Raw genomic sequence first — 105,768 nt, forward strand, 5'->3', positions numbered from 1 at the left:
CAATTTTTAAAGTGAAAAATCGCATTAATGTTCACATAAACGCATTTGGCGTACGAACATGCGTGCCAGTGCGTATAATACTTGAATATGCGCTAAGTACTTATTATTTTAACTAGGTGCAGACATTTTTTAATTTTAGTTTTCACAATATGCTTAGCACGGCCATTATAGAAAGAGTTTCTTTCTACCGAAGAATAGACAAAGTGGAAGATTATATGTCATTTTATTCTTAAATATTATATCATTTTGTTCTTAAAATTTGTTAATATTCTTTCTGATACCTACTGTGGTCATGCTAAGCCTGCAGGATCATTTTTCTCAGAATCTCCAAGAAGCTCCAATTATTTTATTGGACACTATGGTCCAAATAATGCGAGTCATAGAATTTCGTAGTAAATGTCATCATTTGTTATTTTAACCATCACTGCGTTCCATTTGATGTTAAAAACGATCGAAACGCTCAAAATAGGAGGCATTTTGAGCGTTTTTAACATTAAATGGAACGCGGGGAATATGAAGGTTGTTTTATTATTTACATTGATCTTTAAAGGTCTAACTCACCTCCTAACTAATAAAAGTATTTACACAGCAAATAATTATACTAAGTCTGCTTGTACTTGTCTTGCACATTGGAAATGAACAAACGGACAAAGACAGCGAATCTTGAAGAGTTATACCATGCGTAAATATTTTTTGTCGTTACGCAGAGTTCTCTTCCTTGTTAAATATTTATACTCTGCATAAAATACTTCCTTCCATAAGAAACGGGGTTCTCTAATATTTTTGCATGATGGACGATGATTCTTCAACCGATATTTAATGTTAACTAAATATTTTAAGTAATTATAATTTTTAGTACAATTTTGCAATATCTGATCTCATATTTATATTGTTTGCTGTCTTCCTACGTTGCAACTAGTTTAAATGTTCAACTTCACTCGCGCGATGATAGTATATATTTTATTACGATTTGTAAATTTAATTTTTTAGTCTTGAATACAAATAAATACGTATTTTAAAGTTGTTTTATTATTTACATTTTCAGGCTCATTAGCTCTTCGATGCTCAGTCGTGCTTCTATATATTAATAGCAGAAATTTCTACATACTTAAATAATAGAATAATAGAGATCAATATGCTGTAGAGGCATAAAACGTGACACGTCGTTTCAACTATGCTATGCCCCGGTGTGATTTGAGCCTAAGGGTCTATACAGACGGACCGCATTCGTGTCAACTGCATTCAAATTGCACTTGAACTGCAATTTGCGGTTGGATTGCAGTTGAAATGCGGTCCGTCTGTATAGACCCTTACTGTTCATATTAAAATATAGATAACAAAATGATGTAGTTGAAAAGTTAAACTACAAATTATAAGAAAAATAATTTATTATTCAATATAATGAAAACAAAACATAACAGGTATAAAAATTACATCTTAATCTTAATAATAATACTAGTCGAATATTTATTGCATTGATATAAGATTATTGGAATGTATTCGGTTACAATTGGACGGAATTTAATTTTACAGTACAAATATTTATAATAAATTCTAATTAAATATAATTAATTACACTTTTAAGTACATCCCTTAATCTATATACATTCTTTTATAAACTTTGGGTCACTTGCGTAAGTCTTGAAATATCAGTAATTGGTCGTTAGTGAAAATGTCATGCCTTCTCTTTTACGAATATGAAGGACAAGAGAGATAGCATAATATATCACTTAACTTTAAATGACTGACGCGAGTAGGCCGCAATGGACGGTACATTTTTTAAGTCGGCCGATGAAGGCAATTTTAAATACTAGTATACAATAATACTTTACTAACAATAATATAGTATGTAAAAGAATACCTAATTATAATGTGCGTCTTATGTTCATTTGTTCGATTCAACAGTTCATTAGTACCACTGACCTCCATTATACAAGTACACTGGACTAATGATACCCAGATGTATTTTGTGCCCATTTGAAGTGGAATCAGCTCCCCCAATATTCCGGAAGAGAACTAAATCTGACGTAACTTGCAAATGGGCGCTCAATCGCTATTGGTTGTAGAAACCACAGATAATAGTATACCTCCTTGGTAGAAACTAGTATTAGTTCCAAGTACTCCCACTACTGCTATCAGCGCCAATATGGCGACTTTCAAACATCATTTTTACGTCAAATTTAGTTCCTATTCCTAATAATGGGGGAGCTGATTCCGCTTCAAATAGGCACAAAAAATAGCTGTCATTTCAAAGGGTATCGTAAGTCCAGCGTACTTGTATAATCGAAGTCAGTGATTAGTACTAAATAAAATATTATATACTAAATAGATAAATGATTTTCGCTGTAGTCTCAATATTGGTGAGTGACTGAGACATACAAAGTTAAACAAATCCAAGCGGTCAGATGGAGACTGATACACAGAGTTAGTTATACAAGGTACAAAAACGCAGAATAAAAAAGGAGAGGCAAAGAAATTGTTGAATGACAGACATAATATCAATAATAATATAACCGACATCATACGCTCCGTGTCTGTTATTATCTGACTTAGGGCCAACCCACACGTACCACAACCACAACGTTGTGTCGATACAATGACAGTGCGCGCACACCGCCCGCGCTCTTCCCCCCCTCCGTTTCATTAACTTTCGTACGCAACCACATCGCAACCACTGGCGACAACGCAACCACGTCGGCATTTTGTCGGTACCACAACGCAACTATAAAAAGCTGCAGCGACACCATTCACACGTCACCACTGCTCGACGACATCTTGTCGTTGCGATGTGGTGAGGTTGTGGTACGTGTGGGTTGGCCATTAGGCGATGTCATATTGCCGTCCCGCTCCCACATATGTCATACGCTCCGTATGTTGACGCGTATGATGAGCACGTCGTCTCTCACGAAGCCGTCCCTGACCACGTCGCTGACCACGGCGTACTCGGTGTACCCGAACCCACGCACGCAGATCTCGGCGGTCGGCCGTCTGAACGCCACGAGCGTTGAGTTCGACATCATGGTGTCGCGTTGAGTCTTCTCGGGGTTGTAGCTGAAAATAAATAGTAATATTGTAAGATGAAAGTGCATCCTATTGCATCCACACCTCCGTTGCAATGTGAACTGGCCCAAAGACTACGTCTCGATTTATCCGTCCCGTTGACACATATTTACAGGCTTAGCATGGCGACAGTAGAAATGCGAAAGAACAGAAACGCTGACAGTCTTCAGACAAACTGAGAAATTTCATTTGTTAATCCATCACTTTGTCTATTTCACGGTAAGAATAAACCTTTCTATGGTGCTAAGCACAGACATAAATCAAGATAGATACCGCATGTGTATGTACTTCGCGTGCCATATGGCGTTCCCAAACGACGAGCGATGCTCGTCTTTCGAAAGTCTGTTCTTTAGTATCCGCTCACCGTTATCGGAATCGGACGTCAATAGGATTGAAAAAGTGCCTTCGAATAGTTGGCATAGACAATGGACACGTTTCTTATCATCGGTACGTCACAGTAGGTAGGAAAAAAGTGGCATTTATACAAATGGAGCGACATGCGGTATCTATCTTTTGATCTATGCTGTGGTGCTAAGCCTGCTGGTGTCTATCTCTATATTATCTCACCGGTTGATCATGGCGAAGGATATCCGTCCGTTGAAGGGCCACTCGAGGAACTCGTCGTTCTCCGTCCGCATGAGGTGCACGTGCAGCGCGAAGCACAGCGGGTTCTGCGCCGAGATGTTCAGGCGGACGCAGAATCTGGAACGTCAATGGCGCTTCAGAGTTAAAATTTATAACCATCGACAAAAACGGAGGGGTTATACACTTGACGTCTCTCTCATTGTGTGTGTGTAAGTATGTGTGTGTGTCCGTGGCATCGTATACTATTTTAAAACAGGTTGACCGATTTTGATCTAGTTTTTTTAAAGCTGACATGATCGAGAATAATCTTCACCATAGTTCATCACCATCATGGAATATTTAGGTTTAACTACTTCATGAAAGTTCGTAAGCAACTTCTAGTAATTTGATCGGTTTAATTTTTTGCATCCTGATTTCCGACACTTATTAGAGTTTCAAATTGGGAGGTTTTATTTATTTATCAATTTAACATTATGATAAAGCAGATATGGACATAATAGACACTTTTATAAGGTTCCCTACCCAAAGGATAAAAACAGGACCCTTATTTTAAGTCTTCACTACCTGTCCATCCGTCCAGACTGTATCTAATTATATTTATTAATTCCAATAAACTGTACTTGTATCCATTAGGCGACGTATAAAATCCAGGGCTGTACAACATTTTGCAGTGGTCTTTCAACATGGCATCCAGTCTCGCTTTGAAGTTATCGATCTTCCATATGTAGTGGCCCATACAGTAACGCAGCAGCATGTCGTTATTCTGTTTCATCTTGGCCACGGCGAATGCCGACAGCTGTTTGGACATGTTCGCTATCACTATATCCTGTTCTCGATTCCTCTGCTCTAGAATAACCACTCGCTCGTATAGGGCTCTAAAAATTCGAATACTAAATTAACATTTGCATCCTTAAACTTATAAAAATATTTACACATCGAACACAATATTTGAACAGCGAAAAATATTTACATTCCATATTATGTTTGTACAATTTTCAGTCTTTTTTTATGATTGAATTTTTTTATTTGTGTAAGTATGTTATTTATTTTATTTTTAGGTATAATTTTTAAATTTCGATAAGCGACACTATTTCTACGCCTAAGAGGCAGAAATTTTGCACTACAAAAAATTTATTGGCCAGAATTTACTCATATATTTTTTTCATCCACAGTGAGATCCAGATATTCACATAAGCTGCGAAGCGAAAGAAGCAAAACAATATCCGCACGGTTAAAATTCGCAGTGCGGAAAAGTTTAGAGTTTAGACTCTAAACTTTTTTTTTAATGTAATAAGGGGGCAAACGATCAAGCGGGTCACCTGAATATGGAAAGCAACTTCCGTCGCCCGTGGACACTCGCAGCATCAGAAGAGCTGCAGGTGCGTTGCCGGTCTTTTAAGGGGAAATAGGGGAGGGTAGGGAAGGGAAAAGGGTGGGGGATTGGGCCTCCGGTAAACTCACTCACTCGGCGAAACACAGAGCAAGCGCTGTTTCACGCCGGTTTTCTGTGAGCCCGTGGTATTTCTCCGGTCGAGCCGGCCCATTCATGCCGAAGCATGGCTCTCCCACGTTACAATACTTTACAGTATTATTAGATTAGCGTGTTTACCTGATAAGCGCACTAGTGTTGTCCGGCGCGGGGGCCTCGCCGCCGTTCTTGTCTGGCGCATCCCACAGACAGATCGCCTCCTGCTCCTTTGCGTCCGCGCTGCTCGCGTTCGATATGTCGTTGGTGATCTTCACCTCTGAGTACGCGTTCATTAGGAACTGAAATATTATAGAAAATAATTAGTTTTCATCATAATGTTAATATACCTAGCGGAATAGAGCAACAATCTCGAGCTGTCAAACGAAACCGAAATTTGTTTCATCTGTGTGTAAAAATGTGTACGTATACACTTACACAAGCATGATTGAACATGATTAATTAACTCTATTCTGCTAGGTATTATAACTTTATGGTTTTCATGTTAAATAAACAGAACCTGTAGCCAATGTAGTTTTCTTTATCGCTTCTTTATAGAATCGCCGATCAAAAAGTATGGAATTGACAAAATTATGCGAATATATTTTTTATCGAAGGCTAAAGTCAAAATCATACTTAGAAAACGTCTTGACTAGGGGCTTTGGTCCTTTACTAATCGATCCACCGTACACAGGTCACAGGGTTTTTTTAAATGAAATAAGGGGGCAAACGAGCAAACGGATCACCTGATGGAAAGCAACTTCCGTCGCCCATGGACACTCGCAGCATCAGAAGAGCTGCATGTGCGTTGCCGGCCTTTTAAGAGGGAATAGGGTAATAGGGGAGGGTAGGGATGGTAAAGGAAGGGAAGGGAATAGGGGAGGGTAGGAAAGGGAATAGGGTAGGGGATTGGGCCTCCGGTAAACTCACTCAGTCGGCGAAACACAGCGCAAGCGCTGTTTCACGCCGGTTTTCTGTGAGAACGTGGAATTTCTCCGGTCGAGCCGGCCCATTCATGCCGAAGCATGGCTCTCCCACGTATAGCAGGGTGTAACTAAGTGATAACACTTTAGAGTTTGTATGGGTCCGCTAAATAGAGTTCGCTGTAAGAGTGGTGAGAGTTTCTTTTTAAATTTTGTATGGAAAAGTTGATGACGCTAGGGCGCTTGCCCATACAAATCACAAAAAAAAATATCGCTTTCAGTGCTACTTTCCCAGCAAACTCTATATAGGGGACCCATACACACCTTAACGTATTATCACTTAGTTTTGTTACACCTTGTACTACCAGAGAAGGTGATTCCCAGGCAGATGGGGGACCAGATGGGGGATCGGAAATCCAACCGACAGATCACAATCAACATTGAATTGACATGATCCGACCGAATGACGTTGGTCTGTTAACTGCCTAGGAATCAATTTCCTCGATGGTACATACATGACGGAAGTACCAAATCGCACTGAGATATATTTGATTCTCGATTGTATCGGGAGTAAGGTACACTCACACTCATATGACTCTGTATATCATTCTGCAGATGTTTGTTGAGGTCGTCCTGGTTTGTGAAGGTCTCCTTGCATCCCACCGCGTGGAAGGAGCACGGTATAGTCACAACAGAACACGAAGCTTCCGGCTTGTTGTACTCGCACACCGCTATATGCGCGTCCAAATCCAGAGGAGTTACTTTTACATTGCAACCTGAAAATATTTAGAAAATCTAGTGTTGGAGTGTCTGTTTGTAATATTGAAAGAACTGTTTTTTACTAGATGCATATGAATGTATATATGCTACAATTTTCTGTATGTCTGTCTGTCTGTCGGTCTGTTTGTTCCGGCTAATCTCTGAAATGGCTGGAGCGATTTTGACGGGACTTTTTTTGGCAGATAGCTGATGTAGTAAGGAATAACTTAGGCTACTTTTTAACCGACTTCCGAAAAGGAGGAGGATGTATTTCACTTTTTTATAATGGTTCACGGACAACTCCGCCATTTGAGGGCCGATTTCCAAAATCCTTTTGTTGTTGAATGGGATGTAGTATTTTTTACCGAATTTAGTAACATGATTATAAAAGTGGTGATCTGATGATGCAATCCATGAGAAATCGATGGGACTCCTTGAAATTTATATTGAAACACATAGTTATTTTACGTTTTTCTGAAGGATTTCAAGCTTAAACTACCAAAAAATAAGAATTTGCGCCGAAGTAATACCCTGGTTCCGAAGGTGCTGTACAGAACTCTTGAATCCTTATAGATACGGCATACGTGTTCGGCAATTTTGGCGTTATTTCAACAACTAAAAGCATATTTATATGTCAATGTGTCAGTTTAAATACTAATCATCATCATCACTATAATTAGGCCATGTGTCATCACATTATTATCAAAACTCTTCCCTTTGATTACTTATATTATTGTTCCACAGTTTATTGACTGATTTTGAAAACTGTTTTGTAGCTGTATACAGGCCCATCTTCTCCACTGGGCACTATGGGCACGTGCCCAGGGCCCCGCGATCGAATGGGGCCCCCTAATTCCTGCCAGATTACCAAATGAAAACCGATATTTAGGTATTACCGAAAAACATTAATTTTGTGAGATAAGCATTTTGTGATAACATATCATCTCCCCTAATTTAAGGTAGCACAGTAAGGGTAATGTGGCAACATTACCCTTACTGTGCTATTGCATTAGTGCCAACATGACGGCAAAGGAACTATTTGATGACACGCACTCTACCCAACTTTGACATTAGAGCTGTCAAATCCCATACATTTTGTGTTGTGACGTTTGTTTTGCTTGTAGTTGTTACTGTCTATGCTCGAGCTCTGATAAAAAATAGTATTGTTTGATTAAATCGTCGTTTGTCTGTTTTGTGTTAGCGAATATTTTCGTTATAAAATTAATTAAATACTGAATTATTATATAAAATGTCGAAACGGTCATATCCTAGTGGATCTGAAAAAAGGAAAAAAGCTCTCCATCAGAAAGAAGTAATTGAAAAGTTACCAAAATTAACATCATATTTTACTACTACTACTGGAGAAACTTCTGTAAGTAGCAATCAACTAATATATGTTCCACATGATGAGTCAGGTCAATCACAAATTGCGGGAATTTCTAAACCTTCATGTTCCAATTTTGAAAAAGAGATTGAATCAGAAAGCGAATATTCCTACGACGAAAGTGCAACAACTTCAGTGACTTCTCTAAAACCGACAACTGTGTCAATTGAACAGCAGTTTTCCAACACAGAAGAAGAATTAATATCACACGACCCCGCCGATTACTTTCACGAAAAGTTTATTGAAATAAATCGCGAAATTTTAATTCGTAAGGGACCTGTATATTTTCAAAATAAAGATTCTGACTTTTCCGAGGCATCTAGAACCTACAAAGATGGTAATAAATTAGTAAAGAACAATGAAAGCGTCGAAAGAAAATGGTTGCTGTATTCGCCTTCCAAATGCTCTGTATTTTGTTTTTCATGCTGCTTATTTAACCCAACTGATGTTAATCTTTGCTCTCGGAATGGATGTAATGATTGGAAGCATATTAATAACATAATTTTATCACATGAAAATAGCCAATCGCATAAGCAATCTATGATGACTTATCTGGCACGAAGTAAAGCGGTTGGTAGAGTAGATATAGACTTATTATCTCAACATCAAAATGAAGTGGATTACTGGAGAAACGTACTCAAACGGATTGTAGCTGTTGTAAAATTTTTGGCATCGAGAGGGCTTCCATTCCGCGGCGACAATGAAATCCTAGGATCTCCAAACAATGGAAATTATTTGGGTTGTGTGGAATTATTGAGTGAATTTGATCCATTTCTTGCAGATCACTTAAAAAAATTTGGGAATCCTGGAAAGGGTAACATTTCTTATTTATCAGCAAATATCTGTAATGAGTTTATTGAAGTAATGGAAAAACAGGTTCTAAAAAAAATTATAAATGAAGTTAAATCAGCAAAATATTTTTCCATTAGCGTTGACAGTACGCCCGATCTGTCTCATATTGACCAACTAACTTTCATCATTCGATACGTAAAAGACTGTGTTCCTGTTGAAAGGTTTTTGAAATTTATACCTATTAAAGAGCATAAATCTAAGTATTTAGCGGAGACCATCTTACATTTTTTAGAGATACATGATATTCCCATAAAAGATTGCAGAGGACAAAGCTACGACAATGCTTCAAATATGTCGGGAAAGTATAGTGGTCTACAAACAAGAATCAAGGAAAAATGTGAATTTGCCACCTTTATACCATGTGCGGGACATTCACTCAACTTGGTAGGTGTCCATGCTGCTGGGTGTGTACCGGAGGCATCACAGTTTTTTGAAGTAGTTCAGAAAGTGTACAACTTTTTTTCGGGCTCTACCCACAGATGGAATATGTTAACAGAACATTTAGGTTCAAAAAAAGTTGTTAAAAGTCTTTCACAAACCAGATGGTCAGCCCGAGCTGATGCAGTAAGCGCTTTGCATGGGGGTTATAAACGAATAATAGAAGCTTTAATCACCATCGCAAACGATACTGAACAGGCACGAGAAACTAGAGACGAAGCCCTTAGTCTGTCTAGAAAAATGGGAAATCTAGAATTTATTATACTGACGGAAATCTGGAGTTGTATATTGGAAAGAATAGACAAAACAAGTAATTATCTTCAGAAAGAAACAATAACACTGGACGTTGCAACCAATTTGTTCTCTTCACTTTATGATTTTATTACTAACCTTAGGGATAAATTTGATAACTTCGAATCATCTGCCAAAGAAAAGAACCCAGAATCTGACTACAAGGATCTATCTCAAAGAACAAGACGTAGAAGCTCTCGGCAGAGTTTTTTTGATGGTTCTGCGCCATCAGTCCAATTGAATGGAAAAGAGCGATTTAACGTAGAAACCTTTCTCCCAATAATCGATACCTTGAGTGTTCATCTAAAACAGCGACTAAGTTCATATGAGACCGTTAGTCAACGTTTTAGATTATTTTTTCACTTAAAAACTCTGAATTCCGAAGAGATACGACAAGGATGCAAAGAATTTTCTGAAATCTATCACGAAGATGTAAATGAAAAAGAGTTAGAAATAGAATGTCAACATTTAAAAGAATACTTAAAAAATGTTCAGAGTGAAAATGAAGCACCTAACAGTGTACAGGAAGTATATAATCTATTAAAGCAAAACAAAATTGAAGACACATTTCCTAACGTAGAAATTGCATTGAGAATATTTTTAAGCATGATGATAACTAACTGCAGCGGAGAACGCTCCTTCTCCAAATTGAAACGAATAAAAAATGAATTAAGAAGTACAATGCTTCAAGAGAGATTAACTAGTTTGTCGCTGATGTCCATAGAATGTGATGTTCTCAATACCATAGATTTTGAAGAAGTGATTAACGATTTTGCTCATCTTAAATCTAGAAGGGTACCTTTGCAATCAACATAGAATTAATCTAAGGATTTTATGTTAAGCGAGTTACTTTTGTAGATTATTTTTTATATATCCTATTTTTTTATAGTTAGTAACTAAATAAAAATAAATTTAGAACCTTGTTTGTCTATTTTCTTTATATATTATAACTAAATAGTGTTTTCTCAAGGTCATAGGGGCCCCATGATCCTAATGTGCCCAGGGCCTCAAATAGTTTAAAGACGGCCCTGGCTGTATACTGTTTTAAAATACACTATAGAGGTACAATAACCTGAATTTGGTACAATGCTTACAATTGTGGTGATAATATGATAATGAGATATAATACTTAGAGGAAACTTCTGGATTTTTTGGGACACACATAAACGCGAAAATAAACAAATTAAATAGGCCTAAACCTCCCGAAAAATCATTATTTCGATTGAAAAGCGCATGAAAATCCGTGCAGTGGTTTTTGAGTTTACCACGATGAGACTTACAGACATACAGAACTAAGGACTTTGTTTTATAACATGTAGTGAATAGTGATTAATAAAATTTAAGTACAATAATTGAGTATTTTGTGGTTACATTGACGGCAAAAGGCCAAATTAAGGCATTTGTTGTATGGGAGCCTTCTTCAAATACTTTCTTTATTTTGTTTTTAGTATTTATTGCTTTAGCGGCGATAGAAAAACGTTATTTGTTCCAACTATCTAGCTAGCGCAGTTCTTGAGATACAGCCTGGAGACGGACAGACAGACAGGCTTCAAAGTCTTTGTAATGAGTTCCCATTTTTGCTATTTAGGTAAGTAACATTAAAAAGGGGAAATTTTTTCTCTTTTTTATTATCTTTGTTATCACATTTTACTGACGCGGACGAAGTCGCGGGCAACAGCTAGTACATTAATATAATTCACACACATACGCACGCTCGCATGCACGCATGCAAGCACGCACGCAAGCACGTATGTATATTGCATGCACGCAGTAAGCACACACACAGAGACACATCTCCTATAATTGTTGAATATTTTTTTAAGCTATTGCATAGCTTTTATCACGAGCTTTGAGCGCGGCGACCGAATCAAGAAAATCCGTAACGAAAATAAACCTAACACCCCCACTCCGACTGGCGCAGCGGTGCGGTCTTGAAAGCCGTGGCCCGTGCATAGTCTAACGTTGTTTCAGTTCGGCGGACTTCGACACGGTGTTTGTATGCGTGCGACTAGTCGTATGCGAATTATAATAGCATAAGTTGATAAAAAATGCCAAGCAATAACTTTACCGCAGCAGTCCCCGAGTGCCACGCGTTATTTAAAGAAAAATGCTTGATTGGTTCTACAGGACTCCACCTATCGCCTAGTAATATATTATGTAAAATTTGACTATCATACCTTTATCAGAGAAGGGACAATTCATTCGTTGCTCCTGTATCTCCCTCTTGGTGTAGTTATCGGGGAAGATGTCCACCTTCATACTCAGGTTGATGTTGTCTATTGGACAGTGCCCGCTGTTCCTGTAAACGAAAAAAATTAAACTTTTAGTTCCATCTGCCAAGCTGAAGTTACAGGTCAATGGCAGAATTTTTACGCTATTAGTTACCGGTGATAGAATAAGAGACAACAATAACGAAAGCAAGTTCTTTTTTAAAGGAAAGCTCCAAACTGTATACATTGTGTACCACATTTGGAATGTTCTTCAAAAAGTCAGCAGTAAGAGAAGTCGGTAAAGCCAATGAGCATGGACTCTGAAGGAACCCTACGCTATTGCGTGATAAAATACAATTATGATCGTAAAATAAGTATATGGCAGACGTCGATGGTACTATGTATTACAATTAATAAATATCTATGGTCCGACAAAAAATGTAATTAGCAGGTACTTTGCAAAGCCCTATTCTTTTCAACTTATAAGTATTTCTTATTTTGCTTTTTGTTTCAATACGCGACACGCGATAGACAATAGATTAAGGGCCTGTTTCATCACTTTCTAATAAAGTGTCGAATAGGCTATTCACAGCTTCTTTGGCAGATTCTCCATACTTCATCTGTCAAGTTAAGTGGTCGATAGCCTATTCGGCACTTATCAGGAAGTGGTGAAACAGGGCCTAAGACTTAGTAATCCTTATTGGCTGATTTAAGTTTTATTTTACATCTATGTGGTTCAGCCTCACTTTTTTTATGGGCTATTTTTTTATTTCTTTTACGGCTTAGCTGTTAAGGAACATTTTTGAGATTATGAGGAATGTTTCTCAACTAGAGGTGCTCATTCAGTGGTGTAAAAGTTGCGTGTTTGCGTGCCTTAATTATGTAAAGTGTAAAGCCATGGCGTTTGATGGCGTCAGTTAATGCAACTGTTTTGATAAGAAGTTTCCATCCCAACCCATGATATCAAAGGGGTTATCATGGGTTATCATATCATAATACACAAATCCTCGCAGTACTTAGTGGAATTGCATTCTAAACATAATATTACACTAGTAATAATAATAATTATTGTTATAACACTAAAACAATTATAGCACTAGCACTGAAACAAAGTAATAGTAATTAATATTGTTATAATCAATGATTATACTTAATTATTTGTAATCGCTCTATATAAAGTCTTCCTAACAACTTCTATGTCTATCACTATGATAATTCTAGTGATAACTGTAGCCTCGTTGGCTCTGCTCGTCTACTTAAGAGGTGCTCAAAATGAACGTTACTGGAAGAAGAGAGGTGTCGCTTTCCACAATAGAAACAAAGCTTTGGGAGTTGCCTGGGATTGCTTGACGAAAAATCGGGCGTACTTTGAACACTTTCATGAAATCTATAAGCAGTACCCCATGGAGCCAGCAGTCGGTGTAGGCTCGGTGCTGAAGCCGGCCATTTTTATAAAAGACAAGAAAAATATTCAGCACGTCCTTTCGACAGATTTCAACGCATTCAACCACAAGGGTATTGAGACAATAGAGGAGGACGTACTCGCGAACAACTTACTAATATTGGGCGGGAAGAAATGGAAAGTGATCAGGCAGAAAATGTCACCTTTCTTCACCTCCAGCAAGCTGAAATCGATGTTTCAAGTTATCGATAAGAGTGCACGAGATATCGTTCCGTATATCAAAAATAATCCGCACCTAATGAAAGGTAAGGCTTTTGAAACGATTTCGACGTTCTGTAGCGCGGCCATGAGTGCAGTTGTTTTCGGAGTGCCGACAGAATCGATTTTTGACTCGCCTTTCCTAAAGTTCACACAAAAAGTGTCTAAACCAACGTTTCGGTTCTACTTGAAATCCATCGTCAGCGTTATCACGCCTCGACTCATGAGGATCTTCCGAATAAAAATATTCAGTGAATTCGAGGAATTCTTCGTTGGAGCAATCAAAAAGTTGCTGAGATCGAGGGAACATGAAAACATTAGGGGACACGACTTCGCCGACTTATGCCTGTCGATTAAAAAAAATGGAGTGTTAAAAGACGGAGACACCGGATTTGAAGTGGCGCCAACAGACGAGCTGCTAGCTGCCCAAGGCTTCGTCTTCTTCATCGCGGGAGTTGAGCCAACTAAGGTTACCATTTTCAATACTTTGGTACTCTTGGGCCAGCATCCAGAAGTGTTAGAGCGTTTGCACCAAGAAATTGATGTTGCCTTTGACCAACATGGCGGTAAAATGAGCTACGACGTCATTTCAGAGATGGAATATCTCGACATGGTGTTCAACGAGGCGAGTAGAATCTACCCAGCGCTCGGTTATCTAGTGCGCCAGTGTGTGCGAAATTCAATGTTGCCGGCAGGAAACATTGAAATTGAGGAAGGAACGACGGTATTCATACCGATATTTTCTTTGCACCACGACGAGAAATACTATCCAGATCCTGAAGTGTTCGATCCAGAGAGGTTTTCTTACGAAAAAAGAGCAAAAATCAATGAAAATCCTTTGTTGCATTTTGGTAAAGGACACAGAATATGTTTAGGCATGAGATTTGCAGTTCTTCAAGCCAAAGCTGGGTTAATTCATCTGTTGCGCAACTTTACTGTCAAGACTAAATTATTTGAGGGTGGAATCAAATATAAAAAGGACCAACTTCAAGTGATATTGACTAATGTTGATGTTGAATTTATTGAACGGAAAGTAAAGCCTTATCAATAATTTAGTCTATGTAAAAAGAACTTTACTAATAACATACAATTTAAATAATTTTAGGACGAATGTGTAAAATCACTAATAGACTGTGTCACATAAATATTATATATATATCACACAGTCTATTAGTGATATGTATGTAAAAAAATTAAAATAACAGGCACTAGCCTGGTTTGGTTTGGTTCCATACCCAAAGGGTAAAAAGGGTGCCCTGTTTTTTTACCCTTTGGGTACAGACCCTAATTATGGATGCAACTTCGTGCAATCTATAATCCTCTTACTTTTACCACCATAGGCGGCCCTTATCTAATTAAAAAAAAAAAAAAAGTATTTTAGAAAAACAGGTAAATGAATGCAAGAACCTGTATTAAGGGATAATAAAAAGCTTAAAATAAAAATAAATCCTCTTACTTTATAAAAATATTAACACAGCAAATAACTTTACAAGTTCTGCTTGTCTTTGCCCGGCATATTGGAAGCATCATAAATCATAATATTATTATGTTTTTTTTTTAATGAAATAAGGGGGTAAACGAGCAAACAGGTCACCTGATGGAAAGCAACTTCCGTCGCCCATGGGCACTCGCAGCATCAGAAGAGCTGCAGGTGCGTTGTCGGCCTTTTAAGAGGGAATATAATCCCCTAGTAAGGGTAGGGAAGGGATGGGAAGAAAGGGAATAGGGGAGGGTAGGGAAGGGAGAGCCATGCTTCGGCACGAATGGGCCGGCTCGACCGGATAAATACCATGTTCTCACAGAAAACCGGCGTGAAACAGCGCTTGCGCTGTGTTTCGCCGAGTGAGTGAGTTTACCGGAGGCCCAATCCCCTACCCTATTCCCTTTCCTACCCTCCCCTATTCCCTTCCCTCCCCTATTACCCTTTTCCCTCTTAAAAGGCCGGCAACACACATGCAGCTCTTCTGATGCTGCGAGTGTCCATGGGCGACGGAAGTTGCTTTCCATCAGGCGACCCGTTTGCTCGTTTGCCCCCTTATTTCATAAAAAAAAAAAACATTTATTGTCCCAATACAATGCTTTTATTTCTTTTATGTTGGAATTTCATTTAATAATATGGCAATAGAAGAACTTGTGTTATGACTTATATTATGGATTTAATTCAAGCATACATACAATAACCGCTTCTCAGAGACAGGAGGGAGATGACGGACTTGCAACGAAACGGACTCGAGGGAAAGGATGTGGCACCCCTGAGGCACATCAAACGTGGTAGGGGCAGGCCACCCTCTACTGGCCAGTATGTGGGTCTCTATATAAACTGTTTGTATATTATAAACTTACTGTAACCAGGATGTTATGCAGCTTTTACAAAACTTGTGTCCACAGGTTGTTATTACTGGATCTCGGAGCCAATTCAAGCAAACTGGACACTCATATCTTGACTCTGGTTGATTGGACAGAGCCGTTTCATTGAGGGCCATTATTCCTATTGGCTGTAATACAACATGTTTGTCACTCAGCATACAAATTAGGAAGTGAAATCACTTGAAGGAATTTTAGTAAGTATTTTAATTTTATGTTTAGTCAAAAATAAGTTGTAAATCAGTCAAGTATGTTACATAAGCAGCTGAGATAATAATTCTCACGCAAAATACGAATTAGCATTTTAAACATTAATGAAAACGAGTAAAATTGAAACTTTTCAAACTTACTGCTATGCCTTCTGAGGCATTTTTCGTTTTGTTCGGATCCATTGTTAAGTATCTAAGTACAAGTTATATCAATATATATATATATATATATATGGCGTAATTAACATCGTAAACTCTTTTAAAATTAAAATACAATAAAGAACCAAAACTTTGAACCAACAAAAACAAATTACTCATAAAATGACATAATGACAAGTGACTGTGACACAATGGTGACACTTCTTCTTCTTCTTTTGGCGTAAGCCTCCCCATTTAGGAGTTGCCAGCGTCAGAGTTGAGGCGAAAAATGTGAACAGTTATAACGTATAACGTAAACTGATCAAGCATTGCACACAAGTGACAAAGAGAATGTCATATACTACGCAAGTGACACATTGACATATGTGCGTCAGAATCTATAGCCGTGTTCGTTTCATTTTTTCGCAGTTTGGCAGCTGACTGTCAACTTCATAATTAAGTGTCATGTTCAATAACATCCTAACAGTTCTGACAGAAATTGTTAGGATTATATTGAACATGACACTCAATTATGAAGTTGACAGTCAGCTGCCAAACTGCAAAAAAAAAAAAAAACGAACACGGCTTATTTTTCTTCTTAATAGTTTTTTAAAGGCAAACAATATAGCAAATCCAGAGTGTAGTAAAAAAAAATGACTACTCACAATGTCTACGATATATTTTGACCCAGTCTAGAGTCCAGGGCTTCATAACGTTATCGACTACCCGAAAAATATCGTTACGTACCGGTATTTTCATAATGGTAGCCAGATAACGGTATTTTTTTTATCGATATCTATTAACATAACCAAATAATGAAAATACCGGTAAATATAACGATATTTTCTGGTATCAGGTATGCGGTATGCGTCGTGCACCAAATCTCACTCGCAGCCCAACTTTCGACTTCCGAGCACCAGTTTTTATATACGTGGGAGAGCCATGCTTCGGCATGAATGGGCCAGCTCGAATGGAGAAATACCACGTTCTCATAGAAAACCGGCGTGAAACAGCGCTTGCGCTGAGTTTCGCCGAGTGAATGAGTTTACCGGAGGCATAATCCCCTCCCCTATTCCCTTCCCTTCTCTTCTCTACCCTCCCCTATTACCCTATTCCCTCTTAAAAGGCCGGCAACGCCTTTTAAGTTATTTGTATGTCTTATTATTTATTACTAGAATTCTAAGTTTAATACATATATATTTTGTAGACTGTAGTTAAAAATATCAACACATTTAAAAAAGGAAGCACAAAATTATACAGCAAAATATGTAGGTATTATAATACGGAGAATATTTTAAGAAGCGTAGCCCGTCGGATCAGAGGCGCTTTGCACACGACGGGGCGGGGCGAACCGGTCAATTTCGCCGCGAACGATAGCACAAAGGGAATCCTACAATATGTATTACCAACGCACACCAAGGGCAAAAAGACCGCTCCGCAGGTCCCCGGCGGGCTCTGGCGGCGCGGCATGTCCGTGGATCACACAAACCAGTTAAGATGCAGTAACGCAGACGGCGCGGCGGCGCGAGGTGGCAGCTAGCTCTATTCTCTCTATCTCCACTAGAACGAACGTCCTGAACTGACTGCCTCCACTCGTCGTGTGCTTTGTGTACCACCTCCCCCCGTCGTCTGCAAAACAACAGAGTCCGTCCGGCAGCCAGCGCATGGCGCACGTGCTGACAATACAATAATTTACTATACAAACCATAAATTAGTAAAATTTGAACAAAGATACTGAGCACTGAACTACTGAGTACTGACCATGTCATTCTTATTAGACGTCATTTTTCCTATAATATATACCTACTGGTCACCAGACACGTCTAGTTTAATTTTGTGCATACTGCATACTGAATTGACTGATTAAATTAAGTACTTATTTTACAAAAGGTAACGTTATCAAATAACATTATATTTACCGTTATAAATCCTATTTACCGTTATAACATTTACTGGTATTAGCAGACCTGTCCCACTCGCGTGTTTAGGTATCGAACTGTAAGTACCCCTTTAAAGGGGCAGATCACAAGGGACTCACAAGCGAGCGGTGACGCGCGCGCAAGATTTTTTCGTCGCATATATCTACATACTGATTTAACCGCTGTGACACAATCGTTATTAATCTGATAAATATGAACAATTGAAAAAAGTCAAAGAAATATTTCAATATAGTAATTTAAGACTTTAAAATACAAAAAAAGATTTAAAAAAATACACAAACATAGCAAATAAATTAATTTGTTACAAACAAACCGCATACTGCACATAAATAAACACAAGTTTTTATGTTTAAGTTGTAAAAAAATCCTGACCAGCTCCTACACTATAATCGAATATAAAAATTATAAAAATATACGTTTGATTACTATTTGATTATTACTATAAAAAGTTTGCTATTAGTAGCTATAGTAATTAAAAGAAGATTATTTTATTTTCTAAAGGTGACAATCTTGATTTCGTCAGAAAGGGCCTTGCCGCGCAAAAAAGCGGTTTGGGAAATCCAGTCTTTAGTAATCTTATATATCTTTAAACGAGCAATTCTTGTATATAATAATTGGTCGCTGTGAAGCATTAGTGTCTTAACCCACAATTTTTTTTTGTTGTCAAATTTTTTTTTTGTCTTGTTCTAAATCATCTACAGAACATAACTGCATTCATAACTCAATACGTAATTTTTGTGTGGGTTAGTACACGAATGCTTAACAGCGTCCAATTATATAATTGGAATCTCGGAATCAGCTCCAACGATTTTCATGAAAAAAAAGGTTTCGGGGGCGATAAATCGATCTAGCTAGGAATCATTTTCAGAAAATGTCATTTTATTCGTGGTTTTTCGTATACCGAGCGAAGCTCGGTCAAATAGCTAGTGTACATTATACTTATTAGATTTTTTTAGACCTAGCATGCCTCTACTTTAGAAGTAAGAGGGCCCCCCCTCTAACTTCTAAAGAAGAGGCATGGGGGGGGGGCACATTTTACCACTTTGGAAGTGTCTCTCTATTCTGGTTAGAAAAAAAATTACATTTATATCATTTAAATATATCATTTTCATAGGTCTTCAGGAACCATATTAATGTGTCTTATATTCAATTGTACCTATGGGGACCCCTAAAATTTTTACTTAATAATTTTTCCATTTTTGTATCAAAATCTTAATGCGGTTTACAGACTAAGTACATCTTCTTACCAAGTTTCAATAATATAGCTCTAATAGTTTCGGAGAAAAGTGGTAAAAGACAGACTGACATGACGAATTTACAGGGGTTCCGTTTTTTGCCATTTAGCTACGGAACCCTAATTAGGAAACAAGCCTACTTAAGTGGCCTATTGTCCTGTAAGGCAGTGTTATCCAACCTGTGGGTCGCGATCCCCTGGGGGGTCGCCAGAGGTCAAGAATACTATTTTACTTAAAAAAATATATATTGACATAATGAGTAAGAAAATATTAACAAAAAGATATTATATTCATAAACATACAAACATGGTATAAAAGCAAAGAGTGGGGGGTCGCGAAATATTTATTCATACTGCGGTCCACGGGGGTCGCATCATAAAAAAGGTTAAAAAACATTTTTTTAACTACCGGCCTATACAAAAGTGTTGTGTAGTACTATACTTAGCAAAATACAGAACTCGGCATACTGAAGTAAGTGTCACAACTCACACCTCACCAAATATTTGTAAATTCCATTTAATTAACCACTTTTCTCATACTGCAGCAGGTCTGACTGGTTGTCTAACAGTTACACAACAGTAACCTTACACCATAGTTATGATAGCTCCCTTATAAACAAGCTGTGAAATAACATAATTGTAGGTGTGAAATATTCCTTTGTATAATTATATTTTTTAATAAAAATAATATAAAATGTATAGATCAGGTAAACTCAACCTGCAGCCCGCCGAGACGTTATCAGTGGCTCGCGTGAAGTTAAACCATTTTGAAATTCACGCCTATCGGCAAAAGGCACAAAATTAAATTAAGAAATTTGTTGCTGATTCTCTCGATTCGGTTCGCTGTGAACTGACCCTTAAATAGGGTATTTGACAACATTTAAAATAAATTATAATTTATGGTCATCCTAATAAATTATAGGTAAATTAAACGTATTTCAATATAATTTCATTAAAATAATATGTATTTTCGGAGGATTTCGTAAGAAAAGTCGAATAAAATTGTCTTTGTTTTTTCGGTGATAGAAACGCTCTCTCATTGGTTGCAATCGTAGTGACGTCACACGCAAGTAAACAAAGCTTCTTGACTGGAGTTTAGTACGCCGTTTACGTGATATATAGTGTTTGATTAGATTTTTATGTGATTATTCACAATTTCTAGTACAAATATTAACTACGTTACTCACAACAGCTATAATAATATCTAAGATGGACTCCAATTACGTGCGAGCAGATAATAGCAACCTACCTAAGATCGATCCATTCATGGTAGAACTATTTTTTAAAAACAATGCAGTTTATTATGCTTCTGAAGTAAGAAATATAAAAACAGTAGTGTAAGTACCACTCGATAATTATAAATTTGGGTTTTGTACAATACATCATTCGTGTATTTTAGGTTATGTAGTGAAAATATTCAGTGCCTTTTCTGTTTTATTTGCAGGTCTGCAAGAGAGTCGTACGGTGATGATGCCGTTGGCTACGTTCAACTGTACCGCGACAATGGGATTTGTACAGTAAAATGCAAAATGTGCCCGGAACATAAAGTGCGCACCAAAGCTTACAATGTTACCCTGGTCGTAAATGAAAATGACGGTGTGATAATAAGCTGTGAGTGCCATGACTGTGCGGCTTCAGCCGGCGGATGTAAACACGCGGTAGCCTTTTTGATGTGGGTCCATCGTCGCAGCGAGGAGCCAGCATGTACATCGGTCGAGTGTTACTGGAAGAAGCCTGTTCTGTCTAGAGTAGGAACCACTTTAAAGTTCATCACTATAGAACAAATGACCAAGACCCCTGTTCCACACAGACCTAGCACATCAGCACTATACGAAGATTTTATTTCAGAAGCCAAAAAGAGAAAAATTAACAAGTGTGAATTGCTAAAATTTCAAGATGATTTTGTGCATAGTGACATTATGAAATACTCATTACATAGCTTTATGATAAATCTACCTCAAGAAACTAAAAATGATATAGACATGCTCTTAGGCATAATGAAAAGTACATTCACAAGTGACATTATCAAAAGTGTAGAAGAAGCAACAAGGCAGCAGAATAAAAGTAGCTTATGGTATGAGATGCGGTATGGCCGCATAACTGCTTCAAAGGCCCATGAAGCTAGTGTCTGCCACACACCTGATGGAACATTAGTGGCCACTATAATGGGTGCGAAAATTCCTGATACAGTGGCCATGAAAAGAGGTAGAAAATTAGAACTTTCTGTCCGTAAGACTGTAAGCAAGAAATTGAAAAAAAAAATAACTTCCTGCGGGCTTTATATCTGTAAAGACAATCCTGTGATTGCTGCATCTCCTGACGGTGTAATGAACGATGCTGTTATAGAAATAAAGTGTCCTACTAAGACCAAATCTAAAGGAAATTATATAAAAAATGGCATCCTTTCTGAAAAATGTAGAGCGCAGGTGCAACTGCAAATGTATGCAACTGGTCTGCAAAAATGTTATTTTTGTGTAGCGGACAGTAACTTCGAGCAGACACAAAAAGTTGACATCATTTTAGAATACTATGATGATGATTATGTAAATAACTTAATAAATAAATTAGATTCATTTTGGAAACACAATATATACCCCATATTACTATGTAATACAAATATATGTGAGTGAGCAATAAAAAACATTTTATAAAGGTAAAAATATATTATTTCATTTTGATTCCTTAACTAGCTAGCCACATTATTTAATTAGAGAATCCTGCAAATTAATTAGTGCACAAGCAATAATAATAATATGGTCAAGGAAACGACGCATATTTGTATTTATAACTGAATGTTGCTTTAACATGTGAAATTCCCTTAATCGTCTTATGACTCTTTCAATATGAATTCGTAAGCTTGCAATGATTTTAGTTTGTCGAACTTCAGATTTAGTCAATTTTGCACCAGCACTTACACTAGGTGGTCTTAATAATTTCATTCCTTTTGCATGAAGTAAAGGTTCAAGGTGCTTAAAGCCTCTGTCAGCCAAGATGTAAGTTCCTGGCTCTAACCCATTTATAAAGCTACAGTTTTCTACTATGGTGACATCACTGGTTCTGCCACCGAACCCTTGTGATACATAATTGACTAAACCATTAGGTGTACATGAAATTAAATACTTCACAGTATTCCCTTTTTTGTAGTCTGACCATGTTAATGCCTGATATAAAGCCTTGGAGGGTTTCTGTATATCGATTTCCAGACAATCAATGATACAACTGACATTGTAATAATTGTGCCTGAATGCAATTGGGAGATTCTTTTTTATGTTTTTTTTGTCTAAAGCAACAATAAATTTGTTTAATACACTACTTAATATTGGGATATTAGACAAAAATATTTTACTTGCATATGATAGAGATATTCCAAAATTATCTTCTAATTCTGAAAATGTGCTATTTAGTCTAATTTTCTTTAAACAAAGTAAAATATGTTCAATTTTTATATTAGTGTGCTTATGAATTAACTGAATCAAAAAATAACAGTCTTTGGAAATACCAATATACATTGTAGGTTTGTTTTCAATCAAACGCATAGTATTTTTAAGGCACTGCATTTTTTCCATATCTTCAGTCTCGGTGGCAAAACTCTCAGAGTCAGTCACTTTTGATGATGATGATGTAGATGTAAGTACAAAAGGAGACAAATGGCCACTTTCCAAACAAGATATTTCACTGTCTGATCTTTCATCTTCAAGGATAATCTTTTTCTTCACTGCGTTAACAGCTCCTGAGTGTGATGGATGAAGACGACATGGTTCAATTTTCAAGGGTGAAGTGAAACTGGATGTTGTACACACTTTGGACGGTGAGGTAGAAATACTTTTATTTTGTGATCGTACTTGCACAGCTTTGCTCCTAAAATGTTTAGTCACTTTCGTTGTTACTTGAACAGATTTTTCAACAGTTACTACAGTTTCAGTAGAAGTTTCTTTGTCTAGAGTTTTTGGTATTTCTGAAAAGACAAACGCACAATATTGATTATTTCATACAACAAATTTTTAAGTTTCAGTATTATGTCATAATAAATACATAAATGGCATGTACCTTCCAGCATAACAGTATCTTGTACTATAATACTGTCATGTTGTTGATTCATACTTTCAACATCCGTTTCAGTAGTGCTTTGACTTTCCAAACATTCCGCAACAAGACTTTTTCTTTGCCTTTTAAGGGACGTATCTCGAGAAGGTCCAGCTTGAGGGGACAGTCGTCTCTTGCGATCCTCTTGACAATGAAATTTTGTCGGTACAGCCTTATCTGTCAAAAATATCTTCTGACTGAAGCCCATTTTGTATTTCAAGTAGTTTGTTGTATCTTTTTCTATCTGTAATAAAATAATACATAATAATATTAAAGGTTTTTTTGTTTTGATTGATGATCTTTTTCCCATAGTGCCCCGTTTCCTTTAGGCCAACCGATACCTCTATTTATTGTATTAGTAGTTATTGTATTTAGGATTCAGTACCTATGACATGGTATGTTTATATTTCTCTAAGACCCAACTATGACCTACTTATATCTAATTTACAAACATTTGCCAATGTTATATGTACCGTACCGTACGGTACCTATTTATCAATGTTGTGTTTGACACAAAAGACAATAATATTACTATCAACAGTCAACAATATGTGACAATATTTTCAAAACATAATACCTACATTAAGTACAGGTTATTATTATGATAATCTGGTATGAAATTCTAGATAACTTCTGTCTAGTGTCTTATTAACTTAATTTAAACACTTACTTACATCAAAGTGATCTTCACACATAAAAATGTTTGAATGCGATAAAACGCTCTTTGGGTCTCTTCGAGCTAATTGTAACCACATTTTTCGTCTTTTGGGATTAGTTGGAACAGAAACGAATATTTTTTCTGGAGTTTTTAAAGACGTATTTTTACATTCTGGCACTGCACACCATTTATACACCATTATCACGGATTAATTAAAGAAAAACCACGGAAAAACAGCTTAGCTCTTTTGATTGTAACTTTGTTTACTTGCCAGTGACGTCATCGACGTCATGTGATCGTCGCCATTTTCTAAATAGCGTTTTTCGCGCGACTTGGAGAATTTAAACTTTAATATTCATTTTCTTTGCTAATACAAAATATTTCCCGGAAATATTAATACAATATGTTTATTTCATAACAAAGAATAGTTTAAGAATATTTTTCAAAAATTGTCAAATACCCTATTACAATGTTATGTGAAATCAAACATGTAAGTACATTAGCGGTCCCCCGAGTCCCGATACACCTTGACAACAATTATGGACTAAAATATTACTTTACACTTATGAATTATTTCAACTTAAAGTCAGTAAATATTATTTTATTAATTTTTAAAGTTTTTGACGGGGTTTTTTTTAATTTCGTAATTTAATTTTATTTCATGCTTTTTAAACTTTTGTTGGTTATAGTGCAGAATTCTATGCAAAGAATACCGTCTATAAATTGTCCTCTTGGATGAGCCCGTCCATAATATGAGCCCAAACATGAAACCTCCACTTTGGGTTCATACGGAGCTCGGCTGCTATAGAATCCAGGTGATACTGCAGCAGTAGCATGCAAATATTTACTGTTCATCTACGTCTTACTGATTGTCGCAATTAAAATGAGCCCAAACACGAAACCTCTGCTCTAAGTTGGTGAGGAGTTGGGTATCCTATTGTTTACCAGGTGATGCTGCAGTACCAGGTCAACTTTAATGTGTATGTTATTCATAAATATCACGAACCAGAATGCAAAATAACTCATTAAATGACAGCAAGTTGCTAACGGTCTTTCACGAATCAGATAAACCGTGATTTTCCAGCACTGAAAAGGTTGATGATGATGAACTACAGCTAAGAACACTCTCGATCATGTCAGCTTTCAAACAAAAAAAAACTAGATCAAAATCGGTCCACCCGTTTGGATGCTACGATGCCACGGACAGATACACACACAGACAGACAAACAGACAGACAACACCCCTCTTTTTTGTCGGGGGTTAAAATTAGTGCTAAATCGCAGTGAAAGTCGTGAAAAATGTTGAACTTTTTTCCTTCAATTTTTTTAACCCTTACATAAATTTTGGTTGCAGCCCTCGACACCAGTGCCGATTTTTTTTTTAAAATAAAAGTAAGCCAATTTATTTCCACCGCCGCGCCCCGAGTATATATTCTATAGGGCCTCTATGGACGCTGCCGCCCCTAGACCGTGGCCTATAACGGCCTATGTATCAATCCGGGGCTGCTCGACACCAAGGTAGGCCACCAAGGTAGGCCACCAAGGCCGGTATTTATTATTATAAGCCCGAAATTCAAGCTGCACTATTATTATCAGGATTTAGGAGATAAAAAAAAAGTAAATCAAGAAACGTCTAACGTTTTAAACGCACAGCAAGTTGTTTTGGTGGGTATTGGGTAATCCGTGTTATATGATGTTTCCACACTTACATAACTTTATTACGATTCAGCTCGGACAACGTGTATGTTTGCCAAAAACTGCTGATACAGGTAGAATATTAAATTTATCTTATTGCATGTTTACGTATAACTTACCACTAAAGGAGTGAGCACACTGAGACGGGCCGTGCCGGGGCTCAGCGTGCCGGGGCTCATCGCAAAAATCCGCCTCCATACAATTTGTATGGAAGCGGAAATCCGCTGAGCCCCGACACAGTGTGCGATACGCGCATCCGCTTTCATACAAATTGTATGGAGGCGGATTTTTGCGATGAGCCCCGGCACGGCCCGTTTCAGTGTGCTCACTCCTTAATAGTACATGCATGATGCAGTGGCGGCCTTACCCATTGCGAGGCCCCGGGCGGTAGGTCTTTGCGAGGGCCTTTGGCTATAATATGTCCACCGCCACCGACACCGAGACCTCACCACCAAAAATTCAAATAAAATGCCACTTTATGACCTTTTGCTTGACAGGGGCAGCCAGACTTTCGGTATGTGCATTTCCCTTTAATAGAGCCCCGAGGTAAGAACGCCCAGCGTGATAAGAAACTGCACATTATAATACCAATATTATACAATACTATAAAAAGTATAAATTGTACACATTGGGGCATAAATTCCTCTTATAATAATTATTGTTCCTCTGTCAAAATCCAGACCATACTGCGCTCTTGGGGTATTTATACAGGGTGTAACAAAAATAAGTGATAATACTTTATGGTGTGTACGTGTTCCTTGTAGAGAGTTCACTGTGAAAGTAGCAGCGCTGAAATTTTTCACTTTTGTATGGGCAAGGGCCCGAGCGTCACGAGTTTCCCCATACAAAAGTGAAAAAAAATTTTGGTCTGTCAGCGCTGCTACTTTCATAGTGAACTCTCTACAAGGAACACGTACACACCCTAAAGTATTATCACTTATTTTTGTTACAACCTGTAGATATTAGATACACATTTTTAACCCCCACTTCAAGTGAAGCGATCGTCGAAGGAATCGCACATAGTCAGTGTGGTCAGAATTGAATATTAAAACTACTATCTAATTTAGTCAAAAATAGTTAAGTTACAGTCTGTCAAAAAAGTCATGAAATTAAAAAGAGGCAACATCGTAGTGTCATCCCTTTCAAATCAATCTAAGAAAAAAGGGATGACACTACCGTAACTCTCGTCTCCTTTTTTTATCTTATTATCTTCGGGATAACTGCAGAAATCAAGTCTGTCACTGCCTGACACGCGAACCCCTGTTAAATTTCCAGGTGAGAGCGAACCCCTGACTTATATTGAATCCCCCCCCCCCCCCCCCCCCCTTGTCGCGAACCCCCTGCCGCGTACCCCACTTTGAGAAACCCTGGTCTACATGATGCCTTTTTTTTTTTTGACAGTGGGAAATGCGTTATGCATTCCCGACAGCCCGGGGAAAGGCCGCCGGGATATGTGGGACTCCCCAGGTGCTGCGGTAAGGAAGAGCACCCGGGTTTACCCACTAAAACCCACCGGTGCCTCCTCCTCCGCTTGTTACTGGGCCGCCGGACCCGCCAGGGGCGAAACTGCAGCGGCCCAGTTAGCGGCATTTGCTTCACAGCAACATCCACCGTGCGACTGCCTGTCTACGACAGCTGTCGCTGCAGTCTACATGATGCCTACCACCGGTTCGGGAACTAACCCGGCGAGAAGAACCGGCGTAAGAAACTCGCACGGGGCCCACTTTTTTACCAAAATTTATCTTTAAAAAAAGTTTACAATGCTGTAACTTAAAATTATACAATGTCAACATACAATTACATGATACATAATTGTAAGTCATATAATAACGTAGCCTTGCAAGCAGCCATCCTACTCCCAAGATGTGCCATCGTTTATGAAATCATTGACCTTATAGGCTTTGGCACACAAGCGTTCTTTGACTCCTTTTTTAAATATATTAATTCCAGAAAACGTTCAAAATCTTTCGAACGTTTTCTGGGATTTTATTGTAAAGGCGTATACATTGACCTTTAAAAGTAACAAGATCGGAATGGGAGAAAAAATTTAAAATCACATTCCTCTCAAGTCAGGACTTATAGGGATACCGGATAACGAACCAGGAAGAATGAGCAATGGGCATACCTGATTATTGTCGTTTTGAAGTATCTCATTACGTGTAATGGTTTCTTTGAACTAAAAAACCGGCAGGCACGGTTCTTCAAATATTTTTGTAAGCTCCTTTTTTGCAAGTGGTAAACAAAATGTATACGGTGGTCACATGATAAATGAATTTCAGCGATGTTGCGGCCAATATTTGAAATAAACAGCGGTACACTCCAAGAGTGTCGGGAGAAGTGACAACGAAACAGCTGAACAGGCATACATTCTAGCCGCGTCATAAAAAAAGAGAGATAATAATAATATTTCTTCTGTGCTGCGCCAGTTTGCTTTGCCTGCGGCTTTCCTTCGATCAGGTCACGTTCCCTGACGTGAGTTTAACATTTTATCCTTACGTAGTTTAAATACTCTTTGTTTTATCCATTCCAAAAATTGCACAAAGCCGCTAAAATTGTACTTAAAAAAAAAAACCGTAATTGTCTATGCACACTGCACTTGTGCGCTCGAGTGTACGTAATAGTGCGTGACCGCGGATATAGTTTTTGTTATCGATGGGGTTCGGTCGATCAACCTATTTAACGGTACTTACTCGCCATTGAAACACTAGTGATGACACGTCATATCGATATCGCTTTATGGGGATAATTACGCAATTCTGAGTTCAGGTAAACCATTTGTTAGTAATTCATGCCTTTTCTTACATGAACACAAGCAACGAGGTACATTATCACAAAAAAATAATATTTAAACGAGGATTATCTTAAAAGTGGTGCGAGAGAGCTAGTTAAAGTTATTAAACTGCACTTAAATTATGGTGATTTTAAAATGTTTTTCTTTAAATTTTTGAAGTAATTACGGGTCATTTACCCAATTAATTATATTTAACTCAACTAAAAATCACCTGATGGTGTTATATAATACAAGAGGGCACTGATACTAACAAGGGGCATTTTAAAATCAAATCAATCAAACTTTTTATTTGAATTAAAAAGTTTTATTCAGTAAAATCGGTTTATGTAATACCACGACTAGTGATCTAGAAAATCTAGAAATTATCTAAAAAGTTTAATTGCAAAATTATTTGCAGCTTTGTTCCAATTAGAAAACAAGTTATTCTTATTGCAAGATTGTAGTAGACAGATGAATATCATAGAAGTTTGAATGAAATTCGTATCATTTAATATCTTGTAAAATACATATAGACTTAATTGTACATTCTTGCGGTATTTACAAATAACATTTTTGTTAAACTATTCTTAATATTACTGGGTGGTACGATTTCTCTGTCTGTCACATCTTTCAGGTTTAAACCACTGTGCCAAGCTATGAAGATAAGATACCTTTAGTACCAGGGAAAAACTGTTTTTCTCACGCAGGTTTTAAGGTATTTAAGGCTACTGCGAATTCTACGCGACCGAAGCTGTTATAGACATAATCTATCAATATTTTATCGATAAAAATCGAGTATCGACTAAGTATATAATATTACTAGCAATTGCCCGCGACTTCTTCCGCGTTAGCATAGTAGATCACATCCCAAGTATTATTTATTGTACAAAAATATTCAATGTACAGAATTGACTTTCCTACGATTTTATTATATAAATATAGATGTTCCGCGCGGCTTTGCTTGCGTAATTTAGGAATTTCACGCAACCGTATATTTTTCCGCAAAAAATAGCCTTTGTTCCTTCACGTGGTCTATTCTTCATGTTTGCCAAATAACATAAAAATTGCTCCAGTAGTTCTTAAGATAATAAGCAATTTCAAATAATTTTCCTCCGTTTTTTTCCACATTTTCCTCTATTTCTTTGCTCCTATTAGTTTTAGCGTGATAAAATATAGCCTATAGCTTTCCTTGATAAATGGGCTATCTAACACTGAAAGAATTTTTCAAATCGGACCAGTAGTTCCTGAGATTAGCGCGTTTAAATAAGCCCTTTTATATAATTTCCCACGTTTTTTCCACATTTCTTAGCTCCTATTAGTCTTAGCGAGATAAAATATGGCCTATAGTCTTTTTCGATAAATGGGCTATCTAACACTGAAAGAATTTTTCAAATCGGACCAGTAGTTCCTGAGATTAGCGCGTTCAAATAAGCCCTTTCATACAATTTCCCCCGTTTTTTCCACATTTTCCTCTATTTCTTCGCTCCTATTAGTCTTAGCGTGATAAAATGTAGCCTATAGCCTTCCTCAATCAATGGGCTATCCAACAGTAAAAGAATTTTTCAAATCGGACCAGTAGTTCCTGAGATTAGCGCGTTCAAACAAACAAACTCTGCAGAATTATAATATTAGTATAGATATCATCGATAATTATATCCCATCACTACACTTCAAAAGTGATAATAGCGTTCGCATCACCACGTATTGTGATTACTTTTTTCAATAACGGTTGTTAATGAAGACTCAAAGTAAGCAACTGCTTGTCGGAAGGTAACGGTTTTGGTTTCAAATCGTCCACTTCCGTGATCTTGTTAGGGATGTGCTTTGTGTAGGGACGTGCTGTAACAATTTTGGGGTTAATGGATCTGGGTTAAAGTTAATCCTGGGTTATAATAAATTCGAATGGTAGTAATACAAAATCAGTTTCTAACTTCCGCACTCAGATTCAAATATTAATTACAATTTATCTGTCATTGGCCTTAATTTAAGTTCATCATTAAATGCCTTAGCACATTATGTATGAAAACTGTTTTACCAAGTAGGAAAGTTGTATATTATATTCTGAAGCGCATTCATTCATCTGTTCCAAATATAAATGACTGAATTTAAAACGCAACAACGTTGCAACGTGACCTGACCCTAAGTAAGTAAAATAAAACAACTGACTATATTTGCAGACGGGTAAATAAACTCATAAGTTCTACTAAGAGCCTAAACAAATACGAAAGAAAACTCACATTTTTGTCCACATCACACGTTTTTGTTTAAACAACCTCCAACTTAGTTGGTTAGAGGGTGATTTGAGTCAATAAACACTCGTGTATTTTTTGGGTTGATATTTGATAGTTTATACTTGGTTTGAGTCATTTTTCTGTTCTAGTCTTCATATAAGAAAACCGCATCATAATATAGATTTTGATACAAAGTTCGCTTATTATGAGGCAGTCTGTTTGCTCGTTTGCTCTACATCAAAGCGTGTTCATATTAGGTTTGCTGCACTAGCACATACATTATTGTCATTTACTCTGATGCTCTATGACAGTGTTTTTCAACTTGTGGGTCGCGACCCTCCAGGGCCAGCAATCAGCATTTGCAGGGGGTCGCCAGAGATTTGTAGGGGCAAGCGAGAGGTCGTTAGACTTTTGGGCGGAGCGTTTGCAGGAACCGCTAGTAAGCGTCGCCCTGATAGAGGCAATCCGACCACTATTCAAAGAGTGGGTGAAACAGAGATACGGAGCGCTCTCCTTCCATCTGACACAGATGCTGACCGGGCACGGCTGCTTCGGTCGGTACCTGTGCCAGATCGCGAGGAGAGAGAGAGTGACACGAGATGTCACCATTGCATCGACGAGACAGACACGGCCGAGCACACATTGTCGACGTGTCCATCCTGGACGGAGCAACGAGCGGCCCTTACGGCTGCTATTGGATGGGACCTCTCCCTGCCAGCAATAATCCGGACAATGCTGAGCAGTGGGATTGCGTGGCAGGCGAATGACTTTGCCCAGAAAGTCATCACTGCAAAAGAGGAGGCCAAGCGCAGAAGAGAACAGGAGGCGCTCGACGCCTTGAGACGGCCGAGGAGAAGACGCGCACCACGGAGTGGTCGCACCGCCCTGCCTTAGCCGGAATACTCGGGGTAGCAGTGTTGGGACACCGCCGCCCTTTGCACCGAGTTCCAGAGAGAGCCGTACTGTACATGGTGCTCCTGCACATCGAGGCCCACGTGTGGGCTTTTCTAGGCCACCCCGCGGGACGACCTAGAAAAGTCTACATGCTTTGATGAGTCTGCGAGACGCGGACAACCGCTGGTAGAGTTGCGGTAGGTTAATCGTGCCCGTGACTTTGCCTAAGCGGGGAGTGGAGCACTATGGGATTTTAGTGGATAGTTCCTCGGAGAGTACCACATACTACATACCCGGCCGATGTCCTCAATCCGCCGGGGATGCGCAAAGAATTTCCCCATGTAAAATAAAGGGGGTCGCCAGAGGTCGAGAGAACCATTTCGGGAAATAAATAGTTAAGATCAGAAATAGCAGGAGAATTTATCAAAAAAGCATACATAGATGATAAAGCAAAGGTCGCGAAATATTTTTCTATTCCAGTGGACCCCCCCCCTGAAATCATGAAAAAGGTTGAAAAACACTGCTCTATGAAGACAGTAGCTTAGAAAAGTGTAGAGATATAAAAGGCAGACGAGGATGTATTTGATTTGATCGGGTTTCATATAACCCGACCAAATTATTTATTATCATTATTTTGACATAGCCCGGCCAAGCAATGCTCATCCGATGATACACATAAGGTTCGCCTATTGAATTCATGTTAATATTTGCATCCATTATCTTTGCAAGCATACGACCGTACTCAGTCAGATTAAAATAATATGTTGGCTTAACTATTTAAATACAATTTGGCATTAAGCACTTTAATATGTCAAATTCATCATTAAATTAAGGTTAAGTAATAATTAAATGACTCTGCGGCCGATAGACATGATCAACATAGGCGTAACATTGGTTTGCAATATATTATAATATCCCAAAAGCTCCGTTAGTTTAGTAGGTACACTGTACAGTGTACAGTCGTGTAAACATTCAGTAACGTCGCGGGCGTACGAGGCGCAGCACGCGTACTGTCGAGCGCGAAAGTGTGAAGTGCAAAAAATATATTTTGTTCTGTCAAAAACTAAAAAAAAATAGGTATGCGTTTGAGGTTTTATGCATTCTTCATTGTTAGGCTGTAACCTCAATGGCTGTAATGATTGTGTTTTAAAACAATGCGTTTTAAGGATTCCGATTTCTGATAAGATAGAGTAAACATTTTAAGAATTTTAAGTGCACAGTTTTGTTTATTTAAAATTGGGATCTTTTGCATAAAATATATGTTAATATTAAATGTAAATTTCTCTGTGTAAAATTTCATTAAAATCGGGTCAGTATTTTCGGAATCGTATTCGATGCAACAAACTTTTTCTATTAAAAAATCATAAATCTTACTTTGCAATCATTGTTAATATCCGTAGACAATAATTACAGCAATCAGTCTAGCAAAATAGTTTTACCGTCAGGCCCAACGGCCAATCGGTCAAAACTTATGAGGTCCAATATTATGTATCAAAATTCGTATGAAATTCTGTGCCCCGTTATTTTGATTAAGTAGATATAGTTATATAGTTTTAAATTAACAAAAAACTAAAAACCTCAGCCACCAAGCTTTGTTATTAAGTGGTACTTGCAAGGTTTAGAATTCCCCGGGATCTCGTCTTCTAAAATCACGTCCAGTTATTCATTGCAGTGTCTGATAAGTGATACACCTGCAACTCTTCTGATGTTGCCATTGTCGTTGCGACGGTAGTTGCTTTCCATTAGGCGACCCGTTTGCTTGTTTCCCTCCTAATTGTATAAAAAATAAAAGATGTTTGGAAGTTACATGCCACCATGTTACTGGTTTAGTTAGGAACATAATACTCATTCAATATGGAGTAAGTAGTGTAGGTCGCGGCCGTACACAAAACCTGATGAAGCTTCCGCGTCTGATAAGGTCAGTTTACATTGCGACGATGCATTTTTAGGGTTCCGTACTCCAAGGGTGAAAACGGGACCCTATAGCATAGAAACGGTACCATATTATTAAGACCACTAAGACTCATTTATTAGAGGACAAAATTTTATTTTTAGGACATGTGGGTTAAGCTTCTATTGACCCTCTGTCAATAGAAGCTTAACCTCAAGTTTGTGGGGTCGTCACTCTTGTCCCCCGGCCGCTATCTTGAAAAGAGGTAACGTAAGCTTCTTTTGACCCGCTCCACATGTCCTAAAAATAAAATTGCGTCCACTAATAAATGAAAAGCTCAAGTAACATTTCAATAGACTAATATTCCCAAAGTAAGAATTAAAAAAATATAGGGCTGTCCTACAAAAATGCCTAGAATCTGCAACTGTTACTACCTAAATCTGCTAATATTATCACATTTGCCTGCCTTATTTGCGCTTTTGACCTTAATGAGTCCTATTAAATTAGATTACCATATTATACGCTACCGTGCGATACGCTGCGATCTCACGATCTGTCTTTATGTAATACGTTGCCTCATATTACATTTTCTTAACTTTTCATTTTACGCGCAGAATTGTAGGTCACGACATGCTACGATGCGTTTTATATTCTATGCTGATATAGATAATAATCAAAATCTAACGTTGTTGTCTGTAAAAAATCTTAAATTCATGGCTATACGTATTACGTACTACGGAGTCAAAAATTCATTCAATCACATCAAATCCATCTACTTACAACACGGTCACATTAATTTGACGCATCGCTGGAATGCAATAACATGCTCACTCCATAATGACGTCATCAAACCGCGTCTCTAGTTAATGTGACCGTGTTATAGTTACAACTTAATTGTATTCAAAAATTGAAGATCACTCTTCGAATGAATATTCCAAATTACAACAATTTTCTTCATGAATATACCTGTTTCTTTTCAAACTTTGAGAGTCAAAAATGGCAACCAATTTTTTTGTAAAGTTTTTATCATTTATATTAACATAATAAATAATAATATTATGATTATTTTAACTTGACATAATTATCTATACTTATATACTTATCTATACTAATCTAAACTAATAATAATAATATAAAGCGGAAGAGTTTGTTTGTTTGTTTGTTTGTTTGAACGCGCTAATCTCAGGAACTATTGGTCCGATTTGAAAAATTCTTCCAGTGTTAGATAGCCCATTTATCGAGGAAGGCTATAATTTATCACACTAAGACTAATAGGAGTGAAGAAATAGAGGAAAATGTTGAAAAAACAGGGGAAATTTATTGAAAGCGCTTATCTCACGAACTACTGGAGCAATTTTTCTGTTATTTGGCACAGATAAGAAGTAGACCACGTGAAGGATCACAGGCTATTTTTTGTGGACAAATTTGTCTGTGAAATATCTAATTTACGCGGGCGAAGCCGCGCGGAACGTCTAGTTTAATATAATATTATATTCACCGCAAAAATTAGGCCACTCTACACAAAAATGCTCCAAACTAGAGCACTTTTGTAGTTCTGTCTCTAACTGTAGCTAGGCGGCAGACAAGTCTTGTAATAACAGTAAAAGCAATGGCGGAAAATTGTAGACTATTTCGACAAACGGTAACCAGACAATGATAGGGTAATGGTATTCGATAAGATTGCTTTTTAAATACAGGTTCGTTTCTAGTAAGAAATGATCTACATAATATTATACCACCACTGAATATTGATATATATTGATAAGTACATACATGAATTATTATACTTTTGTCGCAAAGAAATATGTAGAGCATTTTGCTCTACATATTTTTTTAACTACTTTTTTTTATATTTACTAATTTAATTGGTTTGTACATACCTAATGATATCTTATTAATATATTGTAGTATACAAGTAATAATTAAGGCCAAGCGCTAACTTAGAACATGTAAATCATTGTAAGGGGGCTAATAACTAAATAGTTATATAATAGCTCTACAGTTTACCCCATAAGCTAGACTTAAGAGGATACGCTAGCACTGTTTTTCCATACAAACGTATTCCCCAATGTTTTATTTTTAATTTACGAATAAATAAAAAAATATGACCTTCGCAAAAATGAATGCCCCGTATCCCGCCAATCGACCGACCATAAACACAGAATAAATAATAGTACAGGCCATAAAACAAATTTAAAAGATCTAGATAAAAATATAAAAACGTAAAGGCATAGACTCATCCTTCCTGAAGATATAGTCCGTCAAGAAAGTCATGTCAGGCGGGAATTTTTTTAAATGAATTAAAAAATATGAGAACTTTATTAATTCGAGATAAAAATGTGCAAAGTGACAATATTTAAAATGTAATAAGCGTTCTCTGTGAAAATACAAAGAAAAAATACACCTTTTAAGCGTGATTACGTTTAGAAAATTTTCCCGCCTGTCATGACTTTCTTGACAGGCTATATTTAAAAAATAATAATTAGATAGGCTCTATTTTGAAGGAGGAATTAGAGGACTACGTTACCTCGATTTACTGCAATCTGTCTTATCACAATATACGAGCCGGCGCAGGGTGAAGCGTGATGGCAATAGTTTCTTCAAGTAGTTACCTATTTTTTTAATTCTTCTGCACCCGCGTACCCTCTTTTTTTGGAGAGTGTGTAAGTTTTAAGAATTATATAAGTAAGTCTGAAGTCGGTTAAAATAAACTTAAAATCAGCTTAACATTCAAATATTATGCCGTTCAATGATAGTAATATTAATGTGTTTTTAATATCGCCCTCTATTGTTTATCATGAATATTATATAAGTGGCACAAAAATCCCAATAATGATGAAAACTAAGCACAAAAACATGTTTTATGTATTCGTGCCAAATACCCATAGGCCGCAATGAGGAAGGAAATAAAAAGTTTAATTTTCGAATCTAGAATACGTTACAAAAGAGTGCATAAAATCGCAACGAAGCAGAGTGCAATAAAAAGTAAAAAACACAGTTTTGGTAAAGTGGGTTACTAAGATGTGTTTATTGAGTGCTAAAACTGTACATTGATATGCGAAAAAAATTGGAACATTTGGCAAAAAGTGGTTTCGATGATTCAAATTTTCAAACGTGGAACGTGAAAAGTTGTACTACTGGCTGGTTCGATGATGTGATTTGAAAAACAAGATGGCGGCGTGGGTGTGGTTGGCGGCACTGTTCTGCGGAAGTCAGGCTGCCGTGCTGCCGCCGCCGTGGGCCGACGTGCGCCGGAACCCTTGCGCCTCGCACCCTCGAGGCTGGCTGATGCTGTACTGGCCCTCCGACGGGAAATGCTATACTATTTATAAGGTTCGTATTACTGTTAAATTATGATACAGCTACAAAAAAACAGTTACAAAGTTTTAAAAATGTATTAAAGTCGTTTGAAATTAACGGACTAAGAATTTCCTAAGCGAAACGACCATCATTACTGTTATGGCATTATTTTGATCTATACAAGATGTTAGTGTAAACACCGTTATCCTTGAAACCATCAAATGAGACCGTCAAAATGAACAACGTTTTCTATGAAAATAATGCTAGGAACTCAAAAAAGTCCGTCTTCATACTTCATAGTTGTTCATTTTGGCTCATTTGATGGTTTCAAGGATAACGGTTGAGGTTTACACTAACGGCCGTTCCCAATATTTGATCTATCTCTGGTTTTGCCCTACTAGAGATAGGAATAACTCACATTAGACATTAGAGACATATATTTTATGTCAATTGTGAGCTATTCCTATCTCTAGTAGGGCAAAACCAGAGATAGATCAAATATTGGGAACGGCCGTAACACACTGTATTATATCCTACCAAGCGTTTTTCGTAGCGAATACCTAACTCTACAAACACAAAATACTAGCCCTGCCCTACCTTACACCTGTTTCCTTGATGTGCTGTCACGCAGCGCTAAGCATAATCTAACTAATAAAATCTTCACATTAAACTTGCATACATTAAATTAAAGCGATGAATATTTTTGTTGGCCGATTTGGGCGGTTCGTGTAGGATCGCGGCTGACCCACTGACAGACTGACACACTCTTAACACTTTCGATCTATTATGATCTTTGCTATTATGTTACGCCCATAAAGTTAATATATAGGTCTACCAGGATATGATGGCAAAAAGTGAGAAAATAAATTGACTCTAGCAATACCGGGGTAAATGGAATAAAACATTTTGATCCTTTTTTCTTTCCTTATAGAAGCTTATTCTGTGTGGGAAACATGCAAATATACTTAAAAAATTATACAATGATCAAGGATATTTTTTGAAAGTCTGTCATCAAAATTTGCCATCAGATTCTGGTAGACCTAGCGGAATAGAGAAACAAAGGCCTGAGTGGAAAAAAGAGACGTGTGACACATGACAGCAGAACTAATTTTTTTAAATCTGATTGACGTCCAGTCGGCACTTATCGGCACGTTGGTTGATTTAATCTCTTAGAAAGATGCTTTTGTAAGGGTATACGTACACATATTTTTACACACAAACGTAAATCAATTTCGGTTTCGTTTGACAACTCGAGACTGTTTGGTTACGCCCATTTACGTCAGTTATAATCTGCTAATATAATCATTAATTAGTCTAAAATGACCACTTGTGATATGTTTTGAAAGAGTTTAAACTCTTAATAAATAAATAAAGAGTCTAACTTTTAATTTAATTTGACATTTCGGCAGAATGTCATAATTGAAGACGTAAGTTGATGAAGTGGATAAGTAACATTTTATATTATAAGTGTAATTACTCATTTTTCACTCATAATTAGAACAAACCTGTAACTTCCCACTTCATCATCTGGCTAATATAAAATCCACAACTTTTTTATTTCAAATAATTTTCCCGGTCCTGATGTCTCCATTTATGCAAATAAAGGAAAATTTTAAAACTGTTACTTACCCACTTCATTAGCTTACGTCTCAATTATGATAACTGTCAAAACTGGTGGTCCATATTTCATCAGGCGTGTAGCCGTTTTGAAACAAATTATGAAACATTTAAAAGTGGCCATAGACAGATTGTAAGTAGTGAGCATATTATCAGTTTAATGGATGTTTTTTGCACTCTATACCAGTGTATAATGTGCAATAAACATCCATCATAGCAAACCCTCAAAATGTTAAGGTGACTGAAAATGTTTCCTAGCGATCCATTACACGTTTTTGGAAAATACAGTATTACAAAAGTTCTTACGCTCTAAGAACGTAGGTGATACACACAAATAGTGAAAATTTGAGGGATATAATATTGTATCCTTAATTATTGTCGGTTTAGGGAACACAGCGTTAGGAGGTGGTTGGTGAAAACAGGTATTAGTGACTTTTTATTTGGTCTAGCGTATTTGTCCTACTAGTAAAGATTTTCACTGTCTGTTTATATTATACAATAACATAATATAAGGTTTCGTAAGCGTCAGAATATATTGTGGCAAGGCATGAAGAGCAGCGACTAAGGAAGCGCGATGTAACTCGCCAGATATTATTTCCGACTATAATTTACTGATAACATTTTCATGTAACAAGATTTAATGCATTTCTTTTAGATCTACTAAGTAACATTAGGTCATACTTAAAAAGTAATATAATTATTGGGTGCAATAATGCTCTTTGCTGACGTCATTTGTAGAAGACAGGAGTTAACTAATTTTGGGTCGTCCGATAGTATAATTGGTGGCCGATTTTTGTAGGAAGAGATTGGAACATACTGCAACGCATACGTCATACAACCTGGCCAGAAATAAAACGAAATTTCAATTATGCCCTATTTTCGGTCCTACAATGACGTGGCTATTCTTATATGTATTCCAAGAGTCAGGGGCCGTACTATGCAACCTTTTTGAGACTCAAACGAACGAATCGGAATGCCGCGTCTTACTCTAACAAACGTAAACGTAACGTTGTTAGAGTAGGACGCGGCATTCTGATTCAATCGTTTGCCCCGAAACGGTTTCGTTGTATGCCTCCAGTTTACATTGCAACGCGACGAGTCACGAGACAATGCGATGCGATGCATTTTTATTAAAGAGCCATTCGAAGAGTAACATTGCAGGTCTGAAGTCCGTCAACTCAATGTGTATCATCTTGTTAAAAGTTCAGTTTTGATTGGCGCATTTAAAAACGCATAGCGTTGCATCGCCTCGTCCTTGCAAAATATGTAAACTGACCCTAATAAAAACGCAGCCACAAGATGCGTTGCTGCAGCGCGTGATGTTGTCGCACGTCAACGCCTAAGCGTTGACGTGCGACAACATCACGCGCTGCAAATAAAGCACTGTATGCCCAGTATTTCTACGTAGCTGTATCTAAATACAGCTACGTAGAAATACTGGGCATACAGTGCTTTATTTGCTTTCGACAATATACCGCAAGGAACAAGCAAAGCGACTCTTTCAGGGAGAGCAAACTTATAGTGGATCCAGCAAACGTTGTTTTCCCATATTATACGTTGTGGGAATATACGAAGAGTTACCATTGTAATTATATCGTCACGCCGATCCGAAATATAACCCAGTATACTGGTCAGTGCTGATGACGTCTGAAGTCGACGGCTCTGGTGCATTGACGTTAATGACTTTGTTGGGATGTCATTATAATTTTCTAGATGACGTCTGCAACCCAGTTGCGCCAAAATTCGTTTATCGTGCGGAAACCGTTCATTTTTCCAATATAAAAAGTATCCTATGTCCTTTCCAGGGACTCAAAGTATCTCCATACCAAAAAGAGTAGAAACAAGCACCTTGGTCACTACGAATACTCATCCACAAAGGAAATTCATGCCAACCACATCGTTTAATTTATGAGCAGCATTGGGTTGGAGACGGTACTCTAATGCGAAGGAGCCACAATATATCCTCAAGGGTCGCAGTGACATCATGGCTTTACTTACTGCCTTAAGCACAAAAAAATCTCCATAACAAATTACTGCAAAATCAGCCGTTTGGGCGTTAAGAGGTAACAGACAGACAGGCAGACAGACGGACAGACAGACGGACAGACAGACTGACAGACAGACACACTTTCGCATTTTAAGAGGATACACCAGGGGCTAGAGAAATGAATAAAAAGTACGTGTAATATCTATAACTGTCTCCTCAAGCCTATACCACAGAACGCGATAGAGACAACTGCAGAAAATCCAGAAAATCAACGATTCGTTGTCCCCTGATTCCTTCTCCAAAACTTAGAGGGCGACTAACCCCAAAAATCAAACATCGTCCTTCTCTCTTCACACTCACGCCTTTCATAAGCCAGGTGAAAAAGAATGACGCGGATTCATCGCCAAATTAGTTTTTTCTCAATAACTCGATAAATATGCAACATTTTAAAAATCCGCTAGGTCGATCTCTCAACGATAGAATTTTATACAATGTATTAAAATATAAACTTAGTTCAATGCACGGTTATGGCAATAAATGAAAAATTCGTGAAAATTAGATGCATCTTTGTGATTTTTTTCTATCGAGAAAATTTTAAGATATTGTATTTTTGCTCAGATCGGATTCTTGGAAATATAATCTAGTATCTAATTTTAGAAAATGAAACGATTCGGGGCTTCTATTCAAGTATAAAAATGAATTATAAAATCGACACTTTAGGGTTAGTCGCCCCCTTAAGTACTTTTTTCACTAAAGATTAAAGAAAGGCTTGAGCTGTGTTCCTATGTTTTGCTTTTTTTTTTTGGAAAATCTAGCCAAATCAGTTTTCTGGACGTTTAAACACAGCAGAAAATCTGGCCATTTTTTTGGGTTTTTGAACGTTCATATCTTATTTAATAATTAAATTATGAAAAAAAAAGAAAACATAGGGACATTGTATTAGTGGCTAAAGATATTCAGGAAAAAAATTATAACTTTACTACCATTATCCAGGGAGGAAACAGGGGACAACGTTTGTATGGAAAATGGGCGGTGTGGACTCCTCTTAATTAATATTAGAATTGATGTCAGACACGTCGTGCGTATACCAGTATAATATACCAGTGACACTTCAAGACAATATACTCGTAATATAGCTTCGGCACAGTATTACAATATTATCCCTGCTTCGGATTCAAGAGGACTCATACGTCATAAAACTGGGTTCAATTTCAGAATTCACGCAAAGTAATAGCGGCTTTCACCAATATTTTCGTTACCCTCTATGAAGTAGGAAGCCGTCGCTTTGGCTAATAATTAGTGTCCAGTTGACTAATGAACTGGAACAAGCAAATTTCCGCATATTGGCTTGAACTTGTTGGTTTTATAGAGGTAGAGTAGGTAAAAATCCTGCTCTATCAAAGTGTGTTTAAAATAGTTTGGAGCGCTAACAATGCATTCTGATACAAAAAAAATGTTTTATTTCTGAGTGAATCAAATTTTTTCAGAATGTCTACATGATGCCTACCACCTGATGAGTCCAGGGAAAGGTCAAAGGGCATAGTTTTTAATCGTAAAAGTCTGTACTGTTCCTGCGAGATAAATTAAGCCTTAACCATACTTTCCAAATATTTCTCATATTATGCCTATTATTATGCTTATAAAATTTCCCTAAACCGTCACTCATTTTTCACACATTCTATTTTCGAAGAAAAATCGTCTTCCATTTGTTTTGAAGGTGGCCATTAGTCCCAGCCCTTATGTTACATCAGTTGGTTCAAGGGGCAGGTTGTATAACAGTTCAAGAGGCATGCTGAACTTTTGTATAAGCGAGATTAGAAATTTTCCACATAATGTGTTTGTTGAAATGGTTTTACTGTGTTATCAAGTCCTTCTGTAGTAAAGCGTAAATGGTTACTACTAGGACAAGACTTGCAGTCTGTAGATATGTTTTATTACGAAATATTTATTATTTCTAATTAACTCTTTAGCGATCCGATATAGGATAAGGAGCATACTTTTTGTAGGACCGATAATCAGGCATGGTTGGAATTTAACATTATTTTCGAACGAGTTTTTATACATATTATGACGTGTGAATTGCACAATTGCAAATTAGGGCACCCTATGAAAGTACAAAAACGCACGTCACAGAGGGCCACATGTACCATCGAGGAAATTGATTCCTAGGCAGTTGACGGACAGGTTAGTCGTTTGGTCGGTTTATGACGATTCAATTTAAGCTGATCGGTCTGATGGGTTTGACTTAACGCGACAAAATTACTTAGGTCCGCCAACTGCCTAGGAATCAACTTCTCCGATAGTACATAACGGAAATTGCAACGACATGGAAAGATATTTAGTATGTTTCAATCAGCGTTGCCAGATTTTTTTATGGGAAGTCGGGACTTTGGAACTTTTTGAGTGAAAAAGCGGAATTCTTCAGTCAAAAGCGGGACAGAGTAAAAAAAGGTATAAAATCAAAAGTTTTTTCGAATTTTTATCTTTTTATTTGCGTTAAAATAACGTTTACGTGACAATAGATAGCTAAAGTAGCCAAAGAAAATCCACCACGCTACCGCGCGGGACATTCAATTTTGATGAAAAAATCGGGACGTCCCGCCAAAATCGGGAAGTCTGGCAACGCTGGTTTCAATTGTAGGTTTCAATATACATAATATAATAGGCATTTAGACAAATCTGTCTTTCTCCGTCCGATAACGGACATGGTAAAGAGATAACGCTCGCCATAACCAAAGTAGTTTTCCGTTCAAACTTCCAAGTCGTGTCGCATAATGTGAAAACCGTCGACTGCCAAAGAACAAAAGGTTCGACATAGAAGAATAAACGGTCACCCATCCTTCCAAGTTCCAACTTCATGATCCTATAAGATTTAGACTGGGTTGCACCAACTAACTTTAACCTTATCTATAACTGGAAAAATTGACAGATGTCGTATGAGAATATGGGATGTTTGGACGCCATATTTAACTTTAACTTTACCCACGCCTCTGGTGCAACCCATTCTTAGTAAGCTTAAAACTCCGCAGAGCAGTGTATGAATGTGTCTTATGTTAACACAGTGTATGAACACTGAACACGTGTTTGGTGACTTTATAGAGAGTGTGCAGACTTATAACATCCTTATGGGGTCACATATTAGTATGCGCCGTGCAGGTACAACTTCGTAGAAAGGTCTTCGGTTATGTTTATATTCTATGGTTGTTTATGGTTAAAGTGGCATGAGGCGTTTTACGTGATGTATAGTAGAATAGGATATTATATTGTTGAAGTGTTTTCGCGTTAGACGGCAGCACCAGCATAGACAGTGAACAAAAAATTTGTTAGAGGTTTGGCAACGTTTCTGTCAATATACTGATATTATGACATGTGCAACATGTCAAAGGACTATGCCCAAAAAAAACCCGTAGTCGATTAAAATAATTTATGTACAGCAAAGTAGACCATAAATAGTAGATCGTAAATATGCAATTCATTTTATTCAAAACCATAGCCGAAACCGATAATTTGAAAAAATTATATTGAGATCCAGTTAGTACCCAGTTCTGCCAATCAATTACAATATTATAGTTACCTACTTCCTTTGTTTTTGTCTTCTTTCTCGTGAAGGTGATATGGATAGATAATAATTTACAATTTAGAGAAAAAAAGACTATGTCAAATATATACTTTAAGAATAAACTAAATCACAAGTGGCTTCACTCTACATCCTCTATCGGTTGTATCACGTGGAGTGGTCTTTGTTCAGTTGTTCAGAATCATACCTCCTGCAACTTTTCGCTATCGTACCACGCAAAACATATTATTATAATATACCATACTCATCAGTCATCATCTTGATGCTGCACACTGTAAAACTCTGAAACAAACTGTCACCAGCAGTATTTTCAATACGACCTGCAAACCTTCAAAGACCGGCAAAGCACTTGCAGCTCTTCCGATGTTGCGAGTATCCAAGGGCGACAGTAGTTGCTTTCCATCAGGTGACCCGTTTGCTCGTTTTACCCATTATTTTATTTAAAAAAATGATCATATTACAACCGATATTATCATCTAATAATCCTAAAAAACAGTACATAATTACAGATTATTTTCTATACCAAACTAACATTTTATACTGTCAGATATAAAAGTAAAAATCCATGAATATGATAATACTAGACATCTAAATATATAAAAATGTTTTTACTAGGTACTAATCGCCACACTATCGTTTGTACTTGTAGCATCGCGTCGTCCTAACTATCATAGATTCCTATATGAAAAGTCAATTAGTTACGATCGTTTTTAAAGCACTCGGTGATTGTTAAATCCAAAAAGGACTTCGTATTTGGGATACAGTATATGTAGTCTACCATGCCACATATACTTTTCAATCGATTACGGGTTTTTGGTTCATACATTTTTGGGCATCCACCAAATTTTGGTCGGTTTTTAGGGTTCCGTACCCAAAGGCTAAAAAGGGTTATTACTAAGACTTCGTTTAGTGCCATCTGCTCCGACTTTTGGTTGATATTTCCTATTACTTTGAATAATAACTGACGTTTTGTATGTAATCACCATGGTATTAATTAACGTTATTAATTATGCAACAAAATTGTAAACATTATTTTGTTAACATCTACAAATTAAATACGTTCTTTACCTGTAACCTAAATACTATGGTACTAATACGACCGCACTAAGAAAGATTTAATGATTACTTAACTTTAATAAAATGAATATTTTAACATATAATACTTAAACACGTACATTTTCTGTTAAACTTTAATTGTACACTCTCTTTTTAAACATAATATAAAAAAATGTGAATGTAAGAAGTTCATCAGAAATTTTTTCGTTTCCAGAAAGGCCACCCGTGCCCCGAGACGCAGGAGCTGTCTCCCGGCCGCTGGGGGGGTCGCACAGTGGCGGAGTGCAAGTGCCCCCCCGGCACGGCCCAGCTGCCCCGCACCACCACATGCCACAAACTGTTCGAGCGGGGCCCCTGCCGCCACGGCGAATACTTCGCCCCCGTTGAGGAGTCATTTAATATGCGCGGGTAGGTAAGCATCCTTGTATGTAAGTTGACGGGCCAAATAGTGGCGCGGGTAGATAGTGAGTTGAGGGCCAAATAGATTCGCATATCAAATTAATGGGCCAGACAGTGGAGTAAAGTAGGTTGAGGCCAAATAGTGAAGTATATCAATTTGAGGTGTCAAACAGTTATAAGATGAGGGGCTAAAATATGGTAGTGCAGTGACATGACAGGACATCGCGTAATACTTTCAGTTGGTTTTGATATTTGGTATTTTACCCGACTGCCAGGAGGGTTATGTTTTTCACAACTGAGTTTGCCATTGCTAATTCCAGGGAGCGTCAGGGCATGTGCGTGCGGCCTCAGTCCTGCGCGGACGAGACGCTCCTCTACTGGCCGCCGGACGGCCGCTGCTACTACCGGCTGACGCAGGGGCCCTGCTACCCCGGCGCCATATTGGACGTGGGACGAGACGGACTTGCGAACTGCACGGTGAGTTAATAATAATAACAGAATATATAAGTTTGCACTTTTTTTTGGTTTACCATCTGATTTAAAAAGACATTAAAGGGGCTCCATCTTTGAGTATATGAAATGAGAGGTGAGTGGTTAACACAGGGAATCCTAAATTGTAGATAGTTAAAGTTGCAGCTGTAAATGACCTCCACGAAGCTGTTTACTAATAAGCCATCAGGTGGATAGATAGAGATAAATATAATCATAACTGCCGCGATTCAAAACTTACCTACTAAAAAACTTACAAATGCAATTTCAGAATACGTCTTTTAGTCAGTAGCGAAACGTGTGATTGTAATGCAGGTTTTTTCTAAGGCTTAGATAATACGCCAACTCGTATTATGTATGCCAAAGCACTTCTCACGGTCTTAAGTTTGGTCTTGTACCTGACAAGGCCAAATTGCCTAACATATAGATTCGCTCTGGCTATCTGTATAGCGGGATTTCTAAGAATATGTTGGTAATTCGACCATGCTGCTGTTTAGAATTTTAAAAAAGTTTGTAGAAAACCGTCATTGTTTCACGCTTACTCATTTAAAGTGTTCTTGATCTATTTATTATATTATTATTACTTTATTATAACTTTATTTTTTAACCATGGACCTTAAGTCTACTTTTTATAGCCTAGTGTTTTATACTTACCATGTGTGAATTTTAGGACAAAAGTGAATAGCATTTTTTTTTCAAATTCTATTTTTTATGTTTCAGTGTTCAGAGTCGAGTGCCCACTACTGGGCCCCGGACGGCGGTTGCTACGCCCACTACACGCGGGGGCCCTGCGACCGCGGGGCCCTGTTCCTGCCGGGGGCCCGCTGCGGCTGCGAGATACACCTGCCGCATTATCACAACGAAACCAATGGATGTTACGAATTAGGTAAGTACATCTTGTACTCAGCGATATTTAAGGGCTGCTTACCTTTAATTTAACAAACATTTAGAAATAAAATCCATGTATTTTTTGTCAAAGTCTTCACATATTTTGATCTTTGCATGACATTGTTAAGGCAGAATGTTGATATCTACAATTATTATTGTGAATTATGAATACTACACGAGCTCGGCCTGTCAATTTCATGAGCTCTTACTTGACTGGCCACGACACCGGCTTGTCTACATTGTATGAAAAACATTGGGATTAGGTTGATTGATGATTGGGATTAGCTATTTGATAATAGCTGTAGTAAAATGATTTGAATTCGATTATACATCAAAAATGTTATTTTTGTAATGGCAAAAATGTCACATTTCAGACACCCTAGGGCCGTGCCCCAAAGGCCACGTGTTCTCAGGGGCGGATACCGGCGGGGGCACCTGCCGTTGCAAGCCGTTCCACGCGCGCGCCGCGGACGGGGCCTGCTACAGGCTGTACACGCAGGGCCCCTGTGGCCCCGGCGAGATGCTCGCGCGTGGTGGCCGGTGTACTAAGGTAGATACTGATATTATTAAAAATGTCATAATATTATGTTATCTGTGTTTCTTACGTTTTTAAGTCTTCATGCATAATTCACTGAACAGATTTAGATAATTTCGGCATTGAGTTATTAGTACGGGAGCCCTAGAACAATTTTTTTTATTACTATCAAGCAAATTTTTTGTGAGTAGCTTTGTGGCGAATGCGTAGTTGCAGTAAAACAGAGTGCTAACACATTGATAAGACGAACATCATTTTTATTTGAGAAAAATCTCGAAAGTGGTAGTTAACAGATATAGAAAGGATTTCATACTTTGAATTGATGGTTTTAAAATATGGACTGTTTTATGTGTAGGACAATGTTACTCTTAAATTATATGACTATTAATCTATCAATATACAAAAAAATCAGCTCGTTAGGGTTCCGTTATAGGGTTCTGTAATCAACAAAACTTGGGTTGACTACCGCGATTTTTTTCGGCAGGGTGCTGGTAGCGCTGAGAAAAATTGGCACCCCTTGTTATTCGACATCTTGGGCGGTCGCCCAGCTTCGCCCCCTCCTAACATCGTTACTGAATTGGACCTAGTCTTAGTTTGAAGCGTCCTGTAACAGGTACCGTGCGGTCGCGGTCGTCTGTACGTGCCGTCGCGGCGGCGGTGCTACCGGCCCGGCGCGGCGGAGCCCTGCCCCGCCGGCGCGGTGCTCGCCTTCGACCTGGACGCGCGCCCCGCCCTGGACGGCCTCAGTCACAACGGTGTCTGCGCGTGTGGCACGAAGAGATGTGATAGCGACCCGGTGAGTGCGACAAGTTGATATTGAAACATTTATGTTGAGGTAGCGACGTTGAAAGTAATTTTTATACATGGGGAAATGCTTCATGCATCTGGTAGTTTCCACATGTTGCTATTAAATACTAAAGCAGTGCACGAGTGCATGTTCAGGTAGATACTTTTTTACATCTCATCCCCAGCGGTTTAAGAACATCGGCCGGGTTATATGAGACTCCCCGTGCGCTGGGTTTATCCAATAACCGCATGGTGATCCACTCCTCGCTTAAGATAAATTGTATGGCAATATTGATACCGCAAATAATGTCTCGGCATGGATGGATGGAACATGGATCCGCACTTCAGTGATCTTAAAAGCTTACATTTCTTGTTGTACTCATCAAACTCATATAACCTTCATAATTTATTTTATTTTATTTATTTATATCAGGCTACATAGGCCCATAATGACTAACATACATATAAATTATACACACTTAATAACTACACTTTCATGTCATCACAAGTTATCGGCGACGTGACGCGCGCTTCATTCCGGAGTCTCCCCTGGAACCTACGGTAGACCACATCAGTTGGCCAGAATTCCTCCGCTTCAAAGGTCGACAGAAGATGCATCGGTACTCTCATCACAAAGGAACTAAAGTGCTTATTAAATCTTTCAGGATGTCACATGCGCATCACGGAGCGTGTCAGTGGCATATCAAGGCTCATGCCACTACCTGCGGGCGCGGGGCCCCTGCGGTGCGGGGGCCTGGCTCACTCGCGCCGGGGGCACCGTCAAGTGCCGCTGCCGTGATGACAGTTGTACCGATCCCGAGCCGATCACGAACAGAACTATAGTGCCTAGTTGACCAATGTGAAGTTCTTAGAAGATTTAATACTCATTTGTTTCAAATTAATAAGGAAACTACCGAAAAACAACTGGCCCCGTAGTCCAAATATATTCGCTAGTTTTGATAGCGAAGTTAGTTGTCAAAAATGTATGGGGTTTGACATACAGATCGACAAGGCTTTATATGAACGTGAGCGGGGGCACTGCACGTAAAGGAGAACTGTCAAAAATGACGTTTTTGTATGATGGCAGCGTTCTTTCCTTTTTTCGCCACGTTCATATAAAGCCTTGTCGATACTCGATCTGTAACGCATCGCAACTCGCAAGCGCCATGACACTTAGCGATTTTTGGCTCTAAACAGCGAAAAGTAATTAAATATATTTCTCTGAATCTAATATTATATATTTAAGTTCATGTGAAATACTAAAACATGTGAAAATTCATCGTGTTATAAATTATTATAATAGGTTTTGATTAGTTATTAGGTAGGATACTTTTAAGTATCTTTTTTAAATCGTGTAAAATGTATATTAAGAAGAACTTGATAGTAGAATATTTCGATTTGTGTTTGATGATGTGTGGGATATTTTTATAACGCTAAGTACTCAAATACGGTTTTGCTCGATCGAGCAATAACGTCGAGCAAAACCCGCGGCTCGGGATTTCGTCCACACATTCAGTTTTTTTTTCTCGATAGTTTTATTCTAAATCGATATAATTATTTAATTCCATCAAACCAGCTCGATGTGAGCCTTCGAGCTGTCAGTTTTGCGGTCCACACAGTAATTATAAAACTCGATTTGGAGTAAAACTATCGAGCAAAACCGCATGTGATTGCTTAGCATAAGAGTACTATAATTTTTAATAGTATCTTGCAGTGACTGTAAAATTGATTTTTCAGTCACAACAATATACTATTAACTGTACTACATACATACAATAATTATCAAATGGAACAAATATATAAAAAAAATTAAATAAGGTATGAAAATCTTGAGAGTGCAGGAGCGATTTTGAAATAAAACAATGTAATATAAGTTAAGTAATCTTATTTCTTTAATCTAATACATACATTAGCGGTACAAAATCCTTACAAAAATCTTAATGACTACGTGATGTTTGGTATAATGTCGAATATTTACAATTTCCTCGTCAGTTTTCTTTCACTTTTCTCTGTGATTTTCCTGTAAAAGACAATAATTTTTGTAAATTTAAAATCTTAAACTGTAATCCCCTTACTAATAAACGCTGTATAAGCTTTCAATAGTTATACAGTGTTTTGTCTTCTTCAATCCAATTAAAAATGTCACTTGTGTGACAGGAACAAAACACTGTATAACTATTCAAAGCTTATTACAACGTTTATTAGTAAGGGGATTAGTTTTTATCCCACTATCACATGAATCCTTATGAGTTTAATTTCATAATCTGTCAGATGGTACAATCATAGAAATTAATTTATGGGCACATGCAGTACGGACCTCTCGACCTTGGTCTTTCACATTTGGTCGATCATGATCAGTCATGATCAGTCTTCTGGCATTACGTAGGTTCTACATCTGCCTATGAATCGACTTCTGGAAGTACATGAGAGATTATTATCAAGATTTAATAGACCAAGAGACATACCGAAATAAATCCTGTAGAGCTGGTTGAATGGCATCTCGATGGCGACGGTGGTCAGTATGGATATCACCAGCACTAGCAGCATCTCCGGCACCGGGAACTGGAAAAAAAAAGAATATTTATTCGGCTTCCGAGTAACCAAGCTCTATAAGCTGCTGCGGAAGAATTATTAATGATACTAGGTACGTAGAAGTTGATATAGGGAGATGGTGGACCAACGTAATTAAGTAACGTTATGTCCAGCCGATAGATCACGACTGACATTGCACTGACATATCACATAACCCTACCAAATGACGTAGGTCCGCCATCAATTTCCACGGTGGTACATACCAGTAGTAGCGGTGAGTAGTACTCAGAATGCCTCTGTATGCCGACGTTGTAGAAGAATATCGGGAACTGCGTGAGGTACACGCCGTACGCGATCTTGTTCAGGAACCTGAACACTCGCGACTCTATGAACGATGTACCGATACCTGAAGATAAAAGTTATGTTTTTTTTATTACTGTTCGCCCATATCCTTTTTTTGTTATTTTATTATTTAGATTTTTCGCACCAAGGACAATTGAAATTATACATTTTAATTAATTGTAGTCCATCACACCATGGACTTTTCTTATATATATATATATATATATATATATATATATATATATATATATATATATATATATATATATATATATATATATATATATATATATATATATATATATATATATATATATATATAATAAATAAATATATATTTATTGTTTTATAAATTACATAATAATAATATTAATGTTTTGAACGGTGTGGTCGAAGTGTGGCGGCCAGTAGATCCGACATTTTTCGATTTCCTTAGATTTTATGCTGCTCCTATTATAAAAGTTATGTTAATATCTATGTTGCTTATCAGTTAACAGTAGCGGCCTTACCCATTGCGAGGCCCCGGAAGGTCTTTGCGAGGCCCTGGGCGGATGGTCTTTGAGAGGCCTTACGAAAAAATACCTTGCGAGGCCCCTGCAAGAGCGAGGCCCCGGGCGATTGCCCTGTTCGCCACCCCCTCGGGCCGCCACTGCCACTTAACTTATACAGGGTGTAACAAAAAATTATTTTAGTGTGTATTGTCCCTCATATAGAGTTCACTTTGAAAGTAGCAGCACTGAAAGTGCATTTATATATATATTTATTTATAAATTCTTTATTTGCATTATAAACAATATAAAATAACAAAAAACAACATTAGGCAAGGAACATAGCAAATAGGCGGCCTTACCGCTACTTAATAGAATAGATTATAATATATACATATAATAAATAAATATGTATTTATTGTTTTATAAATTACATAATAATAAAATTAATGTTTGTCCCAGTGTGGCGGTCAGTAGATCCGACATTTTTCGATTTCCTTAGTTTTTACTTTATTACAGAAAAACGGCGTGAAACAGCGCTTGCGCTGTGTTTCGCCGAGTGAGTGAGTTTACCGGAGACTCAATCCCCTACCCTATTACCTTCCCTACCCTCCCCTACTCCCTTCCCTTCTATCCCTACCCTCCCCTATTAACCTATTCCCTCTTAAAAGGCCGGCAACGCACCTGCAGCTCTTCTGATGCTGGGAGTGTCCATGGGCGACGGAAGTTGCTTTCTATCAGGTGACCCGTTTGCTCCCTTATTTCATTAAAAAAAACATTTTTGTCATCTTGTTGTTCGAACTTGCGATCTCCGGCTCGAGTGTAGTCGCGAACTGAGCTCACAGGTCATCATTCATCAAACAAAATCAAAGTAAATACTGCAACATTCTACACTAAAATTTTTATCAGTGCCTCATGAGGACACTGCTTTAGGCCTATAAAGTATCCTATACATTATTCTAGAACTTTGGTTACCATACAAACATTCATCCATGCAGTCATCCTCAAAACCTTTTAAGTACAGAATTGTAGTAGTAGTATCAGTGTAAAAAACTGCGTCTAAATCAAAACATGAGCTCAGGTGCTACTTATATAGTAAATTATAAAGTACTATTATTTTGTCCTTAAAAGCATCTTGAAAATATTATAAAAATACTTTAGTATTTTTAATTTATAGTTTTATTATCACTGCAGCTGATGCTTCTTTTTATAATCTTTGGATAAACAAAACAGTTTCAAGAAGATCACAATTAGAAATAATGATATAAAATCTACTATTAAGCCATGGCTCGTCATTAAATTGAAAAAAATTACGATGATCGTTATAGCGCGGAAGTGCGAAGGTCTACCAGTGAAATCATGTGGGCAGGGGTTTTGACAAAAGATGGCCATGACTAATCAATACAAATTGTGCTATTAATAAATGTTAAGAAACAGGAACGAGGAAGAACAATCAGTGGCGTAATTATGGGGGCACCATTGTGAGGCCCCGGCAGATATTAATAATAATAATAATAATAATAATCATTTATTGCAGGCAATAAACCCATATAAAATATATAAAATTAAATTAAATTAAAAGTTAAAATTAAATAGTACATAAACATTGTGAATTTTAAATAATAATACAAATAAAATAAAATGCTACAAAAATATCGTTTAAAAAATATCGTTTAAAAACGATCTATATTCATAGATCACACACAAAAAACGTAAAAAATCTTTACAGGTGAGTTTTAACAAGCTTCATCTTTTGCGTTTTTTAAAATTACAACATGAGTCGCAGCTATGGGCTTTTTGCCCATAACCTTCTTTATCATCTTTTAAAAATATGTATTTTTTTAATATTGTAAACACATAATGTGTTGTAGTTAGACACAGCATTTATAACGACTTACGAAAATATTATTATTGATATGTCGCTGGACGTTTAGAAGCCAGACGAACCAATATTAACTATTATTACTTTTGTTGTAGAATATGAATAAAAGTGCCTTCGTTCAAGAAATAGCAAAGATTTAAATCTGTTGCAATTTGAAACTTTAAAGACCTGTTTTACCACTTTCTCATAAAGTGCCGGATAGGGGTGTCCAGTATCCACAACTTATTTGACAGATTCTCCATTTTTTATCTGTTAAGTTAAGTTGTGGATAGACTATTCGGCACTTGTCAGGAAGTGGTGAAACAGGCCCAGATATCTGTCAAGTTAAGTAGTAGATAGTCTATTCGGCACTTATCAGGAAGTGGTGAAACAGGCCCTAAAAGTGACTAGATAGGGAGAACGTTACTAATAATAATATAATAAAGTTGTGTAACTGTGTGGAATGTAAAAAATACTCAAATAAATCGAAAGTACATAGGTACATTAGAACTATTAAGCATTAAACGTGTTGGTAATATATGCATGCGACCAAGTATTTAATAATAAAAAGATGATAGAAGAATCGTAGATTAAAGCTTATCTACTTAATATGTCTACTTATCAAAGTTTCAAGTGCATTAATCGTCGTAAAAAACCTCAAAGGTTCAAGTGTAAGGTCTAAACTAGCTGTAGGTGTGTCCCCGTGCTGACCTTCAGCGCTTCCGTGGATGAGTGATGACATATTATATGCCTCGTGGTATAACAATTAAATTAATTCAGTCTTATCATAAAAAATTAATAGCAGATTTTTTGTTCAAAAATTCACTGTCACGCTACTAAAAATACTTTAGTTACGGGAGTGCCGAGGTGTCTGACAAGACGACATTATTTTTAGTTTTCATTTATTAGGCATAACTTGAAAAATCGCAACTCACTGATGCCGCCCTAATAATGTGGTTTAAAACTTTTAAAATTCGTGATAATAATTTATTATTCTTTAAAGTAATTAATTACTCAAATAAAAAAACGCTTTTCAATAGTGTGCACTATTATTACACTGGTGCTACAATTATTGTGTGCACTATTGCCGTGTGCCCTCTGACCACACTGACTCTTGGGGCTAGGGTTACCAACTTTTTTTGACAAAAAAAACGTATAAAGTGGTTTGAATAGGAAAAAAATAAAGTATTTGGAAGAAAAAAAAGTATTTTCCAAATTTTACAGTTTATTTATGAATTTTACTTTAAAAACGTATTTTTGTGTGCTTTTAGCACATGCTAACAATTTTTTGTTATCTTTAAATGTTACAAAGGTTGTTTGACAGTCAACATTTAAATTTAAATAAATACACAATTCGTATTTAATTAAATTTATTGATGCTCTATTTCTCTCTTCTCGCCACTTTAGCTTCATTACAGAAATAACTCTTTCAGTGAAAGCTGAAGTGGCCATAATGAATATTTTGTTTTACACGTCACAGTAAAGGTTGAAAATAAAGTATTTTTGCATACCTTATTTGTATGTAAAAGTATAAAGTATAATTACCAAAAATGAAGTAGGATACGTTATTATAAAGTATGGTTGGCAACCCTACTTGGGGCCCCGGGGCACATATTAGCCTTAACTCTCACAGCTAGATACGCCCCTGCATAAAATTACGTAGGTAAGAAACCTCAATTACTGTATAGGTTTATTTGTATGTGTATCAACCTGTATAATCATTGAAAAGTGCCCAATTTCTTATCTGATATCTCTAGGACGTGATTAATAGCTCGGACCAAAAAAAGCCATACTGCGAGCTGGTGAGTGTAAAGAGCCCTTATAATAAAAACTCACACCCCACATCGAAACATTAACCCCATAACGAAACGTCAAACACAGTCGCTCCTTGCGTAGTGACTTTTCACTATTTAGTTATCTGTGACTCCATATTATGGAACCTTACACCCTATAAAGAAAAAGACACCCCATAACGAAACTGACGTCCTATTGCACTTAAACACAGCTGAGACGACCTCTGTGGCTCAATGGTTAAGAGTGTGTGGCAACTCAAGCCGGGGGTTGCGACTTGCGGGTTCGAATCCTGCTGAAAGTTTTCAATATTCCTGGGTCATGGATGTGTATTAAAGTATATTTTGATATCGTTGCTCGTAACACAAATCCTTCAAGTACTTAGCACGGGGGGGGGGGGGGGGGGGCCAGACTGACGTGTGGAGCGTCCATAGATAATAAAGCAAACTTCATTCAAACTTCCACATGAACTTACCCGCATAATCGTTGCATATAGCCCAGTGTCCGATCCCCATGGCCAGCCCCCACAGCACGGGGGAGAAGGCCGCGAACAGCGCCGCGGGGAGGTGCTCGTACTTGTACCCCTCTAGCCCCATCTGGTAGGGGCTGATGAGCGTGAACAACCCCACCGCGAAACTTACGCCCCATAGCGCGCGGACTTGGTTCTGAAAGTATCAGAAATTATAGGTCTACCAGAATCTGATGGCAAAAAGTGAGAAATTAAATTGACTCTAGCAATGTCGGGGTACAATTGGAATAAAACATGTTGATCCTTTTTTCCTTTTAGCGGCTTATTCTGTGTGTGAAACATGCAAATATAAAAATTTATCCAATGATCAAGAATATTTTTTGAAAATCTGCCGTGAAAATTTGGCATCAGATTCTGGTAGACCTATAGTTAAAATTGCCCGTTCGGAAATATGTACCCAAATGTTAAGTACCATCGAGGAAATTGATTCATAGGCAGTTGACAGACCGACATCATTTGGTCGTATCATGTCAATTCAATTTTAATTGTGATTTGTCGGCTTGGTTTAGCATGACGTGACGAAATTTCGTAGATCCCTTTGAATGAACTTCTCTGATAGTACATTTTGTCGAAATATAAGTAACTTTTCCTTTTAGGCACATTAGCATTGCAAGAAAGGTCTTAGGCAAGTTATTTCACGGTCAAGTTATCGATTGTGAAATATCAAGTTGTCTCTGTTTCTTTGGCCAATGTTATTGGGACCAATTTATTTTCTTCAGTTGTTTGCTTATCGTGTCACTTATCGTGTATAGTGTTCATAACAATCAGCAACTAAATTCCGATCGGCAGATAACACATGCTTACATAATATATATTATGAATAATAAAACAATAGTGTTGTATGTGACAAAGCAGTCGTGCCAGTAGAGCCATAAACGACACCTGCGCCAGACAGTTTGCTGATTTACATACAACCCGATCCAAATATCTTCAGACTTGTTTCGATGACGTCAAAACCGTATTATCGCGAACTAGTCGAATCTCAAGATATTTTAATGATTTCTTTATCGGGCCCACCATGACACATTCCCAAATCTGGCACTCGCGTATCCTCCGCCGTATCCAATTTCCTCTGGTATGATCTTAGGGGGCCTGAGGACATGCCAAATCTACATTTTGACTGGGTGGGCTTACATTTAGCGAATGTCAGCATTTGGATCTAGTAAACCTAAGTAGTAGACATCTTGATTTAAACGTGGATATCGTGCTGATCAGGCATCGAAGTCCAGCTGTGATGTTGGCTCCCTCTAGTGTATCAATGTTAATTGCCTTAAGGGCCTGAAAATTTTTTGAAATAATTTCGAAACTTGTCGTTTTAGGGTAAAAAGTAAAAACCTTAAAAGGAAAAAAATCTTCTTATCTCTATGTCTTATATAAAAAAAACAGGAAAAATTAGGTAAATACTATAAATTATCGATATCGTTATATTAATCGATTCGCAAATCTAGTCATTGCGAAAAAAGACAAAACACAAAAAACTAAAAATTTATTTCTATGTTTCATTTAACTTAATTATAAATTTAGTTTTAAAAGTGTTTGCGGACTGTGTTATCCTGTTTAATTGGCGACTAATTTCATTTAAATATGTCGTGTTTGAACTGTATGTGTGTTCGTGAAATATTTTTAGTGTTGTTCAAATAGAACGAACGTTTGACCGAAAATGTAATTCCCCAGAAATTTTACTCGTACTTAGAATTACCTTTTTACAATCAAATATAAAAATAATAAAAACTAATTTATATCCAATATAATATACAAATTGTAAATTTTGGGTCAACAGAGTGCAATGCGCTTAATCAAGTTTTCATATTATTATCTTTATTAAAAGCAGAGCAATGGGATTTTTGGTCCTGAAAGAAGTGTAGTGAACCTGAAAGACTGAACCCTTTTTTAAGGCGATTAAAAAAAACTACTAGTAACTCGAATTGGCGCAAGTGGAAATAGAGAAAATAATAATAGAAAATTAGTTCTTACGTCTGTAAGACTGGTAGACTTCTTAGCTCGCAGCACGAAGGCCATGAGCACCCCTATGAGGTAGATCGTCGCTCGGTGAGTCGGCAGGATGTAGGAGTAGCGTGCTGCGTCCAGGAGTTTGTTGACTCTGAAATCATTATGAAAATAAGAAATCCATACTAATAAGTTTCTTACTTCTTCGTACTTAAAGGAGGTGAAGGTATAAAAATCCTTTGAAATATGGGAATGGTCATCTATAGCATGGGGCACAGAATACACATTAGTTTAACAAGCAGGGGTCACCAATTAGTTTCGCTCGGGGTCTGTTTTAAGAAATAAAATGACGTTCGCGGTTCACACATTTAAAAAAGTTTAAACAAAATTGTATGTTGCTACGGAAATTACAAAGGTATTTGTTTGTATCAATGAGAAAAGTGACAATTATTGTTGCTATATTATGTATAAGTCGAGACGGTCGAGACCGAAATTAATTTTTAACGAAGTTCATCTTCGAACATGCTTGTAGGTCCGCACACAATGGGTCGGCGGTCTCTAGGAGGAGACTCTAGGCTATTTAAGGAAACAAAAAATCAAAATCGTTTAAGCATAGATCTGTCTGTGCTAATATTAGGTAATTGCTATACCCAATGTGTATGATTTTAATTGTAGTTTACCCAGACGAAGTCTGGACTATTATTTTTTAAACTGTGTGTTTACTCTTTAATATTTGAAGACTTACGATTAGTTTAACAACTACGAGAACTATTTAAAATATTTTTGTATTGACTTTATTCTCCAAACCTCGAGAGTATGCTACTTAAACAAGGTTTAACAAAGGTCAAATTCCCATCATCATTCTGTGGTGAATTTGAAATAAGTTAATTTTTACCATAGCGCTAAGTTTTATTCTGTACATCGTTTCTCTATGGAGAAGTAGATTCAACCGACTGTTAAGAAGGATATTATTTTCATTTGTATCTGTAAGAGATAGATCATCAATTTAAGTATCCCTTAGGATCCACTTAACTTAATTACTTCCAAAAATATACTCACGAGATCCCGTAGTACACGAACATGCTGATGTCGTACCAATGGATGGCCAGGTACCGGAGGACGGTGGAGCCGACTGCTATACCCAGCATGAGGGCCAGCCCCAGTCTCCTGGACTTCCACAGCAGTAGCATCAGGGGTAATGTGGCTACGTACAGCTGCATGTCTATGCCGAGCTGGTGCGTGTGGGTTAGACACTGGAATACAGGTTAAGGGACTTTAGATTCTCCTATTATACAGGGTGTAGCAAAACTAAGTGATAATACTTTAGAATTCGCCGTGAAAGTAGCAGCGCTGAAAGATTATATTTTTTCCTTTGTATGGAAAAATTCATGACGCGGATGCTCTTGCCCATACAACTTACAAAAAAAAATGCCCTTTCAGCGCTGTTACTTACACAGTGAACTCTCTAGCAGGAACAAATACCCTACCCTAAAGTTACACCTTCTATACACAGAAGGTGGAGTAAAGGTATGATTTATTGATTGAAGACATGAGTGCAGGGTGGGTTACTAACACTTTACAACATAAGAGCAGTTTTACTAATTTTTTTCCCTTATAATTTGAATAAACCGTGTAAAATACTTATCTAATTCATCATGTAGCTAATATATCTAGCTATACATAGAATCCAAATTGATTTAAAGTAATTTTCCCGGTCTTAATGCCACAAAAAAAAAAAACAACTTTCAAATTGCTAGTTACTAACTTCATGCACTCATGTCTTTCAGAAAGAAAAACGCATATTTTTTATTTATTTTTTAGTTTTGTTACTTGTTTTAAGTTAAGTGTGTTAAGTTTACTCGTAAGTTGTTGGGTTTCAGTAGAGATAGTAGCGATCTGGAAATAGAAAGAAGAGTAAAAAATACATGGGCAAAATATTGGAGCTGCAAAGAAGTTTTCAAAAACGACAATATGCCTTTACATTTAAAAAGAAAAGTCATGGATTCTTGTCTTATCCCATGTCTCATATACGCGTGCCAAACCTGGAAATTTACGAAAAAAACCAAAAACAAAATAATCACTTGCCAAAGAGGAATGGAACGCAGCATGATGAACATTAAAAAAGTACAGAAAATAAAGCACACACATATAAGAGCTCAAACAATTGATGCTTTAAACCAATCACAAAAATTTAAATTGAGATGGGCCGACTTAAAGACAATAGGTGGACAAAAACGGTGTCATCTTGGCAAGGACCACCAGGTAAACGCTGCAGAGGAAGACCCTACGCGAGATGGGAAGACGATATCCGAAAAATAGCCGGACCACAATGGAGATATATAGCACAGGAAAGAGAGAAATGGCAATCTTTGGAAGAGGCCTTCACCTGAGAGGGGTTCCTAAGTAAAAAATATAATTTAGACTAGAAAAATAAGAAAATATAATATCTTTTAAAATGTAGTAGTTAGGTAAAAATTAATGTAACTGTAACTGTTTAGGAAATAAAAGGCTTTTTTATTTTTATTTTATTTTTATTTATTTATTACTTGTTTTAAAAATTCAAGTGTGCACTTTCCCGCGTTCCATTTGATGTTAAAAACGATCAAAACGCTCGAAATGCCTCCTATTTTGAGCGTTTTTATAGTTTTTAACATCAAATTGAAGTGATGGAACGCGGGGATTGTATCATTTCGTTCCCTACATTTATTGAATTCTTTTTTCGTATTTGACTCCTACATTTTAAGCCCTTAGTGGTTATTAATTGCAATGTATCTATCTTATTATCCTGGGTTCTCAGCACTACTACCCATAAAAATAAATAAATATCTATGGACGCTTCACACCACGTCAGTCTGGCCCCGTGGTAAGTACCTGAAGGACTTGTGTTACAGGTACCAGACAACGGAAATATATTTAATATTTTTATACTATACATATATTTAAGATTTTTATTATATCATACACATATTTAATACACATCCAGACCCGGGAACATTGAAAACTTTTTGTTCCGTCGGCGGGATTCGAACCCGCGAGCCCCGGCTTGAGCTGCCACACACTCAACCAATTGAGCCACAGAGGTCGTCGAGGACGGTATAGTACGCGTATATAATAATAAAGTGCTAATCTTTTCGTATTATGCGTTATCTATAACAAATCTGTGGGAGTTTAGTGTCACAAACGATCACAATTACATAATGAAGACATTATGTTCATATAATCATATTCTCATAGTTATCACCGATAGGTATATTCCCAGACTGTTCTATGAGTTATGAGCTATGACAATACCTGTATAGTATCTGTTTTTAAGACGGAAACGCATAATACACGCGCCGGAGTTATCCAAATGGTAAAGAAATAAGAAAATCATAAGATTAACAAATAAACTTGAAAAAGACCAGGAAAACAATGGACGATTCGCCTAAAGGTAACTAAACCACCGCCTAAATACAATAAACACAGTTTTCCCAAAAATTTACAAGTAACAAGTGTAACCTACACTTGTTACTTGTAAATTTTTGGGTGCAACTACACCTGCATTTTTCAGGTTCCTAAACTCAAAAACTAGAGGATTTTTTAAGTTAATTATTAAAATTCACTCTTCATTTTGCACCGGTTTTCTCCTTGACCATTCGTAATGGTAGTGGTAGTTAAGAAGTTTGTGCTAAAGCATGACTCTGCTAGGTATTTCTGCAATCGTTATTGATCCTATACCTCCAGATTCCTCATCAAGGAAACTCACCATATCCTCAAAACCAAAGTAGTTGTGGATAAAGAGGAAACTCTTCCACATGTTCTTGACGCAGACGCGGCTGTGCTCCTCCACCACGAGGTTCCACTGCGGGCCGTTGTTCACGTCCGGCAAGATGTACGTGCAGAACAGCATCAGACTCAGGAAGAGGGGGAAGAGTCTGAAGAAAATATCTTAGATGTAGGTGCAAATCGCTTGTTAAATATCATGCCATTCATTAAAATTAAGAAAGAACGAGAAGGCGTTAGTTCTGAATTCAATGTCAAATAAATCCACAATTCTTTTTAGCCCAGACTGACTGAACTCACAGAAGCAATGGATAGTTGACAAGTATACACAGTAAACAGTTGTATCGTTTGGCTAGTTACGACGACTTGCACCTTGAAATAAGTATTGCGACCACGGCATGATGCAAAACTGCTCGAACCCAGCCAGCTACTCAAAATTTAAAAATAATTGCCAGCGGGTGTAATTATAATTACCATAAATCTTACCTGAACCATCTAGAAATTAGCCTCTCCTTGACGTCTATAGTTCCTTTCCTGTCCAGTTCTTTAAGTAAGTTGTGGGCATTCAGAAATCCACTAAGGTACAGAAAACTGTCTGTGTATAATATGGCAGACCTTCCGATAACCGCCCAAGGCATGCCGAATACCTAAAACATGGGGTTATTGGGTATAAAGTTAAGGCAAAATTCATGATTACTTTATTTAGTTCGTAAATAGATCACGCACAACTCGATCACATCGCTTATTTGCTGAGCGATGTTAAAGTACTTTAAAAGTACTATAGTACTTTAATTTACGACTTAAGAGACCAGTTAAGTGGGATACTCACAGCAGAATACGTGGTTTTGTTAACGTACGGGTTGTGTGCCATAGCCATGGACTTATGTGCGAGGAGCAGGGTGATCATATTGATACCCCTCATCGCGTCAACACCCTTCACTTTGTCCGTAGTGTCTGATAGATCGAAGAGTTTCTTGAAATTTCTCTTCAGGGAGAAGCCGTTTAAAAGCTTCTCGAAGTTTGTGGAGCCTTCCTTTCCATCGTCGAGCATCGTCCCCAAACTCAGCAGGAGGAGAATGGCGAGAAAGAATGCTCTGGAACAAATATCAGCTGTCAAAACCAATTATATTACAGCGGATCCAACAGCGCACAATTCTGAAATGCGCTATTGATTGTGGCATACACCTCATTTTTTATAACGTATGCTCTCTATTCAAAAGGTAGCCCAAAGCAAGTCTGATGATGATAAACCTACAAATCGTCTATTCCCATAGGCGTCGGTGAACAATAGGTTGAGACAATAGGTGTTGTCTGACCGGGCCTTCACATGTTTCGGATGAATGGCCAGGTATTTACACACTATAAAATCGATTCTTCAGACGTCTGTACAGAACACATTGATTTAGCACCATCGGACCGATAAGGCGCAACAATGTTTGGTGGACTTCAGGTGAAATACGGTGAACTCTAAATTCTCCTTAACGATTTCCGAGAAATTCTCTTTCCATTTAGTTATATCGTAACGCGACGTGAATTCATAATTTAAGGATAAGGTTGAAATAGGAAATATTATTGTAACTTATTATGTTTTAGGTCTACTTTAAATCGAAGCAAAATAACTTTTTCAGTCAAGTACTTCCCAAACGAGTTCATTAACTCTCGCCGTCAAACAATTAGTTTGGCGAGATTTAAAATGTAACAATATTATGTAGAGTTTTATGAATAAATATATGAAAAAAAAAACTTTTTCATGGGGATGCGCTGGCCGGTTAACTTGCCAACCTTATCGGTCGACTTGTCGGCCAACTTGCACTTAAAGCGGTTTACACTACAATATTATACAAGTCCAAAAGTAAATAAATAAAAAATGTTTTATTTCTGAGTAGATTTTAAGGAAATACTTTCAGAATGTTAATATTAATATTAGCTACGGTGCCTACCACCGGTAAAGAACTCACATAGCCAAGAACCATCCGAACGAATACTTCCGCACCGCTGTTCTAGAAGCTTATGAGGATGCGCTAGTCGGTCAACTGTTCGACCAACTTGTCTATAGACTTATCGACCAACTCTTCAGCTCGGCCAATTTATGCTAAAAGAGGTTTACACTAATTCAAAAGAACTCACATAGCCAGGGATTTTCCGAAGGAGTAAGGTCGCACCACGTTCTTGACGGTGCACATGGTGTTGTGGACCTTCACGGAGATGCGCAGGTCGGTCAGCTTGTCGGCCAGCTCGTGCTCCAAGTCGAAGCTGCTGCAGGAGCTGGGGATGCAGACGCCCCACAGCAGGCTGGAGTACCGCGGGAGACGGTGGCCCATCTACAACAAAACACATGATGATCATATATGCATCTTTTGCAATATTTATTATATTGGTTATGGTCGGCAATAATCGTCGGCAATGGTTGTAAGTTACAACTTGTAAGTATCTAAACACACTAGGCCGAAAATACGCGACTGAAGTTCGGCATGATTACGCCAGCAATGCGCTACGCATACAATATAACGCAACGTAATGGCATGGTGTGTCATCAGTCATCAATCATCAGTCATCAGTCATCAGCAATTTAAAATACATTGCAGGCGTAATAATGCTGAACTTCGGCCGCGTTTTTTCGGCCTAGTGTGTTTAGACTAAGATTATCAAGTGCGAGACGCGTACAATTTTCATACAGAAATAATTGTGCCTTTTCTCCTGGACACAAAGTATCTCCGCGTGGAAAGGTATTGGACAGATTTTTATATTTATAGGAGGGGTTCACGTTTGCTCTTGTTTCAACAGGGAGGTAGCATTAATGGCGATCGCTGTTCATCAGGATATTTCCTTTTTTATATAAATTAAGAGGCCAAGGGAGCAAAAGGGTCACTTGATGAAAAGCAACTACCGTCGCCCATGGACACTCGCAACATCAGAAGAGCTGCAGATGCGTTTGCCGGCCTTTTAAGAGAGAAGGCGCTCTCTTCTTGAATGTTTGTAGTTTGTATTTCCTTGGCTCGTTGGCCCTTATTAAAAAAAAAGATAAATTGATTGGCCTTTAGTGCCATCACGAAATGATTTGCAAAAAGTTCATTGACAAATGTTTTTATGTAAAAAACATGCCAGGCGTCGATTAACATAAGCGGTTGTCTTGTAGGCTTCAATGCTAAGATCTATTACTTAAGGCACGAGTCATCCATTTGGAATGACGCCACGTATCTACTACAAATTCATACTTAATGTGGTGGTACCCAAAATTAGTGCCATAATCCTATAACATCGCACATATCGACATTTCTGAGCACGACAAGATATCTACAACGTCTGAAATAACATCTGCAGTGGGCTTCGGCCTGACCGAGTTAATCACCTCGCTTGGTCAAACGATTGCGGCCACTAGGCATATTCCCACACTAAAATTATAAATGCAAAAGTGTGCCTGTCTATCTGTCTTAAGAATTTAAAGATATTCATACTTAATGTGGTGGTACCCAAAATTAGTGTCATAATCCTATAACATCGCACATATCGACATTTCTGAGCACGACAAGATATCTACAACGTCTGAAATAACATCTGCAGTGGGCTTCGGCTTGACCGAGTTAATCACCTCGCTTGGTCAAACGATTGCGGCCACTAGGCATATTCCCACACTAAAATTATAAATGCAAAAGTGTGCCTGTCTATCTGTCTTAAGAATTTAAAGAATTTGTCTGTCTGTCTGTTACATATTCGCGACCAAACTGCTAAACCGATATTGCTGGTTACTAATAATTTTTATCCCGGAGAAAGTTGCGGGCGTCAACTAGTGACCAAATAAACGTTTTAATTCGCGGAACGATTTTGGACTTCAAACACGCTCTTTGGATTGATGGCCGGCTTGTAAATATATGGCCAGCTTAAGTACAGTCCACTAACAACTTACATTACAAACGTTTCTGAAAGTATGGTTCTTATGCCGTGGGAATAAAGGACATGCAGAGTAAAATACCTCTGAACAATCTGTGTATCGTCATTCATATTATTTTCATTACTTAGCGGAAACTAACTTCGATCATGATTAAATTATTGACATTTTTTTACGGGCAATCCCATATTCACAGGAAGTTTTGCAAAAAAAAACTGTGTAAATAATTTGTACAAAGTCTGTAATTTACATCATAATTTAAAGTATTATTGTCATGATATATTAGTATTAATAATATATCATGACAATAAAGCAATAACTTTTGTACATCTCTTAATGAAAATTTATGACGGTATAAATGTATGAGGAGTATAAATTTTGGTATATGTATTTATATTATCTAGTAGTTTAAACTCACTTGGGGTCAAGTAATTATTACTAGTAATATCCTATAATGAAGGCAAGTGCCATCCACTTAAAAAGGATTTATTGAAATTACACAACCGATTTTGCTGAAATTTAGTATGGAGGTACCTGGAGTCCCGGGAAAGGACGTATATACTAATCTGCTGGCGTATATACTAATATTATAAAGCGGAAGAGTTTGTTTGTTTGTTTGTTTGTTTGAACGCGCTAATCTCAGGAACTATTGGTCCGATTTGAATAAATTCTTTCAGTGTTAGGTAGCTCATTTATCGAGAAAGGCTATAGGCTAAAACTAGTAGGAGCAAATCACCTCATCATCTCATCATGCTAAAACTAATAGGAGCAAAGAAATAGGAGGAAAATGTGGAAAAAACGGGGGAAATTATTTTTAAATTGCTTAGTATCTTAAGAATTACTGGATCAATTTTTATGTTATTTGTCACATGAAGACTAAACCACGTGAAGGGACATAGGCTATTTTTTTGCGGAAAAATGTACGGTTTCCGTGAATTTCCTAAATCACGCGGGCGAAGCCGCGCGGAACATCTAGTTAGGTATATTTTAACTCGCTTAGCTAAAAAACTGTGCCCATGGAGTGTCAACCGTCAACCGTTTAGCTGACGTATCATTAGAGTGCTGATGGCAGTTAAAGAGCTATTACTGCACAAATGGCTTAGTCACGTAATACGAAGGTCAGTGTACTTTTCGATCGACAAAATCTAGTGTAAGTTACTACGCGACTTGATTCATAATAATCAAAAGATATATAGCGCATGGGTTTGAGAAAGAAACATAAGTTCAACAGATTAGTTTATATTAGAGGAACTGTACATTTTCCCATAAAAAAGTTTTTTTAATATTATAATTTATAATGTCTAAGTACCTGTGGTCTTAGGAAATGTATAGAATTTATTTATTGGAAATGTATCGAATGTCTCCGAATGCTGCAGTGAGAGCTTAAAACATGGCGTTTGTCTATTCAGTTGTTACTTTAAATTTCCTTATTATTCATTTCAGTTGCTCGCTAGGGTTGTCACTTGGCGACAAAATTAAAATATAATTAATAAAAATTCGCTCATTGTCTATTGTTACAACACAATTGCGATTCGATTTAAGTTCGGTCTCCAAACAAGCAGACAAAGCGCTGGGCTCGGACAGAATACTAAGTGTGGACCTTGATTATTTGCGTGAGTGCGATCCGCTCGATATGTTATACGTCAATAATATTTTTAATAAATCTTATACTTTATGGAACAGGTATCCATACTTATATTATAAATGCGAAACTGTGTCTGTCTGTCTGTTTGTTTGTTACTTCTTCACGGCCAAACCGCCGAACCGATTTTGCTGGGTATAGGAATACTTTTTATCTCGAAATGAGTGTTTTTTAAAAAGATAAAACCGACTTCAAAATTGTACATAATTGAAAATTAAAACTCCCTTCTCCAAAACTACTGAACCGATTTTGATGAAACTTGCACTATTCCCTAAGGTTCAACTTAGGGATAGGGCCTAGTACAACAAAAAAAGAATTACTGAAATCGGAATGGTAGTTCCAGAGATATGCGAACACAAACATAAAAATTAAAAACATACATACAATATACGTATATACATACACTTATGAAATTTGGCACATTTGTTCAGACACTGATATAGACTAACGTATACGAAAATTGGGCAGTTCTGGAAATATTACATATACGCTATACGCTTATAGCGATAAGGCCGCCCTTGCCCAGTGCCCACATTTATGTTATTTCTTAACTTTAGTTTTAGTAACTGATTGTACTTAATTTAATGTGAGCAATAAAGTGTCTCTATCTATCTATCTTACATATTAAAATACAATCGGTTTCCCAGCAACGGCTGAATTTTAATTACCTATCGCTAATGCGCTTACGCCCGGTCTACACATTGGGCCATGCAGTGGCTGAGCCAGCGCGCTTGCCAACGCGTTGTCCCATAGGAAATATACACATATGTAGTGCCGGCATTAGATAGGTAAAATTGGCCAAGGTATCGTATTAACGCCTAAACTACTAATCAATCAGACTATAATTTAAACCTTTTATTTAGTGGAACTAAGCTATCTGATGTAAAAGATCTTCTGCGGAAGATTAAGTGACATTGTCCCGCGCGAGTAAATTTATAGCAGTTTAGGACAGAATAATTTAAGTTACTTAAGACTTAAGTACGACGGTTTTCAGTCATAATATTATTGTTATTTAACTATCGTGATCTCATCTTTAAATTGTGATTCAAGCCAACAGCACAATTATTGTCTTTAAGTTTATTAAACATGAAATATAGTGACTACGTAGTGTTTAAATATTCCGTAGTTAGCTTATTATATTCACAGCTAGCTTCGAATTATTTAGTGGATAAAAAACGACAGTTTTCTGTGAATAGTCTAGATCAGAGGTGCCAATCTTTTTCAGCCTGCGGCGCAGTTAAGGATAAGAATAAGAATGGATTTATTTTTAGCATCACACAATACATATTATAACATCATAAAGTTCGACTATGATATTATAAAATTAATTTACTACAATGCGGTGTGACACCAGAAATTGGCCCCAGCCCCCAGCTCAGCAAACGCAGCAAGCAAGCCCGCTGCACTGTTATTCTGCGGAGGCCAATGAGTGGCTTTACAATGCTACTAAACTAAACACAAAAATTGTCTTTAACTTTGAAAAGAGAGAAAAAAAAATACAAATTTGACAGATGGTAAAAAAAAACATAATATGATAAAATGGTGGTTTGACGTCTGCGTTACTAAAACGTGGTCTAAGACGTGGCAATAATAGAAAATGTAAATAGGAATACATGAAATATCTAAATAAATTACGTGTGTAACATCTGTAATCTACCTACTCTACAGTCTACTCTGCCTAGCTATTACAAAAATACACATAAATAAACACCTTAAGGAGTAAATAATTAAACTATTGTATCATCAGAGAAATTGCTTCATAGGCAGTCGGACCTATGTCTTTGGTAGGGGTTATGTCAGGTCGGCTTATTTCAAATCAACGTCGTGCTCTGTCGACTAAGTTTGACCAACTTACACAGGTCCGACCCGCCGTCAACTAAATAATTAACTTCTCTGATAACACATTTTGCAATTATGGGATGCTATAGTTGGTGACAGCAACTCCGCTGCGCCAAAATTCGTTTGTCGCGAGGGAGCTGTATCTAAATACCAAATTTCAGCAAAATCGGTTCAGCGGTTTGAGCTTTTTTTTTTTTTTTTTTCGAAAGGGTCTAAGCTACTGGTCTGGTTAAGACCATGGTAGTTTAATCGTGGCTATAACTAGTCTGTTGCTAGTTGGTTTGGAAATAAACAATGAGGGGGGCCTGGCCCCCTCCCCTAAAGTCACACGTGTGACATTCTAGACGGGCAATATTGGGGAGAGCTACGAAAATAAGCTATTTTTATCTGACGTGGAGCGGTTTGAGCGTGAAGAGGTAACAGACGGACACGCATTTATAATATTAGTATAGTATGGAAGTACGGATTCTATACTATTCTTTGATTTTAATGTTGAAAGATATAAAATGTAGCAGTATGTTTTTAACTTGTGTTTTTCTTGGTATTGGTGTTACGCAAAGTGTGATTTATTTGTAATTTTTTAAGAAAATTTTATAGTCTGTTTTGGTTCGGACTCAAATATCGTATAGTCAGCTAACGATGCGACGATTGTGAAATTTGTAAATAAGTTGATTAATGAATATCCATACTAATATTATAAAAACAAGTGTGTAAACTATCTGTTACTTTTTAATGCCCAAACCACTGAATCGATGTTGGTGTTACGTGAGGTGTTTTTTTTTAATTTCTGACCCCCTTTTCTCCCCCCCCTGGTGAGATTTCGTGACATTTTATTCAACCCCCACACCCAATCTTACGTGAGATTTTTTTTAATGTGTTTTTGACGTAAACGCGTTGGATTGTTTGACAGTCATTAGATGTATAATGTCAAAGTAAGAATGACATTATTTTCTTTCGAACGAATTAGAGAATGATCTTAATCGCATTACGGTGCGATTAAATCTTAAGCAAACCATGATGAAATGGACCAAAATAGTAAATTTTTTTGTATAAATAAGAAAAAAAAATACGTGAGATTTGTCGAGACCCCCCTCCCTCCAACGTAAGAATAGATGAGATTTGACTTGACCCCCTCCCCCCCTTAAACACCTCACCTAATTTGTGGACTTTGGTATGGAGATACTTTAAGTCCCGGGAAAGGACACAGGATACTTTTTATCCCGGAATATGTACAGTTCCCGCGCGATGAACGAATTTAGGCCCAACAGAGTTGCGGACGTCATCTAGTTATAATTTGTAATACAATAGCTGACCCGGCAAACGTTATTTTGCTATATACGGCGTGGGGAATATGTTTAAGAGCCTCGAAGGAAGATCTTCATAACTTGTATAGCGCGATTCAGGCCCTGTACCATGAAACTGTTTGGGGACTCAAACAATCGGACGAGAATGCCGCGTCCTACTGTACCAAACGTGAAATAACGTTGTTAGAGCTGCAGGACGCGGCGTTCTCGTCCGATTGTTTGAGTCTTAAAACAGTTTCCTAGTAGGCCTATAACAGGATTATGCGCTGTTTGGTATGCTACAACCTACGAATAATACAACTTAGTTTTTATTCTATTCTAGGTACGAAAAATAGCTGATGATGGTCAATTCTCAGACCTTTATGATATGCACACAAAATTTCATCAAAATCGTTCAACCGTTTCGGAGGAGTTTCGCAACAAGCATCCCGATATGCGAATTTTATGTACTGGACAGATCGATCTTATTATTGTTGTAATTGAAGACGTGAGTGGAAGAACACAATGAGTAACAGTAAAAAAACTGCCTTTTTTTGCATAAATGGAGGCCGGAAAAATGATTTGAAATAAAAAAATTGTGCATTTTATGTATAGCCAGATACATAAACCGGGTGAAGAAGTAGATAAGTTACAAGGTTTGTTCAAATTGTAAGGGTAAAAATGAGGAAATGTCCGTATGTTACAAAATGTTAGTTAATCGTGTTCCTCCACTCACGTCTTCAATTCATTACGCGTATATTATGCAGCTTACGTTTTTTGAGCTGTATTTAGAAGAACAATGCAGTGAATACTAAGCAGATATGTTGCTATCTGATTCATCTAACAACATTAATGCAAGGATCTATGTTTGAGTTGTATTTTAACGAATTATAATTATCTCCATTTAATTTAATTTCAGTAATAATTAAAGTCACGTAGTGCGGACATAAAGGTTGTACTTTTAATTACGAAAGCTTTTTATTGCTCTATCTATGTCATAGTTCTGAAAGTCGAGGTATTCTGACATGGACGTTGGCCGATTCTCACACAGATAGACACACATAGTTGAATTAAAATCGGTCCAGCCTCTTCAGGGAATTTGGCGACAACGCGACGAGAGCTTTTTTTAGATGATCAGAGATATATGATTTACGTAAATATATTGAAATTTCTGCATTATCATTTATCATATACTGTATACATAATAATCGGTCTAAATTCTAGACTAAAAAATATGCACCTAATTTATTCTTGTGACTTAACTTCTGGTTGCAAATTTTCCACAGAAAATCTGCGTACGCACATGAAAATGTCAACTAATTCAAGAATGTATTTTTCTTATAATAATGCAAATGACCGAAATTCCTACGATTTTTTTTATAAGTAATAAGGGGGCAAACGAGCAAGCGGGTCACCTGATGGAAAGCAACTTCCGTCGCCCATGGACACTCGCAGCGTCAGAAAAGCTGCAGATGCGTTGCGGACCTTTTAAGAGGGAATAGGGTAATAGGGGAGGGTAGGGAAGGGAATAGGGGAGGGAAGGGAAGGAAATAGGGGAGGGTAGGGAAGGGAAAAGGGAAGGGGATTGGGCCTCCGGTAAACTCACTCACTCGGCGAAACACAGCGCAAGCGCTATTTCACGCCGGTTTTCTGTGAGCCCGTGGTATTTCTCCGGTCGAGCCGGCCCATTCGTGCCGAAGCATGGCTCTCCCACGTTACATTAGTAACGTTACATAATTTTTCTAGCTACTTTATTTCTATAATATTTTACAGAACTGGTGAATAGGCATAAAATATTTTTATTTTTGATGGCAATAAAAACTAGCGCAGTAGATGAAAGGCAGTAGTTTTCCTATCATATAAAATACAATAATAACTAACATACTTCTAAAAACGAGGAGGATTCCATGTTCGGTATATATTTTCTTTAGTATTTCTTATAATAATAATGTAGAAGTACAGTAGCATAGAAGACGTTAATGCTGCGTTTCCACCAGAGATGTGTTGCGAGGGATGTGTTTTTATTTTGTAAGGCCACGAATTGATATCGACTTTTTAATTATTATATTATCATTATATAATTGTCAGTATTCATCATGTCTTTGTCTTTGAATTACCCATAGCATAACACGATTGGTCAACTTTTATAACACAGAATAATCAATCAAAGAGACCTCTGTAAAAAATGAAGCATACACTTTGATTTGCCCATAGCTTATATGAAATATATTTATGGTTTTTAAATTACGCGACAAAAAGTATTTTGTCACTTACGCCCTTTCCATTTCTTGCTGTTCCATTTCTAGAAAACAAGCAATCTAAAACATATGCAATACGATTTTTTACTTTAACGCGACGTCACCTTAAGATCCAATAGCATCGCCGCGCTAAGCGATGCCATGCCAGGTCACGTCAATGAAGCGATTCTATTGGTTCTCAAAAACACATTCCTCGCAACACATCTCTGGTGGAAACGCAGCCGGTGCCGGTTGACATGGAGCAACCGCAGACGACGCGACGTGTCGTCGCATTACTAATGGTTTCTATGTATTTCTATGAAATACCCACTACTCAGCTAGCCACACGAAGCTAGCGACACTTTCATAGAAATACATAGAAACAGTAGTGTCGCGAGTCGCGACGACACGTCGTCTGCTGCCGCCCCACATCGCCCTCTGCCAACCGGCACCCTTATTATTACCCGACTGCCGGGTTATGTGTTTAGCGCGTATCTTGTATGTTTGTAATATTCTTTATTACCACAAATCTCCAGAACCGCTAAACGGATTTTCACATTTGAGGTATCGTTAGATTTGTCTTAATGACCAAGTGTTCTTAGATAGGTGACATTAAAAAAAATACAAAATGGCAGATGTTTGACGCCATATTGTGAGGTAAAAAAAATAGAAATTCTACCAAGCATATCGAGTGGGGTATCAAAATAAAGGATTTTAAACACTGATTCTAAATATGTATATAACTTGCAGTTTTAATATTAAATTGAACGATAAATCTACACTAATATTATAGAGGAAAGATTTGATTTTTTGTTTGTTTGGCTCCGAAACTACTGGACCGATTTAAAAAATTCTTTTACCATTGGAATTCTACATTATTTTTGCTGAACATAGGCTGAATTTTATTTTGAAAAAAAATAGGGTTCCGTAAGATATTTGGGTTCTTCGGACGCAAGGTGTAAAAAATCAACTAGAAAAGTTACTTATTTTACGTACGCTGCCTAAAATATAAAAGATAGAACCATGAAATGTTCTAGTAATTATAGAACTTATAAATATCTATAAAAAAGTCCGCGACACACTATACGTATCTATGTCGAGTGAGGCACAATAACCATTTTTTTATTTAAAAATCTTCAATTTTTTGGACTACATTATACGCGTTTATTTTACTCATTCTTTTAATTCTTACCAAAATAAATTATTCCATCACTAAGTACAGTGTATGTAGATAATATTTGGTCTTTGAATGAATAAAATTGGACATTTGGTTTTGAAATTATGGCGAAATTAAAATATTCCGATAGTTGGCGTCACCAAGGCGGGTACGCGTGCAGGGTGCAGCCTGCGAAGTCTGTGAATTGACCTGGGAATCATTTCGCTGACCGAGTCTTTCCTGGGTATACTTTTTGCAGCGCTCACCGACATCTACGAGGGCGGTGCCGCGGCCAACCGCTAGTAATAAAATAAGAAAAAGCCAAAATCCGCCTGCGTGGATAAATACATAATTAAAAATTAACTGACGTTACTGAAACAAGATGACAAATTCAATGACAAAGTATTAAAAAAACAATGATTTGGTACTTAAAACTAGAAACATACATTGAAACAGTACCAAACCTATGTACCTATTATAACGTATTGTAGGTACACTTAGAAATATCAGCACGGTAGTTTTTCAATTTTTTGTTAGGTTGATTGTCGAAATGGTTAGATGGCTACAACTAAAAAGTCGAAAATAAAATAAATTAATTAAAAATCAAAAACCCGACTGCAAAAAATGTTAACTAATTATTTTTAACAAAAAATTAAAACCGACTTCCAAGGTAAAAACAATAATAACATCCTTATAATATTATGAACTGAAAAGTATTAAATAATTTTTCCTATCTAATAGTGCCTTTTTCCGAATTCGGCTAAACCTCAACTATTTCTGTACTCAATCTTCATCATTTTGAAGTCGGTACCAGATAGCTGAATCTTCAGTTTGCCAGAATATTTGAAACTTTTGTATCTGGTACCGACTTCAAAATGATGAAGATTGAGTACATAAATAGTTGAGGTTTAGCTGAATTCGGAAAAAGGCACTATTAGATAGGAAAAATTATTTAATACTTTTTAGTTCATAATATTATAAGGATGTTATTATTGTTTTTACCTTGGCAGTCGGTTTTAATTTTTTGTTAAAAATAATTAGTTAACATTTTTTGCAGTCGGGTTTTTTGATTTTTAATTAATTTCATATTTCAACTATGATGTCAATCAAAGTCTTAATGCTACGAAAACTTTATAAAACTGTTTTTGAATTCTTCAGGTAGTAGTTGTAAAAACGGTAAATGACCGCATTTTGTTTGTTCATTCTATGCATATCCTCTCGGGATGCAGCGTCGTGCACTTATCATCATCATCTCAAGCGTCTTGGTCATTCAAAACGTGATTAAAGATTAACTACCTGACCCAGCAGATGTTGCTTTGTCATCCTTCCCTCTTGAATCATTATATCTAGTAAAAAAACTGCATTGATATCCGTGTCGTCTTGCGTAAGTTAAAAAAATCCATACCTACACTACATGATTTTGATCTTTTTTTTTGTTTCCTTTGGATTCACTATACGATATCTAAGAAACTCGTTTATACTGGTTAAATTAAAGGAAATTAGTTGCCGCTCTTAAAGCTGACATGGTTGCGAGTGTTCTTCTAAGCGTCCCCTATCTTTTTAACAGGATTCCTTTTCTTTTATAACCGTTAACCCCGGATCAAAAATTGAGATGTTTATCTTTTATGTCCATAACTATGATTCAACATTATCAGAGTCATTCACATTATCATGTTAAATGGGATTCACCATATTCCGATTTTGCGGTAAAGCTTACATGATCAAAATTACGCGTAAGTCGCAACATGACGAATTCCTAGTAATTGTCCAGTCAGAGCCCGTACCGTGGCGTCACCGAATCAATATTAAACACTTGTTTTCGGTTACGCTCTGTTGTGACATGTTACGATGCTCTGAATCTTAGAGTGGACCAGGCACTGTTTACAAACTTTTTTTATACAAAATAAGGAGGAAAACTAGCAAACAGATCACCTGATGGAAAGCAACTACGCCCAGTCACTCGCAACATCGACAGTTGCAGGTGCGTTGCCGCCTGTCTTATAATAAGCTCTCTTCTTGAAGGCTTGCAAGTCGTATTGGTCCGGAAATACTTTTTGCCAAGATTCCGCAGGGTTTTCGGGGATTCCACCGCGGATATGTAAAATTTGGCTCGAAAAGATGGTAGTGGACGTAGCCCTAAAACTCGGTGGTACACCGACATCACTGCCGGAGCTACGGAAACAACAAGACTGCTGAAATTTGGCATGGAGATACTTTGAGTCCCGAGAAAGGACATACTTTTTATCCCGAAAAATGTACGGTTCCCGCGCGATAAACGAATTTTGGCGCACCGGAGTTGCGGGCGTCATCGAGTCAATTGTAAGTATGGACTTCATAGTCTTCATTGATAATTATTTATCAATATCATGTGCCAACAAACGTAACAACAAAATATGTAACTGCTCAAAAGTCAAAACACTAAAAACGTCCATCGTTTGACGTTTAAGGGTCTAAACTTTTGACCCGCAATGGCCATAAGGTGGCTAAAGTTTTTTTTAAATAAGGGGACAAACGAGCAAACGGGTCACCTGATGGAAAGCAACTTCCGTCGCCCATGGACACTCGCAGCATCAGAGCTGCAGGTGCGTTGCTTGCCTTTTAAGAGGGAATAGGGTAATAGGGGAGGGTAGGGATGGGAAGGGAAGGGAATAGGGGAGGGTAGGGAAGGGAATAGGGTAGGGGATGGGGCCTCCGGTAAACTCGCTCACTCGGCTGTTTCGCCGAGTGAGCGAGTTTACCGGAGCGCAAGCGCTGTTTCACGCCGGTTTTCTGTGAGAACGTGGTATTTCGAGTCAGTTTTCCGGTCGAGCCGGCCCATTCGTGCCGATGCAGCATGGCTCTCTCACGTAAAGTCAATAGACTTGTGATTTTTTGGATTGGAACTAACATCTTTTGCAGTTTTGACCACGTTAATCCTGGATCGTATATATATTTTCTTGCTTATTTCATAGGATCCGGACAGAATGGAAACTAGATAATATGTTATATTCAAATAGTTATTGATGTTAGTGACCTATAATATTTCAATTAATTAATGATCTAGGATGCGCTACTTTGTAGCACCGTGTTCAGGCGTGTGCTCATTAATGACAGTTAAGTGCTGTTTAATTGACATTTAATTCGATAGTTTCATTTCAATTAAAATCTTATTAAGGCTTTATCTTTACTATGCCGTCCTAAATAGCACAGATAAAAGCCTAAACCTGACAAGAAGGAAATAATAAATTTGGTATCTGTACAATAAAAATAGCTATATAGCTGAAACAAATAATAAAGTTAGACTAAACAATAAAAAATAAATAAAATAGATGTGATAACATATAAAAAGCAACCCCTAATACAACTAGTAGTAGTAAAGATAAAGGAATTAAATAAAAAAATGATAAGCAATATAAAATCTAGCATAAAGTGTTATTTGGGAACATTACTTAAAAAAAGTAGGATATTATAGTAAATGTTCTATCTATAAAGTAAAGAGACAAAGCCACTAAATGCTAATTTAATATTAAAGAAAATTGCTTTATAATGGTGTGACATAACCTAAGAAGATGAACTCATAATGTTTTTGCTAAAGATCATCACATAACAGCTGTTATTACTGCTTATTCCTATGAGAATCTGAAGGTTTAGGAGAAGAAAAAACGTTTTAGCCAGAGGTTACTAATAGAAACTGTGAATTTTTGAGCAATTAACTTTGCAAGCACGAGTTATGCAGATTCTAATTATTAAAAGATGTATAATATAATACCTATATAATAATCATACTATGATTGTTGATTTTACATCTGACACAGTTATTTTTATTAAAAAATGTTGAAGTATATTGTGCATATAAACAATTGCTCATTTATAAAAATTGCAATTAGTTTTAATTAAGTACATCAGATGATTTAAATAGAGGAAATGGACGTTTCTAGATTTTATAAGGAAAGGCGTTTGATTGCAAAATACATGTCGTAAGCCGTCGGGAGCAGACAATGCATACATAATTACTGTGCTGATGACTGAGCATGAGGTACTTATTGAGCTTATTGAAGCAAAAGTGATTTAACACTAAATATAATTAATTATGATAATTATATTCTGAGATAGTGGACATCTCTTGTATCTCACATGTTATTATTTACATCTTAACAAAGATATCAAAACAAAATTCGTACCTACTAATATTATAAATGCAAAAGTGTGTTACATTTCTGCCTGTTAAGGACACTCTTAATCAAGTTAGATTTCAAAAGAAAAACTAGATCAAAATATGTTTATTGGTTCGGAAACTGCTAACGCGAACGGTATCTCCATTGGAAGATCGGCTCGACCGGAGAAATACCACGGGCTCACAGAAAACTGGCGTGAAACATAGCTTGCGCTGTGTTTCACTGAGTAAGTGAGTTTACCGGAGGCCCAATCCCCTACCCTTTTCCCTTCCCTACCCTCCCATATTTCCTTCCCTACCCTCCCCTATTCCCTTCCCAACCCTCCCCTATTACCCTATTCCTTCTTAAAAGGCCGGCAACGCACCTGCAGCTCTTCTGATGCTGCGAGTGTTCATGGGCGACGTAAGTTGCTTTCCATCAGGTGACCCGTTTGTTCGTTTGCCCCCTTATTTCATAAAAAAGTGAAATAAACTCTGTTTGAGAAGAATTAGGTCTACTAGTTAGTTAGTCTATAGCAGTTTAGTAGTTTACACTAGAACTAGTTTACAATACTCACATCCGTGACGTTGCTTCTTATGAAGTATCCGCTGTGCACCATGTTGTCTATCGCCTCATGTCCATCCACTGTCACCTGTTGCACCAAAACATCATTAAATTATAGTACATATTACTGGAATCTCGACTCTGCCACAATAATGTACCTACTTTTCTACTTATGGGTAAAATTTGCACTTAAAAAGACCATACACGTAGGTTATTCATGCAGTTTATAAAAGTCAAGGCTGTGTTGCATAAAATTTATATCGTTTCAGGAGATATACATTATACATCCACTTTATTCCATTTATTTAGAATCATAATCCGTATGATATTATGACATCTCTGTGATTCGCCTCTCGTTAATCTTTGATTTATAATTGCGACCAGTCACTTGTGAGTAGCGCCGTTTCTTTCGACCTTACTACCATCTATTATATTGACTGTACTTAAAAGTATATTTGCACCTGAAGAGAGGCGAGGCAGTACTTCCCGCGAACCGCCCCGTCAACCGCGAGGCACTCGTCGAAGTCGCCATATTGGTTGGCATTGCCGGACAGTATGCCGGACGGAGGCTTCGCGGTCGCGTCAAACACTGAAACAAGAGATAAAAGGTTAAGAGGAACTTAAGGGTACTCTTTAGCTTTGTCCACACTGTGCCTTTTTCTGTTCGTCAAGGGCATGCGTTATAGGCATAGCGCAGTCAACAGCGAACGTGAGGCATGCCCGCGATGCATGCCCTCTGACCGGATCCAAAAAACAAAAATGACAATCAATATTGTCATTCAATCAATCATCAACGCCAACGCGTTGCGCTCGTTGACGCATTCAATTATTGAATGCGCTAAAACGAAAGTTGAATGAAAGAAGATGACGAAAATTTAAGACGAAATCGCATAGTGTGGACATAGCTTTTTATTAACATTCCCCAGAGAATGTGACACGATTTCAATATGTGTTATATTCTGGTGGTTGCTTATTCTTTGCACTTTCGCACTCCACCAGATACCCCAGAGAAATGTGTTCTGCATGACCAATAGAATCGCTTAATTTATCTTGCCTCGCACAGTGATTCTATTGGTTCTAGAAAAGCACAGTACTAACTACGCATGTGAAAACACATTATAGCTTAGCATTATAGCAAAATAGCTTCGATAAGTTATAATTCTTAAAAGCAGATTAAACAAACATTTTCAACAACAAATCCAATAAACTCACAAGCTTATAAAGAAAATGTAAAACCAGGTACCAAATACGTGAGAATTTGAATGGCAGTAACTTTCAAACAATTACCATAAAATATGCAATAATTTCTAATTGTTTATATTCATTGCTTTTACATAAAACAAGAGCTTACGGAAAATACATTTTCCGGCTTTAAGTTGCGAAGCCGAAACTTACTTTACAATTTCATACTTTAAAAGTTATACACCAAGGGAACTTCACGAAATATTTCTTTTAAGATTCAAGTATTTGATCTTAACATGAAACTATAAGTTTAACCGACTTCTGTAAATTCCCTGAGAAGTTTCAATCATAGTTACATAATTTCTACATAATTGAGACTCACTTCCACTGAGTAAAAAATAAGTGACACGTTATAGTTTTCTTAATGGAAATGATTATGAATCCTGGACCATACTTATCCATCCGATTTAAAAGACCACCATCTGATTTAAAAGACAAATAGTTCTTTGGGCGCCACGGTAAAACCAGAACAAAAAACGGTACAAGTTATGACCAAAGAAATCATAAAAAGTACCGCAATTAGATTTTAGCTAAGCGTTCAATAAAGGGGCACACGATTTTTTGAGGCAGGAAACTCAAATCGACTTGAGAATATACTAAATCAAATCTCTAAGATACACACGGAGGTTCCGTCAGATAATAATATATTATATTCATTTTATACGTGAAAACGTAAGTTATGTAACATTTTGTGTAATGTCAAGGTGACGCGCCATATGGGCCTAGCATTGACCCTTGCGGCACACCGTGGCGAAATGCGGCAAGCGGTGAATTGGAAATGCGCTGATTGACATTGGCGTGACCGGAATACACATAATTAAGAAACAATCGATATTGTCCATTAGAATATAGTAGTAGATGATGCTTCAACTTTTCGTCTCAAGCAATAAATTTTATGCTTACGATAATAATGCCTGTCAAACAACTTTTTGTAACGCATAAGTCATTTATAAAATTACTACCAATGATATTTTACTTATGCAGATCTGTTACGTTCATACTATTTTCCGGCTTAAATCTCTTCCGAATAACATTGACAAATTTGACAGATAAGTGAAACAAAAGATACGAAATGCCATTTACATAAAAGAGACAGACTAAATAAAAGACGACCCAATTGGGTCGTATTTGAAGCTTCACAACGCGCGCGGTAGTAACATAAATTATCTGCTTTGAGTTTTTTATTATTATATCATTGATTACTACGGATTACGGTTTACGATAAAGCCCTTTTAATTTTTATTTATGTGAATAAATATGAAATTTTTATAAAATTTAAGTTATCGCACTATAAATAAATACCTACGCACGCACTACGAATTCCAAGTCCGGTCGCCGCTTTGCATTGTCCAATGAGATTAAAGCCCATCATTCTTCAACTGTCCAATATAAGAGTAGCTGCGTAATGGTGCCGAAATCCGGGAACTGAGTGAGTATTAAGTGAAGTGGACAGTGAAGAAGTGAAGTGAATAGTGCGGCGGACAAGGTAAGAACCTAGTTCCAACAGCATGTGTGGTGGGTTCATTGAGGTTACCCTTCGCAGCGACATAATGGTATAGTCGAGTAAACGTACTATCAGGAAATTGATTCATAGGCAGATGGCGGAGCTACGCGATATAGGGCCTGTTTCACCACTTTCTGATAAAGTGCCGAATAGGCTATTCACAACTTTTTGACACATTCTCCATACTTGATCTGTCAAGTTGAACATCTGTCAAGTATCAGGAAGTGGTGAAACAGGCCCTTAGTCACATTATATCAATCTTATCTGACGGATCACGATATTGCGTTGACATAAATCAACCAAAATATATCGTAGGTCTGTCTGCCAGATACCTACCTATGCTATTGCTATGGATAAATTTCTCCGATGGTACAACGTACAACGATAGTGTAAAACCTGCTTTGTTCATTACAGAAGACATACCTATATAATCTGTATGCGCCTGCATCTTTACACCTTTTATTAATAGTCCAGACTTGTTTTTCCAGGTATGTATTTTCAATGGAATGCAGAATGATGAAAAAAAAAGTGAAGACCAAAACAAGTTTGTAGGTTCAAACTTGGTTTAAGCCTATCATGATATTTTCCTAGATCAGTAACTACATCATGACGTTATCATCATCATCTACGGCAGCAGTTCTCAAACTTTTTTGGTGGCGGAACCCTTTTAAGAAGTGACGTTTTTGACGTTCCCCGAAAAAAAATGTTTTGTCTTTGAATTAATTTTCTCCATGCTGGTGTCTGATGGTATTTCTGAAAACAACGTATGTATCGCTCGCGGAGTCCCTACAAGGCCCCAGGGCTCGGCGGAGCACACTTTGAGAATAGCTGATCTAAGGAATCATCGTTATCAACACGAAGTAGGTTTGGTTTTTACTATCTCAAAATAACAAAACCCTTATAAAGTGTTGCCAGATGTTCTTACTTTTTTAACAATGGTCGCCGTCAGTCTCGAGTTGTAATAATTTACTTTTTTTTTTTAATTCAATAAATGCACTTATCAATATAAAAAGTACCCAGTAGCCGATTCTCAGACCCACTGAATATGCATATAAAATTTGGTTAAAATCAGTAAAGCCGTTTCGGAGGAGTACGCGGCCTAACATTGTGACACGAGAATTTTATATATATTAGAGATAGATTATTATGACGGATGACGAAAGCTTTGCAACGAATATAGGCATCAGTGATTTTTTTATTAAAAAAACTTTAGATATGATTAAAAAAGTTCAAGTAAAAAGTCTTCAAATACTTATATGATATATCTAATGGTAAAAAATGTAGAAAATTAATACTGATAAAAAAAATATAGAATATTAATACGGATAATTTCAGTAATGTATGTTAAATCTTAGCTCCGTGGTTAAATCTATATTCGTTGCCGTCGTAATTTTTTGTCCCTTGCTGAAAAAAAATTACGACGGCAACGAATATAGATTTAACCACGGAGCTAAGATTTAACATACATTACTGAAATTATCCGTATTAATATTCTATATTTTTTTTATCAGTATTAATTTTCTACATTTTTTACCATTAGATATATCATATAAGTATTTGAAGACTTTTTACTTGAACTTTTTTAATCATATCTAAAGTTTTTTTAATAAAAAAATCACTGATGCCTATATTCGTTGCAAAGCTTTCGTCATCCGTCATAATAATCTATCTCTAATATATATAAAATTCTCGTGTCACAATGTTAGGCCGCGTACTCCTCCGAAACGGCTTTACTGATTTTAACCAAATTTTATATGCATATTCAGTGGGTCTGAGAATCGGCTACTGGGTACTTTTTATATTGATAAGTGCATTTATTGAATTAAAAAAAAAGTAAATTATTACAACTCGAGACTGACGGCGACCATTGTTTGTGCGACGGGATAGCGATGGACGTTGCTATGGTGACATACTTATTTAGCCACTTCGATAAAATAATACGGGCGAAATACTTTTATATGGCAAAGAAACGTTTGCCGGGACAGCTAGTATATTATAATAATTATATGCTAGTCGCTAGGTAGTAAAATAATAATTCTAAACTATCGTAATAGTCCTTGGCTATAGTACAGGTGATGGGTCGTTGACACGGGCGAGTAAGCATTATAATGTAATACAATATGTGTACGAACGAAATGGGTACAGTCGAGAGAGAATATTAGAAAATATAGTCATCCATATTATATACTGTCCTACTAATATTATAAATGCGAAATTCCGTTTATTTGTTACCTTTCCACACCCAAACCGCTGAGAACCGGCGTAAGAGTAAGCACAATCGGTTGATTGTGCTTACTCTTACGCCGGTTCCTCTCGCCGGATTAGTTCCCGAACCGGTGGTAGGCCTCATGTAGAAGTGACATTCTAAAAGTGACCTATTTAGAAATAATTAATACTTTGATTTGATTTCACAGAGGTAGTAAGTACTACATACTATGTCAGTGTTTGATTTGCTGAAATTTGGTACCTACGGCGATACATTCAGTCCCGGGAAAGAACATAATATTAGGATACTTTTTATCCCGGAAAATGTACGGCGTCATCTAGTACTTTTTTTTTAAATATTATAAATGCGAAAGTATGTCTGTCTGTTGTCTTCACGCTTAAACCACTGAACCGATTTTGATCAAATTTGGTATATAGATACTTTGAGACCTGGAAAAGGATATAGGATACTTTATATTCCAGAAAAATGTACGGTTTAAATTTGAGATTTTACGGTTCATCTAGTAAAGGATAAAGCAGAGTTTTTAATTGTTTCGGAAAACTGTACGGTTCCGCCGAAATGAATGAATTTAAACACAACGACGTTGCGGACTATATCTCAATAATCTCAGTAATAATATTATGAGTGAAAGTCCGAGTATTTTGACCTTGTTTGGAATGATGTTTTAAATTAATGTATATTTTATTTTATTATATTTAATGTAATCTTGAATGAATTATAAAAAAATCGTCATCGACGAAATCAAGATTGTCACCTTTTAGAAAATAAAATAATCTTCTTTTAATTACTATAGCTACTAATAGCAAACTTTTTTATAGTAATAATCAAATTTTAGTAACCCAACGTATATTTTATAATAGTTTTATATTCGATTATAGTGTAGGAGCTGGTCAGGATTTTTTTACAACTTAAACATAGTAACTTGTGTTTATTTATGTGTAGTATGCGGTTTGTTTGTAACAAATTGGTTTATTTGCTATTTTTGTGTATTTTTTTATCTTTTTTTGTATTTTAAAGTCTTAAATTACTTTATTGAAATATTTCTTTGACTTTTTTCAATTGTTCATATATATCAGATTAATAACGATTTTGTCACAGCGGTTAAATCAGTACGTAGATATATGCGACGAAAAAATCTTGCGCGCGGGTCACCGCTCGCTTGTGAGTCCCTTGTGATCTGCCCCTTTAAAGGGGTACTTACAGTTCGATACCTAAAGGCGCGAGTGGGACAGGCCTGGTATAGGTTAACTATTGAGAGCAAAAGAAGGCGCGTTGACACGGCATACTATTATTCTGTACTAAACATCAAAATCGGTCAAGCGGTTTCGGAGCCTTTAAGATCTTTCCTGCTAATAATAATAATAGCGCAGATATGCATTATTTATTAAAACGTTTTTTGTCTCTCTTATTACATCCTACGAAAAATAAGTTTTTATTATTCGTAGATTACATCATAATAAGTCACAATAATATTATTCTGACCTAACGTGACCATACTTAATTATATTAACAGTAAAATGATTGGTGCTAAGGTGCTAGTCGGTTATTTTGTATTTATTGTTTTTAATTTTGACATTTTTAAATTGTAATTTTTATCGGAACGGAATTATTGAATCGTCGTAATATTCTGGCTGTAGTCAATTTTTAAATTTGTATATGTAAGTATAAGAACTTTTATGTAGTATGTTATAATAATTGAATATTTTATAGTATAATAAGTATACTAGCTATTTGACCGAGCTTCGCTCGGTATTTTTTTTTATTATAAAATTGGGGCCGTCTATGGACTGTTCGTCCATATCCTTTTTTTGTTATTTTATTATTTAGATTTTTCGCACCAAGGATAATTGTAATAATATTATAAATTTTAATTAATTGTAGTCCATCATGCCATGGACTTTTTTTTTATAAGTAATATATATATATATATATATATATATATATATATATATATATATATATATATATATTTTTGGCGAAGTCGTATTAATTATTTAAAAAAAATTAATCAAAATACAAAAAATATTTTAATGCACTAAATATAAATTTTACAAATTAACAGAAATTAACAAAAACGAAATTATCGACACGACACACGAGATGTTCACGGCACGAAAGCTCGATGAGCAAAAAGGGTGACCGGCGCAAGCGCTCTGCTTATATAGCTGGGTTGCCAACATGGCCGCCTTCGGGACTTCTTTATGCTAACACGGCCTCTCCTGACGAGGGGCCGTTCTCGGCCACTTCTGCACCACCTTCCTCGACGAAGGATGTCTCCGATGGTGTGCTACCATCAGGATGTTCCTCAATATGCACACAGCTTGGTCCAGCTGCATTTTCTTCACCTTCAACAGATTCCTCGGAAATTTCGTTATCCGCAACTGAAATGACATAAATCTCATTTAATAAAACAATAAATCATAGCTTCGCTTTTATTCTCCAACCAAGAGCAAACAGAATGAAATTTACTTAGTTGTCACTAAAAGCAAGGTGAACTAAACAATAGTATAGACTTGCTTTCATAAGTGTCGAGAAAACATGTTCATTTTAAAAATCCTCACGATCAAAAGTACTATTATTGATCTATCGGCTAAACTATAATATTATCTAATAGGATCAGTGGAGCAAGGCTCAACACACAGCGGAGCAACGCTCGACGCACTGCGGAGCAACGCTCAACGCACAGCGGAGCAACGCTCAACGCACAGTGGAGCGGCGCTCGACACATATACAGCAGAGCATGGCTCTATGCCTCCTTACATGTATACACTTCAAGTAAATGACTAAGACAACACTTACTGTCAAAAAACGTGGCGCACGACTCGGGGGTCCATTCTCCACGCCAAACTACCATATGCTCGGCAGCGGCCTGCGTTGTTTTGCCATAGGAGTTGCCAAGTAGTCGTAGTTGGTAGCGGTTGTGCTGTAAAACCTTAGTAACACAATAAGGACCCCTCATACCAGAGTCTAACTTCCCAGTCATCTGTGCGTTTTTAATGACGAAAACTAAGTCATTTTCCTTGAAGGTGCGAATAGTTTTGCGGCTCTTATTGATGTAGGCATCTTGTTTTTGCCTGTTTTGCTCCAACAGGCTGGTAGTTCGTTGTCTACGTAATTCACGTAAACCTTCGCGGTTAGGTCGAGTATTTTCTACTGCGACATCACGAATCAAAGCCCGTATAATAGGGGTGGTGCCGTCAATACCCACTAGTACTTGTAAAGGTGAAGTTTGTGTGGTTTTATGTTTAGTAGAATTTATAACAAGCTGTAGCCGCCACAAGCAGTCGGACCACTCCTTTTTGTTACCGGCCTCAATACGCAACATATTTAAAACAGTCCTACAGTATCTCTCTACCTGACCATTTTCAGCGTGCATTTCGGGTGTGATAAAATGAATTTGACATCCCATCTCGTTTACCCATTTTTGGAAGCTCATACTCTCGAACATACGGCCTCGATCACAAACTAACAATTTTGGTGTGCCGAATAAAGATACAGAATTGGAAAAATCTGTTTTAACTCGTTTGTGTCTTGTCGTTTCATTGGATAAAGTAAACAATATTTAGAATATGAATCTACATGCAGCAAAACATATTTAAAACCATTAGATTCGGGTAATGGACCAAGTATATCTACATGAACATTACTAAACGGAGTATCTGGCTTATGCCAAGAAGCTATTGGTTGTTGAGGAGCGCGGGGAATTTTCTTAGAGGATAAGCATACTAAGCAGTGACTAGTATATTTTTTTGCGAAAGCACGAAGCCCCGGAAACCAAAAGTGACGTAAAATTAGTTCCACAGTTTTATCATAACCTATATGTTCGTGTTGATCATGAAAGATACGTAAGAGGCTTAAACGATGTCCTTTTGGGATATAGCATAAGAGTCTGGGCTCCTCACCTATTGGAGCGTATTTGTAATAAAGTATGTCGTTTCGAACGACGTATCTAGACGAGTCAAGCTCATTGTTATTTACTTTTTCAATTAAAGTACGCGTTTCATCGTCAGCAGATTGCGCGATCTGGGCCCAATTCCGCGGTCGTGTTATCTGGCGAACGTCAGCAGGATTTCTACTTAAGAAATCCGCGTGTTGCATCAATGCACCTTTTCTATATTCGATAACAAAATTAAAATCCTGCATATACATCCACCAGCGGGCGACACGCGGAAGTAGGTCCTTCTTATTTTTAGTCAGTTTTAGTGCATTGCAATCGGTGACGATTTTAAACGGAATTCCGAGTAAATAATGCCGAAAGTGTTGGAGAGCCCTCAAGACTGCGAGAGTCTCGAGCTCATAGGAATGGTATCGTGGTTCGGCGCCCTGCGTGGTTCTACTAAAATACTCGACTACACGACGTCGATTATTAGAATGTACCTGAATGAGCACAGCGCCGTACCCGATAGCACTCGCGTCAGTGTGCAATTCTGTGGGGAGTGAAGGGTTGAACACCGCAAGCACCGGCTCGCTAGTTAAACAGTCGATTAAGTATTTCCGCGCTTTTTCCTGCTCCTCACCCCACTGGAATGGCACACCGTTTCGTGTTAAATACGCTATGGGCGCGGTTTTAGATGCGTAACCCGGTATATATCGGCGGAAATATCCGGCTAGCCCTAGGAGCTGTCGTACCTGTCGCACGTTCGTGGGAACCGGTGAATCAATGAGAGCTTGAATTTTACGTTCGCTTGGCCTCACCTGACCTTGGGATATCTTACGCCCCAAATACTCCACCTCTGTTGCCACGAACGTACTCTTTTTCAGGTTGATGGAAAATCCAGCTGTAGTCAAAATTTGGAGTGTCTCACGTAAATTTTCGATTGCCTCGTCGATCGTGTTAGCTAATACAAGGACATCGTCGACGTAAACCAGGACTTTGCCACTTTCGATCAATGTTTTCAAAGTTTTGGTAATTATTCTTTGATAGACGACCGGAGCGTTGGCTAGACCAAAGGGCATCTTCAAGTATTCGTACTGGCCCTCAGGCGTAACGAAGGCCGTTTTCGGTATAGAATCGCTATCCAATCCTATTTGATGAAAGCCAGTTGCCATATCCAGGCAACTGAAGAACTTACATTTACCAAGTCGATCAATATGATCTTGAATCAACGGTAATGGATAGCGATCCTTCACCGTTATTGCATTTAACGCCCGGTAGTCTACACAAAGCCGATCCTTACCATCTTTCTTTTTGACAAGAATAATGGGGCTGGCATATGGAGATTCGGACTCGCGTATCACCCGCTTATCTAATAGATCGCGTATTATTTCTCGAACCCTCATTTTCTCGTCAATAGAAAGCTTGTAAGGCCTATAATGTACTGGGACATCACTCGTTAATTCGATGTGCATACTGCCCGTATTAACGGTAGTTGAGGCGGTACCTACGATAAAACTATCTTTAAACTGATTAATTACCTCATAAAGCTTATCCCGATCGATTCCTTGCAATGGCGTATCAATCGACAACGGATCGTCAGATCGAACAATTAACACAGTACTCACTGAATTCGTATTACACACCCGAGTAATTCTTTGTTCATTATTCACACGTATATAAGCCACTCCGTCCCTATTTAAAACGTCCGTTCCTATCAAAATTGGCACATTTATACAACCCGTCGGAACAACAAATAAATCAACTTCTAACGAGATATCACTGAATTCGATCACTAATGTCACGTAACTAGTGCAAACAATGTTTTGATTACCGATACCGCGCAAAAGTTGATATGTGGGTACCCGCGCGCAATTAAAATGTTTTACCGCAAACTCTGAAATTAACGAGATATGGGAGCCACTGTCTATTAAAACGTCAGTCGGAATACCTTGTACGACCGCGGTAGTGAGATCACTATTAATTGAGCCTTCAATTTCACGACAGAAATTTACATTTTTTGTATTACGAAATTCCGATCTCTGTTTAGCAAAACAAGTCGTGACGTCGTGACCGGTTTTCTTACAAAAAGCGCACACAGTTAATGAAGTATTAATATTACTCGTAGTATTTGAACTTATCGTAGAACCGGTATTGTTTTCAGGCTTAGGACGTTTCGGACAAAGTTTTTGTACGTGACCGACGTTACCGCATGTATAACATTTTAAATCACGTCTGGTATGGGTTTGACTAGGCGTAGCACTACGTTTACGATTATTGAAATCTACAAATTTACTACGCGAAGGACGCACAGGATCACGGAATGCACTCGGTTTCGGTTTAGTGTAAATAGACAAAAATTCAACAAGGTCTTTAGATGTAAGTCGAGCATTCATGGCTGTAGCACGAATCTGCGGATCGCAAATGCCGCGAATAACAATAGCAACGATTAAATCATCGCTCAAGCCTTTTACTATGTTCAAGCGTAAAAGCGAGCGTCTAGCATATTCCGCGTATGTAGCAAAGCGATCAGAATTCGTACTCATAACCTCATAAAGTATGTTAGCGACATCGATTCTTCGCGAGCACAATGGCTTAAATTCTAATTTAAAATTGGTCCAACTGCGATCACTGGTGACCCAGTCGTTCAGCCAACTACGGGCGTCCCCTTTTAAACAGTTAGCTATTCTCGCTAAGCATTCGTTATCGTCCCACCCGTTGATCGCGCGAGCTTTTTCAACTTCTTCACACCAAGAATCGATGTCGTGTAAGCTCGGATCGAAATTTGAAATGTAATAATGGTTGGATCTTACTTTTGATAGCACGCCGAGTGCTTCGATGATCCTGTCCGTCGGGTCGAGGGTAGGTAACGAACTCGCGGTGGACGTTTCGGCAGCACTGGCGGCAGATTCTGGCGGTGGAACCGTTTCCGACGGTGCTGATGGCTCGGACGCCACGTGGTCGGGCTCGATAGCAAGCGCGCGCACGGAGCCCACGCTAGCCGATGGGATGGCGCGATCCTCCAACGACCGTAGTCGCGCGAGGATCGTGCCTATCTGTTCCTGCAAGTTGCTATTCGAGCTCTCGTCGCGACGCGTAGCCCTACCGCCACTAGCACGTGTTCGGCGTCCGGACATTATTTAAACTTAGAATTATTAACCACTACAATTTAAAAAATGTCACTCGCTGCCACCAGCTGCGGGAATAGGCAAAAGAGCTCTATCCCACTTCTGATTTTGGCGAAGTCGTATTAATTATTTAAAAAAAATTAATCAAAATACAAAAAATATTTTAATGCACTAAATATAAATTTTACAAATTAACAGAAATTAACAAAAACGAAATTATCGACACGACACACGAGATGTTCACGGCACGAAAGCTCGATGAGCAAAAAGGGTGACCGGCGCAAGCGCTCTGCTTATATAGCTGGGTTGCCAACATGGCCGCCTTCGGGACTTCTTTATGCTAACAATATATATATATATATATATATATATATATATATATATATATATATATATATATATATATATATATATATATATATATATATATATATATATATATATATATATATATATATATATATATATATGTTTTTTGTATGAGAGCCCCCCTTAAATTCTTTCTGTTTTATTTTATTTAAATATTATTATATTATTATGAATTATTAAAGTACACATAATATAATTAAGCCCTCTGTGAAAATTTCCAGTGCCTATCTGTTGCCTTTATTGATATCGAGCAAAAAAGGTCACAAAAATCACGTTTGTTGTATGGAAGCCCCTTTAAATATTTATTTTATTTTATTTTTAGTACCTATTTGTTGTTATAGCAGCAACATATTATATACACAATCTGCGAAAATTGCAGAAATCTAGCTGTAGCTGTTCTTAAGATACAGCCTGGAGCTGTCTCCAACGGACAACAGACGGACAGACAATGAAGTCGTTTTCATCCTTTGGGTACGGAATCCTAAAAAATAGCAATTTTGATTTGTATGATATTGCGTTATAGCACCTTTATGCAGATATGCAGATATAGCTAGACTTTGTGGCGCCCAATTTCGTATTTTATCACTCGGGAATTTCGCGCAGGAATCAACATTTTTCCGGGATCAAACTATCCCATCTACTTCCCGAGGACTCAGAGTACATATGCATATATCTCCATACCAAATTTCATCAAAATCAGTTCATCAATTTTAGCGTAAAACATAAAAGATACTCGTAGACACAAACACTCTCGCTTTTATAGTATTCTGTGGTATTAGTATGGATTAAAATGTTATTATTTGCCGGTATTATCCCATCAAATTAGCGGAATGTTCGGATTACGCGGTAAAGCCGGAATGATCCTTCGAGCCGGATAATACTGACGCTCAAACAGACGCGGAACAAATTGGCATAACTTCTGTTGTGACGTTTATTATATTGCTATTCTTTTACTTACTTCAAAAAAGGAGGTGATCAATAATCTATGGACGGCTTTGCAATCATGATGAGGTGCCTTAAAAACCTACCAATTACATTGTAATGTCCGCGTAATAAGATATAACCTCAGATTTCCATACCAATAAAAAAAAACCCTAAATAATGTAATTTGGCGAAAAATGTAGTTTGGCAAAAAACTTCGGTTACGTCAGATTATTATCGTCAGATAATCATCAAATCACGAGTAGGAAGCGACTACTCATGATGAACACGCCACTCCCACCACTCCCACCGGTATTTCCCCTTTTGGATGGAAATTGGTCAGATGATTCACAACTAATAACAAAACATAATATTATTTGTTCTACGATTTTTTTCATAAACACCGTCATATTTACTTTGTGCGTAAAAGCGATATAATAGCAGTTTTTATGGATTACTTAGTGAATTGATTGGTTTTGGGATGTTTACAAAATATTGAATTGCGCATGTTATTAATAGCCTATAATATTTTGTTATCAAGTATCCCGGGGGCAATATTTGGAAGTTGGAGTGTTAGTGTTTCGCGGTTGTCATTAATATATTTTATGTGGTGTAAAACTTACAAGGGGACAAAATGAAAACGATACAATAGTATTACACATAGATATTGAATGATACAAGTTAACACTTGTAGAATTTTACAGGATCCGTTGCGCCAAAATTCGCGTATCGCGTGGGAACCGTAAATTTTTTGAGATAAAAAGTATCCTATGTCCTTTCCCGGGAATCAAAATATCTCTATACTGAATTTAAAAAAATCGGTTCAGTGGTTTGGGCGTGAAGATGTAACAGATAGACAGACAGACAGACACTTTCGCGTTTATAATATCAGTATGGATGGAGTTTCTGTCAAAATCATACATCATCATAAATTAAAGTAAAGTAATGTTTAAACGAATAATTACTTAATTTTAAGTTAATGAAAATGAAATTGCCACGGTTTTTATCAAAATCTTCATTAAATAAACGCTGATTTATCATTAAATATCTCTGAATGCGGTCATGAGTTACGTACTTTCCTAAGGCTTTTTTTTATTAAATAAGGGGGCAAACGAGCAAACGGGTCACCTGATGGTAAGCAACTACCGTCGCCCATGGACACTCGCAACATCAGAAGAGCTGCAGGTGCGTTGCCGGCCTTTAAAAGGCTGATCATATTCTGACAAGTAAGATGATCCATGCGTCGGATGGGCATGACAAAACGTCGGTCCTGACTCCTGAGCCTGATCTCTCGCCGGTCGTGTCGGTCTTCTGTCCCACTGGGTTATGAGAGTAAAGGAACAGAGAGTGCTCTTGTGTACTGCGCACACACTTGGGCACTATAAAATACTCCTGCGTAGCTGGCCTGGTTTCAATGAAATCGGCCACCGTCACCGAAATCGTGTTGGAGCTATTTTTACTTTCCTTAGTATTTGTTCTATTTAACCCCCGACCAAAAAGAGGGGCGTTTAGCGTTATGAGTTTGTCTGTCTGTATGCACGTGAGTCTACTGCCTACTGTCTGTATGTGTAACAAAAATAAGTGATTTTATACTTTAGGGTGTGTACGTGTTCCTTGTAGAGAGCTCACTGTGAAAGTAGCAGCTTTGAAAGACATGTTTTTTTCACTTTTGTATGGGCAAGGGCCCGAGCGTCACGAGTTTCCCCATACAAAAGTGAAAAAAAAAATTGGTCTTTCAGCGCTGCTACTTTCACAGTGAACTCTCTACAAAGAACACGTACACACCCTAAAGAATTATCACTTATTTTTGTTACACCCTGTATAGACATCCATGGCATCGTATATCCAATGAGTGTCCTGATTTTGATTAAGTTTTTTTTTGTTCGTAAGCAGCTGCCAGTGATTTGATCGGTTCGATTTTTTGCTTTTCTAATGCCTGGCAAATTATATTTTGTATGCAATCGGGGGTTGTTTTTAAATTTTTAAATTGTTTATTATTCGTACCTTTTTATCTGTCTGCCTGTACCAATGACATAATTAATCCGCACAAGGGATTTCATAACAGCCGGAGCAAAAAATGCAATCGCGATGCAATTACAACGTAAATAATGCGAGGAAGAAGCGCTCACCTTCAATCTTCGCCTTTCCTGCCCCTGAGGAGTTACCTTCAGAGAGAGCGTTATGATTTTTATGTTAATTTTACTGTCGCACCGAAATTGTTTAAAGTATAGTCGCTACCTATTATTTATTGGGTTGGCAACTACGTTACTGCGGATTTCAGTCATGGATTTCTTCAGTTAAATTTTTTGGTTTGCTGAAGTACAAATAAAAAAAATAATTTTGGTAAGTATTTGATAGTTGGAAATTCAGCTATCAATCAGTAAACAAAGTTTTTTGATCGTCTGTGTAGTTTTTAGACATTCGCTGAAAAATGGAAAATCAAAAGGAACATTTTCGTCATATTTTGCTTTTTTATTTCCTCAAAGAAAAAAACGCATCACAAGCTCATAAAAAGTAACGTGCTGTTTTATGTGGTGACGAAGCCTTAAAAGAACGGCAGTGTCAAAATTGACGTTCTGGTAATTTTTCACTCAAAGATGAAAAACGTTCTGGTCGTCCAGTTCTAATAATCGATTCGGATCGTCATAGTACAACACGTGATATTGCAGAGAAGCTTCATGTATCACATACATGCATTAAAAAATCATTGAAAATCTATTGTGTCTGCGATACCCACGATGGAGGTGTTAAAGCGACTGATAAATGGGTTGTTTTCAACAATATCAAGCGGAAAAGATCGTGGAGCAGGCCAGGTGAACCAATTCATGCAACATCAAAACCTGATATTCATCAAAAGAATCAGTTTGGTGGGATTACAAACGAGTTGTCTACCTACTTTGAACTCTTACCACCCAACCGAAAGATAAATTATGATGTCTACATTGAACAACTCACAAAATTAAATAATTGAGTTAAAGAAAAGCGGCCCGAATTGGCAAATCGAAAAGGTGTTGTTTTCCATCATGACAATGCGAGGCCACACACATTTTTTGGTCACTCGACATAAATTATTGAAACTTGGTTGGAATGTTTTGACACTATCCACCATAATATTGTAGTCCTAACCTTGCACCATCTAATTACTTTTTGTTTCGATCTTTAGTCTTTACAAAACTCCTAGAATGGCTAAAATTTCATTTTTTGCTAATAAAAATCAGATGTGAATCTGATTTTTATTAGATTCATATCTAATAAAAATCAGATTCAGGTTTTTGCTAATAAAAACCAAAAGTTTTATGAACGTGGGACTATGATGCTACCTGAAAAAAGGCCATTGAATAAAATGGTCAATACATTACAGAATAAAGTTATATAGTTCCATGAAAAAATAGTCTTTAATTTTCTGAAAAAATCGCAATTACTTATAGTATTGGATCCGACCGTAAAATTCTGCAGGAATCGTTTTTTTCGATCAAATATATTTTAAAATAATCTTTAGAACGTATAGAATGGATTAATGTTGGGTTGCCTTGTCAAAAGTGGCCGCATCGTGTGGGGTGTCGTTTTTTAAAATATTATGAGTATTCATAAATCATATTATTCCGATTTAGGGATCCGTTTGTGAAATATGTATTAAGTTTTAAAGTGGAAAAAATCGTTAGAGTCCAGGTTTTACCAGGTTACTGCAGGAAATGTGAAAAAATTCACGGGAGTAGGAAATAATATGCTGAATTTAAAAGGAAAACTATCACGGCTAAGAATACTTCATAAGTTATTGATTAATAGTCGATTAACTAAAAAAAATGTATTCGGCGAAGTACTTATAAAGGAACTTTTCGTTAAAATTCCTTTGAAAGCTAGGAATAATAAAAACTATTTGAAAGTAACTGGGATGATGTTGTTAGTAGTGTAAAATACGTTATAAAATATGTACATTCACTGACCATACAAAATTTTAAGAAAACTAGCGGTACTTCGGAACCCTATATTGCGCATGGCCCGACACGCACTTGGCCGGTTTTAATTGAACGTCAAGTCTACAATAATAATTATTATAAAATGAAATAAAAAGTTTTTTTTAATAAACTCCATAGACTCACTTGTTAGTAATAGCTTTTAAATAATTTTGTTAGTAACATCATAATATTATTAGGATTAATAATTATAGGATATACCATAGGGATGTTGCCAAGGTCATAGATTAGCAGATTTTTTTTTAATAAAATAAAGAATATAACGGTAAAAAATAATAAGCATTTCCAAATTTTTTTTTCACAAGACTTTTTATTCCGAGCAAATGTACGGTTCCCGCGCGATTGACGAATGTTGGCGTAAAGTTGCCGGCGTCATCGCACTAGATGACGCCCGCAACTTTACGCCAAAATTCGTCAATCGCATGAAACAACATCGATTAAAACAAATTGATTCTCAAAATCTCATGACAAATATAGACTGTAAAACTCACGCGTAGGTGTGACATTTGGTGATTGTGTTTACATATTATTATTATCTTAACATAAGAATATTATGTCATTGCTATTCAGTTAAATATTAAGTTAACTACAATATTAATTTCATTTAAAAAGTACATATTAAATACTATGAAAAAAAATAAGTACTAAGTATACTGTACCCTGCGAAACATGGCGATAGCGGTCATTGACTCCCTGTCAAAAACTTGTCATTTTCTATATAAGACGCGATTGACAATAGACTAGGAACATCCTGACACTAATATTCATTGTCAATTGCGGTTTATATAGAAAATGACAAGTTTTTGACAGGGAGTCAATGACCGCTATCGCCATGTTTCGCCGAGTACAGTATAGTCGGACTCACGGTCTAATCTAAGGGTTTCGTACCAATTAGTTATACCTATAAAAGTATCCAGTAAATGTAGCATTTTTTGTAAAAAATGCTATGATTTATAAAATTAGACAAAATATGGTTCTGTTGCAGTACTTGCAGTATCTGCGAATCATTAGAGAATTAGGTACAAGATGTAACAAAACTAAGTATTAATAATACTTTAGGGCGTGTACAGGTAGAGTTGTAAAGAAAGTAGCCGCACTGAAAGTTTTTTTTTACTTTTGTATGGGAAAAATGCCCACTCGCCCAGTGCCCAATGCCCATTCTCACTTGCCCATACAAATCACAAAAAAATCCTCTTTCAGCTACTTTTACAGTGAACTGTTTATTTAAGGGACACATACACAACCTTGTAATTAATATAACATGTATGATGTACGTGATGTTTATACTGTTTTTTTCTTTCCGTTTATAAAATTAATATAAAAGCTGAGAAAAATAAGTAAGGACATTTTGTAAGCATTTTTGCACGAGTAAGCTAGTTCTCCGAAATCATCGAATGTTCGAAGGCTGTTTCACTTTCGACTTTGAAACTGATTTAACTGTTTCAATATTACTGAACTTTTATTAAAATTCGCCCGCGTTCTGACTGCCAAAACTTGAAATATATATCGAAAAAATAAGATCACCAGTCGTACCAGGTCCAGTCGTTTGATTTTGGGTACCTGACGCGGCCGTAAGTACTCAAAGTATAACCCGTACCCCTGGGGCTACGTAACGCCTTAGGGGCACTGCGACCGATAGATTTTTTTAGAACTGTCACCAAACACCAGCATGGTCCATGGACAGTGGCGTAACTATATCACATGGAGCCCGGGATAAATTCATGAGGCCATATCAGTGCAATTTATCACGTTAGTAATAAAATTTAATACTTATTTCATTAGTAGAAGTCAAATATAAGTACATAAGATATTGATTATGATCACCATTTCATATGTAAAATGTAAAAAGGAGTTCATTGTGACAATGAGCACCTTCTTTCCAATAACATTTAGGAGTTAGGAAGGTAAAGGTCTAACTATGATTTATTTACCAACCCTATGATATAAAATAATAAACTATTATGTTTATTATACACTGTTCCTTGTTTGTATAGGTACAAATCGAATTCCACTTGAGGTGTAGGTAAATAAACTGAAATTTTAGGTTTAAATCTTTGATTTCTTGAAACAAAGGCGATGTCAATGAACTCCTTCTTTTCCTGTGCCCTTCAAATGATGTCGGTTAAAAAAGATATGTAAAGTAGTATTTAAAAAGTATTTTTCTCGGCGGATTTTCTTTCACGGCCTCTTGCTTGGCCCTTTTGTGTCGGTGGTCCGAGTAATTTTATCAGCCCTGCCATCCATGTTACGCCATCCCATCGCCATATGGAGTCCCTTTAGGATTGATAGAGACCGCAACGCGACGCGTAGATCATGCATTTCTAAATTTATATATGGATTTGACAGATTTGCAGGACGTCTCACGCAATTGAAATCTGTCAAATACATACAAATTTGTGCTGCGCCGCGACTCGTCTCGCCTCGTCGCGTTGCGGTCTGAATTGACCCTTACAAATTAATCAATGCAATGATTTTTGGTGGTGAATGTGTGATGATTCGTATCCACTTCTTGTTACAATGGCCTTGAACTTTTTCTTTTATTTTAGGTTCCGTCAAAAAAAGTCGCTTTTTAATGGGGTTCCGCGGACCGCCACAAAAAAATGACAATTAGGGCTAGGACTAGTTCTAGGACTAATTAAGGTGGTTGAACTACTACTACTTTTTTCAGGAAAATGCACTGTTCACAGGCGGAACCGCGCGTCTAGTAATAATACCTGCATAATAGTATAACGTAGATGGTAAAACAACGTATGCCGGGTGAGCTGTCAGTGGAGTGGACAGCGGACGATGCGGCCAAACCAGTCCCTGTCCTTGACTCCCGCAGAACATGTATTTAATGAGCGATATAACTTTACTTTTCATTTCATTGACACAATTTTTTTTAACAATATTTTTAATTTAAAGATTGAATCCAAGATCCTTTACTTGAAGTTAAAAGAAGGATGATGATTTTGGTAATGCTGTATGCTCGAGCAAGCTTCAAGGAATCGGGGGTTCCGAGTGTGTGCGTCTGATCCCTCCCTCGCAATATTCCTTAAAAATTTTCGGAGCTATGTAGGCTCGCAGAATATAAAATTATGTATGTTTATGATGACTGTAAGGACTTTTGATCACTCAAATGAATGTAATGTCAAAACTATTCAAATTTTACCTTTGGTTAGTAACGTAAAATATTGTTCCTGATTAGAACATTTTTTTCAAGTTACGTTCAAACGTTGTACTTGCATTATAATTTATAAATTACAGGGTTAACGCCGCGCCGCCATATCGTAAAATGTCACTTGAAAAGGCAGTTTCACATACCTGTCATCCATCAGGATGAAGGAACAGGAATCATCCTGTTTATGTCATCCAGATATTATTTTAGAAATTTAATTGGTGTCATTTAAGTGACCCTGTTTCGCATCAAATGACGATGTCATCTGTACACAAAATGATCCATGTCTAGGGCTAAAATAAGTATTAAATTGATGTCACTTCAGTGTGGATTGCAAAAGGAATAAAAACATGTCAAATGTTGGCCAAGGTGAAAAAAGCATTATTATCACTTAAAGTGTGTAGATCGTATTAGAATGCATGTTTACGTTCTCTGTTTGCTAACAATGCGTAATTTTGGCGATAAGATCCGTTATGGATACAATATTATCCTGTTTATCCTATTTTGTTTGTGAAGAAAATGCCTATTTGAAACAACAAGTAACAGTAAAATTATGTTTTATGGATGATTTCTGAAGCTATTTGACTGGAGTTTATGTATCACTTTACTGCATTGTTTATTGGTAAATGTTTTGGCGTTAGCAAGAGGGCTAGTGAATTGGTAAACGGTAAAAAACTTAGAAAACTAGAATTATTAAACTTACAAGTTTTCAATTTAGAAGGACTATTACAGTGACTTTTGTTTTTCAGTAGTATTTTTTTTAAATACTTATCTAAACTTTTAAAGACATAATTAATTCGTTCCAACTTCCAATAATAAGTAAAATTTAAGACAATAATAATTATTATTAACAAGTACTCGTATAAATTAATGATGTCTATGATCTATATTTACCTCGAGCTAAACTTGATCTTCTACCATAGTTGCGCTTTTATTCGACTTCAAACTAAGAATTTTTGAAATTAATAAATGCGGTGTAGATATGTATTGTTGTTATTGACTTTGTGGCGGTACCCACAATTCGCCTAACATTTCTGCATCGCGCTATCGAAGTTTTCTGAGCGCGTCAGTATATATACGACAGCTGAGATGTATCACGTGGGCTCCGGCCTTCGGGGGGGAGTGATGTGGCGGTACCCACAATTCGCCTAACATTTCTGCATCGCGCTATCGAAGTTTTCTGAGCGCGTCAGTATATATACGACAGCTGAGATGTATCACGTGGGCTCCGGCCTGACCGAGCATAACACCTCGCTCGGTCGGAAGATCTTCCTTTGGCCACCACACGCACATCCCACATTGGTGACCCTCGACAGAACACGCCTCCTTCATCATCATCACTCCCCGCCCCTCCGCACCGCGCCAGCCAGCATCGCCTCATCGGGTACATCGTCCACTAGCCGCAATGTACCGCGGCCTGGGCGACTCCGCATCGGCATCATCGGGCTTTCTCACTACACCGACCGGTCAGCAAGCAGAGCACATCTCTCCTGGTCAGCACGTAGCATCGGCCCCGCACGGCAGCTTATCCGACCTACTGGATCCCGTGCAGCAGCTTACAGTTCCGACTCACTGGGACTCACTGCAACAGTTCCGACTCACTGGAACTCACTGGCATTGGCGACTCAAGCGACAAGACTTCAAGATTCGACCTCCGGCCTTCGGGGGGGAGTGATGTGGCGGTACCCACAATTCGCCTAACATTTCTGCATCGCGCTATCGAAGTTTTCTGAGCGCGTCAGTATATATACGACAGCTGAGATGTATCACGTGGGCTCCGGCCTGACCGAGCATAACACCTCGCTCGGTCGGAAGATCTTCCTTTGGCCACCACACGCACATCCCACAACTTATTGAAAGTTTGTCGACATTTTAATCGGTGTATGATTAAAATGTATTATAATTTAATATAACTTTACACAACTATAATATCTTATATATAAAATTCTCGTGTCACAATGTTAGTTACCGTACTCCTCCGAAACGGCTTTACTGATTTTAACAAATTTTATATGCATATTCAGTAGGTCTGAGAATCGGCTACTGGGCACTTTTTATATTGATATGTGCATTTGTTGAATGAATAATAGTAAATTATTACGAGACTGACGGCGACCATTTTTTGTTTGACGGGATAGCGATGGACGTTGCCATGGTGCTATACTTATTTAGTCATTTCAATATGGCAAAACAACGTTTGCCCGGGACAGCTAGTAAGTAAATAAATTTATGTATTACGACAAGTAATATATATCGATCAATTTAGAAATTAACAGAAATTAATTTAACAGAAGATCTTGAAGTAAGTAAAGTGCAGTTATATAGCAAAAATTCTACATTTGAAGCATTAAAAATAATTTAAATTTATTGGGGTTATACAACTTAAATGCATTTTAATTACATTCATTAGATTAAATTAATTTTCACTTATTTGATTGGACTTGGCTCTTATTTCACTTTTTTATTACTCTCCGGCCTTGTAATTACCATTGGTAATTTTGATCTTACAATAATTATATATTCTGTCTTCATATGTCCGTTTTGTTGTAATAAAATGAAATAACGGAAAAAGCATTGTTTTAAATCCCTATAAAATCGTTTTTTTTGTAAAATTTTATAATAAATTATTTTATAGTACGAAAAAAAATAATTTATTCTTCGTCTAACCTCGAATATTAAAACAACCTGACAGAAAATAATTTACTTAGGTCATATAATTATAGGGTATTTGCCCAGTTTTTTTAGACTAGTTATTTTTAGCATTAAAAAAGGCGATGAAGTTAATTGCTTTTTTTATTACAGTCCTAATAGATTCAATTAACTATATATTATTTTTTTAACAAAAAAAACTTCACACGTTAACTACTAAACCGCCTCTGATGATTTTGTTTGGAGATTTTCCGACAGATTTTCCGGGAAATTATTCAAAAATACACTTAAAAAAACATGAACCCTTTTCTAAAACAGTCTGATCGGTCAGGACTGTTACACATAGATACATTTTTTTTACTTTACACTTTTTGGTAATTACATTTTTCCTGTAGATTTTGTATGTTTTTACCATAATTAAAATTATTATTATCTATCAGCATCTATTAAAATATTTTATATTTTTTTGTTTACAATTTATTTTTTAGCTGTATTGTATTGTTTTGTTTTTACACTGAAGGCTATTTACCTACTCGTTAAGGATGAATAGTACTAGTTTTATCGTCTCATCTTAATTATCATTTAATTATCAACATGACATAATTATTACAAAGAAGAAATTGACTTGAAACGCAATATAAACATCCAGATTATTGTCATGTTTATTTTTAAGTTTGATAAATTAAGTTCAGGTAGAATTATATTTTTACAGATGTAACAGAATTTATAGAAGGCACTTTTGAAATGTGTTTTTTTATTTCCCTTAAAGTGATAATTTGATATTCTTTAGATATTAAAAAAAAATATATATAATTTAGAGATTATCCAGTTACTTACAGAAATTTTCAGGAGGCTCTTATATTTTTTCTACATTTCTCCCTGACGCCTACCTTATAAGACGGTAGGATCACTATTTTTTCCTTTCCTTTAAACAACTAAAAAAAATAATCCTGCGTAATGGGACGTAGGGTCACTATAATATTTTCACTTTCCTTTAAAGTGCTAAAAAAACGAATAATTTTCCTCTGCCTTCCAAGTTCCAACTACCAAAAAAGCACTCACTCTGCAGCGCCCATAGCTCCAGTCGGTCCAAGCTGTCCAGGAACAGCTGGCTCTCCCGCCTGCACTGCTCGCTCGTCCCGTTCAGGGGCACCACTGTCTTCGGGAACTTGTCCCAGAGCCCCACAATATTCACCCGCGCCCCCTCCTGCTTCACTTTCAGTATCGTGCTGTTGAATATGGAGTCGGATAGGAAATTGTCCTTTATCGTCAGTTCTATGCACTCGCGGGCTGCGTACGCGCATATTACTAGCGCGCACAGTACGATGCAAGCTCGCGTCGCCATGGCTGGTTCGCCAATGATGCTCGCTCGCCGCACGCAACTATAAACATGCTACGACATTGTCAAACAATAGGATTGAGAAACGTTTGATATGACACTTTTTACTAATGTCAACTGATGTTACCAGCTTCGCAAATTCCAATTTGACGTCACTTAATACAGTTTCACGATCAGATGTGAAAGTGCAAAATATTTTTTTAGAAACGGAGCACCAAAAAGAGATTTTTTTTCGCGATAAGCACAAATTGATATTTAATTTACGTGCATTTAGCGAACGCTATAAAATTTGCATTTTATTTTCACAAACGATCCACTCGAAAAACGTTCTTTACGCGTTAATCACGTTTTGACATTTACTTCAATTCGCGCTTGACCGGCCACTATCTAGTGGGTGGTGTTAATGCCGTTTATATGACGTATTTTGTGAACTTGAACTGGTTTTACTGTCTCCGGTTTCTATGCGTTGTTTTTACAAAGGTACCCTCCATCGTGATGACATATTTTTTTATTACAATAATTTAAGTCGTCTATGTGCCTTTCGCCCATATCCTTTTTGTGTTGCTATATGTTTACATATTGTTTGTACCAAGCTAGTAGTACTTAGAAGAAATTCGCGACTTGGTGCGTGACATTTATCGTAACAGTACATTTTAACGCAATCAAAACAACCCTCTGTCCGTTCACGGGACTCCGAATATCTCGACAATAAAATGCAAATACAAAACAATACAGACGCACTTTTGCATTAAAAATGCCAAAGTGTATATAGTATATTAGTCTGGTAATCGTTGCAAATATTTTAATTGTTGATAGCCTTATTTACTCTTGTTTTATTTACTTTTCACTAAATTACATATTTAATATTTATTTTGTCCTTTACAGCGTAAGACAAGACGTGGTATTACACAGTATTATCTATTAAATGAGCATCCTTTTCAGAGAGCCAGGTAACCCAGATTTCTGACAAAACTTGGAAACAACATTTTGGGAATCGCATCCACGATCTACGAGTCAAGACTTTAAACCACGCATGCATTGACCACAATAGACATAATATATTATATCTGTCTACTCTGCATTAATCATACAGTATATCATTAATGTGTACAATATGTTAACTTTAAAATGCGCAAGCTTTTCCTTAAGGTCAAGTACCGAAGGACACTATAATAGGCACGGCAGTTGAACGCACTTGCGACTGCACCAGCAACCGGTACGAATTACGATGTTTTATACTTTATCTATATTAAGACTGGTTTTCTGTTATGCCATGAAGATTCTTCAAGTGCAGGGATATAATATACTCGTATAATGCACTAGTACCTGGATGACCGAGCTTTGCTCGATAAAGCAAACACTCATTGACTTCGTTTTATTTGACAACGCCATCTGCTGGAATAGCTTTAGCTGTTGTTGTGTCGTTAAAGCAATTAGTTGCTCACAAAATAGTATTATTATTCGCCAATAGATGTCAGGAAGAGTCATATTTTTCAGTTTATCGATTATCGATAAAACATTAATAAAATGACATTTTCTAAAAATGATTCCTAGCTAGATCGATTTATCGCCCCCGAAACCCCCTATATACTAAATTTCATGAAAATCGTTGGAGCCGATTCTGAGATTCCACTTATATATATATATATATATATATATACAAGAATTGCTCGTTTAAAGTTATAAGATTTTCTTCGAGAAAATTCGAGGAAAAATGACTATGATTTAACGTGGGAGAGATGGTCGCAAGGACATTGGACACCTGTAACATCGGAAAAATTGCAAGTGCGATACCGGCCTTTTAAGTTTTAAGACTGAATAGTACCTACTTGGTTGGAATTAAACCTTCGCCTTATTGCGATGTGTGCGAGAAGCCCGAAGACCTGTATCATGTTTTGCTGGAGTGTGCTCGGACTGCAGAGCTAAGATCAAGGCTCTTAGGTGACTTTGGCTGCCTGCACAATGGACGGATCAATAGTGTACTTTCGGAGCCGTTGTCCCCAGAGGCAATAAAATTATATAGTTATTTGGATCTGTCTCTTAAGTAGGGAACACTGTATTCACCTATGAGGCTGACATTAACACTGAGTGTTAAAAGCCTCTGTAAAATAAAAAAAGATTAAAAGAAAAGACTGAATAGTAAGTTGATTGAAGGCTTTTGGAGGGAGGGGGAGGGGGGGATTTTTTTGTCTTGTAATACTAGACTGATTTCGACAAAGTTCTTGCAGTTTTTTTTTAAACTATGCAACCTCAGAATTATTATTATTGCACACCATGTGTGGTTGTGTGATGTTTAAAATTGTAATGAAGTTTTGTTTATTTACTTATTATGTAGTTTGTAACGTCAAGACTCGACAAATCTCTTTTTTTTTAATGAAATATGGGGGCAAACGAGCAAACGGGTCACCTGATGGAAAGCAACTTCCGTCGCCCATGGACACTCGCAGCATTAGAAGAGCTGCAGGTGCGTTGCCGGCCTTTCACGAGAGAATAGGGTAATAGGGGAGGGTAGGGATGGGAAGGGAAGGGAAAAGGGAGGATCGGGAAGGGAATTGGGCCTCCGGTAGACTCACTCACTCGGCGAAACACAGCGCAATCGCTGTTTCACGCCGGTTTTCTGTGAGAACGTGGTATTTATCCGGTCGAGCCGGCCCATTCGTGCCGAAGCATGGCTTTCCCACGTATAAACTCTTTTTGACCTCTCTTTTAACCATGATATCAGTTACCACGAATACAATACTAGTTAATGATAAATATTGCAATTATAAAAACCTTATCAGTTTAAGCCTTTTGTAAAATAAAGAGTTGTGTATTTTTATTCACATTTATTTACACATAATTTTATGCAATGGTAAAAAATTCAAGTTGCTTAAATAACACTTGTGAGTTTATAAATAAAAATGAATTCTCAATTTTGTTAGTCTCGTTAAAACTCGAGAACGGCTGAACCGATTCGGCTTATTTTGGTCTTGAAGTATTCGTGGAAGTACAAAGAAAATTTATATTAGCAGGAAAGTGAAACAA

The 105,768-nt window shown here is 37.2% G+C and overlaps 4 protein-coding genes across 7 annotated transcripts; 1 reads left to right on the forward strand and 3 right to left on the reverse strand.

The window, feature by feature from the left end:
* Window positions 1–2,770: 2,770 nt before the first annotated feature.
* Window positions 2,771–16,440, reverse strand: LOC121728824 (TNF receptor-associated factor 6-like). Its single transcript, XM_042117128.1, has 8 exons — window positions 16,342–16,440; window positions 15,971–16,122; window positions 11,935–12,056; window positions 6,619–6,809; window positions 5,255–5,412; window positions 4,266–4,520; window positions 3,628–3,762; window positions 2,771–3,051 (listed from the first exon to the last, which is right to left on the reverse strand). Exons 1-8 carry the CDS (start codon window positions 16,381–16,383, stop codon window positions 2,859–2,861), a joined length of 1,248 nt encoding a protein of 415 aa, XP_041973062.1. The 5' UTR covers window positions 16,384–16,440; the 3' UTR covers window positions 2,771–2,858.
* Window positions 16,441–21,465: 5,025 nt separating this feature from the next.
* On the reverse strand, window positions 21,466–24,640 carry LOC121728904. Of its 4 annotated transcripts, none has more exons than XM_042117227.1 (4): window positions 24,270–24,640; window positions 23,560–23,839; window positions 22,312–23,467; window positions 22,210–22,259 (listed from the first exon to the last, which is right to left on the reverse strand). In XM_042117227.1, the coding sequence occupies exons 1-4, from the start codon at window positions 24,450–24,452 to the stop codon at window positions 22,241–22,243; spliced, it is 1,638 nt and encodes a 545-aa protein (XP_041973161.1). In that variant the 5' UTR covers window positions 24,453–24,640; the 3' UTR covers window positions 22,210–22,240. The 4 variants fall into 4 exon arrangements, with proteins under 4 accessions (XP_041973160.1, XP_041973162.1, XP_041973161.1 ...); XM_042117229.1 differs by lacking the exon at window positions 22,210–22,259 and having other exon boundaries at window positions 22,785–22,840; window positions 22,996–23,467; XM_042117226.1 differs by having other exon boundaries at window positions 21,466–23,467.
* Window positions 24,641–36,843: 12,203 nt separating this feature from the next.
* LOC121729110 lies at window positions 36,844–49,222 on the forward strand. The gene is made up of 7 exons (XM_042117496.1): window positions 36,844–37,067; window positions 45,486–45,679; window positions 45,991–46,147; window positions 46,880–47,045; window positions 47,422–47,597; window positions 48,196–48,378; window positions 49,034–49,222. The coding sequence occupies exons 1-7, from the start codon at window positions 36,906–36,908 to the stop codon at window positions 49,220–49,222; spliced, it is 1,227 nt and encodes a 408-aa protein (XP_041973430.1). The 5' UTR covers window positions 36,844–36,905.
* A 1,014-nt stretch (window positions 49,223–50,236) lies between these two features.
* Window positions 50,237–102,948, reverse strand: LOC121728722 (nose resistant to fluoxetine protein 6-like). The gene is made up of 13 exons (XM_042116961.1): window positions 102,468–102,948; window positions 78,822–78,949; window positions 78,374–78,448; window positions 63,748–63,941; window positions 62,450–62,714; window positions 62,107–62,267; window positions 61,604–61,772; window positions 58,918–59,111; window positions 57,886–58,012; window positions 55,858–56,047; window positions 51,164–51,306; window positions 50,834–50,930; window positions 50,237–50,388 (listed from the first exon to the last, which is right to left on the reverse strand). Exons 1-13 carry the CDS (start codon window positions 102,748–102,750, stop codon window positions 50,357–50,359), a joined length of 2,058 nt encoding a protein of 685 aa, XP_041972895.1. The 5' UTR covers window positions 102,751–102,948; the 3' UTR covers window positions 50,237–50,356.
* Window positions 102,949–105,768: the final 2,820 nt, after the last annotated feature.

This window comes from Aricia agestis, chromosome 7 (genome assembly GCF_905147365.1).
Source record: "Aricia agestis chromosome 7, ilAriAges1.1, whole genome shotgun sequence".
Taxonomy (NCBI): Eukaryota; Metazoa; Arthropoda; class Insecta; order Lepidoptera; family Lycaenidae; genus Aricia; species Aricia agestis.

What these genes read in the sequence shown, in the direction of transcription:
- LOC121728722 (XM_042116961.1), bottom strand. Translation starts at nt 102,750, where the DNA reads ATGGCGACGCGAGCTTGCATCGTACTGTGCGCGCTAGTAATATGCGCG. An exon ending in GGAGCTATGGGCGCTGCAGA is followed by an intron (nt 78,950 to 102,467) that starts GTGAGTGCTTTT and finishes CTCTTGTTTCAG; the next exon opens with TGTTTGACGCGACCGCGAAG. An exon ending in TAAGAAGCAACGTCACGGAT is followed by an intron (nt 63,942 to 78,373) that starts GTGAGTATTGTA and finishes GTTTTGTTGTAG; the next exon opens with ATGGGCCACCGTCTCCCGCG.
- LOC121728824 (XM_042117128.1), bottom strand. Translation starts at nt 16,383, where the DNA reads ATGGATCCGAACAAAACGAAAAATGCCTCAGAAGGCATAGCA. An exon ending in TTGTCCCTTCTCTGATAAAG is followed by an intron (nt 6,810 to 11,934) that starts GTATGATAGTCA and finishes AAATATTTTCAG; the next exon opens with GTTGCAATGTAAAAGTAACT. An exon ending in ACGTCGCCTAATGGATACAA is followed by an intron (nt 3,763 to 4,265) that starts GTACAGTTTATT and finishes TTGACGTTCCAG; the next exon opens with ATTCTGCGTCCGCCTGAACA.
- LOC121729110 (XM_042117496.1), top strand. Translation starts at nt 36,906, where the DNA reads ATGGCGGCGTGGGTGTGGTTGGCGGCACTGTTCTGCGGAAGTCAGGCT. An exon ending in AATGCTATACTATTTATAAG is followed by an intron (nt 37,068 to 45,485) that starts GTTCGTATTACT and finishes TTTCGTTTCCAG; the next exon opens with AAAGGCCACCCGTGCCCCGA. An exon ending in GAGTCATTTAATATGCGCGG is followed by an intron (nt 45,680 to 45,990) that starts GTAGGTAAGCAT and finishes TGCTAATTCCAG; the next exon opens with GGAGCGTCAGGGCATGTGCG.
- LOC121728904 (XM_042117226.1), bottom strand. Translation starts at nt 24,452, where the DNA reads ATGGTGTATAAATGGTGTGCAGTGCCAGAATGTAAAAATACGTCTTTA. An exon ending in TGTGTGAAGATCACTTTGAT is followed by an intron (nt 23,840 to 24,269) that starts GTAAGTAAGTGT and finishes ATTTTATTACAG; the next exon opens with ATAGAAAAAGATACAACAAA. An exon ending in AGATACTGTTATGCTGGAAG is followed by an intron (nt 23,468 to 23,559) that starts GTACATGCCATT and finishes TTGTCTTTTCAG; the next exon opens with AAATACCAAAAACTCTAGAC.